The sequence below is a fragment of the Coregonus lavaretus genome, assembly GCF_964263955.1.
Source record: "Coregonus lavaretus genome assembly, chromosome: 13".
NCBI lineage: Eukaryota > Metazoa > Chordata > Actinopteri > Salmoniformes > Salmonidae > Coregonus > Coregonus lavaretus.
The window spans coordinates 36,161,520-36,300,229 of record NC_140000.1 but is presented as its reverse complement, the minus strand read 5'-3'; the positions used below and the strand labels follow the sequence as shown (position 1 = coordinate 36,300,229).

Sequence of the window (138,710 nt, the reverse complement as noted above, 5' to 3'; positions counted from 1 at the left end):
GGAGAGGATGAGGATGAAGAAGCTCACTCTGGACATCAACGAGAGACAGGAGCAAGAGGACTACCAAGGTATTATATAGGGTGTCCACCCACTCTGCCCAGAGTGGGTGAAAACACGCTTTGGTGATGAAATTTCACTAGATATACATTTTACCAAGACAAATATGATTATTAATGTTCTGAATTATTCGGTGGGTCTTTCTCTAACATATCATTAACATTATGTCCACAATGTCGGATTTCGTAACCTAATACAGCCGATAATAAACAAACAGTCACCACTAGCCGGCCTCCGCCCAGTACCCTGCCCTGAACCTTAGTCACTGTTACTAGCCGGCTACCACCCGGTACTCTACCCTGCACCTTAGAGACTGCTGCCCTATGTACATAGTCATTGAACACTGGTCACATTAATAATGTTTACATACTGTTTTACCAACTTTATATGTACAGTGAGGGAAAAAAGTATTTGATCCCCTGCTGATTTTGTACGTTTGCCCACTGACAAAGACATGATCAGTCTATAATTTTAATAGTAGGTTTATTTGAACAGTGAGAGACAGAATAACAACAAAAACATCCAGAAAAACGCATGTCAAAAATGTTATAAATTGATTTGCATTATAATGAGGGAAATAAGTATTTGACCCCTCTGCAAAACATTACTTAGTACTTGGTGGCAAAACCCTTGTTGGCAATCACAGAGGTCAGACGTTTCTTGTAGTTGGCCACCAGGTTTGCACACATCTCAGGAGGGATTTTGTCCCACTCCTCTTTGCAGATCTTCTCCAAGTCATTAAGGTTTCGAGCCTGACGTTTGGCAACTCAAACCTTCAGCTCCCTCCACAGGTTTTCTATGGGATTAAGGTCTGGAGACTGGCTAGGCCACTCCAGGACCTTAATGTGCTTCTTCTTGAGCCACTCCTTTGTTGCCTTGGCTGTGTGTTTTGGGTCATTGTCATGCTGGAATACCCATCTACGATCCATTTTCAATGCCCTGGCTGAGGGAAGGAGGTTCTCACCCAAGATTTGACGGTACATGGCCCCGTCCATCGTCCCTTTGATGCGGTGAAGTTGTCCTGTCCCCTTAGCAGAAAAACACCCCCAAAGCATAATGTTTCCACCTCTATGTTTGACGGTGGGGATGGTGTTCTTTGGGTCATAGGCAGCATTCCTCCTCCTCCAAACACGAGTTGAGTTGATGCCAAAGAGCTCAATTTTGGTCTCATCTGACCACAACACTTTCACCCAGTTCTCCTCAGAATCATTCAGATGTTCATTGGCAAACTTCAGACGGGCCTGTATATGTGCTTTCTTGAGCAGGGGGACCTTGCGGGCGCTGCAGGATTTCAGTCCTTCACGGCGTAGTGTGTTACCAATTGTTTTCTTGGTGACTATGGTCCCAGCTGCCTTGAGATCATTGACAAGATCCTCCCGTGTAGTTCTGGGCTGATTCCTCACCGTTCTCATGGTCATTGCAACTCCACGAGGTGAGATCTTGCATGGAGCCCCAGGCCGAGGGAGATTGACAGTTATTTTGTGTTTGTTCCATTTGCGAATAATCGCACCAACTGTTGTCACCTTCTCACCAAGCTGCTTGGCGATGGTCTTGTAGCCCATTCCAGCCTTGTGTAGGTCTACAATCTTGTCCCTGACATCCTTGGAGAGCTCTTTGGTCTTGGCCATGGTGGAGAGTTTGGAATCTGATTGATGGATTGCTTCTGTGGACAGGTGCCTTTTATACAGGTAACAAGCTGAGATTAGGAGCACTCCCTTTAAGAGTGTGCTCCTAATCTCAGCTCGTTACCTGTATAAAAGACACCTGGGAGCCAGAAATCTTTCTGATTGAGAGGGGGTCAAATACTTATTTCCCTCATTAAAATGCAAATCAATTTATAACATTTGTGACATGCATTTTTCTGGATTCTTTTTTTGTTATTCTGTCTCTCACTGTTCAAATAAACCTACCATTAAAATTATAGACTGATCATTTCTTTGTCAGTGGGCAAACGTACAAAATCAGCAGGGGATCAAATACTTTTTTCCCTCACTGTATGTATATGTATATATATATATATATATATATATATATATATATACACACACACACATACTTTGTGCATTATGTGTGTATTGCTAGGTATTACTCCACTGTTGGAGCTAGAAACACAAGCATTTCCCTGCACCTGCAATAACATCTGCAAATCTGTGTACGCGACCAATAAACGTTGATTTGATTTGAATAAGCACGAGCTCTGTTGACATAGCGGTGCAGGTTTCTCGTAACAACTTTAAAGTTGTTTCTGCAGGTCGCAAAAAAGCGAAACTAGCATGACACGAGCTGAATTAAATGTAAAAGGCCTTGAAAATAAAAAACTTGGTATATGCTCAGTGTTCCGTTGACATTTCACAGAGATACGCTTGTTTTTGTGTGAAATCTTCTAAATGAAATGCGTATACTAAAATATGAAAATACTACATGTCATGTCTCAAAACCGATATCCATCTTACCTCTATTGTTTTATGTCCTGCCGGTTCAAAGAAAGATGACGAGTTCAATGGGAAAGTGAGCCTGTCAGGTAGCAGTAGCATTAATTCTTGCACAGAATCCTCCTAGCTGACGCGATGCAATTGTCCTGACTTTTGCCCACTTGTCTTCTCGTGCCTCCATTGATTTAGCTCTGGCCATCCTACAAGAGTAAAAACTCCAAAAACTTTTGTAATGGATTATGATAGAGACGTGAGGTTTGGACAATTGGTTTTCTTAGAGGAGTATCTACACAACATTATTTTACCCGTTGGTCAAAAGATGCGTTTTTGATTGGACACCCTAATATTATACAGTACTGATAAGAAGAGGGGCAGATGGAGAGTGAGGCATGCATTAGGGAAAGAGATGGGAAGAGACATTAGCAGGAGTAAAATTCAACATGCCAACACTTTGTTGGTTTGTATAGAGTTATGTTAAGTATATTGGTTTGTGTAGCATTGTGTTAACATTGTTGGTTTGTGTTGCATTGGTTTGTGTAGCATTGTCTTAAACTCTCATGGTTTGTGTAGCATTGTGTTAACCTTCTTGGTTTTTATTACATAGAAATGATGGCGTCTCTGGCCCAGCGGCCCGCTCCTGCCAACACCAACCGGGAGCGGCGCCCGCGCTACCAACACCCCAAAGGGGCACCCAACGCCGACCTCATCTTCAAGACCGGAGGAAGGTGAGACTCGCTCCTCAACCTACCTACCTACACACACACAAACACACACACACACACCACCAGGGCCTGGAATTAACAGAATACCACCAGCCAAATGCTGGTAGAAAGTCTGAGGGACTGGTGAACTTTCTTTAATTCACCAGCCACAGTGGCTGGGACAGTGGTGGAATTAAAAGTTTGTTTTATGCCCTAATCACCACCAGACCTAAGTACAAGCACACACAGCCTGTATTCACTGCGGGGGGAATAGGGTTGGCATTAGAATGGGATCCTGTAGAAGGACGTGGTGCTTGTGAACTTATTTACACTTCCTCCTTGTTCTCTGCACCTGAACAGAAAGCAGGAAACAAAGCAGGAGAGAAATGAAAGGCACGAAAAGTGAGACAGACAAGAGAGGCAAGAGAGGCAAGAGAAACACGAGAGAAACGACAGATATGAGGGCCAGGAGGCTAGGGCCAGCCAGCTCAGCCGGACACGATACTGACAGACTCTGCATTCTGCACTCAGGCCTGCTTATGTTGAGACGGGAAAGGGTTAATGTCTCCCAGCTGTCAAACGATATTTTGTTGGCATATGAGTATTCTGATCAGAGACAGATGTGTCCCCCTTTTATTTTTGTGATGTGAAAAAATATATATATATTTTGCTTTGCAGGCACTAAAGTGAGTTTTAATATTATTTTTCCTTAAAAGCTGTAAAGATTGCTTTCTATTTTTGGAAATAAAGATTGCATGAACTTTCTATTTTCATCAGAACAAAAGTAGCTTGTGGTTCTTTGTCCTCCTCTTCTCATGTTTTCTTGGAAAAGTGACTAAAGAATTCAGAAAGGAGATATTTAGATCCACGTCAACATAACGCATCATATTCATACCTACATTACATTTGACAGATGCTTACATGATACTGATGGCAAAGTACACAATTATGTTTTTGACGAATAACAAAAATGTATTTGGTATTGTCACTCACAATGCATTTTCTCACGAACAGACGCTAGACACTTGCAACCTATGGATGGAAGGAGCTGCAGTAATGATGGTACTGAAGGAGTGAATGGGGATGGATATTGGGGCAGGAGGTGGAGGGATGCGTGGAGAAAAGGAGGTGGATCTTGGATGGATGTTTTGGGGATTTGAGGAGGGGATAAATACTTCAGTGAGTGTTCTGGAAGACAGCTACTACAGTAAAGCCCTGCTCTGTCCCCTAAGAGACGCTGATTGGAGTCTGGCCGAGGGAGCGATCGAATGAGAGACAGAGAGCGAGCGGACCATCGGTCTCGCCTGAGCAGGGTGTGAGTCCGCCAGCCGCCCACTGACGCAAGCGCAGACCCCCACACCTAACCCCGCTGCCGTAGGAAGAGAAGGAGAAGGGGCATCAACGAGGGGTGGGGAAGAGGGGGGCACCCCATTCACCCAGCTAAGGTGTTCCAGAGAACACCCCTTCCTTTCTGTGCGTCGCCCGGGACGACACCAGCACAGCAGCACAAACAAGAACGAGAACGAACCAAAAGATGAATGAAAGAACAACCGACCAGCTGACGGACATATGTACGGACAGACATGGACGCAGACAAACAGACGCACGGACAGACAGAAGGACGAGGGACTACAGTATTCTTCTCTTTGCTCCCGTGCAGGATGAGGATATGGTGTACAAGGGCTCACGAGGAGGAGAATACAAGAGGAGGAGAATGGACAGAATGTGTGTGAAAGCAAAGGGGACGGGTGAGGGTGTGACATCTTTGGAGATGGACTGTGCTTCTCTTACTGGGAACAGATCTGTTGTTCAGTCTTTATCTCTTTATCTAGCTAAATCACACACTGTTCAAAGGTAGCTTGATGGAGGAGGAGGAGAAGGAACACAGACGGGGTCACCACTACTAAATGACTCGAAAACAATGGAACAAGGAGGACAGGATGATGTACAGAAAGGCGTGGTTGCTTGTGTGTGCATATGAGGAAGGGTTACAGATGTAGGATCTTAATTTGAGCCAGTTTGCTACAGCAGGACAATAATCCTGCAGCAACAGGAAATGTGAATTACTATTTGGATTATGATTAATGGACATTTTTGTAGGGGTTGATACATTTTTGTAAGGGAAAATGAAGTCTGACATTTCTAAGTGGAAATTACAAACTTCAGAAGCCTTTTTAAACCTCATACACTACAAGTTTTAAAATGTCCTGCATTGCAGGAAAGTTATTCTGCAACAGGGTGATAAAATTAAGATCCTACATCTGTACCATAGAGATGGTTTGCTCCTCCTAACCCTGTTGGAAGTGGAACACCTTGTTGTCATGGTGATGACCCTGACCCGGAGGCGGGTACGAGACCAGTGTTGACTGACCAGCGTTTCATCATCAGAAATAAAAATGAAATATACATTTATTTTTTCAGCATTTTTGCTTTCTAGATGTTTCCTTTATTTTCATGAAAAATATCTACTTTTTTTGGGTGATATACAGAGTTTATGTTCATTTGGAATTTGTGGGCCGTATTGTAGTTTTTGACAAATGGATAAGATACTTATCTGTGCTCTTGCCTCCTGAGTCCTACTCAGTGATGATAATTTCTGTTTGATTTATTCTGTCTGTTGAATCTATAGATAGATAATCTGTACTCTACTGCATGGGCCTTTCTGCACCAGCTCTGTAAGCCAATTTCTGCCTGTAGTTTCAGTAAAAGTGTCAGTTTGTGACTCACTCCTCTGGCTCGACTGCTTTACTGTGTCCATGATCTGCATCCCACCTATATGGCTTGGAGCCTTAGCTCCTCCATTGATGTACCTATGTGTGTATAAGAGGGAGTGCAAGACTGTATTAGTGCATCTGTGTGTAAGAAAAAGAGGGCACTCTTAAAGGGTTTGTCTGCTGGCTCTTATTACAGACCCTAAACATGCTTATTTCCTTACTTCCTGCCTGCGTACCTCCCCTCAATACACACTCACACACTCCTTACCAAACCACAGCTTTAATTACACTCCCGAAGAAGCCAATGCTCCAGATCTTGGTCACACACACTCAGATACAGACTTAGACACATGCCCCACAGAGGGAAAGAAAGGTAAAGTGGTCTGACTCTGCAGTGTAGACAGCATACCCATGTGAAACTGGGAGCGGCCGTCCACCTAGCAGAGAGAGTACACAGTGGGCTACAGCTCTCTAGGAAATATTCTGTACGTAAGAGAAAGTATCTCAATAGTCTTACATCTTCCTCTGTCGTCAGATCTGAAAAAGGGAAAGACAAAAACAATATTGAGGAAGGCTTATGGGAATTTGACTGTCCAGTTATTTCATCTTAGTGGCAGAAAGGAGACAAGGATCTTTGGAATCATGACCTTCATGGATGGACAGTCAAAAAATTAATAGAATTAGGGGTTAGAGTGTAGGCTGAGGTGAGTTGATGCCCTGGAAAGCGTGTCTGTTTACTGTTCCATTAAAACCATGGTGAATTATTTCCCAGGGAAGGTCAATCATTATAAACCATATACTGAGATTCTACTAATCTGTAACATTCCATAGTAAATGCCCTGGGAAGAATAACAAACTCTCTGGATAGGATAAGTAATGTATATTACTCTTTATTAAGTGACACAGATGTGCATTAAACTTTGTGTACAATATGACTGAGCAAAAAAGATAAAGGCGCTGCTGTACCATAGCAGTAACTTTAGTTGACAATTTGTAAATGTTAATTGAATGTCAAATAAAGATTTTGTCCATGAGGCTTTTTGGTTTCTCTTTCTGGGTCTGCAAACTACAGGTATATTTCCCCAGTGTGTTTGTGTGTATTAGATACTTCAAGAGTTACTGTAGATTTACTACAAAACCGGAGTCAAGATATTAATAGTTAAATATGTTTCACTCACACAACCACAATAATGTGTGCATGGTGTAACACAGGATCCTTCATGAGTTACTGTAGATTAACTACAAAACCGGAGTCTGACTTATTTCATTAAATAAAACTTTTAAATGGACAAACATGTTTCACACGCACACACACACACAAACACACACACAGGGTTATGTACCAATATATCTGCAGTCCAGCGAAAAAAACAACAGTTATGATGACAGTTAAATTACATATTGCAAATGCAAGTTCAGCATACATGATTAAAAGAAGGGCAAAACAAGAAAGGATTGTCCTTGTGAGTATTTCTGGATTCTGTGGCTTCAGTGTTTGTGTTTTGGACATTGCAAGCCCTTGCCCGTCCTCACTAAGTGAAGTTTTTTCCCCCCTCAAAGTAATAAAAGTCTACATTGCAAACCACATTTAGTGGTTTTGTGTGGGAGGCATGTCCATGGAGTAAAAATACCCTTTAGCCAGCGCTGTAGTTACATATCACTCCTTTCATAGAAACTATTTTCTGTAACTTACATTCACAAAAATGTCATATAAGGAGATAAACACATGGGGTCACTTCAGAACTTCCAATAATTGTATATCCTTAGAGCTGAGCATATGAGGTACATGAATGTAAACTATTTTAATTGCTGCTTAGTTTGCTTGGTATGTCAATCAATTGTTGCGTTTCTAAGCTTTGCTCTTGCCCCTTCTGAGTGACCTGTCTTTAACATACCATAAGGCAGCAGTGGAAATCAATGGGTGCATAAATACCTATAAAGTAGAATATCATCAATATGCATGAGTAGGATGGTTACCATCCTCACAGGGAATATAGGTACATTCTAATAGATTAGTGAGTGAAGTTAATTTAACCTTATTCTGCCAGGAAAGTGCTTCAAACTATGTCATTGTTCATGCTCATAACAGCTGCACGGTTAGATACATCACACTCATAATAACCTCCTGGATAACAACAATGCTCAAATCGGTAAACAAAATAACATGTTATGAGGCTCTTCAGTTCTCAGGTGACTTCACAGTCAGTTTATAATGATTCAAGTTCACTTAAATCAGTACCAGCAGTACCAGCCTCAAACTGATCAGTAATCAATCATACAAAGTAAATGTAAATATATTGGGTATATAAATCCATCTTTGGAGAGTGAGAGCATGAAAGGAATGATTCTCACTGGTAGCTGAGTATGTGACATCAGAAGGAGGCAAAGGTAGTAAAAAGTACGTCTCTGCCAAATGTGCCAATGCCAAAGACATTCAGCTGTCTGCATTCCCCTTTGCACAGGTCTGTTTTTTGTCTGTTTTGGCCCAGAGAACAATAGAGGTACATGTATACTGTAAAGTACAATATGTATTGGATCAGAGGCAATGTAAAACACTGAATAGGATACAGTTAAATAGAGCACAATAAAAAGACAGAGCTGTGATGCATATAACAGCTCCTTGGGAATTGTTGGTTGTATGTATTTGTGGGTATGAGTGCATGTGCACATGTGTGTTTATTGAGTGCGTGTATGTGTGTTTGATGAGTGTGTGTGTGTATTTGAAAAATGTATGTGTTTTCATTTGTCAACCAGGCCATGTGACGTGTCGGACTCGTTTGTCAGCATTCAGCGCTCAGAACCGGGTGTGCAGGTTTCAGCCCGGATCCTGTTTCATTCCACAGTAATGTAGGTATCCTCTCCTGCCACGCCTCACACCCTTTCAGAAAAACTCCAGAGGCATTAGCTATGTCTGTCCACCTGGAAGCTGAATGGAGGTCATGCAGAGGAGGAGACAGAGAAAGAGGGAAGACAGCGGTGCGATCCGAGAGTTAGAAAGTGTCTTTCAGCAATCCCAGTTTCCGGAGCGCTTCTCTGTGCGACTCATCCGTCACTCCACGTCCGGAGAACTGCACAGTGATCCCCTGGGGGCGGAATGACGGCTTGGAGATGGACTTCCGCCGGGACTGCGTAGAAGGGGGAGACGCCACCACCCCGTTGGAGCTAGGGGGAGTGCTGTAGCGGAAAGGTCTGGGGGCTGGAGAAAGCACTGGGGCTGAAGCTTTGCTGGGGGACCTCACTAAGGTGTATGCGAGGATGTCAGGTGTGGTAATGGGGGAGGGGGTGGTGTGGGATGGCGTGACCATTCTGGTCTTCTCCCTGTAGCTGTTGACCTCGTAGGGCATGGTTTCTACTTTGGTTGGGATGGAGGTGGAGGCTGGTGGAGGCATCCTTTTGGCCGGGGTGGAGTTGAAGGCTGGGGGAGGCATCACTCTGGCTGGGTTGGAGGTTGAGGCTGGGGGAGGCATCACTCTGGCTGGGGAGGAGGTGGAGACTGGGGGAGGCATCACTCTGGCTGGGGAGGAGGTGGAGACTGGGGGAGGCATCACTCTGGCTGGGTAGGAGGTGGAGACTGGGGGAGGCATCACTCTGGCTAGGTTGGAGGTTGAGGCTGGGGGAGGCATCACTCTGGCTGGGGTGGAGGTGGAGGCTGTGGGAGGCATCACTCTGGCTGGGGTGGAGGTGGAGGCTGGGGGAGGCATCACTCTGGCTGGGGTGGAGGTGGAGGCTGGGGGAGGCATCACTCTGGCTGGGGTGGAGGTGGAGGCTGTGGGAGGCATCACTCTGGCTGGGGTGGAGGTGGAGACTGTGGGAGGCATCACTCTGGCTGGGGTGGAGGTGGAGGCTGGGGGAGGCATGGCCCTGCTCTGGATGTCTGGTTGTGGTGGGTCAGCCCTGGTTGTGGTAACAGGAGCAGGTGTCATTACCTTAGTCTTACCTCCGTAAGGGTTGAAGTCACTGTGAGAGGTCACTGGGTGGGCCTTATTGCCATGGCCACCGGTGGAGGGAGCAGCAGCAGCAGCCTTAGAGGGGTTCACCACGATGGTCTTCCCGCCATAGCTGTTAAAGTCCTTGGATGAGACTTCGGGCGGGGGAGAAGCAGGCTTGTTGTCATGGATACTGGCGTGAAAGCTGGTGTTGACTGTTGCTGGTGGCAAGGGATTTGCCTGTCTGGCCACATCTGGTTTACTCACGGGTGTCAGTGTAGGGGTAGGCGTAGGAACGGGTGTAGGGGTGGCAACCGGAATCGGGGCAGCAGCGGGTTTGGTGTTTGTGCTGCTGTTGGGGGTGATTAGGAGAGAGAGATCCCCTGACGGGGAGCGGTTTCGGGTCAAGCCCAGTTTGGACAGTGCCTCCATCCGGGATTTATTTGGAGTGGGATCCCTGAAGGACTCACTGCGGGTGGGAAGGTTTACCCGGACCTTCTGCAGCTCATGGAGCTCCTCCGCCTCCACAGGGTGGGACGTCCCTGATAGGTTAGCCAGCATCTGAGACTTCCTGTCCTGGAGGTTCACACTGGCCAGCGAATGGCTGTGGTGATGGTTGCTGCCCATTATCATGCTGATGTTGCCGGGGTAATGGGTGGGCTTGGCTGAGGTGTTCGGGCCCTGTTTGATTGGATAATCCGGGGAGGTAGGTGGTCTCTTTATGTTCTCTAAGTCGAGGCTTCTATGGCGGTTGGACAGGAGGGAGGAAGAGAGGATGTTAGTGTTCCCCCCGCTCCCCTGGTGCTCTGCGATCTTCTGGGCGATGAGGACGGGGGTGGGGACGGAGCCTACAGGCTGGTACAGGGCGTGGCCATAGGGGGCACTGTCCTTGCCAGGGAGGGGCAGGTTGTACTCTGTAGGAAAGTTTTCCATCGCCTCGCGCCTCGGCTTGTTCTCAAAATGCCTCTCAGGGTTGTTCATCACCATATTCTGGGTGAAATCTGCGAAGAGAAAGAGTTTGAGAAGTAAACTCATCAGTTCTCTATACATTCTGTATCTTCAAAAGACAAGGTCAATGGCAAGTCTATATCTTCAAAAAAACATTGGGTCAATGGAAAGTCTGAATCATATCTCTTGTAGAATCACAAATCTTGTAGTACAAATGTCAATGCTGAGTAATCTGTCATTCTGATGATAGTGATAAAGTCTGATCTCATTTGACTGTAGCAATTCTAATGATCCAAGGGACTGATAATCATAATCAAATGTAAACAGTACTGTTAAGGGTGGAGCGAGGAGTGGACTGTGCTGTACCTGGCATGGGGGGGTTGAACGGTGCCTGTATGGGCTGGACCAGATCAGGCTGTGCTGGGTGAACCAGGTCTATGATGTCCTGGTCCTTGGGGCTGGTGGGTCTGTCCAAGGCTGAAAGGGGTGGTACAGGGCTGGGGCTGGGGCTGGGGGTGGATGCCAGGATGGGGGGTCTTGGTCCATCAAGCTCAGCTACTGCTGGGGTAGTCAGCAGGGAGTCGATGGTCTCCTCAAAGAACAGGATACAATCCTGCTCCTCCTGGCTTAGGAACTGCAGCGCCTTATCCTCCTGTAGAGGTCGACACAGAGCACAGGGCAACACAACACACATGAGTTACTTGGATGGGAAGCGCCGGCTACAGGGACACACTAGTAGATCATCAAAAACATAGGTTAAAGGTGCTCTTTGGTTAAGGGGTAATGGGTCACACATGAGTTACTGTTATACTATACTGTATGTCACAGTAATGTCTCTCCTATTCCATCTCAGGTCTAGTGTATGGAATATACTTCCTGTTGCCCAAAAAAGTTATGTAAAGGATGGAAACAAACACAGATCTTGTTCGTTTAGCCTTTCCCCTCGTACTCTAAAGGACCACACACACTACATCGAATGATGATCTGCCGTTCGTCTGACGTTCGTTCGGCGCACGGCGCGGGTGGACATCTGACTGCCAACATTTTTGCACGATTCTTAACTGAGAGACCCTGTGTCCCAATCCATCCAGCTGCCTGCCATCTCTCGTATGTTTGTGTATGTATGTGCGACGGTGAGAACACAGGGCTGCTTGTTTATGCTCTCCCACCTCCCAACCTTCTAATCCCCCCAACCTAGCTCAGAGACCCCCGTCCTGGAGGGAGGAGCCTACACCCTCCAGCCCCTCCCACAGGGAGGCCTCACTGCCTACATGTTACATCACTACCTGTCCCTCTGTACAGAGCACATTCAGCCACGAACACAACACAATAGAATAGGCATAGTGTATCCAATGATAGGGCTGCTTTGACGGCTGCTGGATGACACTGACTATAGATTTTTCCACTTCTCCCTGGGGTCTGTTTCACTCAAGATAATGCGCTGAATCAAAGGGCATCCTGGTTAGACTGTTTAAAATGAACCTTAAATGGGTTTAGGAAAAAGGTATTAGGTCAACAGAATGCACAATCCAGCTAGAGCCTAGCTATATATACTGTAGATCCCCATAAAACAATGTATCATCTAAATACACACGTAGGCAGTAGACACACAAACCTGGGAAGCGCACACAGACCCAAATACCTGGCTGACAATGGCCAATTTTTATTGCAACAAGAAAAGAAAATACAGATGCACCCATACACCTTTCATCGACAATTACCACCACTGTCAATCAGTGACAAACCAAATATTTTTGTTTGCTGTTTCAGGTTACGACCCTGTGCCTGTGATTACTAGAGTGAACAGATTACCACAGCAGCAGGATGCCATCTCGTTGCTAGGTATCACTGTAGGGATGGAGAGATCAACCTTTACCAGAGTAAATCTTTACCACAACACAGACCTACCTGTTCTACTGAGCCACACATACACACACACACATGTACGCACGCACCCATGTGCACACTCACACACACATGCACTCACGCACGCATACACCTGCAGACCAACCCCGTCGAAACCAAACCCAAAGACCACTGACTTTTGTTGTGTGAAGCAGGACCTACAAAACTGCACCTTAACCGGTTTCCATCAGTCTCCGTGGTGTGTGTGTGTGTGTGTATGTCATCCCCGAGGCATGCAACAGGATGTAGTGGTTAATCCTGTGTAATTTCTCACTGACAGCATGACAGAGGGGGGCATGGAGACAGACTTTTCTGTATAAACAGCACAGTCAGGTTTTTTTTACAGTCACACAATGAAAAGCAACTGCTCTAAACCAGGAACAGGTGGGTGAATACTTCAACGCCATGCCCCCCTAACATGGGTGCATACATTGTGAACAAAGGGAGAAATATTTAGAAATGTTAACCTAAGATACCAAGAGAATAAACCATTAACTAAAAGGGTTTCATATAAGTTATACTCACACATGGTCTACTCCGGGAGTTTCTTTTAGTGCCATCGTGACCCCCGTTGACCCCGAAGTGAAGGTTCGGATTGGCCTGCTCCCGGGCGTCCATGATTATCGGGTCAAATGCCAGGCGACTCGTGGGCATCTCATGAAGGGTCAGGGGTTTCCGAGCAGTCCTTGGAGAGAAAGTCTGGGAACGTGTCTGCTCTCACTCTGAATAACCTTTTAATCTCCTTAAACACAGTCTGAAAACAGAGAGAGGAGGGACTGCTTTAAGGAAAGGAGGCCAGGTCAAACAATAACACAATAGTAGGTGTACAGTATAAGACTACTTCCCTGATAGCCTGAACAATGGCTGTACAGTAATAGAATGAATGTAATAATACGGTGATGTTTCGGTTTACTATAATATCAATATCATGTTGTTGACTCTCAATAATCTCAGGGGAGACAGCTGGTGAGAACAGAACACTCTCCCACAGCTCCCCTGGGAAAATGTCTTCCTCCTTCCTTCCCTCCCCAAACACTTCTTCAGTGTAAATCTATTTAATGTAAATACCAAACTCTCAACCCAAAGTTTGAACTCCAAACTGACACTGACTCAACCATCTCAGCTGAAGTGAAGTATCAGTCATTTTGCAACAGGTTATCCCCAAGCATAGCCAAGAACAATGCGCACCTTGTTCAGTAGGTCCCTCCACTGGTGAGTCCTTGTCATTTATAACACAGTTATTACACTCTCTATAGCAGGTAGTTATTACAATATACCTAGCACCTGTCACTCCGTGGGTAGTCATGGCACAGCATCACTAGTACAGAGCTCATAAACTGATAGACGAGTTATTCTGGATCAGGTATGTTAGCGACGAGCAAACAGGCTCCACCTGACAATCCCTCCTTGTTTAGGACCTTCAATTGTATGCTCAAAGCTGTTGATGAGTCATTTGTCAAGGTGACTGCTTTGACACATTCCATTCTCGCCACTAGTTTCGACGTAGCCTATGAGTTTATGTCATGAACAAACAAAGCCTAAAAGGAAGACTTCATATTCCCAGTCCCAGTATTGTCTTGGCAGATTTGAAATATTCTACCCTGTGAGTCCAAAATAGGCTTCCATAGACACACGGTATGGTAGACACATGAATGTACTTTACTTCACTTTCTTAAAATTGAGATATGCACTTACCTTTATACTAATCTCAAAAGGACCACATGGTACAGAGAAAAATATATTAAAATGTCTCAAAACTTCACTCTGTATACAGGGATGAAGTAACAAACTCTTCCCTTTCGTAGAACAAAAAACATAAAATCGTTAGCTTTGTTCTCAAAATTCTCTGCCCTCCCGTCTCCTCGCGGTACAGGCGTACTTGGCGAACTCCCCGTGCGTAATCTGGCAGGTCTCCTGTTCCAGTGGAGCGTCAAGCGCACAGGACTCCATCCAATACGGCAGCTGAGCAGTAAACTGGAGCTTTTATTCAAGTGCTGGAGACTGCCCACTGACTCATAGAAATGATTAAGAACGCCTTTCTTTGAGTCCCAGTTAAATATGTAGGCTATTATAGGCTTTTTCACTTAAACAATTAAGTAATCTTGGCTAATGACAGCATGGCCAGCCCTTGAACTTAACGCACGCACTAACGTGTCACATCTGGACTGTTCTGCAAACCTTTTGCTACAGACCCTATAGCCTACATATGAGCTAATATCATGCACGGGATGTAATTAATAATCCTGTTTAGCCTACATATCCCGTGTAGCCGCTTTTGCCCTGCCCTGCCCTGGTTGGGACCAAAACTTAACAAACCCGACTCTCTAGACAAGAGTTTCATTTGTTTCAGCTTTGGCACAAATGAGGTTGGCACTCAATGCACGCCATATCCTAGCATTGTTATTTACAGTTCATTCATAGGCAGGCATGTCTGTTATTTTCATGAATCATAGTGCCTCTCTTTTTTTCTAGCCTGGTATTGAAATTCCAAAGAACTGTTATCATCATAGCCACTCCACATTTAAAATGCAAGACAATTGGAGAATTGTTATGTCATTTGGTTTACGTGCGAACATTGCGTTTAATTTGAGGACAATTTTTATTTTGTCATGACCCAGAAGTCTTTGGTCACAGTTTTTGCTGCTGGCTTACACTAGTCGCCACCCATAATAGAAAGAGGGTTCATCTTTGTATCTGTGCCATAATTGCTTCTGTGACCGCATGTGCAGCACCATTGAACGCTATCTCCATTTTAATTTAAATGTTCCTAATCTAAAGGAAAAAAACTTAAAGCTAATCTTGGGGATTTAACGCCACCTGCAGTGCTGGAGTCCCCAGTGGCGATCTGTCATTGAGGGAGCCCCACCTGTTTAGCTCAAATTAAATAAAAAATAAAGTATATATATATATATATATATATATATATATATATATATATATATATATATATATACACACAATATTTTATTTATTATTGTTTTTGCCTGTTTTGCATGTTATTTTGGAATTAATACGTGTCACAAATCAGTTTGCAAACAATGTAAAAAATTATGTATTGAGTTTATAAAGCTGCATACAAACATGGTCTCTTTTTTGCTTTCTTGAGTAAGGCTTTCTGTGGTGGAGGGGCAGCCAGCGGAAAATACAGAAAGTAGGGGATGGTAATCTTCTCTAGTTGCGCCGTGATTGGCTCAGTGTTCTGTCACTCATGGGGACACTAGTCACTGCAAAATCTACAGGGAGAGCTAGAAAGTTCAAGCCCCCTTGGGTGCTGCCATAGATTTACATTAGAAGTGCCCATCCAAGAAGGCTCAAGGTCATTGGCCACAGATAAAAGGACATAAAATAACGTTATATCTACCGTAGCTTTGATTGGACTGATCACGTCTACATCATACTTTCTAAATCTTAGCTAGCCAGCTAGACAAGCAGTCATCATCATGAATCACGTCGACAATCTACTGGCAAATCCTTTTCAATCATTGTCATATGAAGATAAATTATAGATAAAACATATCAGTGCTCATCGGCCATTGGTCATAAACATTACACAACAAGTTGGAAATCACAAATTCAACAATGAGTGGTTTGGATGGAATCAGTGGCTAACTGCAAGTGTTGCAAAGCAATCACTATTTTGCTTCCCCTGCTATTCGGTGGTCCAAGTCTGGGTTTAAAGGTCTATTTTCCATGCTAAAAAGGATAAACATTCACACGCAACACCATAGGCCAGAAAAGGTTGAATACATTGGCCATGCTGTCAATCCAGTATGACTTCTGCCGGGTTCAAAACAACTGGAAAGTTGGAACTGGGAAATCTCAGACTTCAGTGAGTTCAAGTCAACTGGGAACTCGGGAAAAAAACTAGCTCTGACTGGGAAAATACGTTTTGAACGGTCATCCAACTCAGAATTCCAGTTCGGGAACTCGGCCTCTTTCTTGAGCTCCGACCTGAAGATCACTGACGTCATGATTCAACCTTGTTTTTTTCAGAGTTCCCAGTTGTGTTGAAAGCACCATAAATCCAGAGAATGGCAGACTTTGATGACAAAGTTTCATGACAAAATTTGCCCACAAGAAGGACCGCCGCGCCACCTTCCTGTTCAAGTGAGCACAGCACAACGGTGAGTCCAAAAATGTCTAATGTGCTGTTGCATAAATTATGTAATATGCCAGGGAGATATGTATACTGTAGAAATCAAGTCTAAGTGTATGTTGTGTAGTAAGCTGTTAGTAGCCCATGTGCCTCACCCTAATAATTTGGTCCCTTTCTCCCTCATAACTTAGCCTACAATCATTGGCTGATTGCTCCCAACCCATAGTAATCCCCACCCAGTTGACTACTTTGTCCATGATGAAAACAAGATATGTCCATCTAGAGCCCTCTTTCTACCTCTATGTCACCACCTGAAAGACACTCAAGAAGCCCTCAATGGCAATGTCCATGCTAAAACAAGATATGAACGGTCATCCAACTCAGAATTCCAGTTCGCACCCTGATCTGTTTCACCGGTCTTTGTGATTGTCTCCACCCCCCTCCAGGTATCGCCCATCTTCCCCATTATCCCCAGTGTATTTATTCCTGTGCTCTCCGTTTGTCTGTTGCCAGTTCATTTTGCTTCGTCAAGCCTACCAGCTGTTTTCCCCTTGCCCCTGTCTTTTTCAAGTTCCTGTTTTGTAGTTTTCCCGGTTTTGACCATTCTGCCTGCCCTGAGCCTGCCTGCCGTTCTGTACCTTGTCACACCACCCTGGATTATTGACCTCTGCCTGCCCTGACCCTGAGACTGCCTGCCGTTCTGTACCTTTTGGTCTCTGATCTGGATTACTGACCTCTGCCTGACCTTGACCTGTCGTTTGCCTGCCCACTGTAATAAACATTTGTTACTTCGACACTGTCTGCACCTGGGTCTTCTCCTGAAACTTGATAGTACGAACTGGCCATGACTGACCAGCTCCACAACGCCATCTCCTTCCAAGGAGCCCCCATTGGCAACTAGGCAGAGCTAGGCTGTCTCCAGCCGAACGGCAATACAGGCTTCACACGAAGAGGTGCCTGTATTGTGGGACTACTGGTCATTTTGTGTCCACCTGTCCACTAAAAGACCAGGCTCACCGGTAGGAGCGAGTACTCTGGTGGGCCATACGGATAACTTTTCCTCTCCCCTTACTCGCATGCCATCTTGCTGTGGGGGAACCACTCGAAATCTCTCCGGGTACTCATCGATTCTGGGGCTGATGAGAGCTTTATGGACGCTACCCTGGCATCCGAGCTGGGCATCCCCACTCAGCCCCTCTCCATTCCCATGGATGTTAGAGCGCTGGACGAGCGCTCTATAGGCCCGGTCACCCACAATACCACCCCCATCAACCTACGAGTGTCAGGGAACCACAGCGAGACAATCCAATTCCTACTAGTTAAGTCTCCTCAGGTTCCTGTGGTATTGGGTTTCTGTTGGCTCCAGTGACACAACCCCTTTATTGACTGGTCTACTGGTGCCATCATGGGCTGGAGCCCGTTCTGCCACGCTCATTGCCTGAAGTCAGTGCAGCCTACCCCGGGATGTCTTCCTGGGGGCTTGGAAGTTGCCTCAGCCTCTCCACCATTCCCACGGAGTACCAGGACCAACGGGAGGTGTTCAGTAAGGCCCGGGCCACTTTGCTTCCACCGCACTGACCCTATGACTGCGGAATCAACCTTCTCCCAGGCACCACTCCGCCCCGGGGACGACTGTACTCGCTGTTGGGTCCGGAGACCAAGGCTATGGAGACCTACATTGAGGAATCCCTAGCTGCCGAGTTCATCCGTCCTCTGCCTCCCCCGCTGGCACAGGGTTCTTCTTTGTGGAGAAGAAGGACAAAACCCTGTGCCCGTGCATCGACTACCGGGGCCTCAATGACCTCACGGTGAAGAACCGCTACCCACTACCACTCATCTCCTCGGCCTTCGAGCAACTCCAGGGGGCCAACGTGTTCTCCAAGCTGGACCTATGGAACGCCTACCACCTGGTGCGGATACGGGAGGGGGACGAGTGGAAAACTGCCTTCAACACGGCCAGCGGTCACTATGAGTATCTGGTCATGCCATTTGGCCTTACCAATGCTCCAGCTGTGTTCCAGGCCCTGGTTAATGATGTACTCCGTGACATGTTGAACCGGTTCGTCTTCGTCTACCTCGACAACACCCTCGTCTTCTCCCGCTCCGCCCAAGAACACGTGCTCCACACCCGACAGGTCCTCCAACGCCTCCTGGAGAACCAGCTTTTTGTGAAAGCGAAGAAATGCGAATTCCATCGCTCCACCATCCCCTTCCTGGGCTACATCATCGCTGCAGGGAGTGTACAGATAGATCCCGGGAAGGTGAGAGCGATGGTGGATTGACCCCAGCTTACGTCCAGAGTGCAACTGCAACATTTCCGGGGATTTGCAAACTTTTATCGTCGCTTTAGCCAGGGTTATAGCACCCTGGCTTCCCCCCTGTCTGCACTCACCTCTCCCAAGGTTCCGTTCACATGGTCCCCAGCTGCTGACCAGGCGTTCCGGGACCTCAAACACTGTTTCACCACTGCTCCCATCTTGGTTCATCCTGACCCGTCCCGCCAGTTCGTGGTGGAGGCCGATGCTTCAGATGTCGGAGTGGGGGCGGTCCTGTCCCAGTGTTCGGCCCTGGACCTCAAGTTACATCCCTGCGCCTTCTTCTCCCATCGCCTCAACACCACAGAGAGGAATTACGATGTGGGGAATCGTGAGCTTCTCACGGTGAAGATGGCGTTGGAGGAGTGGAGGCACTGGCTGGAGGGGGCGGAACATCCGTTCATTGTATGGACAGACCACAAGAACTTGGAATATCTCCGCACCGCCAAGCGTCTCAATTCCCGGCAAGCTAGGTGGGCCCTGCTTTTCACCCGGTTCAACTTCTCCCTCTCATACCGACCAGAATCCAAGAATGTCAAGCCAGATGCGCTGTCACGCTGCTATAGCCCCGCGGCTACACCCCCGGAATCCGAGACCATCCTTCCCGTGCTTGGCGATGGCACTCAGTTGGGGAATAGGGAAGCAGGTCCGGGAGGCACAGCGTTCCCAGCCGAACCCTGGGGGGGGGGGTGGGCAGATAACCGGATGTTTGTTCCTGACGCTGTCCGCTCCTCGGTCCTGGAGTGGGCCCACTCCTCCAGGCTTGCCTGCCAGCCGGGCTCCTGTCAGACCCTGGCCTTTGTGCCACAATGCTTTTGGTGGCCTACCATGGTTCCTGACGTCTCCGTGTTCGTCGTTCCTGCACGATCTGTGCACAGAACAAGACTCCTGGGCAAGCTCTGGCTGGTCTCCTCCCACCTCTGCCTGTTCCTCACCGTCTCTGGTCTCACATATCCCTGGACTTTGTCACGGGAGTTCCCCCGTCTGATGGCAGCACCGCCATCCTAACAGTTGTGGACCAGTTTTCCAAAGCCGCCCACTTCATTCCTCTCGCCAAGCTACCCTCCGCCAAAGAGACGGCCCAGCTCATGGTGCAGCACGTCTTCTGGATCCATGGACTCCCAGTGGACATGGTCTCCGACCGGGGTCCTCAGTTCTCGTCCCGGTTCTGGAAGGCGTTCCGCACATTCATTGGGTCGTCGGCCAGCCTGTCCTCCGGTTTAAACCCTCAGTCCAACGGCCAGTCGGAGCAAGCTAACCAAGACCTGGAGACGACTCTGCGCTGCCTGGTCTTCGCCAACCCCACCACCTAGAGCCAGCAACTAGTGTGGGTCGAATACGTCCGCAACACCCTTCCCTGCTCTGCCACGGGTCTTTCACCCTTTGAGTGTTCCCTTTGAGTGTTCCCGGAGGAAGAGGTCGGCATACCCTCAGCCCAGATGTTTGTCCGTACCTGGAGAAGAGCCCGGTCGGCCCTTCTCAAGACCACCTCCAGGTATATACAACAAGCGGACCGCCACCGGACCCCGGTACCCCGGTATCGTCTCGGGCAGAAGGTATGGCTGTCCACCCGAGATCTGCCCCTCCGGGTGGAGTCCCGCAAACTTTCCCCCCGATTTATCGGCCCTTTCCCATCTCCAAGATCATTAGCCCCTCTGCTGTTCTTCTTCTGTTGCCCCGTACCCTCCGTATACATCCCACTTTTCATGTGTCTAGGATCAAACACATGTCTCACAGCCTTTTGTCTCCTGTTTCCACCTACATGTATCTTTCTTATAGTACTGCATCTTTCTTCAACCTTGTAGACAATCACACTGCTGGCTAATAATCAAGTTTATTAGGCCTAAATATTGTATATTGTATAGACCTGTACAACATTTTCTATGCATTAGAATCATCCACTTCGTCACATATGTATTATTTGAATCGAGCATCGAGGACCAGCAGTTTTTTCCTTGAAGGGATACTTCGGGATTTTGGTAATGAGTAATGGTAATACCCTTTATCTACTTCCCCAGAGTCAGATGAACTCGTGGATAGCATTTTTATGTCTCTGCGTGCAGTTTGAAGGAAGTTGCTAAATAGCGCTAGCACTCGGCGCACCAGGGCTACATGCTCGGCTCGTGTAGAAGAGTACACTAGGATGTCGTCGATGTATACTACCACACCCTGCCCATGCATGTCCCGGAAAATCTCGTCAACAAAGGATTGGAAGACTGAAGGAGCATTCATTAACCCGTATGGCATGACGAGATACTCGTAATGACCCGAGGTGGTGCTAAATGCTGTTTTCCATTCATCCCCCTCCCTAATGCGCACCAGATTGTACGCGCTCCTGAGATCCAACTTTGTGAAGAACCGCGCTCCGCGTAATGACTCTGTCATAGTCGCAATCAGTGGAAGAGGGTAACTGTACTTAACCGTGATCTGATTGAGACTACGGTAATCAATACACGGGCGCAAACCCCCGTCCTTCTTCTTCACAAAGAAGAAACTCGAGGAAACCGGGGAAGTGGAGGACCGTATGTATCCCTGTGCCAAGGACTCGGCTATGTAAGTCTCCATAGCCGCTGTCTCCTCTTGAGACAGGGGATACACACGGCTCCGCGGAAGTGCCGCTCCTGTTTGGAGATCTATCGCACAATCCCCCTGTCTATGAGGTGGTAGCCGTGTTGCCCTCGTTTTGCTGAACACAAGTGCTAAATCCTCATATTCAGGGGGAATGCGCATTGCGGGCACTTGGTTCGGACTCTCTACCGAGGTCGCCCCTAAGGAAACACCTAGACATCTCCCTACACACTGGGCAGACCACTCCATAAGAGCCCTCTGTTGCCACGCAATGGTAGGATCATGGGCGCTTAACCAGGGAAGCCCCAGCACCACGGGATACGCAGGAGAGTCAATCAGATAAAACTGAATGATCTCCTCATGACCCCCCTGCGTCGTCATCTTAAGTGGTGCTGTGACTTCTCTGATCAACCCCGACCCCAACGGCCGGCTGTCTAGGGCATGAACAGGAAAGGGGGCTTCTACCGGCCGAAGGGGAATTCCTAACCTATAACAAAATTCACGATCAACAAAATTCCCAGCTGCGCCTGAATCTACTAGCGCCTTATGCTGGGAATGAGGTGCCACCTGTGGAAATCTCACAGGTATACACATGTGACCAACAGAGAGCTCTGGGTAAGTGGGGCGCCTACTCACCTGAAATGACTCCCCAGTGCGTGACCTGTTGTCCCCTCTCCCAGGAGACCCTCCCCAGCACCTGGCCGCAGTGTGTCCTCCACGGCCACAGTTGGTGCAGGGGATGGCCCCCCTCGGGTTCTCTCTCCTCCTCTCTCTAGCGCCAGCACCTCCGAGCTCCATGGGAATCGGCTCGGAGGTGCTGGAGGGTGGAATGGACGACCCCCACTCGGGACGTCCGCGGGTAGCCAGCAGGGTGTCGAGACGGATGGAGATGTCCACCAACTGGTCGAAGGATAGGTTGGTGTCCCTGCAGGCCAGCTCACGACGAACGTCCTCTCGTAGGCTACACCGGTAATGGTCGATGAGGGCCCTCTCATTCCACCCCGCATCCGCCGCTAGAGTCCGGAACTCCAGGGCGAACTCCTGTGCGCTCCTCTTCCCCTGTCGGAGGTGGAACAGACGCTCCCCCGCCGCCTTCCCCTCAGGTGGATGATCGAACACAGCCCTGAAGCGGCGGGAGAACTCCGCGTAGGTGATGGTAGCGGCGTCTATTCCCCTCCATTCGGCGTTGGCCCACTCCAACGCCTTGCCGGATAGACAGGAGATGAGGGCGGAGACGCTCTCGTATCCCGAGGGCGCTGGGTGTATGGTGGCCAGGTAGAGTTCCACCTGCAGGAGGAACCCCTGACACCCGGCTGCAGAACCATCATATGCCCTCGGGAGCGAGAGCCGAATGCCACTGGGTTCCGGTGCTGGGAGAGGAGGACTGGCCGTTGGTGATGGTATGGTGTGAGAAGGCGTGGGAACCTCTCCCGTAACCAACCGGCGCAGAGTGTTGGACACCTCGTTCATGGCGGCCCCAAGTTGCCGGATCATGGTGTCTTGGTCGCTGATCCGATCCTCCAGCGACTTGGGTGCCGCCGCTGCTCCTGCTGACTCCATACTGGTGTGTTGTTCTGTCAAGGCTGAGGTGTATGTGGTGTGGGAGTCAGGCGCAGGACACCGAAGCTTAGTCCAACAAAGTTTACTTGTGAAACCACAAGGCAAAGATACAATGAACGGCCTCAAACAAAACAGAGGCGAGCAATTACGCAAGCTATGCGTAAAACAATAAAACAACAAAACAGAGAAAAAACACGCAGCACTACGGACAGGCAAAAAACAACACACAACCTAACCAATACGAAACAGGCAACTTATAGAACACGTAATCAGACACAAACGGACACAGGTGTAATAGACAGACAAAAGCAATCAAACATAGAAACATTCAACGGTGGCAGCTAGTACTCCGGGGACGACGAACGCCGAAGCCTGCCCGAACTAGGAGGAGGAGCAGCCTCGGCAGAATCCGTGACAGCCGGACTATAGTGAAACTGTGTCCTCAACGTCAGCAAGACAAAGGAGCTGATCGTGAACTACAGGAAACGGAGGGGCGAGCATTCCCCCATCCACATTCTTTGGAACTATAGTGGAGAGGGTCGAGAGCTTCAAGTTCCTCAGTGTCCACATCACTAAGGAATTAACATGGTCCACACACACCCACACAGTTGTGAAGAGGGCACGACAGCGCCTCTTCCCCCTCAGGAGGCTGAAAAGATTAGTCATGGGCCCTCAGATCCTCAAAAAGTCCTACAGCTGCACCATTGAGAGCATCTTGACTGGCTGAATCACCGCTTGGTACGACAACTGCAAGGCACCCGACTGCAAGGCTCTATAGAGGGTGATGAGTACCATCTGAGGTCCTGCCATCCAAGACCTCTATACCAGGCGATTGTCAAAGCCGTATGTTCTCTCTACTACCGCATGGCAAGTTGTACCAGCGCACCAAGTCTGGAAACATGCATACTGCATACTGACGCCACACACACCCTCACACACACATTTTCACACTCACCACATATGCTGCGGCTACTGTCTATTATTTGTCCTGTTGCCTAGTCACTTTACCCCTACCTATTTGTTCATAGCTACCTCAATTAACTTGTACCCCTGCACATCGACTCGGTACTGGTACTCCCTGTATATAGCCATGTTATTTGTACTCATTATTCACTGTGTATTTATTCCTCGTGCTACTATTTCTATTTTTTAAAATGATCTTTAACTCTGCATTGTTAGAAAATGACCCGTAAGTAAGCATTTCACTGTTAGTCTACACCTGTTGTTTACGAAGCATGTGACAAATACAATTTGATTCAATTTGATTTGTCCTCTGAGTACAGTGGAAAGTGTGCTTCTAGACCAGAACCCTGGGGGCCTTAATCCAGAGCCCTCTTTTTACTTCTATGTTTCATGTACAATCTATGCGTGGTCCTCTGTAGCTCAGCTGGTAGAGCACGGCGCTTGTAACGCCAAGGTAGTGGGTTCGATCCCCGGGACCACCCATACACAAAAAATGTATGCACGCATGACTGTAAGTCGCTTTGGATAAAAGCGTCTGCTAAATGGCATATTATTTAATATTATATGTGTGGCAAAACCATCTAAGGCAAGCTTACATGTTATTTCCAACATCATAAAGCTCTAAGAGCTTTCTTTGCACAAATTGTACCTCTCACACACCTGATGCTCTAGATTTTCATAGGGCCCCCAAAACAGTTCTGTAAATTTTATAAAATTATAATATCAAATGTAGCACATTAAAATAAGAGTCTTGATGATACAGATAAATACAGACAGGAGGATCAATCATTTGGAGTCTAAATGTAATTAATCAAATATTGTCCAAAAAAGTTGGTGAAAATTTTACAAATATTTGACAAAGCGCTAAATGATAGATGATTTCATTGTACCACCAATGATCTTGATCAATAACTTAGATTTGGGACTTTTATTTTGAAAAGACGTCAGCGTTCATGATACCGGAAGTATTTCTATATTTACAATGTTTTTTAAATACCTAAGGCCGCTAACTACACGTTGCTAGTTAGTTGCAATTTTGTAGCTATTAGCGCGTTATTTCCTAGCTGGGAGAGAAGCCCTTTGCCTTCACTGAAACATCAATATCTTCGCTTAATTCTTTCTCTTTTTTTCATAAAATCTAGTTAACGGTGGTTGCGTTAACTTCAAACTAGCTAGAATCGTTGGCTAGCTAATGTTTGTCAAGCTAACTTTGGTTCCATTGGAAGCTAACGTTAGCTATTCAGCACTAGCCAGAGTTTTAGCAATCTCATTCCATACATTAGCTAGCCAACGTTAGCTAGCCAGTTGCAAGCTGTGATTTATATTAATTAACTAGCTCCATACTTTTGGCGATTTTATTTATCATTTTGTATTGTTAACTAGCTAGTCAGTCTGAAACCAAGGTGAGCATGGCAATGAGACAGACACCACTCACCTGCTCTGGCCACACAAGACCTGTGGTGGATCTAGCCTTCAGTGGAATCACCCCATACGGGTATTTTCTCATCAGTGCCTGCAAAGGTAAGATATATTTCCTAGATACGGTCCTTGTTGTAGTAGATAACCATAGATCATTGTTTAGAAAATATTGAATGTAAAGTTGCATCACCGCCTTTTCTTAGGTGGGAGTCAGAATAGAGAGGGGAATTGAATAGATGTATTTTGAAAATGATCATCAGACTTTCACTTATGTATGTGCTACAGTTGGAGGTACTGTAGTTGTCTAACCACTTGTGAATGTACTAACCACTTATTAATGTTCCTTCTTGTAAAATTTCTTTTTGATACTGTTGCAAAGCTAACTAAAAAGCAGCATTCCCTAAGAGAGGATGGTTTTCACTTCAGCAGTGATAAATTCATGAACTTCTTTGAGGAAAAGATCATGACCATTAGAAAGCAAATTACGGACTCCTCTTTGAATCTGCGTATTCCTCCAGGGCTTAGCTGTCCTGGATCTGCACAGCTCTGCGAGGGCCTGGGATCGGGAGAGACACTTAAGTGTTTTAGTACTATATCTCTTGACACAATGATGAAAATAATCATGGCCTCTAAACCTTCAAGCTGCATACTGGATCCTATTCCTACTAAACTGCTGAAGGAGCTGCTTCCTGTGCTTGGCCCTCCTATGTTGAACATAATAAACAGCTCTCTATCCACCGGATGTGTACCAAACTCACTAAAAGTGGCAGTGATAAAGCCTCTCTTGAAAAAGCCAAACCTTGACCCGGAAAATATAAAAAACTATCGGCCAATATCGAATCTTCCATTCCTCTCAAAAATTTTAGAAAAAGCTGTTGCGCAGCAACTCACTGCTTTTCTGAAGACAAACAATGTATACGAAATGCTTCAGTCTGGTTTTAGACCCCATCATAGCACTGAGACTGCACTTGTGAAGGTGGTAAATGACCTTTTAATGGCGTCAGACCGAGGCTCTGCATCTGTCCTCGTGCTACTAGACCTTAGTGCTGCCTTTGACACCATCGATCACCACATTCTTTTGGAGAGACTGGAAACCCAAATTGGTCTACACGGACAAGTTCTGGCCTGGTTTAGATCCTACCTGTCGGAAAGATATCAGTTTGTCTCTGTGAATGGTCTGTCCTCCGACAAATCAACTGTACATTTCGGTGTTCCTCAAGGTTCCGTTTTAGGACCACTATTGTTTTCACTATATATTTTACCTCTTGGGGATGTTATTCGAAAACATAATGTTAACTTTCACTGCTATGCGGATGACACACAGCTGTACATTTCAATGAAGCATGGTGAAGCCCCAAAATTGCCCTCGCTAGAAGCCTGTGTTTCAGACATAAGGAAGTGGATGGCTGAAAACTTTTTACTTTTAAACTCGGACAAAACAGAGATGCTTGTTCTAGGTCCCAAGAAACAAAGAGATCTTCTGTTAAATCTGACAATTCATCTTGATGGTTGTAAAGTCGTCTCAAATAAAACTGTGAAGGACCTAGGCGTTACTCTTGACCCTGATCTCTCTTTTGACGAACATATCAAGACTGTTTCAAGGACAGCTTTTTTCCATCTACGTAACATTGCAAAAATCAGAAATTTTCTGTCCAAAAATGATGCAGAAAAATTAATCCATGCATTTGTTACTTCTAGATTAGACTACTGCAATGCTCTATTTTCCGGCTACCCGGATAAAGCACTAAATAAACTTCAGTTAGTGCTAAATACGGCTGCTAGAATCCTGACTAGAACCAAGAAATTTGATCATATTACTCCAGTGCTAGCTTCCCTACACTGGCTTCCTGTTAAGGCAAGGGCTGATTTCAAGGTTTTACTGTTAACCTATAAAGCGTTACATGGGCTTGCTCCTACCTATCTTTCCGAGTTGGTCCTGCCGTACATACCAATACGTACGCTACGGTCACAAGACGCAGGCCTCCTAATTGTCCCTAGAATTTCTAAGCAAACAGCGGGAGGCAGGGCTTTCTCCTATAGATCTCCATTTTTATGGAACAGTCTGCCTACCCATGTGAGAGACGCAGACTCGGTCTCAACCTTTAAGTCTTTACTGAAGACTTATCTCTTCAGTAGGTCATATGATTGAGTGTAGTCTGGCCCAGGAGTGTGAAGGTGAACGGAAAGGCTGGAGCAACGAACAGCCCTTGCTGTCTCTGCCAGGCCGGTTCCCCTCTCCACTGGGGTTCTCTGCCTCTAACCCTGTTGCAGGGGCTGAGTCACTGGCCTGCTGGTGCTCTTTCATGCCGTCCCTGGGAGGGGTGCGTCACTTGAGTGGGTTGAGTTACTGACGTGATCTTCCTGTCTGGGTTGGCGCCCCCCCCCCCCCTTGGTTTGTGCTGTGGTGGAGACCTCTGTGGGCTATACTCGGCCTTGTCTCAGGATTGTAAGTTGGTGGTTGGGGATATCCCTCTAGTGGTGCGGGGGCTGTGCTTTGGCGGAGTGGGTGGGGTTATATCCTTCCTGTTTGGCCCTGTCCGGGGGTTTCTTCGGATGGGGCCACAGTGTCTCCGGACCGCTCCTGTCTCAGCCTCCAGTATTTATGCTGCAGTAGTTTATGTGTCGGGGGGCTGGGGTTAGTTGGTTATACCTGGAGTACTTCTCCTGTCTTATCCAGTGTCCTGTGTGAATTTAAGTATGCTCTCTCTAATTCTCTCGTTCTCTCTTTCTCTCTGAGAACCTGAGCCCTAGGACCATACGTCAGGACTACCGGGCATGATGACACCCTGCTGCCCCCAGTCCGCCTGGCCTTGCTGCTATTCCAGTTTCAACTGTTCTGCCTGCGGCTACGAAACCCCTACCTGTCCCAGACCTGCTGTTTTCAACTCTAAATGATCGGCTATGAAAAGCCAACTGAGAGACCTGAGCCCTAGGACCATACGTCGGGACTACCGGCCGTGGTGACTCCTTGCTATCCCCAGTCCGCCTGGCCTTGCTGCTATTCCAGTTTAAACTGTTCTGCCTGCGGTTATGGAACCCCTACCTGTCCCAGACCTGCTGTTTTAAACTCTAATGATCGGCTATGAAAAGCCAACTGAGATTTATTCCTGATTATTATTTGACCATGCTTGTCACTTATGAACATTTTTGAACATCTTGGCATGGTTCTGTTATAATCTCCACCCGGCACAGCCAGAAGAGGACTGGCCACCCCTCATAGCCTGGTTCCTCTCTAGGTTTCTTCCTAGGTTTTGCCTTTCTAGGGAGTTTTTCCTAGCCACCGTGCTTCTACACCTGCATTACTAGCTGTTTGGGGTTTTAGGCTGGGTTTCTGTACAGCACTTCGAGATATTAGCTGATGTAAGAAGGGCTATATAAAATAAAATTGATTGATTGATTGAAAAATTGATTGATAGATGGCAAACCCATGTTGCGCCAGGGAGACACAGGGGACTGGATCGGAACGTTCCTGGGTCACAAGGGTGCTGTCTGGGGGGCCACTCTGAATAATGAAGCCACCAAGGCAGCCACTGCTGCTGCAGACTTCACTGCGTATGTATTTAGGCCTACAACATAGCCTGGCCATGACCATGTTATGACAACAATATAGAGAGCAATAGTAATGGTGTCTTTTTGTAGGCACTAACGGAGGCTAGCTCTTGATCATGACTCTCAGTTCCATTACACATAAGAGTCATTGGACAAAGGCATCTTCTGTATGGGGGAGTTTTGTTAAGAGCAGCAACGCTCAATCTGAACATTAACACGTGTCGCTTGCGGTACGGTTTTGGAAGAATAAGGACCTTATCTTTCATATCAGTGAGAAATAATAAAAATAAAAAAAAGGTTAAATTGATACACCTTGATAGGGATAGGGTTAGTGTTGCCATATTTCCATGTTACAGCGCTTGCTTATGGAAGACAAGTGGCGACCACCTGTACTAATTGGCTATCTAGCATTCTCCGAACACCTGTGTGTAAGATTAACTCGGGGGGTGTAGCGAAAGTGTAGTTTTGTCGGAGTTTTGTCGGATGGAGGCACCCATAGCTGTATGGATCAGTGCAAAACTGTTACAGTAAGTTTATATTTGATTTGAAGGATCCTTTCTCGCTGATGAAAGATAAAGGCCATATGTTTCAAAAGCTGTATTGCAAGCGATGGTTATTGGCATTTCTAAACGTTAAAACAAAGCCTCAGGATTGTAGTTCACATGAGCCAGTCGTGGGCGCAACTTATGGCTGAAAACTGTAGGGAGAAGGCAGAATGCCGCCTAGAGTTTTTGAGGGCTATAACGGAGGCTAACTTCGACCATGGCTTGTTGGCCAACGCCTATGGGAAAATTAATGTTTTTGGGGGGATAAACAGCGAAAATAAGGCCTGTGGTAAACAAGGGCTTAGGAGGTCTTATACGTTTTGTTCTATGAGTTTATTATGAAGCATTTCTGTAATGAAAACAAGTAATAAGCTAACAATATACTAACATGTAAAAGATAAAACTACACCTCAGTTCGCATGCCTTTGATGTCTAGCTAACAGGCTTATCTTACCTTATCAGAGTCAATTCTGGACAACATCGTTTGGGAACCAATAAAACAAGCACCTTCCCGCTGAAGAGATATGGTTGCAGCCTGGAGCAAAACAATATACCATCCTTGCATTTTTGTTTGAGCAGGTAGCTAACTAGCTTTTTGACAGACTAGTATAGCGTAGACTAGTTTGCGTGGTCGTGAGACATTTTGCCACCTGTTGTAGTTCCATTTCTCTGACAGTTAGCAACTGACTTATTTTGAGCACATAAAGGCTTCATAATTCATAAAGGTCATGTTAACTGACTGATATTATCTCATAGAACAAAACATATAAGATCTCCTAAGCCTGTGTTAACCTCAGACCTTATTTTCGGCGTATATCCCAAAACCCCAGTATTTCCCCCAGAGGAATGGTGAACGAACCATAGGTAGAAAATGCCAACTCATTTCTGATTTTTAGGACTACAAGCTGGCTGGCTCTATAAGAGTTGGATACAGCAAATACAGTATAGAACCAGGCTATAACTCTATACTGTAATTCAAAACAGAATGAGTGGAAAGTCTTCCAATTATTCAGATTGTTCAATGAGAGATCTCCAAGATTTCTGACATTAGCTTATTACTCTCGTAGCCTGGGAGCTTGTCTGTCTGCTTTAGCCAACTACTTTGTCATTTCAACAACATAGTTAGTGAAAGCAAAAGCATGTCTGGCAAGTGGTAACTAGGCTACTGTATTATTTTTCTTGGCTGATATACTGATAATGACTGTATCTCTTTGCTCTTCAGGAAGGTGTGGGATGCCGTGACTGGAGATGAGGTCCTCACGCTGGCACACAAGCACATTGTCAAGTCTGTCAATTTTACTCAGGTACTACGGTTACTTGGTACTAATATGGGTTTTACTGTATGTGTCAAATTTATGAGATTGAGGACTTCAATTATCCCTGTCATGACAGTGTAAAGCTGTTTACATGTCTCGTATCTTATTTTTTGGGGGGGATATTCTTACTGGACTTTCATGTATTTAATATTTGAGTCAACTTCTTCCCCCTCTATTCCTCTCTGGCAGGATAGCAGTTGTCTGTTAACAGGAGGGAATGATAAGATAATACGCATCTACGACTTCAACAAACCTGAAGCAGGTTTGTACCAATGCAAGCCCTTGTTTAATTGTTTGTCAACTTTTGGTTGTGTTTAGATAAGTATTGTGTTTTGTTTCCCTCAGAACCGCAAGAGATTACGGGGCACACGTCTGCCATAAAGAAAGCCCTGTGGTGTAACAACGACACACAGATCCTCTCTGCCGCTGATGACAAAACTGTACGGTCAGTGCTCTTTGATCTACCTGGTTCTACATTTGTCATGGATATTTTCAGGATGCCAAAAGGCTGATAGGATGACCACACACATTATATCCTATCGGGAACATTTGGAAGCATTTGCAGTCATTTTCCCTTGGGGCCAAACGTCTCTGCCCACTATGAACACAGGAGGGCAGTGTGTGACTATCAACATTGAAAAGTGTTAAACATTCTATGGTCATACAAGTCTGGCCATCACTCTCTCTTAGATTTTTGCTGTCATTTCTTGATGACTTTTCAATTAATAAAGTACTGTATCTATTGATCAAAAATAGCTATTCCTATGTACGGTCTCTATTCCTTTGTGTAGACTGTGGGACAGGAATTCCACTGAGGTTGTGAAGCAGCTCTCCTTCGACATGTCAGTCAGCAGCATGGAGTACATCCCTGACGGAGAGGTTTTGGTCATCACCTATGGAAAGACCATAGCGTTCTACAATGCCCTCAGGTACAGTACAGAAAACCCAGGCATTGACCTCAGGCATAGCTCGAGGCAGACTTTGCCACTAACCACAGATCCTAGCCTAAACCATTAGGGGAGTGATAAAATATCTGACCCTGTTTCATTGGTTAGGGACTACTTTTACCTACTCCTCAGGGGTGGTCATAGCATACAGTATTGACATCCATTATAGTTTGATTTAGCTCATATTTTATTGTAATTGCTAGTGCTAAAGCTGTGTGTTACCTTACTCTGACTTGTGTTTCTCCCAAGCCTTGACATGATCAAGACTGTGGATGCCCCTGCCTCCATTCACTCTGCCTCGCTGCATCCAGATAAGGACTTCTTTGTTGCCGGGGGAGACGACTTCAAGCTCTACAAATTTGACTACGGCACCAAGGAGGAGTTGGGTAAGCAGCAGCTCACACTACAAAAAACTTCACAAGGAGTCAAATAAAATCACACCAATTTATATGAGAATGCTCACTCAATCCTAACGATCTCGCTGACATTGACCGTATACTGTAGGACATGAGTGGCTGCTTCACATGTATGGCTTTATAACCTGTGTGTGGACATGTTTAGGGTTCAGGTCATGTTTAACACTGCTGTGGCTCTCTCGCCACTCCTCCTGTAGAGTCGTACAAGGGCCACTTTGGGCCAGTCCACTGCGTGCGGTTCAGTCCAGACGGGGAGCTGTATGCCAGTGGCTCTGAGGATGGAACGCTCCGGCTGTGGCAGACTGCGGTCGGCAAAACCTATGGCCTGTGGAAGTGTGTCCTTCCTGGTGAGTTTTCATGTTTAATTCCAAATTAATAGGGACTACTAGTTCCTAGGAACTTTAGTATCTGAAATGACTAGGTAGGTATAAGCAATATGGCAAATAAAATTACCTACAGTGCATTCAGAAAGTGTTCAGACCCCTTGACTTTTTCCACATTTTGTTACGTTACAGCCTTATTCTAAAATTGATGATTTTCCCCCCTCAATCCACACACAATACCCCATAATGACAAGGCAAAAACAGGTTTTTATAAATTTTTGCACATTTATAAAAAAGTGATATTACATTTACATAAATATTCAGACCCTTTACAGAGTACTTTGTTGAAACACCTTTGGCAGCGATTTAAAGCCTAGAGTCTTCTTGAGTATGACGCTACAAGTTTGGCAGACCTGTATTTGGGGAGTTTCTCCCATTCTTCTCTGCAGATCCTCTCAAGCTCTGTCAGGTTGGATGGGGAGCGTCGCTGCACAGCTATTTTCAGGTCTCTCCAGAGATGTTAGATCGGGTTCAAGTCCGGGATCTGGCTAGGCCACTCAAGCACATTCAGAGACATGTCCCGAAGCCACTCCTGCATTGTCTTTGCTGTGTGCTTAGGGTTGTTGTCCTGTTGGAAGGTGAACCTTCGTCCCAGTCTGCGGGCCTGAGCGCTCTGGAGCAGGTTTTCAACAATGATCTCTCTGTACTTTGCTCTGTTCATCTTTCTCTCGATCCTGATTAGTCTCCCAGTCCCTGCCGCTGAAAAACATCCCCACAGCATGATGCTGCCATCACCATAGGGATGGTGCCAGGTTTCCTCCAGACGTGACTAGGGCTGTTGCGGTGACCGTATTACCGCCACACTGGCGGTCACGAGTCATGAAGGTAGTCAAATTCCATGTGACCGTTTAGTCACGGTAATTAGGCTTCTCCAAGCTCTGATGCTGCTGCTGGTCATTAGTAGCCTACCAAACTTGCTAACTGCCTGGTAGTCAACACTCTATTGTCCCTCTAATCACTCTGACATCAATGCAAATGTGTTGAAAATCTCATCAAACACTTCATGAAAGCTCATGTTGCGCAACATTTCTATAGGCTATGCAATTGCATGAGAAAAGAGAGTGATGGCCTCTACTAAAAAGAGGAGGATCTCATCAGCTTTCTATAGCTTTCTGCCACTACCATGCTTCACCGTAGGGATGGTATTGGCCAGGTGATGAGCGGTGCCTGGTTTCATCCAGACGTGACACTTGGCATTCAGGCCAAAGAGTTCAATCTGGGTTTCATCAGTCCAGAGAATCTTGTTTCTCATGGTCTGAGAGTCCTTTAGGTGCCTTTTGACAACTAAGCGGGCTGTCATGTGCCTTTTTACTGAGGAGTGGCTTCCGTCTGGCCACTCTACCATAAAGACCTGACTGGTGGAGTGCTGCAGAGATGGTTGTCCTTCTGGTAGAGGAACTCTGGAGCGCTGTCAGTGACCATAGGGTTCTTTGTCACATCCCTGACCAAGGCCCTTCTCTCCCGATTGCTCAGATTGGCCAAGCGGCCAACTCTAGGAAGAGTGTTGGTGGTTCCAAACTTCTTCCATTTAAGAATGATGGAGGCCACTGTGTTATTGGGCAGTGCTGCAGAAATGTTTTGGTACGCTTCCCCAGATCTATGCCTCGACACAATCCTGTCTCGGAGCTCTACAGACAATCCTTCAATCTCAAAAACCTGTTTTTGCTTTGTCATTATGGGGTATTGTGTGTAGATTGATGAGGAAAAACATGAATTTAATACATTTTAGAATAAGGCTGTAACGTACAAAATGTGGAAAAAGTGAAGGTCTGAATACTTTCCGAATGCACTGTATCTTATCGGAAGGGGTACTGACTTCGTTAAGATGCATGAAACTGAAATGAAACCAACCATGCATCTGTCACACACTAATAGCTAGGCAAATGTCATTGAGTGTTATTTTCCTCAACAGAAGAGCTGGTGTCCGAGAACTCTGACACAATATACTGCACTCCTGCTGCTCCTGAGATCAAGGCCTGAGCCAGGGGAGGAGATCAAAGAAAGGAGAGCAGAAGAAGGAAGGAGGTGAGGAGAAGAGCAGGGTGTTCCAGTCTCTTCAGAACACCAAGCCCCAGCAAGGACCTGAGCCCCTCCTCTTCACCAGGAACTGATCTGGAGTTGAGCTCCCGATTTACACACATGTTCAGGCAGACCCAACACACACTCATCTAATACACATACAAAATGGTAACTAGTTGTAATTAGAAGAATACACACACAGAGAGATTGGGCTCCAGAGGAAAGTAGTAGACCTATGAGCATCAGGCTCATCGCTGCCTGCTTTCTCTCTGATCAGCTCAGTCTGTCCCCCCTGGTCTGTCTGTTCAACACTGTGACCCCATGAGCAATTTTTGTTTCAAATGTATTGACTACAGGGGCAATTTGGCTTTCGGTGATTTTTTTCTCTCCATTTTACAATAAGGGAATACACACATAGTTACATGGGGGAGGGAAACCAATGATATCTTTGAGAAATTATGTTAATTTTCTCAATGAAATGATCTTAAATTCAGTAAAAGTGGTATTTTGTCCATAGGTGTACCTTAAACTAGTATATGGGGAAATGTTCTGTAACAGGCAGAGAGTAAAATTACTTAAGTTGTTTGCTTTGTATTTTTGTCCTTGGTTGCAACATTGCAGTTATGTAATTAAATAAAGAGATGCATACATTTTATTTTCTTTAAGCACACAAAATGCTTTTTGTTGTGGCAAGACGACAAGTTCTTGTATCAATTAAATGATAGTGCTTTGCAGTGCATTGTGCAAATGGCTTGACTCACAGATGAATGTGCTGTATACGTTTAAAATGTAAATAGAGGGAAAATATAAATCTATGTATTTCGGTAGCTCATGAACGCCTAAAACGTGCATGTATCCTCTACCAATGGCAAAGGCCGATGTTACCGCTCTTGCCCAATAGTGTCTGCTTTCACAGGGCAGTGGTTTTACACACAGATGGTTCCATTCTCACCCCATAGCTGTGTTCTTTCAATGTTCGCAGAGGGCTGGTGTCCTAGCAAGCTAGCAGATATTGGTATGATAGCCCAAACCCACGTAGTTCAAATGGGAGGTTTGTCTTGTGTTTAGCGCTTTCACATCTTCATTCTACTGAGAAGAGCTTTACAAAAGAGGAACCGAAACTAGTAAGCTAACGTGCTCAAATTGTTATAGGAAGCTTGAAGTATCAAGTTTGTGTACACGGGTAGTTGTGCAGATGTAATCCACCAAGAGGCGCTAGTTAGCTAACATAGCCAGCTAAATACTTCATTTTGTTGTTACCGAAGCGGAGTTTCTTTTTCATAGCGAGCAACATGCCGGAATATCTGGAAGACCCATCTGTTCTCACCAAAGATAGACTCAAGAGCGAGCTTTTAGCCAACAATGTTGCTCTCCCGACCGGAGACCAGCGAAAGGACATTTATGTGCAGCTATATCTGAAAAACTTGACCGTGCAGAACAAGAAGATCCCCTCTACAGACGCCTTTTCTAGCGATGAGGAGTTGCCATTCCCCGTAGTCTCAAACAAAAGTCGCTCGGGCAGGGTGAGTTGTTTAAGATTTTACGTTCCCGCGCGCGAATATAATATTTGTAACAATGTTTCCAGTGTGAATTTTGCAAGTACATTTTTGTAGGAAAGACATTACTGTTTTGTAGTGTTTTTAATCTCCCTTATCGATGTAATTTGGACTTCTAGGTAATTACATTTTCTGTAAGATTGTTTTAAATGCATACAACTAAAATCTCCATATTTTAAATTACAGCGAGTTCCATCTCGTTTAAATATAAAAACAAACACATGTTAGCTGTATCGTATTACAAATAAGCTGTAAATTTCCCGCTTAAAATATCTGCCAGTGTCACTACTGAATGCATCATCATGGAAACATTTTCTTGCCACCCATTTCTTTGTGTTAATGTCCATACTATCAAAAAATGTCGAGATATGTAAGTAAACATGGCCATACTAACTCGAAATGTAGATAGAACATAGTGCCTTCAGAAAGTATTCATACCCCTAGATTTATTACACATTTGTTGTTACAGCCTGAATTCAAAATTGATTAAATATATATTTTTCTCTCACACCCATCTACACAATACCCCATAATGACAGTGAAAATATGTTTTTGGAAATGTTTGCAGATGTATTTAAAATGAAATACAGAAATATCAAATTTACATAAGTATTCACACCTCTGATGCATGTTAGCATCAACTTTGGCAGCGATTACAGCGGAGTTTTTCTGGGTAAGTCTCCCAAGAGTTTTGCACACCTGGATTGTAGAATATTTTCACATTATTTTTGAAATTCTTCAAGCTTTATCAAGTTGGTTGTTGATCATTACTCGACAGCCATTTAAGTATTGCCATAGATTTTCAAGTAGATTTAAGTCAAAACTGTAACTCGGCTACTCGATGTCATCTTGGTAAGCAACTCCAGTGTATGTTTGACCTTGTGTTTTAAAGGCGTTACATGGTCAATCTGACGTCTGCGTTGCCTGTACAGCATTTAGGGTGATACGGCCTCTGCAGAAGTCAGGGCATTCATAGTTCTTGTGCTTCGCAAGCAGCAGAGAGCTGTTGTCAAGGAAGTAAGTTTATGTTTATACAGGACCTCCTGCACCCACCTATCGTCTACCAATCATGTCAATACGGAGCCCTCTGCATTGTTAACACAATTTGGGAGGCACACGGCGATGCGGTACTGAGCTAAATTTGGCCTCTGCATGCTTTCCGAAGCTCCGCAATTGCGTCACACCCTCTCCACATGGAGCCTCCCAACACATTTTGGATCAAGCATAAATTGACTTTTAGGTTATTGGCCTGCTGAAAGGTGAATTTGTCTCCCAGTGTCTGTTGGAAAGCAGACTGAAACAGGTTTTCCTCTGATCAAGGAATACTTGTCCAGCTCTATTTTGTTTATATTTAAAAATACTCCCTAGTCCTTGCCGATTACAAGCATACCCATAACATGATGCAGCCACCACCATGCTTGAAAATATGAAGAGTGGTACTCAGTGATGTTGGATTTGCCCCAAACATAACACTTTGTATTCAGGACATAAAGTTAATTTCTTTGTCACATTTTATGCAGTTCTACGTGAGTACCTTATTGCAAATAGAATGCATGTTTTGGAATATTTTTTATTCTGTACAGGATTCCTTCTTTTCAATCTGTCATTTCGGTTAGTAATGTGAAATAACTACAATGTTGTTGATCCATCCTCAGTTTTCTCCTGTCACAGCCATTAAACTCTAACTGTTTTAAAGTCACCATTGGCCTCATGGTGAAATCCCTGAGCGTTTTCCTTCCTCTCCGGCAACTCAGTTAGGAAGGACGTCTGTATCTTTGTAGTGACTGGGTGTATTGATACACCATCCAAATTGTAATTCATAAATTCATGCTCAAAGCGATATATTCAATGTTTGCTTCTTTTATTTTTACCCATCTACCAATAGGTGCCTTTCTTTGTGAAGTATTGGAAAACCTCCCTGGTCTTTGTGGTTGAATCTGTGTTTGAAATTGACTACTCGACTGAGGAAACTCACAGATAGTTGCATGTGTGGGGTACAGGGAGGTAGTCATTAAAAAATGTTTAAGACTATAATTGCATACAGTCCATGCAACTTATTATGTGACTTGTTAAGCTAATTTTTACTCCTGAACTTAGTTAGGCTTGCCATAACAAAGGGTTTTAATACTTATTGACTTAAGACATTATAGCTTTTCATTTTTTATGAGTAAAAAAAAAATTTTCTAAACATAATTCCACTTTGACATTATGGGGTTTTGTATATAGGTAAGTGACACATCTCAATTTAATCAATTTTAAAATCAGGCTCTAATACAACAAATAGTGGAAAAAGGCAAGGGGTGTGAATACTTTCTGAAGGCACTGTACCTGTTAATGTAATGTCAGACTAGAATGGCAGTTTAAAAAAAACTCAACTCTACAGTGTGTTGTCAATTATCAAGGTAACACCTGCTACCTTCATGTGTAACAGTCTGGGTGTTTTTCCTAATCCACCAAGACCCCCTTTCTTCTTTGGGGAAGTTGTGGGGCGGCTTTAATGAACTGATATTTGTGGATTTTTCTAAGCAAAGCATTTATGAATGAGACAGCTGTTCTTAGACTGTTATGGTTAGTGTACTGTAAAGTAGGCCTACACAATTGGTATGCATTTAATACGTGCTTCAAATAAAAATGTATTCAGGTGCACACACCTTGTCGCCATGCATCAGTCGTGAATGACTGAATGAGAGTGACTTTCTGTCATACGGATAACAACTTTTGTTGTTCACACTAGTCTTCATACGTTGAGGTAAGGTTAACGTCACCTCACCTGTATTTGCTCATTTTTAGGGAGGGAACACACAGAACCATTTACATTTATTGAGAGGTGTGGACAATGAGAATATCAATCACTTTGTCTTCTGCCAACAAAAACACACTGAAACTAGATGGGTTGCAGCTTGCCTCAAAGGGCCTTTTAGTGGCTCTCAATCCAATTATATCCTTGTCTGGGCGGCAGGTAGCTTAGTGGTTAAGAGCGTAGTGCCAGTAATCGAAAGGTCGCTGGTTCTAATCCCCGAGCCGACTAGGTGAAAAATCTGTCGACGTGCCCTTGAGCAAGGCACTTAACCTTAATTGCTCCTGTAAGTCGCTCTGGATAAGAGCGTCTGCTAAATGACTAAAATGTAAAATGTAGTAGTCAGACTAGTGTCACAACCCAATACAATAGGAAGCAACTCTAGAGTATGTAAATACCCCAGTGTTGCTAAAAGCAGCTACAGTGGGGAAAAAAAGTATTTAGTCAGCCACCAATTGTGCAAGTTCTCCCACTTAAAAAGATGAGAGGCCTGTGATTTTCATCATAGGTACACGTCAACTATGACAGACAAAATGAGGAAAAAAAATCCAGAAAATCACATTGTAGGATTTTTAATGAATTTATTTGCAAATTATGGTGGAAAATAAGTATTTGGTCAATAACAAAAGTTTCTCAATACTTTATTATATACCCTTTGTTGGCAATGACACAGGTCAAACGTTTTCTGTAAGTCTTCACAAGGTTTTCACACACTGTTGTTGGTATTTTGGCCCATTCCTCCATGCAGATCTCCTCTAGAGCAGTGATGTTTTGGGGCTGTCGCTGGGCAACACGGACTTTCAACTCCCTCCAAATATTTTCTATGGGGTTGAGATCTGGAGACTGGCTAGGCCACTCAGGACCTTGAAATGCTTCTTACGAAGCCACTCCTTCGTTGCCCGGGCGGTGTGTTTGGGATCATTGTCATGCTGAAAGACCCAGCCACGTTTCATCTTCAATGCCCTTGCTGATGGAAGGAGGTTTTCACTCAAAATCTCACGATACATGGCCCCATTAATTCTTTCCTTTACACGGATCAGTCGTCCTGGTCCCTTTGCAGAAAAACAGCCCCAAAGCATGATGTTTCCACCCCCATGCTTCACAGTAGGTATGGTGTTCTTTGGATGCAACTCAGCATTCTTTGTCCTCCAAACACGACGAGTTGAGTTTTTACCAAAAGGTTCTATTTTGGTTTCATCTGACCATATGACATTCTCCCAATCCTCTTCTGGATCATCCAAATGCACTCTAGCAAACTTCAGACGGGCCTGGACATGTACTGGCTTAAGCAGGGGGACACGTCTGGCACTGCAGGATTTGAGTCCCTGGCGGCGTAGTGTGTTACTGATGGTAGGCTTTGTTACTCTCTGCAGGTCATTCACTAGGTCCCCCCGTGTGGTTCTGGGATTTTTGCTCACCGTTCTTGTGATCATTTTAACCCCACGGGTGAGATCTTGCGTGGAGCCCCAGATCGAGGGAGATTATCAGTGGTCTTGTATGTCTTCCATTTCCTAATAATTGCTCCCACAGTTGATTTCTTCAAACCAAGCTGCTTACCTATTGCAGATTCAGTCTTCCCAGCCTGGTGCAGGTCTACAATTTTGTTTCTGGTGTCCTTTGACAGCTCTTTGGTCTTGGCCATAGTGGCGTTTGGAGTGTGACTGTTTGAGGTTGTGGACAGGTGTCTTTTATACTGATAACAAGTTCAAACAGGTGCCATTAATACAGGTAACGAGTGGAGGACAGAGGAGCCTCTTAAAGAAGAAGTTACAGGTCTGTGAGAGCCAGAAATCTTGCTTGTTTGTAGGTGACCAAATACTTATTTTCCACCATAATTTGCAAATAAATTCATTAAAAATCCTACAATGTGATTTTCTGGATTTTTTCCCCTCAATTTGTCTGTCATAGTTGACGTGTACCTATGATGAAAATTACAGGCCTCTCTCATCTTTTTAAGTGGGAGAACTTGCACAATTGGTGGCTGACTAAATACTTTTTTCCCCCACTGTAGCTGCTTTTAGCAACACTGGGGTATTTACATACTCTAGAGTTGCTTCCTATTGTATTGGGTTGCACAAAATAAGTCAGTGGGAAGCCAAAGTTAAATAAAATTCAATTTCAAGTTATTGTTCTGGTGGGCAGGACGGTTTGTCATTATGAAGGGGGGAATTTGAGACAAAAGACAACAGACCCACTTTTGGAAAGTATTTTGAATAATACGTTCTTTTAGATATTTTGTCTCATTCTCCCTGTTATAATGACCAACCGTCCTGCCCACCGATACAGTAAGTTGAAATTGAATTTTATTTGACTTCCCGTGGACTGTTTTTGTGCATCCCAATACAATAGAAAGCAACGATGGTGTATGCAAATACACCGGCGTTGCTAAAAGCACTATAGTATTGAAAATGAGTCAAGTGGAATGCATAGAAGGGATGGAGCTGGACCTGATACGTTTTGTTTATGTTGGGGGAGTAGCCTATGTATGAAGAGGAAAATAACTTCAAGGAGTTTTGAGTGTGCTGTAAATGGGATTAAAGAAGAGGGAATGGGATTGAAGGAAATCGAGGCTCCTGATGTGGCAGATGTAGCCATTTTCCAACTGGGTTTGGTCTCTTCATTGAGGAAATACTTTCCCTGGGAGAGGAATGTGTGCACAGACTATCACTGCACAGATGTGTCTGGTTAACTGTGTGACGTGTGCGACGAGTGGGGGTGTATAGTCTAGTACTTTTTTCATTAGATTTAAATTATGTCGTAGCGGTGCTCTTCCTGATGTTTTCATACAGTCACCTGACTCCCAGGCATGTCTGTCTGTGTGATTATAGCTTACTGATTAAGCTTAGGAAGCATTTGAGGCAAACGTCCACTGGCACACTCAGAACAGTACTGTTTTTCTCTCCTCAGGTTTAGTTCAACTAAGGTTGAATGGTTTATTGTCATTGGGAGTTTAGGAGGAGTTTTTCGCTTGCAGTGGTCATGAGGACCACAGATATGAACACTTAAGTCGCTCTGGATAAGAGCGTCTGCTAAATGACTAAAATGTAAATGTTATGTCTGCCATAACCATCCATAACGGTGATTAATCATATGCACATCATCATTATTCACAACCTAGCAGTTTGTTATAGTTTACCCCTAAAGCCAAACAAAATAGTCAGTTTCACTATTACATCACCAAGCCACGATTTCTGTCTGAGTAGAAACAACCACTTAGTCTGACTGAGAGCATTATGAAAATCTAGGCGATCATGCGACTGACTATGTTAATCCATATTGTTCAGCAATGCATTGATGCAATGTTAATTCCATGTAATTTAAACCTCTAGTCTACAACCCTTCTGCAAGTAGCCTAGCGCAAAACATAAAGCACAGGGATTGGCTGGTCCTTGGGGCTAGCCATGAGCTGAGTGTGTGGACACAGAGAGGAAGAAAAGTGAGGAAACAAACTGGAAGGCTGGAACTTTTTTCTTATGGAATGCTGTGATAATGAAATGCGCTCAGCTGGGCTGAGATCCATCTCCAACTTTACTGAGGCCTACAGTGAGGAGTCTCATATAGGTTAGTGGGAAAATGATAGCTGCTGAATCCCGCTCTGTCTGTCTGGGATTCTCTCCTGTTCTTTCTCTCTCGCTCCTTACTACTCCCACCCCATCACATGTTCCATGGAATGGAGAACCATGGCAGAGTTCCAATGGAATGTGGCAAGAACCATAGGAAAAGCTAGAACTTCCCAATTCCTGCCACTTTTTTGCTTGCATCATTATAAGTCAGTCAGCCTGACTATTCCCAACTCCTACAGGTTGAACTGATCATGGCAGAGATGTTAAGGAATTTAATTAATTTGTTATCAGAGGGGGAGTATTCCTAAACAAATTAGGCCGACGTGCTTTATAAAATGAAATGTCTTACAGTCAGTACCGTTTTTACATTGAGTTGAATCCAAAACTCATCGGATGGTGCTATATTATCATGGCTGGTGTGTTTGCTTCAAACCAAACAGATTCTAGACTAAAGAGCCAACTGAGTAGCTGCGTGACCGGATTCTCTGGACTTCCTGATAGCTAAACAACCGTACCTTATGCGCATTTGCTACTTTAAGTACAAGGCACAACAGACTACTCTGGCAAATTTCAATGATGTGCTGTCTATCAAATCGTGCGGTGTTGCATGATCATTGAAAAGTTAAATAATAGTTATGTTATTTATGGTTAAAACGGTTTGTTCCCCCAATGCAATGTGTAAACCGGGCTAGACTGCATGTTATGTTTTCATATAGGTTAAATGCAATTGGTTTACCCCACATTGATTGTCTGCATCCTGCTTATGTTTGCTACTGCAATATCCTTAGTTACAACAAATGGAGAGAGTTGTAGCTACACGTCTATCATGTCATCCAAAATTAGCCTACAATTTTTATATACAGTGGGGAGAACAAGTATTTGATACACTGCCGATTTTGCAGGTTTTCCTACTTACAAAGCATGTAGAGGTCTGTAATTTTATTATAGGTACACTTCAACTGTGAGAGACAGAATCTAAAACAAAAATCCAGAAAATCACATTGTATGATTTTTAAGTAATTAATTTGCATTTTATTGCATTACATAAGTATTTGATACATCAGAAAAGCAGAACTTAATATTTGGTACAGAAACCTTTGTTTTCAATTACAGAGATCATACGTTTCCTGTAGGTCTTGACAAGGTTTGCACACACTGCAGCAGGGATTTTGGCCCACTCCTCCATACAGACCTTCTCCAGATCCTTCAGGTTTCGGGGCTGTTGCTGGGCAATATAGACTTTCAGCTCCCTCCAAAGATTTTCTATTGGGTTCAGGTCTGGAGACTGGCTAGGCCACTCCAGGACCTTGAGATGCTTCTTACGGAGCCACTCCTTAGTTGCCTTGGCTGTGTGTTTCGGGTCGTTGTCATGCTGGAAGACCCAGCCACGACCCATCTTCAATGCTCTTACTGAGGGAAGGAGGTTGTTGGCTAATATCTTGCGATACATGGCCCCATCCATCCTCCCCTCAATACGGTGCAGTCGTCCTGTCCCCTTTTGCAGAAAAGCATCCCCAAAGAATGATGTTACCACCTCCATGCTTCACGGTTGGGATGGTGTTCTTGGGGTTGTACTCATCCTTCTTCTTCCTCCAAACACGGCGAGTGGAGTTTAGACCAAAAAGCTCTATTTTTGTCTCATCAGACCACATGACCTTCTCCCATTCCTCCTCTGGATCATCCAGATGGTCATTGGCAAACTTCAGACGGGCCTGGACATGCGCTGGCTTGAGCAGGGGGACCTTGCGTGCGCTGCAGGATTTTAATCCATGAAGGCGTAGTGTGTTACTAATGGTTTTCTTTGAGACTGTGGTCCCAGCTCTCTTCAGGTCATTGACCAGGTCCTGCCGTGTAGTTCTGGGCTGATCCCTCACCTTCCTCATGATCATTGATGCCCCACGAGGTGAGATCTTGCATGGAGCCCCAGACTGAGGGTGATTGACCGTCATCTTGAACTTCTTCCATTTTCTAATAATTGCGCCAACAGTTGTTGCCTTCTCACCAAGCTGCTTGCCTATTGTCCTGTAGCCCATCCCAGGCTTGTGCAGGTCTACAATTTTATCCCTGATGTCCTTACACAGCTCTCTGGTCTTGGCCATTGTGGAGAGGTTGGAGTCTGTTTGATTGAGTGTGTGTGGACAGGTGTCTTTTATACAGGTAACAAGTTCAAACAGGTGCAGTTAATACAGGTAATGAGTGGAGAACAGGAGGGCTTCTTAAAGAAAAACTAACAGGTCTGTGAGAGCCGGAATTCTTACTGGTTGGTAGGTGATCAAATACTTATGTCATGCAATAAAATGCAAATTAATTACTTAAAAATCATACAATGTGATTTTCTGGATTTTTGTTTTAGATTCCGTCTCTCACAGTTGAAGTGTACCTATGATAAAAATTACAGACCTCTACATGCTTTGTAAGTAGGAAAACCTGCAAAATCGGCAGTGTATCAAATACTTGTTCTCCCCACTGTATATATGTATTCATGCATTCATACAGTTGAAGTCGGAAGTTTACGTACACTTAGGTTGGAGTCATTAAAACTCATTTTTCAACCACTCCACAAATTTCTTGTTAACAAACTATAGTTTTGTCAAGTCGGTTAGGACATCTACTTTGCATGACACAAATAATTTTTCCAACAATTGTTTACAGACAGATTATTTCACTTGTAATTCACTGTATCACAATTCCAGTGGGTCAGAAGTTTACATACACTAAGTTGACTGTGCCTTTAAACAGCTTGGAAAATTCTAGAAAATAATGTCATGGCTTTAGAAGCTTTTGATAGGCTAATTGACATCATTGGAGTCAATTGGAGGTGTACCTGTGGATGTATTTCAAGGCCTACCTTCAAACTCAGTGCCTCTTTGCTTGACATCATGGGAAAATCAAAAGAAATCAGCCAAGACCTCAGAAAACAAATTTTAGACCTCCACAAGTCTGATTCATCCTTGGGAGCAATTTCCAAATGCCTGAAGGTACCACGTTCATCTGTACAAACAATAGTACGCAAGTATAAACACCATGGGACCACGCAGCCATCATACCGCTCAGGAAGGAGACGCGTTCTGTCTCCTAGAGATGAACGTACTTTGCTGCGAAAAGTGCAAATCAATCCCAGAACAACAGCAAAGGACCTTGTGAAGATGCTGGAGGAAACAGGTACAAAAGTATCTATATCCACAGTAAAACGAGTCCTATATCGACATAACCTGAAAGGCCGCTCAGCAAGGAAGAAGCCACTGCTCCAAAACAGCCATAAAAAAGCCAGACTACGGTTTGCAACTGCACATGGGGACAAAGATCGTACTTTTTGGAGAAATGTCCTCTGGTCTAATGAAACAATAATAGAACTGTTTGGCCATAAAGACCATCGTTATGTTTGGAGGAAAAAGAGGGTAGCTTGCAAGACGAACAACACAATCCCAACCGTGAAGCACGGGGGTGGCAGCATCATGCTGTGGGGGTGCTTTGCTGCAGGAGGGACTGGTGTACTTCACAAAATAGATGGCATCATGAGGAAGGAAAATTATGTGGATATATTGAAGCAACATCTCAAGACATCAGTCAGGAAGTTAAAGCTTGGTCGCAAATGGGTCTTCCAAATGGACAATGATCCCAAGCATACTTCCAAAGTAGTGGCAAAATGGCTTAAGGACAACAAAGTCAAGGTATTGGAGTGGCCATCACAAAGCCCTGACCTCAATCCTATAGAAAATGTGTGGGCAGAACTGAAAAAGCATGTGCGAGCAAGGAGGCCTACTAACCTGACTCAGTTACACCAGCTCTGTCAGGAGGAATGGGCCAAAATTCACCCAACTTATTGTGGGAAGCTTGTGGAAGGCTACCCGAAATGTTTGACCCAAGTTAAACAATTTAAAGGCAATGCTACCAAATACTAATTGAGTATATGTAAACTTCTGACCCACTGGGAATGTGATGAAAGAAATAGAAGCTGAAAGAAATAATTCTCTCTACTTTTATTCGGACATTTCACATTCTTAAAATAAAGTGGTGATCCTAACTGACCTAAGACAGGTAATTTTTACTAGGATTAAATGTCAGGAATTGTGAAAAACAGAGTTTAAATGTATTTGGCTAAGGTGTATGTAAACTTCCGACTTCAACTGTACATACAGTGGGAGAAAAAAGTATTTAGTCAGCCACCAATTGTGCAAGTTCTCCCACTTAAAAAGATGAGAGAGGCCTGTAATTTTCATCATAGGTACACGTCAACTATGACAGACAAATTGAGAAAAGAAAATCCTGAAAATCACATTGTAGGATTTTTAATGAATTTATTTGCAAATTATGGTGGAAAATAAGTATTTGGTCACCTACAAACAAGCAAGATTTCTGGCTCTCACAGACCTGTAACTTCTTCTTTAAGAGGCTCCTCTGTCCTCCACTCGTTACCTGTATTAATGGCACCTGTTTGAACTTGTTATCAGTATAAAAGACACCTGTCCACAACCTCAAACAGTCACACTCCAAACTCCACTATGGCCAAGACCAAAGAGCTGTCAAAGGACACCAGAAACAAAATTGTAGACCTGCACCAGGCTGGGAAGACTGAATCTGCAATAGGTATGCAGCTTGGTTTGAAGAAATCAACTGTGCAAGCAATTATTAGGAAATGGAAGACATACAAGACCACTGATAATCTCCCTCGATCTGGGGCTCCACGCAAGATCTCACCCCGTGGGGTCAAAATGATCACAAGAACGGTGAGCAAAAATCCCAGAACCACACAGGGGGACCTAGTGAATGACCTGCAGAGAGCTGGGACCAAAGTAACAAAGCCTACCATCAGTAACACACTACGCCGCCAGGGACTCAAATCCTGCAGTGACAGACGTGTCCCCCTGCTTAAGCCAGTACATGTCCAGGCCCGTCTGAAGTTTGCTAGAGTGCATTTGGATGATCCAGAAGAGGATTGGGAGTGTCATATGGTCAGATGAAACCAAAATAGAACCTTTTGGTAAAAACTCAACTCGTCGTGTTTGGAGGACAAAGAATGCTGAGTTGCATCCAAAGAACACCATACCTACTGTGAAGCATGGGGGTGGAAACATCATGCTTTGGGGCTGTTTTTCTGCAAAGGGACCAGGACGACTGATCCATGTAAAGGAAAGAATGAATGGGGCCATGTAAGAGATTTTGAGTGAAAACCTCCTTCCATCAGCAAGGGCATTGAAGATGAAACGTGACAATGATCCCAAACACACCGCCCGGGCAACGAAGGAGTGGCTTCGTAAGAAGCATTTCAAGGTCCTGGAGTGGCCTAGCCAGTCTCCAGATCTCAACCCCATAGAAAATCTTTGGAGGGAGTTGAAAGTCTGTGTTGCCCAGCGACAGCCCCAAAACATCACTGCTCTAGAGGAGATCTGCATGGAGGAATGGGCCAAAATACCAGCAACAGTGTGTGAAAACCTTGTGAAGACTTACAGAAAACGTTTGACCTGTGTCATTGCCAACAAAGGGTATATAACAAAGTATTGAGACATTTTTGTTATTGACCAAATACTTATTTTCCACCATAATTTGCAAATAAATTCATTAAAAATCCTACAATGTGATTTTCTGGATTTTTTTTCCTCATTTTGTCTGTCATAGTTGACGTGTACCTATGATGAAAATTACAGGCCTCTCTCATCGTTTTAAGTGGGAGAACTTGCACAATTGGTGGCTGACTAAATACTTTTTTCCCCCACTGTACATACATACAGTGCATTCCGAAAGTATTCAGACCCCTTCACTTTTTCCACATTTTAGCAAATGTATTAAAAATAAATAACGTTATCACATTTACATATTATTCAGACCCTTTACTCAGTACTTTGTTGAAGGACCTTTTGGCAGCGACTACAGCCTCAAGTCTATTTGAGGATGACGCTACAAGCTTGGCAGACCTGTATTTGGGGAGTTTCTCCCATTCTTCTCTGCAGATCCTCTCAAGCTCTGCCAGGTTGGATGAGGAGCGTCGCTGCACAGCTATTTTCAGGTCTGTCCAGAGATGTTAGATCGGGTTCAAATCCGGGCTCTGGCTGGGCCACACAAGGACATTCAGAGACTTGTCCCGAAGCCACTCCTGTGTTGTCTTGGCTGTGTGTAAGGGTCGTTGTCCTGTTGGAAGGTGAACCTTTGCCCCTGTCTTGAGGTCCTTAGCACTCTGGACCAGGTTTTCATCAGGGATCTCTCTGTTCATCTTTCCCTCAATCCTGACTAGTCTCCCATTCCCTGCTGCTGAAAAAGAGCCCCACACCATGATGCTGCCACCACTATGCTTCACCGTAGGGATGGTGCCAGGTTTCCTCCAGACGTGACGCTTGGCATTCAGGCCAAAGAGTTCAATCTTGGTTTCATCAGACCAGAGAGTCTTGTTTCTCATGGTCTGAGAGTCCTTTAGGTGCCTTTTGGCCAACATCCATGTGGGCTGTCATGTGCCTTTTACTGAGGAGAGGCTTCCGTCTGGCCACTCTACCATAAAGGCCTGATTGGTGGAGTGCTGCAGAGATGGTTGTCCTTCTGGAAGGTTCTCACATCACCACAGAGGAACTCTGGAGCTCTGTCAGAGTGACCATCGGGTTCTTGGTCACCTCCCTGACCAAGGCCCTTCTCCCCGATTGCTCAGTTTGGCTGGGCGGCCAGCTCTAGGAAGAGTCTTGGTTATTCCAAACTTCTTCCGTTTAGGAATGATGGAGGCCACTGTGTTCTTGGGGACCTTCAATGCTGCAGACATTGTTTGGTACCCTTCCCCAGATCTGTGCCTCGACACAATCCTGTCTCGGAGCTCTACGGATAATTCCTTCGACCTCATGGCTTGGTTTTTTCTCTGACATGCACTGTCAACTGTGGGACCTTTTTATATAGACAGGTGTGTGCCTTTCCAAATCATGTCCAATCAATTGAATTTTCCACAGGTGGACTTCAATCAAGTTGTAGAAACTGGAACCATGTCGTCCAAAAAGTTATACTTTTGAATCATCTGTCCATAGAACGTTCTTCCAAGAGTCTTGATGATCATCCAGGTGCTTTTTGGCAAACTTGAGTCAACTTTTTGGACGAGATGGGTCCCATTATGTCTGGCGAAAACCAAACTCTGCATTCCACAGTAAGAACATCATACCAAAGGTCAAGCGTGGTGGTGGTGTGATGGTTTGGGGATGCTTTGCTGCCTCAGGACCTGGACGACTTGCCTTAATAGAAGGAACCATGAATTCTGCTCTGTATCAGAGAATTCTACAGGAGAATGTCAGACCATCCGTCTGTGAGCTGAAGCTGAAGCGCAGCTGGGTCATGCAGCAAGACAATGATCCAAAACACACAATCAAGTCTACATGAAATTAGCTAAAAAGCAACTAATTGGAAGTTTTGGAATGGCCTAGTCAAAGTCCTAATCCCAATTGAGATGTTGTGGCAGGACTTGAAACTAGCAGTTCATGCTTGAAAACCCACAGGTCACTGAGTTAAAGCAGTTCTGCATGGAAGAGTGGGCCAAAATTCCTCCACAGCGACATGAGAGACTGATCAACAACTACAGCAAGCATTTGGTTGGAGTCATTGCAGCTAAAGGTGGCACAACCAGTTATTGAGTGTAAGGGGGCAATTACTTTTTCACACAGGGGAATTGGGTGTTGCATAACTTTGTTTATGAAATAAATATATAATTGTTGTTATTTGTTCACTTATGTTCCCTTTATCTAATATTAGGTTTTGGTTGAAGATCTGATAACATTCAGTATCACAAATATGCAAAAGTAGAGAGAATTAGAAAGGGGGCAAATACTTTTTCATAGCACTGTATTTCTGTTTTTTGTATTTTTAATAAATGTGTAAACATTTCTAAACCTGTTTTTGCTTTGTCATTATGGGGTGTTGTGTGTAGATTGAGGACAATTTTTTTATTTAATACATTTTAGAATAAGGCTGTAAAGTAACAATGTGGAAAAAGTCAAGGGGTCTTAATACTTTCCGAATGCGTAGTGTGTGTGTGTGTGTGTATATATATTCTCTCTACAAGTTTTTTATATATATATATATATATATATATATATATATATATATATATATATATATATATATATATATATATATACAGTTGAAGTCTTTTTTTATGGCGGTTTTGGAGCAGTGGCTTCTTCCTTGCTGAGCGGCCTTTCAAGTTATGTCGTTTTACTGTGGATATACAGTGGGGAGAACAAGTATTTGATACACTGCCGATTTTGCAGGTTTTCCTACTTACAAAGCATGTAGAGGTCTGTAATTTTTATCATAGGTACACTTCAACTGTGAGAGACGGAATCTAAAACAAAAATCCAGAAAATCACATTGTATGATTTTTAAGTAATTAATTTGCATTTTATTGCATGACATAAGTATTTGATCACCTACCAACCAGTAAGAATTCCGGCTCTCACAGACCTGTTAGTTTTTCTTTAAGAAGCCCTCCTGTTCTCCACTCATTACCTGTTTTAACTGCACCTGTTTGAACTTGTTACCTGTAACTCAATCAAACAGACTCCAACCTCTCCACAATGGCCAAGACCAGAGAGCTGTGTAAGGACATCAGGGATAGAATTGTAGACCTGCACAAGCCTGGGATGGGCTACAGGACAATAGGCAAGCAGCTTGGTGAGAAGGCAACAACTGTTGGCGCAATTATTAGAAAATGGAAGAAGTTCAAGATGACGGTCAATCACCCTTGGTCTGGGGCTCCATGCAAGATCTCACCTCGTGGGGCATCAATGATCATGAGGAAGGTGAGGGATCAGCCCAGAACTACACGGCAGGACCTGGTCAATGACCTGAAGAGAGCTGGGACCACAGTCTCAAAGAAAACCATTAGTAACACACTACGCCATCATGGATTAAAATCCTGCAGCACACGCAAGGTCCCCCTGCTCAAGCCAGCGCATGTCCAGGCCCGTCTGAAGTTTGCCAATGACCATCTGGATGATCCAGAGGAGGAATGGGAGAAGGTCATGTGGTCTGATGAGACAAAAATAGAGCTTTTTGGTCTAAACTCCACTCGCCGTGTTTGGAGGAAGAAGAAGGATGAGTACAACCCCAAGAACACCATCCCAACCGTGAAGCATGGAGGTGGAAACATCATTCTTTGGGGATGCTTTTCTGCAAAGGGGACAGGACGACTGCACCGTATTGAGGGGAGGATGGATGGGGCCATGTATCGCGAGATCTTGGCCAACAACCTCCTTCCCTCAGTAAGAGCATTGAAGATGGGTCGTGGCTGGGTCTTCCAGCATGACAACGACCCGAAACACACAGCCAGGGCAACTAAGGAGTGGCTCCGTAAGAAGCATCTCAAGGTCCTGGAGTGGCCTAGCCAGTCTCCAGACCTGAACCCAATAGAAAATCTTTGGAGGGAGCTGAAAGTCTGTATTGCCCAGCAACAGCCCCGAAACCTGAATGATCTGGAGAAGGTCTGTATGGAGGAGTGGGCCAAAATCCCTGCTGCAGTGTGTGCAAACCTGGTCAAGACCTACAGGAAACGTATGATCTCTGTAATTGCAAACAAAGGTTTCTGTACCAAATATTAAGTTCTGCTTTTCTGATGTATCAAATACTTATGTATGCAATAAAATGCAAATTAATTACTTAAAAATCATACAATGGGATTTTCTGGATTTTTGTTTTAGATTCCGTCTCTCACCGTTGAAGTGTACCTATGATAAAAATTACAGACCTCTACATGCTTTGTAAGTAGGAAAACCTGCAAAATCGGCAGTGTATCAAATACTTGTTCTCCCCACTGTACATGCATACAGTACCAGTCAAAAGTTAGGACACACCTACTCATTCAAGGGTTTTTCTTTCTTTTTACTATTTTCTACATTGTATAATAATAATGAAGACATCACAACTATGAAATAACACATATGGAATCATGTAGTAACCAAAAAAGTGTTAAACAAATCAACATATATTTGAGATTTGAGGTTCTTCACATAGCCACCCTTTGTCTTGATGACAGCTTTGCACACTCTTGGCATTCTCTCAACCAGCTTCATGAGGAATGCTTTTCCAACAGTCTTGAAGGAGTTCCCACATATGCTGAGCACTTGTAGGCCGCTTTTCCTTCACTCTGCGGTCCAATTCATCCCAAACCATCTCAATTGGGTTGAGGTCAGGTGATTGTGGAGGCCAGGTCATCTTATGCAGCACTCCATCACTCTCCTTGGTCAAATAGCTGTTACACAGCCTGGAGGTGTGTTTTGGGTCATTGTCCTGTTGAAAAACAAATGATAGTCCCATTAAGCGCAAACCAGATGGGATGACGTATCGCTGCAGAATGCTGTGGTAGCCATGTTGGTTAAGTGTGCCTTGAATTGTAAATAAATCACAGACAGTGTCACCAGCAAAGCACCATCACACCTCCTCCACAATGCTTCACTGAACATAAATATAAACGCAACATGCAACAATTTCAGAGATTCTACTGAGTTACTGTTTTATATAAAGTAATCAGTCAATTGAAATAAAATCATTAGGCCCTTTTCTATGGATTTCACATGACTGGGCAGGGGTGCAGCCATGGGTGGGCCTTGGAGAGCATAGGCCTACCTACTTGGCAGCCAGGCCCAGCCAATCAGAATGAGTTTATCCCCACAAAAGGGCTTTATTACAGACAGAAATACTCCTTACTTATTTTTGTTCAGCAAAAAAAAAGTAAAAAGACGTACAAAATAATGAAAGACAAATATTTATTTGGAATGTCTATCGCATTACACATTCAGTAATGACAGCATTCACTTTCCAAACTGTGTTTATTGCACAATTTTATTTTGACATTTGAGAAAGGCAAACTGGCAGCTGCAACCAACCATAGATATATAATCCATAGATGAGAGTTCCCATTCTAGTCAAGACTGGCAGCCATTGCTAATGTACCCATGAGTTTAACAGTCAAAACCCTTCTATGGATTATATGTCTATGCCCACAATGCAACAAGCTGTTTCACATATGGAAGGAAAAAAGTGCTTGTGCATTGATAAGCACACCAAAGACGGCATTAACGATAAGTAATAAAATAAAGACTGCACTTCTAAAAGCCTATTTCACACCAAAGCCTGCTGAATTTGCAAGATCACTTTTCTTTGATTTTGGCACAAATGAAAATGTGGCACTGACTTGCACATTGATTGATGTTTCAGCATTGTCTCAATTTAAGAGTTCTTCATTCGACTACCCATGTGTGACATGCATGCGTAGTTACAAGCCTGCTAGAGTTAGCGGCAGGTGGATGAACAATATCCACCGCAGTAGTACGGATGAAGCCTGACCTGGAATGTGACGCTAACTGAAGCTGGCTTGCTTTATAAAAGCCTGGGTAGATCTAGCTTGCTTCGTAGTATACCACTGTTTGATCTCTGGTTCTTTGTTTACCACCTTTGATGGTTGAGTTGTTCAGCCAGCATGTAGCATACAATGTGGAGAGTATTGTTGTTTAGGTTATCTCTGTGAATATCTACAGGAGGAAATCCCTTCGTCCTCAGGGCAAGGCGGACACACTACGTGGATAGAGGCAATCGTGTCTAATGTACACTGAGTGTACAAAACATTTAAGGACACCTTCCTAATATTGAGTTTGTCTGGGCATGGACTCTACAAGGTGTCAAGCATTTCACAGGAATGCTGGCCCATGTTGACTTCAATGCTTCCCACAGTTGTGTCAAGTTGGCTGGATGTCCTTTGCGTGGTGGACCATTCTTGATAAACACAGGAAACTGTTCAGCTTGAAAAACCCAGCAGCGTTGCAGTTCTTGACACAAACCGGTGCTTGACACCTACTACCATACCCCGTTCAAAGGCACTTAAATATTTTGTCTTGCCCATTAGCCCTCTGAATGGCACACATACACAATCCATGTTTCAAGGCTTAAAAATCCTTTGTTAACCTTTCTCCTCCCCTTCATCTACACTGATTTGAAGTGGATTTAACAAGTGACATCGATAAGGGATCATAGCCTTCACATGGTCAGTCTGTCATTGAAAGAGCAGGTGTCCTTAATGTTTTGTACACTCAGTGTATATGATGCATGTCTTGCGTTAGCAAACATATATTTCTGATGATTCAATCTAAGCAGTGACTTGTTTCTTTACGAACAGAGTTTATCAATCTCACAATGGTTTAGGTCAGGAGATGGCTTTTAAACTAGCTCTGCTGATTATTAGTGTGTGATTAGAAACCTGTTATGGGGTTTAACATCTGTGGTGTTGCTTGCTAAAGCAGCCCAGGGAGCTGGGTAAAGCATACACTAATCCAAAGATCAGTCAACGCACACACACAAACACACACACTGCAGATTTACAAAACCAATACAAAGAGGTCATCTGGACATTCCAGTTTGTGGATTTCAAATGTTAAACCCTGTAATGTTCAGGCATGTTCAGTAGCACAACAGGGATTTCTTTGCTTTGCTTCTTTGGATTTGTGTTTAGGCGAGCTTCAGCACAAATCGAATCAAACCTTTTATCTGAAGTGCATTAAAGGAACTCAAATAAATATAATTACTAGAATGGGCATTCCCATTCAAGTCATCGTTCGGTGATGGGTGTTAGGCTAATTCTGTGACTATAGATCACTTCACATGTTACACCAATCTGACCTCTGTGATCCCTCTTTCACAGAAAGCCACGAGGAAAACAGACAAGCCTCGGCCGGAGGACCTGGATGTGACTGAGCTGACCAGTGAGGGCCTGAAGGACGAGCTGCTCAAGTATGGAATCAACGCAGGACCCATCGTGGGTGAGTCAGTCAGTCTGCTAGTTCCTTTTTGAAGGCATTGTTTTTAGAAAACATTGGGTTCATTCTGTGTTATTATCAAGTGTTATCTGTGTTATTGACTGTTATTACATGTTGATTGTATGGTAGGTGGAATATGTATGTAACTTTGCTGTGCTCCTGTGTCCAGACCATGTAAATACAACTAATTGGTTAAATTTCTTTGGTCCAGACATATAATGCCTTCTATATTTCTGCAGAAGGGAATTAATTGAGTTGTATTGAATTTATTTTAATAATGGCCATTTATTGTTGCAGTCTTAATTTGTTTATTAATAAAGTTGTGTTGAATTCATTTGAAAAATGTCTGAACTTTTGACAGCCTCCACCCATAAACTGTATGAGAAGAGGGATTAATATAGTTCTATTGAATTTATTTGAATGTCTTGTTGTCATGGCAGCCTCAACCCGTAACCTGTATGAGAGAAGGCTCCAGAAGCTGTTGGACCAGGGTCCTCCTGAGACCGTGACTCTACCGGTGGTCATCACTCAGGTAGACAGCAACCACAACAGCAAATCTGACTCAGACCGCTACAGCGACAAGGAGGAAGGTAAGAAACGTAACACTCAGTCATCCTCTTTCTTAGACCAGGTTTATTACAGATTCAAATCAGATTCATCTCGGCAGTTGCACATTAGATTACACATGATATCCTTTTTTCTGAGATGCCTACTTGCAAACCAAATTGGCCCTCTGGGATAATACGAATCATGGATTGATTGGTTGGTTAATAGACTGACTGACAGAGCATGACATTGATGGAAATTGTGTGTATGTGTTTAGAGGTGACGACAGTCCCAGAACCAGAGCCAGTCACAGTCCCCGTGGTGGAGAGACCTGTCAGAAGCAGAGGGAAGACCCCAGTCACCACCAGGACCCGCAGCAGCCAGCACAACCGGGTGAGTCCCTCTTTATTTTATTATCTTTATTTAATCAGGGGACAAAAGCACATCCTCACGCTAGGCCAACCTCATGGTTTGCATTCCTTCAAAGCTCGCCATACAGAATGTGTTGAAATCTGAGTTAAATAGCATGCATATCTCAAGCTGTGATTTGTCCCCAAGTGCTACACATTTGGCAATGATTAGTAGTCACATTAGAGGCTATAAGATGCGCAGCGGCACATCTGGGGTCGATTAAACCTGTCTCTAATATATTATTTGAGAGAGAGGAAGTGTGTCCTTTATGAGACGCCTATAGGGGTGAAAATTACATGTCTGTGGAAAACGAAGCACCGAATGTGTCTGTCTGAAGGACGCTCTCTGTGTCTGTCTCTGTGTGTCTGTCTGCTGGGAGTTAGTGCAGCAGGCTTTGATTTCAGATCCGGCCACATGAATTAGATTAGCTTGTTTTCTCTAAGGCCACTGGGTGCCTCTAGTCCACTATTTATTTTCCCTCTCTTTCACACTCTATCCCTCTTTCATTCTTTCCTTACAAGAACATACTTAAAGCCCTTGCTTATTTATTTTTTTTAATCACAACTCCTACTATGCAAAACCTAGCGTTTTAGTGTTTTTATATTTTCAAGCCCTTTTACTTATCTCCTCCTGGTTTCTTGATACTCTGGGAGGTGTTGGTGCCATCTGGTGTCGAAATCCAGAGCGTTCCAGATGGTAACCTACTCAACTGAAGCTGTGGATATTATAACCACATTAAAGGGATGGTTTGAGATTTTGTAAGTGAAGCCCTGTATCTACTACCCCAAGCTAGCTGTGCGCTTCCAGTCATGAGCTAACTCTAATTAGCATTGTCTCGCACCTCTAACTTCCTTCATACTGGACGCATAGACAGAATGGTATCCCAGAGTTCATCTGACTCTGGGGAAGTCGATGGGCTTCATTGCCAAAATCTCAAACTATCCCTTTAAAGCATGTGTGTGCACTGCCAACTTTACTCACTGAAGTTGTGGACTTGGCTTTGTAAGGTGTGTTCGTGAAGAGGTGGAAGGTCGGGTGTTCTGAGAAAAGTGTGTGTTTAGATCTATGCTCCAGACGATGATGATGATGATGATATTGAGGAAGAGCATCCTGTGTTAAACATAAAGAGACCATCGAGGAGGTTGTATCGTGGAGTCGACCAGATGGTCCCTGCCAGCGATGATACTGTAATATACACTGAACCTATCCATCTCCCTGGGTTTGTGGTGCACTGGAGAAGTGTTTAGCTTGATAATTACAATTTTTTGTGGATGGTGTTAGTCATGTTATATATTTTAAGGTTTATTTGTAATTGTACACATTTGCAGCTAAAAGCTGAATTGCAGCATACATAGGCCTAAGTAAGTAAATAAAATAATTAGATGTAGTATACGATTAGTTAAGCAGCATTAAGCAGTCTCACAAAGTAAGGCATAGACCAATGTCTTCACTCACTGGGTTCTCTACAACCACTATTGAATAGCATGTCTCACCTTAAGGCTAGCTGCCTGATTGCCTCCAGTATTACGCCGCCTCCTCATCATCCTCCTCCTGCTCCAGGATGTCTCTGAGCTATCAGCTGGTGAGGTAGTTCTTCCCCCTCCCAGAGAGGCAAAGACCAAGGGACCTCTGCTTCTGGTGGGTTTGTCATCAATGGACATGGGTTTGTGATGTCCTCTATTTAACTTCCCTTCGCCTCTCTCTCCCCGTTTGTCATGTTCCAGGAAGTCCCTAAGGAACCTAAGCCTATACTGACAGACAAGCCAAGCTCTAAGCCCTCTCCCTTACTGCAGGGCCTAGCCCATGCCCAGTCCCAGTCCACTAGGACTTACCATCAGGAGGTTGTTCTAACAGCCACGGCTGAGTCTCCCTCACCCAGACAGACTCAGGTACCTGTAGGTTCCCAGCTCAGGTGGTGGGGTTCACTATGGTTACTTGTCACTCACTGGTGCTATGAATGGTTGTTGTGTTCAAGGCACATAGTCACAGTGGTGTCTCATAGTCATAGTAAGATATGTGGGACTGTGCCATTTTGGATATATTTGTTTTCTTATTGCCAAACCTTAATGTTGAAGAGCCACTCACCCACCTGATGTTTTGGCTATTTAGTCTAGTACTCTAAAGTCTCTACTGTGTCTGACCCTCCTCAGTCTGTCCCTGACGAGCCTTCTCCCTGAATGTGAATGCTGCTGTGCTCTGGGTCCCCAAAGCCAAACCCAGCAGCCCCCCAGTCAAGACCCCCAGGCACGGTGTCCCTGAAGGCCACAGAGGTCCGGAGAGCCACCGCTCCCTCACTCCCTGGCAGACTAGTAGGAAGGTGCTTTCCTTGCCTCCCTCACTTACTGGGAGATAGAAATAGCCTTTTGGTCAATCACTAGGAAATATAAATGATTTGTTCCGTTTTAACAATGGTTTGTTAGTCTACATTTTTATGTATACATTTGTGTGTGGGCATACTTTACTAACTTTGTTGGTTTTGATGTGCTTCTCGCCTGTGCGACTTAACGTTAACTACGGAGAAACAAAACAATGTAATCAGATAGTCGAGAGCGCCTGCTTCTTCAGAATCGGGATGTCTGTCCCAAGATGGAATGGGTTTCAAGTGAGGTGTGGCATTAGATTAGATTGAGTTTATTAGTCACATGTACAGGGACGCAGATGTAATTGCAGGGTACAGTGAAATCTCATGCTCTGGGCTCTAACAGTGCAGGTCAAAAGAAATTAAAAATAAAAGAGAAGTGAATAAAAGAAAAATATGGATAATAATATACACAATAATAATATACAACTGTAGCAATGATAAATGACCGTTGGGTGGTGGGGGCAGGGGAAGAGTCCGTTGGGGAATGTCCATAGGGGGAGCAGCAGGGAGGGAGTGAGAAGTGAATGGAACAGTAATATATTTTATATATATATATATATATACACACACTACCGTTCAAAAGTTTGGGGTCACTTAGAAATGTCCTTGTTTTCGATAGAAAATCATCTTTTGGTCCATTTTAAAATAACATCAAATTGATCAGAAATACAGTGTAGACATTGTTAATGTTGTAAATGGCTATTGTAGCTGGAAACTGCTGATTTTTTATGGAATATCTCCATAGGCGTACAGAGGCCCATTATCAGCAACCATCAGTCCTGTGTTCCAATGGCACGTTGTGTTTGCTAATCCAAGTTTATCATTTTAAAAGGCTAATTGATCATTAAAAAGCCCTTTTGCAATTATGTTAGCACAGCTGAAAACTGTTTAGCTGATTAAAGAAGCAATAAAACTGGCATTCTTGAGACTAGTTGAGTATCTGGAGCATCAGCAGTTGTGAGTTCGATTACAGGCTCAAAATGGCCAGAAACAAATAACTTTCTTCTGAAACTCGTCAGTCTATTCTTGTTCTGAAAAATGAAGCCTATTCCATGCGAGAAATTGCCAAGAAACTGAAGATCTCGTACAACGCTGTGTACTACTCCCTTCACAGAACAGCGCAAACTGTCTCTAACCAGAATAGAAAGAGGAGTGAGAGACCTCGGTGCACAACTGAGCAAGAGGACAAATACATTAGTGTCTAGTTTGAGAAACAGACGCCTCACAGGTCATCAACTGGCAGCTTCATTAAATAGTACCTGCAAAACACCAGTCTCAACATCAACAGTGAAGTGGCGACTCCGGGATGCTGACCTTCTAGGCAGAGTTGCAAAGAAAAAGCCATATCTCAGACTGGCCAATAAAAAGAAACTATTAAGATGGGCAAAAGAACACAGACACTGGACAGAGGAAGATTGGAAAAAGTGTTATGGACAGACGAATCGAAGTTTGAGGTGTTCGGATCACAAAGAAAAACATTTGAGATGCAGACCAAATGAAAAGATGCTGGAGGAGTGCTTGATGCCATCTGTCAAGCATGGTGGAGGCAATGTGATGGTCTGGGGGTGCTTTATTGGTGGTAAAGTGGGAGATTTGTACAGGGTAAACGGGATCTTGAAGAAGGAAGGCTATCACTCCATTTTGCAACGCCATGCCATACCCAGTGGACAGCGCTTGATTGGAGCCAATTTCCTCCTACAACAGGACAATGCTCCAAACTATGCAATAACTATTTAGGGAAGAAGCAGTCAGCTGGTATTCTGTCTATAATGGAGTGGCCAGCACAGTCACCGGATCTCAACCCTATTGAGCTGTTGTGGGAGCAGCTTGACCATATGTAAGTGCCCATCAAGCCAATCCAACTTGTGGGAGGTGCTTCAGGAAGCATGGGGTGAAATCTCTTCAGATTACCACAACAAATTGACAACTAGAATGCCAAAGGTCTGCAAGGCTGTAATTGCTGCAAATGGAGGATTCTTTGACGAAAGCAAAGTTTGAAGGACACAATTATTATTTCAATTAAAAATCATTATTTCTAAACGTGTCAATGACTACATTTCCTATGCATTTTGCTATATTTTCTATTCAAACTCATTTCATGTATGTTTTCATGGAAAAGAAGGACATATACATACATACATACATACATACATACATACATACATACATACATACATACATACATACATACATACATACATACATACAGTGGGGAGAACAAGTATTTGATACACTGCCGATTTTGCAGGTTTTCCTACTTACAAAGCATGTAGAGGTCTGTAATTTTTATCATAGGTACACTTCAACTGTGAGAGACGGAATCTAAAACAAAAATCCAGAAAATCACATTGTATGATTTTTAAGTAATTAATTTGCATTTTATTGCATGACATAAGTATTTGATCACCTACCAACCAGTAAGAATTCCGGCTCTCACAGACCTGTTAGTTTTTGTTTAAGAAGCCCTCCTGTTCTCCACTCATTACCTGTATTAACTGCACCTGTTTGAACTCGTTACCTGTATAAAAGACACCTGTCCACACACTCAATCAAACAGACTCCAACCTCTCCACAATGGCCAAGACCAGAGAGCTGTGTAAGGACATCAGGGATAAAATTGTAGACCTGCACAAGCCTGGGATGGGCTACAGGACAATAGGCAAGCAGCTTGGTGAGAAGGCAACAACTGTTGGCGCAATTATTAGAAAATGGAAGAAGTTCAAGATGACGGTCAATCACCCTCGGTCTGGGGCTCCATGCAAGATCTCACCTCGTGGGGCATTAATGATCATGAGGAAGGTGAGGGTTCAGCCCAGAACTACACGGCAGGACCTGGTCAATGACCTGAAGAGAGCTGGGACCACAGTCTCAAAGAAAACCATTAGTAACACACTACGCCGTCATGGTTTAAAATCCTGCAGCGCACGCAAGGTCCCCCTGCTCAAGCCAGCGCATGTCCAGGCCCGTCTGAAGTTTGCCAATGACCATCTGGATGATCCAGAGGAGGAATGGGAGAAGGTCATGTGGTCTGATGAGACAAAAATTGAGTTTTTTGGTCTAAACTCCACTCGCCGTGTTTGGAGGAAGAAGAAGGATGAGTACAACCCCAAGAACACCATCCCAACCGTGAAGCATGAAGGTGGAAACATCATTCTTTGGGGATGCTTTTCTGCAAAGGGGACAGGACGACTGCACCGTATTGAGGGGAGGATGGATGGGGCCATGTATCGCGAGATCTTGGCCAACAACCTCCTTCCCTCAGTAAGAGCATTGAAGATGGGTCGTGGCTGGGTCTTCCAGCATGACAACGACCCGAAACACACAGCCAGGGCATCTAAGGAGTGGCTCCGTAAGAAGCATCTCAAGGTCCTGGAGTGGCCTAGCCAGTCTCCGGACCTGAACACAATAGAAAATCTTTGGAGGGAGCTGAAAGTCCGTATTGCCCAGCGACAGCCCCGAAACCTGAAGGATCTGGAGAAGATCTGTATGGAGGAGTGGGCCAAAATCCCTGCTGCAGTGTGTGCAAACCTGGTCAAGACCTACAGGAAACGTATGATCTCTGTAATTGAAAACAAAGGTTTCTGTACCAAATATTAAGTTCTGCTTTTCTGATGTATCAAATACTTATGTCATGCAATAAAATGCAAATTAATTACTTAAAAATCATACAATGTGATTTTCTGGATTTTTGTTTTAGATTCCGTCTCTCACAGTTGAAGTTTACCTATGATAAAAATTACAGACCTCTACATGCTTTGTAAGTATGAAAACCTGCAAAATCGGCAGTGTATCAAATACTTGTTCTCCCCACTGTATATATATACGCTGTAACAATGATAAATGTCCTGTGGGTGGGTGAAGGAAGCGGGGAGAACAGGCCATGGCTTGGGTCACCGATTTATCTTCTCTGCCTGCTAACAGGCAGATGGAGGAAGTAGGGTGTCCAATCAAAAACGCATATTTTGACCAATTGGTAAATTAATATGGTAATTGTTGATACTCATAGTTCAAACCTCATGTCTCTATCATAATCTGTTCAAAAGTTATTGTCGGATGGCCCAAATTAGGGTGACTAAATCAATGGAGGCCAGAGAAAAAAGTGGTCATAACCAGGAAAATAGCATTGAGTCAGCTAGGCTGGTTGCTGTGCGAGAATTGAAGCTAAACTGAACAGGTTCGCTGTTGAACTCATCTTTCTTCCCGAATCTGGAGGACATAAAACAATATAGAGATGGATATCATTTTTGAGACATGACAGAAGATCTCACAAAAACAAGCATATCTCTGTGAAATGAATTTTATTTTCAATGCCTTTTAAATGTATCGTTTCATGCTAATTTAGCTTTTTGCGACCCGCAGAAACATCTTTGCAGACAAACACTACAACGTGTAAAATCCTCAAAAGTTCCTGCGAGAAAGCGGCACCGCTCTGTCAACGGAGCTCGGTGCTTATCGGATGTATTAGGTTACGAAATCCAACTTTTTGGATATAATGTTAGATGTCATGTTAGAGAAAGACCCCACTGAACGATTCAGAACATGAAGAATCATATCTGTCTTGGTAAAATGCATTTTATAAAATAAGGAAGTGAAAGTTCATCACCAAACCGTGTTTTCACTCACTCTGGGCGGAGTGGGTGGACACCCTAGAGCAGGGTTACCTAACCCAGGAACAGGGTTGGGCAGTCCTGCCCTAGAGGAAGCCAAATGAGGGGTGTGGCAAGAGATACAGCGGAAACCAAAAAAGAAGAGAGGAAGTAGGGGGGACTGAGAGTCAACTTAAGGAACTATGGAAGGTATTCCCACCGCTCCCTTTTATAGTTCTAGCTAGCTAGTTCCGTTCCAATGGGCATACCTTGACGCCAGCCTGATTTGGTTTACTGAACATGGTTGGTTGAATTGATTGTCTTCGAACTGAGTTTGGATGAGTTCGGAACAATACCTACCATGTGTAAATGGCGAGTGCAGCACAAAGCAAAACACCTCGACTGTTTCAATTCGATGGACAAGTTTGACCTCTGGTGTAAGGAGAACTTCCTGGAAGATTTTTCTGCCACCAAGACCAAAGACCTTTTCATCCACTTCGAAAATCTATTCTCGTGACTTGTATAATGTTTGTATCAGTCTTGTGTGTGTATTGTTTATCTAATCCGAAATCCACAACTGGTCTTTCCCCTCTGTGAAAAAATAAAGCCATTCTCTTCTATTCTACTTCTAGCTGTGCTGTGAGGAGGATGGTGGTCTTCCTCTCACTCTGACTACTAAAGCTCCCAGTCATGAGCCAACCTCCCTACTCAATACAGCTCTTATGGAGGTCTGTTTTCCTCACAATGGTTTGTTGTGGTGGCACCTGGAAATTGGAACTTAATTGTGGAGTGAAAGTGATCTCACTGTTTTTCCTCAGACATGGTATAGTTGTAAACATATGGGTGATGATTATGAATGGGGCTACTGTAGTGTGTGTGGCACACATCTGTCTGCCTGTACTAGTACACTGCCCTGCCCCCCCCCCCCCCCCCCCCCCCCCCCCCCCCTAAAAAAACTCCAACCTAAGTGGAAACAGCAGAAAAACACCCCCTTCCTCTCCTCAGTCACCCCAGTGAGGGGGCAGGGCAGTGTCACCTCCAGCACCATGGGTACAAAAGTAATCCATTGCTATGCCTTATGCATGTATCACCCAGGGTCTGTGCTGGTTCGTTTGTCAAGGCGGTATTATTCACAAGACAAGGTAATGGTGTTTGTGGTCAAATGGGTTGGTCACAAGCCTTAGGTTTACTGGTGGTGTGGTCACATGGGCATAGGACTGCAACAGGGCCACCTAATGGTCTTTAGGTGTAACACACTCTAGCCTATTCCAAAAATAATACCCCTCTAGCCCTTATCTGAATGTGGCGGTTTTGGCAATGACTTTGTAACACGCAAGTGGAACAATGTCTCATCCTAACCCTAATCGCTCCGTGTCGGCCTCAACGTTTAAAGAATGTGTACTAAAATAAGTGTGTTGCAGGTGGAGAAGATAGCAACTGGTGAGCAGACACCCAGCAGAGTGGACGAGAAGGATGTCCTCAAGGAGATGTTCCCCTACGAGACCAACACTCCAACAGGAATCAAGTAAGACACACACGTTATTCTATCAACATACAAAAACTTTAATAAATCCTTGCTATATCTGGCAGACTGCCACCCACAGTCTTGTCATTCCTGTAAAGCAGTGTCCTGTAACTAATTTGTTAAGAGCTTGATAGTAATACTTGCCTAATGGCAACTTACATTTGTGGAATGTCATAATGAAACTCAACTTTCTTCCTCTCCCGTCCCTCTAGCGCCACCTGTCGGCGACCCATCCGAGGTGCAGCCGGCAGGCCCCTAAAGTCTGGTGACCTGTGGACAGATGAGACCCTCCTGCGTTCCTCCTCCACCTCTAACTCTTCCTACTCAGAGAGTCGCACCGCCACCGTCCACAGAGTCACCACCCTGCCCCCCTCCACCAGGCTGGTAACGTCAGTGGCAAGGCCTGCTGGCAAGGCCGTAGTACCACCCCGTGGCCTGCCTTTCTGGCTGAAGCTGCTGCTCCTCAGCGTTGTAGCTGGCTTCATATTCTTCGTCTACCAGACCATGGAGACCAATGCTATGGCCCCCTTTGGAGGGTCCTCCGATTCCACGCAGACCAGTGACAATGAGGTCAGCAAGTGAAGCCTGGATGACGGTTCTCTGGCAGCATAATGTTACTGCCACCATTTTCATCATCGTCATTGTCCCTCGCTTCCTTGGCATTATTGTTTTTTTCTTCCCCTGTTTCTGTCACCTATAATTGGTTAAATAGTCTGGTACGGTAGCCAAATCTGTATCAACACCTCATGAAGACGACAATGTCCAATATGATATATTGAACATTGAAGATGACAACCGCTTCTCATTCTGAAATGACAATACTGTCTTCTGTTTGTTTCAGTTTGTCCTTTTCCCATCTCTGAGCCTGTGAGGCTGAGAGAAAGCCAGTCACACCACTCATCTCCAGATAGCATACATACACCGAAACAGTGACTTCCAAATTATGTGAACTTGCTTTATATGGTCTATTGTTTTTGTTTTATATCTCTGCATGGTGTAGTCGTATGATTGCATTTGCGTGAGTCTGTGTGAGATAATTGCCTGTGTGCGTGTCATGTATGTGTTTCACACAGTTTGCTTTTGTAATGCTGTCACTGTAATCTAATGAAGTTAGATGTAACCTAATGCAGTTATTAGCTAAAACTGTCTGGAAAAGACTGAAGGAATTTCAAACAATTTTAATCAGTTTTTTTCTTGATCGAATCATCTGTACAGCGGGTGTGTGTGTGTGACAGGGATTGTAAACATATAGCTCTTGTATGCCCCCACCCAGTTTTTTTTGTTTTTGTCTTTAATTTTATTGAAATGGTCTATGTAGCCGAATTAATAATGTATGTATTCATTGTAATAAATAATGGCATGTCCTCTCAATAAAACTGTTGATATTGTAATATGTAAGGATAATTTGTCTATTGTGGATCAGACTTTTGTTGCTGTTACTAAACTTGAAACGATAATAATGCATGGGATTTAAAACCCAAGGACCCTGTACAGCAAAGAGGGTAAAACAAAACAAGGATAATATGACTATAGCTGCGAGCAGCAATGAACGGGGTTCACAGCATTAAAGAAAGAAAACAAGATCAGTTGGATAACAAAGCAAGCACTATCACGTAGAAACAATCTTCCTTTATGTGCAATCAGTGAAAGCATTACCAAGTTTATCTCTCAATACCACAAGGAGGACGCAAGTGAAGTTTAGTCTAGTGCTGTAGGTTGGTTATCTTTTGAGTGCAGCAGGTAATCATTCTTAAAGTCATTAATTAATGTATTGAGTTTATATACCAATTCTGGGGTCAATTTGACTAATGACTGATGTTAAGATTAGTTAAATATTTTCAGCGTTAGTGTAATATTTGTTAGTGTAAATGATTTAAATCTGTTGGTACACTCCACATTAGCGTTCCAGAATACTTCAATACACTCTCACAGCTGTAATATGCTGACTGCGCAAGCGGCAGGACTTCCAGTTTCAAATTTTCCAAAATAGATCTACTTTTCACTACGTTTAGACCACACAGTGAGGGAAAAACGTATTTGATCCCCTGCTGATTTTGTACGTTTGCTCACTGACAAAGACATGATCAGTCTATAATTTTAATGGTAGGTTTATTTGAACATTGAGAGACAGAATAACAACAACAAAAATCCAGAAAAACGGATGTCAAAAATGTTATGAATTGATTAGCATTTTAATACTTATTTCCCTCATTAAAATGCAAATCAATTTATAACATTTTTGACATGCGTTTTTCTGGATTTTTGTTGTTATTATTCTGTCTCTCACTGTTCAAATAAACCTACCATCAAATTATAGACTGATCATGTCTTTGTCAGTGGACAAACGTACAAAATCAGCAGGGGATAAAATACTTTTTTCCCTCACTGTAATAGGCAACAATATGTGATTATACAGATATACTAATAACGATATTTCACATTGTGCGTCTGCATAATTTAAATGTAACAATTTGCATTAGACCAAGACCACTTGATCAATAGTTATTGCTCTAGTATCCTATGGCGCCACTAGTGCCAATAACATCTATAGTGTCACCAATTGGTCTGATGCAGCCATCTAAGGTTGCAGTGACTTTATATTCACACAGCTTCTAAGGGACATAAGGTTTACATACCAAATTTCATTGCCCCATGTCCATCGGTTCAGTTCTTATAGCCCTGGTGTGATATGATGCCATCTAGTGTGGCCGACTATGAATGCAGCAACTAATCATTCTCAAAGCCATTACACTGATGTAGTTTTCAAAGGTTTTCCCAAATTTCCAAGATGTAGGAAAATCTATCCTGACAGATCTTATGGGTCCTTGAGGTAAATTTGTTCAGCATGAAGAAAAACACCTACATACAAAGTTTCAAGTCTCTAGGTCAAACGGGGCTTCAGATATGAGGGTTTACGTGAGACTGCTTATAACAGCACCACCTATTGGCCAATCTGTGCCATTCTTTTTGACCGAGTTATTTATGTCCTCTAGTTTCTGTGCCAAATTATATAAAAGTTACCAATCTATGCTTGATTTATTTGACCATGTCAATACTTTTTTTATATATAAGATATAAAGCTTCTCTGTGAACCCTAATTAAAATTCAAATATAAATAAAAGCTACTTATCTTAAGCTAGGGCTGAGATAAGCTGAGGGGAAAGCCAGACTGAACAGGTGGAATTTTAGTCAGCTTTTGAAGGTGGTGAAAGAGTCAGAGTTGCAGGTGGCTTGGGGGGAGAGAGTCCCAGAATTTGGAGGCAGCGGTACTGAATGCCCGGTCCCCCATTCTTGTTTTAGGGATGGATGGTGAGTAGTTCGGAGACAGCGGGAAGGTGTGTGTGTATGGAGGAGGTCGGAGAGGTATGAGGGGCCAAGGCTATGGAGGGCCTTGTAGGTGAGGAGTAAGATCTTGTAGGTAATGCAGAATTTGACTGGGAGCCAGTGAAGGTGGTGCAGAGTGGGGGGTGATGCGTTCCCAGGGTTTGGTGTGTGTGAGGACCCTGGCAGCAGAGTTCTGGACGTACTGGAGCCGCAGTAGTCCAGACTAGAGGTCTTCACGGGTCCACCCGAACCTGAAATTCTAACTTTTTCCTTGGGTCCGGGTCGGGTCCTGTTTGATTGTGATCGGATCTCGGTTCTATGTAACCACAGCTCTGCATAGCTTGTAGCATATTTAATTTACGCTAATAAGGTGAATTTATTGACTTATAGAAGGCCTAGCCAACATATAAAGGTCAGGTCGGGTCTAGGTCTGGTTGTCGTCGGGTCCATTCGGGTTCGGATCAGATTTTTCTCAGGTCCGTTCAGGTCCGGGTCCCCCTTTTTGGACCCGAGAAGACCTCTAGTCCAGACGTGATGTAACAATTGATGGTGGAAGAAGGCGTATTTGGTGATGTATTTGAAGTGGGGCTCAAAGGAGAGCGTGGGGTCCAGGATGACACCCAGGTTTCTGATCTCAGATGATGGGCAGATGGAACATCCCTCGATGGACCCACTTTCTTGAGGAGAGCCTTGGGAGCCACCAGCATGACCTGTTTTATTACTGTTGAGTTGGAGTAGATTGGATGTCATCCAGTTTTGATTTCCTGGAGGCAGTTGATCAGAGACGGGGGAGAGAGATGAGAGGTGGGTTTGGTGTGGATGTAAATCTGGGTGTCATCCGCATAGCAGTGGAAGTTGAGACCATGGTGGCGGATGATCTGGCCCAGGGGAACCATGTAGATAATGAAAAGCAGAGGTTCGAGAACGGAGCCTTGAGGCACTCCTTGGACCAGCCTGTCCAAAATAGCTACAGTATTTTTCTTACAGCAGTACTTTCTAGCTGCAGAGGGGGAGCTGAGCCGGTCAATGATAAAATACAGGCCCCACTGAATACCCTCTAATTAGCTCAGAGTGGAAACCAGGAATAGTTTCACCTATTGCACTCATATAGGACCCTGACACTAATTTGAACTTCACCCAGACACCTACACACAGTCAAGTCAGAAGCAGGATTAAGCTACCTACTGACTGCCCATTGCCAAAGGATTGTTAAATATAGGTTGTAGTATAGGCATGAAGGCATTCTCTGTGGTTTCTGCTCTCTGATTTGATATTTATTAAACTGGTCCAATCATTCAGAAGTCCTCTTGATAAGAGCTCATAGGAATATTGAGCTAAACTGCAATGGATACATCAGGTACTGCAAGGTGTAATGCCGAGTTCACATGCTACTCGGAACTCTGACATTTCTGACTTGCTAACTGGTTTGTGGCACGTGTATAACTATAACCATAGCAAGTTGGAAATATAAGCGTTTCCTAGTTCCGACTAGCATGTGAACATAGCAAAAGTCAAGACTGCCCTGACACTGATGACCTGTAGGGATGGAAGACTGCCCTGCTCCACAGGCCTAGATTACTACCATGGACAAGAATAGACTGCCAGGGCATAGTAATCTATTTAGACCTCAGACCTCTCTCTCTCTCCCACGTGCTCTCTCTGTATCGCTCTCTCTCTCTCTGCCTCTCTCCCTCCTCTCTCAACCTCTCAATTAAATTAAATTCAAAGGAATTTATTGGCATGGGAAACATATGTTTACATTGCCTCTCTCTCTCCCCCTCACTCCCTCTCAATCTCACACACACATGCACACACTGCACTCCATCATGTATTAACTAAAGTGTCAGGAATACACATGTGATACAGCTAAAATCATTTGAACAGTTTTTGAACACAAGAAAGCAACAAGCACAGCAAATGTGTTTAGTCTTCCATGTGGTTGGTGGCACTGTCACTTCTCCTAAAACTCAAGTCATTCCGTATATCGTCCCTGATAGGACAGTATGCAGAAGGACTCTCCCACTTTTCCCGGTAACGTGAGGGAAGGACAAATTGATTTACCGCGAGGTCGTTCGGCCCCTGTGAGCCGCCAGTTGCAGTAGAGCGGAGGCGCCATTTTAAGACACCGAGCGAGCGACTGAGTGGAGTTCTATGACATATTTAACGTAACAATTCGATTTTACATTGTTAGAGTAGAATGGAATATGAAAGCTTGTCTTTACTGTAATGCTGTGTTTAGGACGTTTAGAATGTTTTATTTTGGTAACTTGGCTTGTGTTGCGCAACCGTTCCACCTTGGGAAAGCTAGCTAAAGTTAATCAGCCGCTAACTAACTAGTACTAGTGTGAGCTAGCTAAATTAACTTACCTAACAAACCAGAGAGGAATAGCTGCTAGCACCAACAATAACATGATTGAATACGGTTTGCCTTTCCATTCAATGTTGTCTGGATGTCAAACTATAACTACATCCCACGTGACATTCCAACCCCCTTCCTAGCCTGTCAGCTGTCTGACTGTTGTCTGATCGTGTTTCCATAGCTTGCTAACATTCGCTTTCATTCTACAGCCCGGTTTTGGACACCATGTATCCGACCACGCTAACGCAGTTGTCCCGGGCTAATCCCTTCAACGCCCCGCTCTTCTCCCTCCAAGAAATCGAGGAGCCCAAACAGAGCCTTCCCGCAAATGGACTGAGCCGCAACCTCGCTGCCGCAGCAATCGCTGGTAAATCAAGGTTCTGCATGCTAACAAGTGCAGTTAGCAAGTAGCTAACTAGCAAGCGAACAAGTACGCAGCCAGCTGAATCAATGACAATGATGAGACGAGATACCGATTTTATTCACCATGTGTTATTTAATAGATGTGACAGTTGTGTGTTTGTCAAACGTTTAACACTACCTAGCAATCTAGCCACTGAAATGTGTAATGTCAAAGACAGGCTAGGCCTAGTCTATGGAGGACATGGAAGGGCAAATGTAAACTTTGAAATATGCTGCAGGTGTTTGAACTGAATTCATGCCGTCCCCCAATCGCTGTTTAAAACTAAGGCGAGAGGCCCCTGATTTTAAATGGGCAAAGTAGAAGTTAGGCGAATGTCTATTGCTTTCTAGCACACCAACCAGCTAAAGATATGCGTCTGACCCCTAGACTGGGGCATTTCATTGGTTCTCATTTCAGATAAGTTTGACAAGTTTTGTCAAGATTTAGGCTCACTTGAAACGCTATCCTTTTTGAAGCCTAAATCATGGCCTTTAACAACCCCTCAGTCATATTCTGACATTTCTTTGTTGCTTTACATTTTTCTATGGAATATTTTTTGGTTTTACGGATTAGCTATTATTTAACCACGATATTTGAGTAAGGCTTTTGGTTCGTTTTAGAGCTTGCTGGCCAGTGTCCTTTTTTTATAGCCTAAACACTGTATGCTGGTTGGTTGATTAGTTATACAGCTAGTCTTCTCTGCTGGTACAGCGCCTGTTGCACAACAGTCTGCCCTCACAAGGAGTAAATGTTCTACACACACAATTAAGCTCCACTTGCATTTGCCCTTTAGCCTAGTAAAGATGCAGTTTGCTCTTACTTACTGCCACTTTTCTAACATCAACACCAAGTCCCCTTTTTGAAAGTATTGCTTGACTCTTTCTTCAGAGGGAGACAGCTGTGAGTTCGGCTCACGGAAGTATTTACTCCTGTGTGGGTTTGGTGGCATCATCAGCTGTGGCACCACACACGCAGCCCTAGTGCCCCTCGATCTGGTCAAATGCAGAATGCAGGTCTGTCTATCCCTGTGGCCTGGTGCCACTTAAAACCCAACACACTGTTTTTTTTATATTTATGCATTCATTTGCATGGGAGAATGGATGTATCAAGCAGCCCTGTTTTGTGCTGTCGTGGTGGAGTGTTTGTCATTGTTGTTCCTCCTGTTTTATCCCACTTGATCACCTGATTTTATTGTTTTAGAATGACCCACATCGCATGTTAAGTGTGTGATTCACAATCACCAGTGTTATTGTTTAATGAACCTCCCTGCCTGCTACCATTCCCCTTCTCAATCCACAGCTAAAGGACTTGTAGGTCACTGGAAGGTCAGGAGTGACAATGGGAAAATGTGTTCAGAATGTTCACCCTGCTATTTATAACATGATCAAAGTGCAGCTATGCATTGCTAGAATGTAGCCAATAGCTTTATACTGTAAGTAGGTCCAAAGGCCCAAGTAATTTACACCTCAATGGAATTATTTCCAGCTTTAAAGTGAATAAAGAATAAACGATTTATGCAGGCTATATGTATTATTTCAACTAACTATACAGCTGATGCTTCAACACAATTGTTTTATTTAAGTAAAAGCTGTTAGACATTTGAGTCAAGTTAGAATTCTCAATGTTTATTTTTATTTTTTTAACCAATGATTTTTATCCCTATGTTATGATTATTTGATCAATGAGTGAAATAAATCATGGGTATATAATCACAATCAGTTAGTCAATTTAAAATCACAAGCAGGGTTGGGGTCAGTTCCATTTCAATTCAGGAAGTACAATGTAAACTGATTCAAATTGTAAACAATTATCATTGAGAACCATTGAGATACATTGGAATGTCAGTTTACTTCCTGAATTGAAAAGGAATTGACCTAAACCCTGATTCACAAGTGTTTGAAATTTGAACTGACTCATTCCCTGGTGTGTTCTAATGTAATGGTGGCATGTTTGTTGGTGATTATTGTCCTGTGTTGCATGTGTCGTGACTGCATGTTGGGCACGTATTGTTGTGTTTTTTTGCTGCAGACTCTGCAGATGTGAGCTGTGAGTTTGGCTCAACAAAGTACTATGCCCTGTGTGGCTTTGGGGGTATCCTGAGCTGCGGCCTCACACACACAGCTGTTGTACCCCTCGACCTTGTCAAGTGCCGCATCCAGGTTTGTGGTACCCCCTGTAGCTGTCTGCTGTGTGAAGGCCTCCATAGCTCCTGTAAGAAAAGGTGCCCAATCCTAAATCTACTCCTAAGAAGTTAGTTTAAACGTTATTGTCCCAGAGGGATTGTTACACAATTGTGGCCTTACATTCCGTCAAGACCTTGCAGTCCAAATTTACCCTTAATTATTATACAATTGAATAGATGAGGAAGAAATTGGGCGGAAAACTCGATTTGGGATTGGGCAGACGTTTCCTGTAGATTAGCAGCCATCGGGTAAATCACTAGCTAACAGTACTAATGTTCACCTGGATAACCCCCTAGTTCACAACCTGAAACCTAGCTAGTATTTTTTTTAAATAAACATGGCCTAGAACCCTTAGATAAAATTACCCAGATTTCAGCCCGTAGGGCTCTAGTCTAGGCTACCCCCATTGTTCCTTGGACTCTACTAATCGATTGGTTTTTCTTCCTTAGGTGGACCCTGACAAGTACAAGAGCATTGGCAAAGGCTTCTCCCTCACATTGAAGGAGGATGGAGCCCGAGGGCTGGCTAAGGGCTGGGCCCCTACCTTCATCGGCTACTCCATGCAGGGTCTCTGCAAGTTTGGCTTCTATGAGATGTTCAAGATCTTCTACAGCGACATGCTTGGAGAGGTCAGTCAGGGGTAGGAACCAATGTGGGTAGAAACCAACAAGGTTGGATTCCCTGGTTTACAGTGTGTTAAAGGGACACTTCGCCCACCAAAAATTGTAAATTGCATGCTAATTAGCAGGCGCTTTAATCCGTGTGTGACTTTGAACCCATGACATTGGTGTTGCTAGCCCACACAGGACTACAACTGACCTTGCCCCCTCTCATCTAACAGGAGAACACATACCTGTGGAGGACATCCCTGTACCTGGCTGCGTCTGCCAGTGCAGAGTTCTTCGCTGACATTGCCCTGGCCCCCATGGAGGCGTGCAAAGTGCGTATCCAGACCTGCCCTGGCTACGCCAACAACCTCAGACAGTGTGCTCCCAAGATGTTCGCAGAGGAGGGAGTATGGGCGTGAGTAGATATTGTATTTGTTTTGGTTTGTATTTGTTTTGGAGGCTGTATAACCTGTAAAAGTATTCAACCCTTCTCATCGACAGCTACCAGGTGTGTATGCTTTTGTTCCTACACTAGGTGAACAAATTTGCGTCAACTTGTAGCCTTGATTAGATTAATTGGGTGTTTCTTGGCTGGTATGGAACATAAGCCTGCAAAAGTAATTATTGCTCCCCATAGCTGATTTGTGAGGTTACCAAACAAACACGCTCCTTAGATCCTGAGTGCCTCTGGAGGGCACTCCTGTGCTGGGGCTGTTGTCTCTTGAGTGCTGCAGCTCCAGCTTGGAGGCCCTCAGCAGCTTTTTGGCTGTACAGTTGGAGGTGCTTGAGTCATTGGCGTGTGAGAGCAGTCTACCTGCCTCCCAGCACCCCAGCTGCCCTGGCAACCCTCAGTCTACCATAGTTTGTTATCATCTCCTTTACACTCTTGTGTGGGGAAAAATGACTGGGGAAAGTCAGTGCCTTGTTAGTAACCACCGTATTGCTTTCACCTATGGTTTCTGATCAGAGAGACGAGAACTCTGATCTGTATGGAACTGACACTCTTCCTTCTCTCTCCCCACCCCCTCCTTTCTCTCAGGTTCTACAAGGGTGTGGTTCCCCTGTGGATGAGGCAGATCCCCTATACCATGATGAAGTTTGCCTGCTTTGAGAGGACCGTGGAGCTGCTCTACAAACACGTGGTGCCCAAACCCCGCGCTGAGTGCACCAAGGGCGAGCAGCTGATCGTCACCTTCACGGCCGGCTACATCGGTGAGTAGTAGTACCACAGGAAATAGGATGAAGGTGGCCCTAGGTTTAGGAGCTCACCTAGAGTCAGGATTGTGTTGTCCTTGTAATAACTAAGGTTAGGATTGGGGGAAGCGTAATATGATCCTAGATCTGTGCCCAATGGCAACTTCTACCCAGAGAAACCTGTGTCGTATTCATGTTTTGCAACGGTAGTTGTCCCTCCTTTTTCCATTTGGTGACGAACAAAGATCACCCAGGCTTCTGTTTGATTGGATATAATGGACCTATATAAGAGTGTGTGCTGATGATTTGTCTGTCCCCTGCAGCTGGTGTGTTCTGTGCTATCGTGTCCCACCCAGCGGACTCAGTGGTGTCTGTACTGAACAAGGAGAGTGGCAGCACCGCCGCCCAAGTGCTCAAGAAGCTCGGACCTAAAGGTGAGTGGACAACCATAGGGCTTGTCTTACTGGCTGTGCAGTTGGAGGTGCTTGAGTCGTTGGTGTGTGCGAGCAGTCTACCTGTCCCCCAGCACCACTGCTGCACTGGCAACCCTCAGTTCCACCATTGCAGCCAGGCTGGGGGGTGGATAACACTTGTTTTACTCCCTTTGGATAGGGTCCTGTAACAGTCAGTCTACTGAGTATGGTCTTTTAAATCTTGCATTGTATGACTGCCCAACATTGGGTGTTTGGCCCACTCAAAGAAACATAAAAGCAGATGTAATTTATTGATACACTTCCAACACCTCAGCTAAACATTCCTTCTCCCATTCTCTCCCCCTTTTAAGGTGTGTGGAAGGGCCTGGTTGCCCGTATCATCATGATCGGTACCCTGACCGCCCTGCAGTGGTTCATCTACGACTCCGTGAAGGTCTACTTCCGCCTGCCCCGTCCCCCTCCCCCTGAGATGCCAGAGTCCCTCAAGAAGAAGCTGGGGCTCACTGAGTAAAAAGGAAAAAACCCAACTACACTCCAACCCCCTAACATCATCTCCGGGGCCCCCTCTCAACTCACACCTCACCGCCCTGGCTGCAGCACACAGCTCTGTTTTCTATATTTATGTTCCTAAAGCAGCTCCTCTTCTCCAGGCCCAGGGTTGTTCCTCCCATGTATATTTAAGAGAAAGAGAGACCGGAAGGGAGGGATCCATGTTCATTCCCCCTCTGCACTGAGGTACAGGAGAATATACGTACTGTAGAAACATGGTCTGGTTTTATCGAATCATGTCATTAGTTATGTGGAAATTATATAATTATTGAAATAAATTATTCCCTCTAAAACATGTCCGGTTGTTTTAATTTCTTGAAGTTTTCCACTGCAATTAAAATAATTTGGGTAATAGGGTAAACACTGGTATATTGGTATACTACACTACCGGTCAAAAGTTTTAGAACACTTACTCATTCAATGGTTTTTCTTTATTTTTACTATTTTCCACATTGTAGAATAATAATGAAGACATCCAAACTATGAAATAACACATATGGAATCATGTAGTAACCAAAAAAGTGCTAAACAAATCAAAATAGATTTTATATTTGAGATTCTTCAAATAGCCACACTTTGCCTTGATGACAGCTTTGCACGCTCTTGGCGTTCTCTCAACATGCTTCACCTGGAATGCTTTTCCAACAGTTTTGAAGGAGTTCCCACATATGCTGAGCACTTGTTGGCTGCTTTTCCTTCACTCTGCGGTCCGACTCAACCCAAACCATCTCAATTTGGTTGAGGTCGGGGGATTGTGGAGGCCAGGTCATCTGATGCATCACTCTCCTTCTTGGTAAAATAGCCCTTACACAGCCTGGAGGTGTGTTGGGTCATTGTCCTGTTGAAAAAGAAATGATAGTCCCACTAAGCCCAAACCAGATGGGATGGCGTATCGCTGTGGTAGCCATGCTGGTTAAGTGCGCCTTGAATTCTAAATAAATCACAGACAGTGTCACCAGCAAAAGCACCCCCACACCATAATACCTCCATGCTTTACGGTGGGAAATACACATGCGGAGATCATCCATTCACCCACACCGCGTCTCACAAAGACACAGCGGTTGGAACCAAAAATCTCCAATTTGGACCCCAGACCAAAGGACAAATTTCCACCGGTCTAATGTCCATTGCTCTCTTCTTATTGGTGTCCTTTAGTAGTGGGTTCTTTGCAGCAATTCAACCATGAAGGCCTGATTCACACAGTCTCCTCTGAACAGTTGATGTTGAGATGTGTCTGTTACTTGAACTCTGTGAGGCATTTATTTGGGCTACAATTTCTGAGGCTGGTAACTAATGAACTTATCCTCTGCAGCAGAGGTAACTCTGGGTCTTCCATTCCTGTGGCGGTCCTCATGAGATCCAGTTTCATCGTAGCGCTTGATGGTTTTTGTGACTGCACTTGAATAAACTTTTTAAGTTCTTGAAATGTTCCGTATTGACTGACCTTCATGTCTTAAAGTAATGATGGACTGTCGTTTCTCTTTGAGCTGTTCTTGCCATAATATGGACTTGGTCTTTTACCAAATAGGGCTATCTTCTGTATACCCCCCCCCCCTACCTTGTCACAACACAACTAATTGGCTCAAATGCATTAAGAAGGGAAGAAATTCCACAAATTAACTTTTAAGAAGGCACACCTGTTAATTGAAATGCATTCCAGGTGACTACCTCATGAAGCTGGTTGAGAGAATGCCAAGAGTGTTCGAAGCTGTCATCAAGGCAAAGGGTGGCTATTTGAATAATCTCAAATATAAAATATGTTTTGATTTGTTTGACACTTTTTTGGTTACTATATGATTCCATATGTATTATTTCATAGTTTTGATGTCTTCACTATTATTCTACAATGTGGAAAATAGTAAAAAAAATTGACCGGTAGTGTATACATTTTTAAGCTGCCTGACTGTTCCAGGGTGGTGTCATAGTCAAATGTGAGTTGGCAATAGCTTTGAATTACTTACATTACCTTCAATACTTGAAATTACGTTCATGCAATACTGAGTGACACATGATATAGAGCAGGGTTTCCTAAACGTTTTCACTCGGGGGCGGCAACTTCTAGCATTGGGGAACATCCCGCGCCCCCCCTGCACGTGCCACGTCTATTTCTATGGGCACAAGCACTGTTCATGACACAAACTGTTCACACCCCTCTTGGTGGAGAGAATTTTGCAGGTTTAAAGCTTATTTCCTGCAATTCTACACATTTTGTCATGGGGTGCAAAGAGCTTTGCTGTTTTAAAGCACATTTTATTGCAATTCTATACATTTTGCCATGTCTAATATGTATTCATGTGATATTTGAGTGAAAGAAATTACAATATGTGCTAAAAAACCTAAATATAAAAATGTTAGCTGACATGGGCTAGTCGATCTGGACATTTCTGACAAGTTAGGAATAGCTCTCTAAGGTATGCAATGACTTACATGGCGAGGAACTGATGATGCACTATCCCATTTCGAAATTGCACCTTGTGTTTTCTACTAAAACTGTCAAGAGTAAGTTTGAAGACAGACAGAGTTCCTTTAAAAAATTATAAACAGCACCTCCCCTAGACAGCTGGAACCACTGAATAGAGTACCACAGTATGAGTTGTAATACCCATAAAACCTAGCGGTCAAACAAGGAAATGGTTCCAATAGTTTTCTCACCATTCATTTTTCCCATAGGGGATTTTAGAAACAGGTAAGGGCTGTGTTTTGTGTAGGCTTACCCTGGTGTGATGTTTTGATAACTGTGTAAACCTCTCTAGGACAAGGTGACCTGTCAATATATTTGTATTTACCCCACCAAAAAATGATATGCTAATGTGGCTATCATAAAGAACTACAAATGCCATGATGATCAGGACAAGACTGCCGAATCGAGGCAAAGGTAAAAATCGCTGGATTTACTATCTAATGTTTAGCTAAATGTAGTAATGAATAAATTGGCTACATTTCTTTAAATGGACAATTCTGTTAACTGTCTTGTGCAAGTTTTAAATTGACACAATACCTGTTAGCAAATGTGTCAGCTATAGATGACGCACAGGAGCTTGCAGGGATTTGTAGTCTTGCATGATGTCTACTTTGATGCTAATTAGCATTTTCGGATCTGAGAGTAAATAGAGCTGAATATATTGATAAAAGTCACCTTGTCCAGGAGAGATTTACATGGTTATCAAAACATCATGTCAGGGTAAGCCTACACGAAACACAGCCCTTATTTTAAGTGTTTCTAAAATTCCCTATGGGAAAAATGAATGGTGGATAAACGATTGGAACCATTTCCTTGTTTGACAGCTAGGTTTTGTGGCTATTATGACACCTCCACCGTGTGGCTATATACCCTCAGAAATAGAAACAGGTGCAGGATTTGTTTCTGTTCTCTACATAAACTCTAGAGGGAGCTATATACTAGGTACAGCGTGTGTCAGAATGGAATTTAGTTGGGTCTCAATGACCTGAATATTACATTTGTATTCCTTTGTGATATACAAAAAAAAATATGTCCCTAGTGATGCTCTTATCTGATGAATGTCTCTGAATAGAGGATCACCCCATTTATGAAAAATGCATCTTGTCAGAACATCAAAGTTGCCTGCATCGTTCTGCTTTGTAAAATGGAGGCCTCAGCAATGAGCATTGATAGTATGTGATTTGGGTGCAGGGCTAGGAGGTGAGCAGAACTGCCTGAGGCGCTGGGGAATCTAATGGACTAGTGTATCTAGCATGTGTCACAATGAACCCAAGACGGCCTCCCAATGTTAATCGGACCGCATTGTGATTCAGTAACCATGTCATTATAATCCATTTGGTTGCTCTTAATAATGGGTTTTTCACATTTCCCTTCCCTGAAAGCAGACACACAATAGAAGCGAAGTTTCCAGGAAATGAGATGTGTGTTGTGTTTGCGTACCTGGAGCTCAGGTCTGCTGACTGGGGAGGGGGGGGGAGGGGGGGGGGTCATGGGATATGGATTTCTCTGTGACCCCTTGGTGACCTCTGTATAATGTGGTAAGAATTGTGTGCTTTTAAATAGTAATGACTCGGATGTACTCTGCTGCTACTGCTGTTTGAAAAAAAACATGGTTTATTTAAAGTGGGGGGATGTTGATCAGCATGGAATATACTCCCAAAATGTGTGAAATTCAGAAATGGCTCTGTACAGATACTGATATCATGGTATGATTCATTCATTCAGTCAGTAATTGATTCATTTCTTAACTCTATTACTTGTGGTGTTATGTAGCCTAATGTATCATATTTCTACACTTTGTCTTTCATCCATTAGTCCTGGGAAGTACATAACAAGTACTAACTACCACCTCAAGCAGCGTAACATTCCAGAGATGCTAAGTACTGCTATAGATAACTAGCTATCCTTTCAAGTTGTATTAGTCCTATGTACAGGATACACAATAGTAAATAATAAAATATAAGAATAAGAACATAATGGCTCAGTAAAATAGAATAAACATAAAACATTTCCTGAAGATAACATCGTCCTGGGGTGTAAACTCTAAAAGGATAGCTGCTGAGGGAACAAGCTCGGTTTGCTATTTTTACCCTGGTCCCTAATATATATCACTGTGGACTACTGAGGTGACGACAGCTGCAGCCCATCAGTGGCAGTTCTCCCAATCCCCAGAGAACCAGGCCTGCCAATGTTTTTCCACTTCTATCTTCCATGTTATTTTAATACTGCAACTGAAGATAAAACTGAAGACCCAATGCGGAACTGAAGACTTCTATATTTGAGAGAAGTCTTGAAAAACTTAAAAGGTAGTACTATGGAAAAACATTTGAAACACAGGATATTGTAAATAGTCTAAGCCTGCCCTGGTGATATTGGAACTATTTTCTATCAGGCACTTATTGCCATCTCTTCATGATTTGACTGCACCACAGCTGACCACAGCACAGGAAACAGTTTCTATTCATATCCTTCCTCTGTGTGTGCACATGTGTGAACGTGTGTGCGGTCCATTGTGTTTCTGCCCTTGTGTTGGTTTTGTGGAGGTCACTCTAAAACAGTAGCCAGTGCTCCTGTTTCACAAGAGCTGGGCTGAGTTAGGGGGTGGGATGACCCTGAGTCTTGTGTATCCAAAATGGCACCCTATTCTCTCTGTAATTAACAACCTCAGGCCAGAGTCTCATGGGCCTCTGTCATGTGTAGTATAAAGCTTTAGCAGTAGCTAACAATTTAATGAGTTACTGTGTGGGAAACTTGAGGTGTGTCATGTGACTAGTGTTTTTCATTGATCATTGATTGATTGATTAATTGATCATGGCACGTGATGATATAGTTGTGTGATACACATTCAGGGATTGTGGCCAAGATAGAGGTCAGTTATTCAATATGTGAATGTAAAATAATTGTCCTTCATTACATTAAAAACATCTATATTCACCATACACAGTCATAGACTAAAGGAAATCAAATCTGGTTACTGTGCCCATCTATTGTGTTTTGAAGGGTCAGTTTTGACTCGTGTGTCCTTTAATAAAAGGAACAATAGCTATCATTGGGCGGATTGGATTATGCAGGCCCGTTATGTGAACGGGTAAAAGTGGTGAGGGAGGAGCGCCCTTCTCAAATCGAACAGTGATCTGCGCCGCTCGGTCATGTTGTCAACAAGGCAGCATGGTGCATCTTCCAGAAACATACATCTCTTTTCTGTAAAATATGTTAGAATTTTCAAACTAGTTTTCATTGGGAAGGCAGATAAAGCATTTCTACCATACAGAGGTTGCCATACAGAGGTTGGCCTTTTCTGTCATATGGCCTGTTCCCATGAAATTCATTACAAATATTTTTGGGGGATAAATTGAAGCCGAATCTCAAGTGCTTCACATTACAACAAGCATTGCTACCGCTCATGACCTTCTTGTTAATGGTGGGCTGGACTGTTCCGTGTGTCATTGTGCCCTGTAGTCAAATGTACCCACCGTGTATGTGATGATAAGGATATTTGACAGGGAGAGAGGGAGTGAGCGAGAAGGTGGGAGAGAGGGAGACGTAGGGATAGAGACAAAGAGAAAAAGTGAGAGAGGTGGGAGAGAGAGATAAAGACAGACAGAGAGAGAGGAATGGAGAGAGCTTGGTGCACCACACTACACACTCCCTGCTTGCATGTTCACCAAACAATGCCCTTGCTGCAGCTGATTGGATGTCTTTAACAGGATCAGTGTCCTCTCACCTCATTGGCTGAGAAAGTAGGAGTGACTTAAACCCTATTGGGTGCCGCGGCTTCATGTGTGAGATTCATAGGATTGCAGCAACATCAGGAGAGGAGGGAGGGAGAATAGCCATCTAATACAGTATGTGATACATGAGTTTACCTCCTCAGTTAAATGAATCTATTGGAGGACAGTGGAATAGATTATAGCAAAGTGGAATGGAGCACAGTGAAATGGAACGCCAAAACCTTAGGCTAGTACAGAGGACTGTAGAAATGTAGTAGATAGGCCTATGGTCAATGTTAATAAATGTCATCATAAAAATGCATGACATGATTTAAAGACATGTTTTCCTCCACCTACATAATCCCCAAAACCTGGGAACACTAAAACATGACAAAGGGGAAGACAAACAATGTAGCACTGAGCCAAAGTAAACATCCTAGCGGCAGGGCGTGGTCTATACAGGAGACAACCAGTGTCTATTGTCTTTGCACTGTCTGGGTTCCTGACATCATCACCCCTCTCTCTCCAGTTAACCGAGTGACCGTTGGACCTGTTGCAGTAGTTACAATAAGAGACCTTCAGACCCTTTAAATATTACATAATCTTACTATGCCCTTAACCCATCACACTGCGAGGGAATGGCAACAGTTGACTGTATGTCACAGTAAAAAAAAAAAAGTTAAGTCAAATTAGAAAAGTTTGTTACCTGGCTGCCTTAAAAATGTTAAGTACAATCTGGATTTCGTGTTGAGTTAACTCAATCTAAAGTTACTTCAACCTAGTAAAGTAACTGGAACTGACTATTTTGATTTAATAACTTGTTGAGTGAACTTTATACTTTTAGTCAAATCAACTGATTTTTTTAGTTGTCCTAACAAAGCTACTCAAGTTGTTTTGACAAATCACGAAGTGGAGAGGAAGTATTTGATACTCAGAAAAACACAACTTTTATTTGTTTTATCTTACCGAAGTTTGTAACCTTAAAATGTTAAATTATGTCAACTTCCTATACAGTTGAAACAACTACTTAGAGAATTACACATTTCAGAACTGACAAAATCTTTGAAATTATGTCACAGAGATTTCAGTAGGGAAGATTATGCTCCCATCTGTCTCTTGCTCATGTGTGAGCTTTTTCGCCAGTTTCAAAACTGTCAGTGCACTCTTTAATGATGTCAAACAACAGACCATTTTAACTACAATGGCATTCTCAATAACGGTTACAGAAACATTTTACTTGTTACTTTTTACATGTGGTTGTTTATCTACCTTTGTTGAATGCACTAACTGAAGTCACTCTGGATAAGAGCATCTGCTAAATGACCAAAATGTAAATGTAAATGTACCCCCCCCCCCCCCCAAAAAAACAACAACAACAACAACAACAACAACACATAATCAGTTGAAGTCATCTGAACATGACATTTTCAGTCAACACTACTGTTATGTTGCTTCAGTTGATTTGACTTCAAGGTTGTACATTTCTAAGTTGAGTAAACACATAGTTGTTTTGCTAACTCAACTTGATTTAATACGTTTTGACATTTTGAGTGAGTTGAAGTCAACTCAATTTTAATATTTATTTTTTTACTTGGCTAGATAAAACAATTAATTTTGACTGTATCTCAAATTTTTTTTTTTTTACATATGGGTCAGCCTCATTGACCCACAAAATATTGATTTTAGAAAATACATATGAAAGTGACGTGTCGTTTTTCAGGAAGTAGCCTTGTAGTTTTTTGAACTTTTGTAGGCTTTTTGAATGGTATTCAATTGGCAAAAGCGTAGCGCAATGGTCTTCAGCACAAAAACTTAATAAAAGGCATCTAGCATTCATCCACAAACACAAATATAATTATATATATATATATATATATATTGTGGAAGGACCACTGATAGTAGCCCAGCCTGGCATGTGAGTAGAGGGGATCAGAGGCAGTTAAGCAAACTTGGCGGCGAATTAAGTTAAGCAAATCACCTATTCTCTTCCTCCTACATAAGATGTGGGGAGGAGCTCGGTGGAAAAAGGACGTGTTGATTCACCAAACTGATTACTTACCTGACAGAAGAAAGGAACGGACTACTTTATTCCACATTTCTGCTTTAGAGCAACAGATAGAATAATTTGTCCGCTCACAATATACAGTGCATTCGGAAAGTATTCAGAGCCCTTGCCTTTTTCCACATTTAGTTACGTTACAGCCTTATTCTAAAATGGAATAAATTGATTTTTTCCCTCATCAATCTATACACAATACCGCATAATGACAAAGTGAAAAAAGGTTTTTAGAAATGTTTGCAAACGTATAAACAAATTAAAACATAAAACGTTTATTTACATAATTATTCAGACCCTTTGCTATGAGACTCAAATTGAGCTCAGGTGCATCCTGTTTCCATTGATCATCCTTGATATGTTTCTACATCTTGTTTGGAGTCCACCTGTGGTAAATTCAATTAATTGGACATGATTTGGATAGGCACACACCTGTCTATATAAGGACCCACAGTTGACAGTGCATGTCAGTGCAAAAACCAAGCCATGTCGAAAGAATTGTTCAAAGAACTCAGAGACAGGATTGTGTCGAGGCACAGATCTGGGGAAGGGTACCAAAAGATTTCTGCAGCATTGAAGGTCCCCAAGAACACAGTGGCCTCCATCATTCTTAAGTGGAAGAAGTTTGGAACCACCAAGACTCTTCCTAGAGCTGGCCGCCTGGCCAAACCTAGCAATCGGGGGAGAATCCAAGATGGCATAGCAGTGCGGTCGTGTTCTTTGTTGTGTGTCTGTGTAAATAGCCTGTTTTTTGTATTTTTTGAACATATTTCCCTATCACACTTTTCATCCTTCTACAAAATATACTTTCCTGCAACCCGCCTCACTCAATGTGGAACGGATTCTATTATTGACTTACCCATACACAAAAATGTATGCACGCATGACTGTAAGTCGCTTTGGATAAAAGCGTCTGCTAAATGGCATATTATTATTATTATTATTACCTTTTATCTAGAATCTCCAGTTGATACCAGCTAGCCAGCTAACTAGCTACTTGCTATTAGCCACCGTTAGCGGTTTTCACCCAGAACATCGGATTTTCTGCCGGAATAACTGAATCACTGGACATTAACACCGGATCGCAACTAGCTAGCTGCAACCGAATTGGATGTTGCTGTTTGGCTAATCACCACTGCCCCTGAAGCAAGCACCAGTTAGCCTTGAGCCAGGCCCATATCCCGGCTATCTACCTCTCTGTCTACCAGACGGGAGTAGCCAGCTAACTAGCTACTTGCCATTAGCCACCGCTAGCGGTTTATCACCATTGTCCGTGGCCTGCACTACCTACCAGCCAGCTCTAGCCTGGACTATTATCGGCCAGTCTGCACAGCGCGTTATCGATCCAGAACATATCGGTTTATCTGCCGGAAGATCCATCTTACCACGAAGATCCATCTGCAAGCCGTGGCCTCTTGCTCGCTAGTGCTATAGCAGCCCCCGAACTACCTCCGAACTCTCCTATTGCTGTTCACCGGACCTTATGATAACTCAGCTATACAGCTGATGCCTGCTGGACTGTTCCTTTATACGGTACCGCATTCTGTTTATGTTTAGCCTCAGCCCAAACTTTGTCGCCATTACCAGCTGTTGTCTTAGCTCTCGAATAACACCTGTGATTGCTTTATGCCTCTGTCCCATTTCAATATGCCTTGCTTATTGCTGTTTCGGTTATTTCTTATTGTACTATTTCACTGTAGATCCCCCAGCCCAGCTCAACCTGCCATAGATAGCTCCTTTGTCCCACCCCCCATACACGCGGAGACCGACTCAATCGGTGCCTCCAGTGATGCTATCTCTTTCATCGTTACCCAATGCTTAGGTTTACCTCCACTGTACTCATATCCTTCCATATCCTTTTCTGTACATAATGCCCTGAATCTATTCTACAACGCCGGAAACCTGCCCCTTTTTTTCTCTGTACCCAACGCACTAGAAGACCAGTACTTAAAGCCTTTAGCCGTATCCTTGTTCTACTCCTCCTCTGTTCCTCTGGTGATGTAGAGGCTAACCCAGGCCCTGTAGCCCCCAGTATCACTCCTACTCCCCAGGCGTTATCATTTGTTGACTTCTGTAACCGTAAAAGCATTGGTTTCTTGCACGTTAACATCCGAAGCCTCCTCCCTAAGTTTGGTTTATTCACTGCGTTAGCACACTCCACCAACCCTGATGTCCTAGCAGTGTCTGAATCCTGGCTTAGGAAGGCCACCAAAAATTCAGAAATGTCCATCCCCAACTACAACATTTTCCATCTCGATAGAACTGCCAAAGGGGGTGGGGTTGCAATCTACTGTAGAGATAGCCTGCAGAGCTCTATCGTACTATCCAGGTCTGTGCCCAAACAGTTTGAGCTCCTACTTCTAAAAATCCACCTTTCCAGAAATAAGTCTCTCACTGTTGCCGCTTGCTACAGACCCCCCTCAGCCCCGAGCTGTGCCCTGGACACCATATGTGAACTGATTGCCCCCCATCTATCCTCAGAGTTCGTACTGCTTGGTGACCTAAACTGGGATATGCTTAACACCCCGGCCTACAATCTAAACTAGATGCCCTCAATCTCACACAAATTATCAACGAACCTACCAGGTACAACCCTAAATCTGTAAACATGGGCACCCTCATAGATATCATCCTGACAAATTTACCCTCTAAACACACCTCCGCTGTCTTCAACCAGGATCTCAGCAACACTGCCTTATTGCCTGCGTCCGTAATGGGTCCCCTCATCACTGTCAAACGCTCCCTAAAACACTTTAGCGAGCAGACCTTTCTAATTGACCTGGCCCGGGTATCCTGGATGGATATTGACCTCATTCCATCAGTAGAGGATGCCTGGTTGATCTTTAAAAGTGCTTGCCTCTCAATCTTAAATAAGCATGCCCCATTCAAAAAACTAAGAACAGATATAGCCCCTGGTTCTCCTCAGACTTGACTGCCCTTGACCAGCACAAAAACATCCTGTGGCGTACTGCATTAGCATCGAACAGTCCCCGTGATATGCAACTTTTCAGGGAAGTCAGGAACCAATATACACAATCAGTTAGGAAAGCAAAGGCTAGCTTTTTCAAACAGAAATTTGCATCCTGTAGCACTAACTCCAAAAAAGTAAAGTCCATGGAAAATAAGAGCACCTCCTCCCAACTGCCCACTGCACTGAGGCTAGGAAACACTGTCACCACCGATAAATCTACAATAATCGAGAATTTCAACAAGCATTTTGCTACGGCTGGCCATGCGTTCCACCTGGCTACCACTACCCCGGCCACCAGCTCTGCACCCTCCGCTGCAACTTGCTCATGCCCCCCCCCCCCCGCTTCTCCTTCACACAAATTCAGACAGCTGATGTTCTGAAAGAGCTGAAAAATCTGGACCCCTACAAATCAGTTGGGCTAGACAATCTGGACCCTTTCTTTCTAAAATTAGCCGCCGAAATTGTCGCAACCCCTATTTCTAGCCTGTTCAACCTCTCTTTCGTAACGTCTGAGATCCCCAGAGATTGGAAAGCTGCCGCGGTCATCCCCCTCTTCAAAGGGGGTGACACTCTAGATCCAAACTGTTACAGACCTATATCCATCCTGCCCTGCCTTTCGAAAGTATTTGAAAGCCAAGTTAACAAACAGATCACCGACCATTTCGAATCCCACCGTACCTTCTCCGCTATGCATTCCGGTTTCCGAGCTGGTCATGGGTGCACCTCAGCCACGCTCAAGGTCCTAAACGATATTATAACCGCGATCGATAAAGGACAGTACTGCGCAGCCGTCTTCATCGACCTGGCCAAGGCTTTAGACTCTGTCAACCACCGCATTCTTATTGGCAGACTAAATAGCCTTGGTTTCTCTAATGACTGCCTCACCTGGTTCACCAACTACTTCTCAGATAGAGTTCAATGTGTCAAATCGGAGGGCCTGTTGTCTGGACCTCTGGCTGTCTCTATTGGGGTGCCACAGGGTTCAATTCTCGGGCCGACTCTATTCTCTGTGTGTATCAATGATGTTGCTCTTGCTGCTGGTGAAGCTCGGATCCACCTCTATGCGGACGACACCATTTTGTATGCATCTGGCCCTTCATTGGACACTGTGTTAACAAACCTCCAAACGAGCTTCAACGCCATACAACACTCCTTCCGTAGCCTCCAACTGCTCTTAAACACTAGTAAAACTAAATGCATGCTCTTCAACCGAACGCTGCTTGCACCCGCCCACCCGACTAGAATCACTACTCTCGGCGGGTCTGACCTAGAGTATGTGGACAACTACAAATACCTAGGTGTTTGGTTAGACTGCAAACTCTCCTTCCAGACTCACATTAAGAATCTCCAATCAAAAGTTAGATCTAGAATCGGCTTCCTATTTTGCAACAAAGCCTCCTTCACTCATGCTGCCAAACATGCCCTCATAAAACTGACTATCCTACCGATCCTTGACTTCGGCGATATCATTTACAAAATAGCCTCCAACACTCTACTCAGCAAATTGGATGTAGTCTATCACAGTGCCATCTGTTTTGTCACCAAAGCCCAATATACTACCCACCATTGTGACCAGTACGCTCTTGTTGGCTGGCCCTCACTACATACTCGTCGCCAAACCCACTGGCTCCAGGTCATCTATAAATCACTGCTAGGCAAATCCCTGTCTTACCTTAGCTCATTGGTCACCATAGCAGCACCCACCCGTAGTCTGCGCTCCAGCAGGTATATCTCACTGGTCATCCCCAAAGCCAACACCTCCTTTGGCCGCCATTCCTTCCAGTTCTCTGCTGCCAATGACTGGAACGAACTGCAAAAATCTCTGAAGCTGGAGACTCTTATCTCCCTCACTAACTTTAAGCATCAGTTGTCAGAGCAGCTTACCGATAACTGCACCTGTACACAGCCATTCTGAAATTAGCCCACCCAACTACCTCATCCCCATATTGTTATTTATTTTGCTAATTTGCACCCCAGTATCTCTATTTGCACATCATCTTTTGCACATCTATCATTCCAGTGTTAATATGAAATTGTAACTATTTTGCACTATGGCCTATTTATTGCCTTACCTCCATAACTTACTATAATATAATAATAATAATATGCCATTTAGCAGACGCTTTTATCCAAAGCGACTTACAGTCATGCGTGCATACATTTTTGTGTATGGGTGGTCCCGGGGATCGAACCCACTACCTTGGCGTTACAAGCGCCGTGCTCTACCAGCTGAGCTACATTCGCACACACTGTATATATATTTTCTGTTTGTATTTTTGACTTTATGTTTTGTTTACCCCATATGTAACTCTGTGTTGTTGTTTTTATCGCACTGCTTTGCTTTATCTTGGCCAGGTCGCAGTTGTAAATGAGAACTTGTTCTCAACTGGCTTACCTGGTTAAATAAAGGTGAAATAAATAAATAATAATTAAAAAGGGCCTTGGTCAGGGAGGTGACCAAGAACCCGATGGTCACGCTGACAGAGCTCCAGAGTTCCTCTGTGGAGATGGGAGAACCTTCCAGAAGGACAACCATCTCTGCAGCACTTTACCAATCAGGCCTTTATGGTAGAGTGGCCAGATGGAAGCCACTCCTCAGTAAAATGCACATGACAGCCCGCTGGTGTTTGCCAAAAGGCACCTAAACGACTCTCAGACCATGAGAAACAAGATTCTCTCGTCTGATGAAACCAAGATTGAACTCTTCAGCCTGAATGCCAAGTGTCAGGTCTGGAGGAAACCTGGCACCATCCCTATGGTGAAGCATGGTGGTGGCAGCATCATGCTGTGGGAATGTTTTTCAGCGGCAGGGACTGGGAGACTAGTCAGGATCGAGGGAAAGATGAATGGAGTAAAGTACAGAGAGATCCTTGATGAAAACCTGCTCCAGAGTGCTCAGGACCTCAGATTGGGGCGAAGGTTCACCTTCCAACAGGACAACGACCCTAAGCACACAGCCAAGACAACGCAGGAGTGTCTTCAGGGCAAGTCTCTGAATGTCCTTGAGTGGTCCAGCCAGAGCCTGGACTTGAACCCGATCAAACATCTCTGGAGAGACCTGAAACTCCCCAAATATAGGTGTGCCAAGCTTGTATTGACATACCCATGAAGACTTGAGGCTGTTGTCACTGCCAAAGGTGTTTCAACAAAGTACTGAGTAAAGGGTCTGAATAGTTATGTAAATGTAATATTAAAAAAAACAATTTAATCAATTTTAGAATAAGGCTGTAACGTAACAAAATGTGGAAAACATCAAGGGGTATGAATACTTTCCGAATGCACACTACCAGTAAAAAGTTTGGACACACCTACTCATTCAAGGGTTTTTCTTTATTTGGACTATTTTCTACATTGTAGAATAATAGTGAAGACATCAAAACTATGAAATAATACATATGGAATCATGTAGTAACCAAAAAAGTGTTAAACATACAAAATATATGTTATATTTGAGATTCTTCAAATAGCCACCCTTTGCCATGATGACAGCTTTGCACACTCTTGGCATTCTCTCAACCAGCTTCACCTGGAACTATTTTCCAACAGTCTTGAAGGAGTTCCCACATATGCTCAGCACCTGTTGGCTGCTTTTCCTTCACTCTGCCGTCCGACTTATCCCAAACCATCTCAATTGGGTTGAGGTCGGGGGATTGTGGTGGCCAGGTCATCTGATGCAGCACTCCATCACTCTCCTTCTTGGTAAAATAGCCCTTACACAGCCTGGAGGTGTGTTGGGTCATTGTCCTTTGAAAAACAAATGTGGCACTTTGGGGTGAACCCACCTCACAATCAATGAGAGAAGACTTGAAATAGACAAGATGGCGGCGTACATATTGTTCGATTTATTTTTAATTTTTTATCAAACGCACCCCCTGCAACTGGACACAGACATTTATGAGATTCCTGTTTCCACGAATCGAGGATGATGACAGTATCGCCAAGCTATGGTTGGTCGAAAATGTTCTGTGCTACACCAATCAGTATCTAACCTGTAACTCACAGTATAATGGATAACACATTTTTTTTGGTTAAATCACATTATCTGGTGTTACAATCTGTAGCTAAGACCTTTGCAGCTTGTGAGTTTACTATCAGTTAGGCCTACCTATATTAGAATCACGTGTTGTCTATCTGCATAGGCTTTTAAACTTGCAAACTTGAACATGACATCTCTCTTTCTCTCTCTTTCCCTCCCTCCCTCTCTGTAGGTGCTGAACACCTTGGAATATGGTGGAGTAGGCTATGCCTACAGTTTTCCTTTTCATATTAAAGTCCCTTGGACACACCTAGTTGTTGGTGTCCACATCACCAACAAACGAACATGGTCCAAGCACACCAAGACAGTCGTGAAGAGGGCACGACAAAACCTAACCTGAGGAGACTGAAAAGATTTGGCATGGGTCCTCAGATCCTCAAAAGGTTCTACAGCTGCACCATCGAGAGCATCCTGACTGGTTGCATCACTGCCTGGTATAGCAACTGCTCGGCCTCCGACCACAAGGCACTACAGAGGGTAGTGCGTACGGCCCAGTACATCACTGGGGCCAAGCTTCCTGCCATCCAGGACCTCTATACCAGGCGGTGTCAGAGGAAGGTCCTAAAAATTGTCAAAGACTCCAGCCACCATAGTCATAGACTGCATGGCAAGCGGTACCAGAGCGCCAAGTCTAGGTCCAAGAGGCTTCTAAACAGCTTCTACCCACAAGCCATAAGACTCCTGAACATCTAATCAAATGGCTACCCAGACTATTTGCATTGCTGCTACTCTCTGTTTATTGTCTATGCATAGTCACTTTAATAACTCTATCTACATGTACATATTACCTTAATTACCTCTACTAACCGGTGCGGTACTGCTGCTCTTTAATTATTTGTTACTTTTATTTTGTATTATTTTATATTGTATTTTTTGTGATTTATTTGTTGGTATTCTTTCTTAAAACTGCACTGTTGGTTAAGGGCTTGTAAGTAAGCATTTCACTGTAAGGTCTACACCTGTTGTATTCGGTACATGTGACAAATAACATTTGATTTGATTTAATAGGCCTATCATATACCTACACAGTACAATAATAAAGCATAGACTTGATGATACAGTACATGCACATAACGTTTTGTAACAACCAGAGATTGAGTCCTGGGGAGATAAATTGAATTAATGTATTTATATGTAGTCGTTGCTATCACAGAAGAGCAGCCCTTCATTTCCTTTTCTGTGTGTGTGCAAATGTTGAACGTGGTCCAACGGTCATACGTGGTCCAACGGTCATGGCTGGAAGGGATATCGTTTCTGTCAAAATACGTCAAAAGTTGTTGTTTTTTCGTGCATTTTAGCTAATCCTAACCGTTTCCTTGCCTTTAACAAGTCAAATCTGACAAAAACGTTATCCCATCTAGCCAAAGCCTGGTCCAACCGTCTGTCAACATATTTCACAATCTCAATTGCATTTTCTCGCGTCCTCTCTCATAGTCCTCGCTTTCTCAAAACCCATTGGATGAGAAAGCCAGAGGTTCCGCCCCTCTGACCTTCTCCTCCAATGGGTTTTGAGAAGGAGGCGAGGAGCGGACCCGAGGAGGATGCAATTGAGATTTCCCCGTGTCAAACTCAGCCAGTGGTCAAGCCTTTTGTTGCATCCTCCTCTTTCTCTCGCTAAAAGAACTTTAAACCCCGCACTGCACAAGTGAAGTCAACACATCCTCTTACTACCTGTCGTTCGACGCTGCTTCACTCGCCTGCCTCTTTGGAACAAAAAGGATATAACCGCTCTTTAAAATCTCTGCTAAAGGTAAGTATCTAGCTACAGCCGGTGTTTGCTTTGACTTGAGTGAATTCTTATACATTTTCTCTTCTGTCATGTGACGCACTACTTACTCATCACTTTGCTGGATGCTCAAAAATGCACGTAGGCCTACACACTTTTTGGATACATTCTGTAGCTTGTAACCTGGTTGCAACAGCCTAAATAATGTTATTTATATCTTTGCTTCGTGAGCGACTCCGTTTTGAACATGACAAAGTTATCGTGTTACGGAATGTCATTTGTAGACGTGGTTAATGATTGACTACTTCAATATTAGCTTGAACTGTGCAGAGTGACAAACGAGGTGAAGGTTATAGATTTTCTGCCATCTTGCAGCCGACTAGTACAAAAAAAGCATCCGGCGTCAAGGACGATGGAAGGACTATTGGGTCAATGTGATTACAAAAGTGTATTAAACATTGGCCTATAAGGACATAGCTACGTTTTTATAGGGAATTATAATTTACCTATTGTGATGTCAGTTATCGCATACCCGACATTTTGAGGCTTCAATATTTTTTATATGAACAAGCCTATTAGTATTAATAGGCCTCTATGGGGCGAGTCCAGGCCAGCAAGGCCCCAATATATTTTTGGTATCTCAGATTGTTCTGGCAATCATCACATAGAAACTTAATTGGGACGAAGTATGTTTGATATCCTTTTTATATTTGTATCATAAACCATTTTTGAGAAGATCATAATGAAAGTGGCAATTTTAAGCCCTTTTTAGACTACATGCCCTCTATCAACCGTACATGAGACAGACATCTTGGTGTTATACATTTACATTTAAGTCATTTAGCAGACTCTCTTATCCAGAGCGACTTGCAGTAAGTAGTGACTGCATACATTTTTCGTAGCTAGAGGTCCCCCGTGGGAATCAAACCCACAACCCTGGCGTTGCTCTACCAACTGAGCCACACGGGACCCATTATAGATAGTCCTTAGTTTGCTCTAAAATATGGATGGCTAGATTCTGAAATACATTTTTTCACATTAATATTTTTAAAGTTGAATAAATGAATGTGAATATCTCAAATACCCTTTTTGATTTTGTTAATATTAACACATTGTTTTAAACAATGTACTCTACAAGTACATCACATTTCCAGAATGCATGCCCTGTGACTTTTAAGTTAGGATAAATGTCATGAGCACCACCAACAATGGGAATGGGAAAATGGATTTAAAGGGAACTCCCTCTGCTGGCGGTTTGCTGAATGTGCAATCCTGAAGGAGGGCTGGAATTGGTTAAAGGGGAAGTTTACTTTATTTGAACCAAATCTCTATTTTTGTTGTAAATGGCATGTTATAGACTTATTTTTTTAGGGGGAAGATCAGCTTTAATATTGCAGATTGTGGCTTTATCAATGTAATTGTCTGCATCATACAGTTGAAGTTTACATACACTTAGGTTGGAGTCATTAAAACTCGTTTTTCAACCACTCCACAAATTTCTTGTTAACAAACTATAGTTTTGGCAAGTCGGTTAGGACATCTACTTTGTGCATGACACAAATAATTTTTCCAACAATTGTTTACAGACAGATTATTTCACTTTAAATTCACTGTTTCACAATTCCAGTGGGTCAGAGGTTTACATACACTAAGTTGACTGTGCCTTTTAAACAGCTTGGAAAATTCCAGAAAATGATGTAATGGCTTTAGAAGCTTCTGATAGGCTAATTGACATCATTTGAGTCAATTGGAGGTGTACCTGTGGATGTATTTCAAGGCCTACCTTCAAACTCAGTGCCTCTTTGCTTGACATCATGGGAAAATAAAACAAAATCAGGCAAGACCTCAGAAAAATAATTGTAGACCTCCACAAGTCTGATTCATCCTTGGGAGCAATTTCCAAACGCCTGAAGGTACCACGTTCATCTGTACTAACAATAGTATGCAAGTATAAACACCATGGGACCACGCAGCCGTCATACCGCTCAGGAAGGAGACATGTTCTGTCTCCTAGAGATTAACATACTTTGGTGCGAAAAGTGCAAATCAATCCCAGAACAATAGCAAAGGACCTTGTGAAGATGCTGGAGGAAACAGGTACAAATGTATCTATATCCACAGTAAAACGAGTCCTATATTGACATAACCTGAAAGGCCGCTCAGCAAGGAAGAAGCCACTGCTCCAAAACAGCCATAAAAAAGCCAGACTACAGTTTGCAACTGCACATGGGGACAAAGATCATACTTTTTGGAGAAATGTCCTCTGGTCTAATGAAACAATAATAGAACTGTTTGGCCATAATGACCATCGTTATGTTTGGAGGAAAAAGGGGGTTGCTTGCAAGCTGACGAACACCATCCCAAACATGAAGCACGGGGGTGGCAGCATCATGCTGTGGGGGTGCTTTGCTGCAGGAGGGACTGATGCACTTCATAAAATAGATGGCATCATGAGGAAGGAAAATTATGTGGATATATTGACGCAACATCTCAAGACATCAGTCAGGAAGTTAAAGCTTGGTCGCAAATGGATCTTCCAAATGGACAATGACCCCAAGCATACTTCCAAAGTTGTGGCAAAATGGCTTAAGGACAACAAAGTCAAGGTATTGGAGTGGCCATCACAAAGCCCTGACCTCAATCCTATAGAACATTTGTGGGCAGAACTGAAAAAGCATGTGTGAGCAAGGAGGCCTACAAACCTGACTCAGTTACACCAGGTCTGTCAGGAGGAATGGGCCAAAATTCACCCAACTTATTGTGGGAAGCTTGTGGAAGGCTACCCGGAACGTTTGACCCAAGTTAAACAATTTAAAGGCAACGCTACCAAATACTAATTGAGTGTATGTAAACTTCTGACCCACTGGGAATGTGATGAAAGAAATAAAAGCTGAAATAAATCATTCTCTCTACTATTATTCTGACATTTCACATTCTTAAAATAAAGTGGTGATCCTAACTGACCTAAGACGGGGAATCTTTACTAGGATTAAATGACAGGATTGTGAAAAACTGAGTTTAAATGTATTTGGCTAAGGTGTATGTAAACTTCCGACTTCAACTGTATGTATGTGTGGTGTGATGTGATGGTTTAGGGATTTTTTTATATAAAAAGGTTCTTACTGTGGAATGCAGTATTTGCTTTTCGCCAGGCATGATGGGACCCATGTCTTCCAAAAGGTTGACTCAAGTTTGCCAAAAAGCACCTGGATGATCATCAAGACTCTTGGAAGAATGTTCTATGAACAGATGAGTCGAAAGTATAACTTTTTGGACAACATGGGTACCATTGTCTTGCTGGGTCCCATGAATTCTACTCTGTATAAGAGAATTCTACAGGAGAATGTCAGGCCATCCGTCTGTGAGCTGAAGCGCAGCTGGGTCATGCAGCAAGACAATGATCCAAAACACACAATCAAGTCTACATGAAAATGGCTAAAAAGCAACAAAATTGAAGAAGCTGATTTAAACAGCATGATCATTACACAGGAGCATCTTGTGCTGGGGACAAAAGTCCACTAAAATGTGCAGTTTTGTCACAACACAATGTGACAGATATTTTGAGGGAGCGTGCAATTGACATGCTGACTGCAGGAATGTCTGCCAGAGCTGTTGCCAGAGAATTGAACGTTAATTTCTCTACCAAAGTCGTTTTAGAGAATTTGGCAGTACATCCAACCGGTCTCACAACTGCAGTATGGCGGCGTGTGGGTGAGCGGTTTGCTGCTGTCAACGTTGTGAACAGAGTGCCCCATGGTGGGGTTATGGTATGGGCAGGCATAAGCTACGGACAACCAACACAATTTTATCGATGGCAATTTGAATTCACAGAAATACAGTGACAAGCTCCTGAGGCCCATTGTGAAGTCCTTTTTAAATGTTATTTTTTTTGTGTCTGTGACCAACCGATGCATATGTTTTTCCAAGTAATGTGAAATCCATAGTTTAGGGCCTAATTTATTTATTTAAATTGACTGATTTCCTCATATGAACTGTAACTCAGTAAAATCTTTGCATGTTGCGTTTATATTTTTGTTCAGTATACATAATGATGTGTCTTGGGATTGCCCCTTCAGTCCACTGTGAATAGGCAGCCTCTGACCCCAGCCATAGGACCATTATCCACCCATTTGTCTAGTATTTTGTTAGCCAATTTCTATAGGCTTGTTCTGTGATTGACTGACGAGGTGAACACATTGTGCCAGGCAAGCAGTCCTCATGGGCAAGCCTCTGTTTCCCTCTCGCAGTGTCTAGACTTGACAGTTCATGCAGCTTTAGTATTCTCATCAGAGTACTGATTATGGAATTCCGAACGTATCATGTGTCTATGCCTACATTTAAATGTGTCCGGATTGGCTTTTCCCACGCTATATAAAGTTCCAGAGTGGGATCTCTGCTACTTTTAGAGTTATGATCCAATTTGTATGCATTACCAACAGAGTGAATGTGAAAATGGATTCCAAATGGTTGCCCTCTGCTGGTGATTTGCAGGATGTGATACAAGCAAAAGGAGGTCTGTGATTGGTTACATTGCCTACTATATCAATTTCTCTGTGTACAATGGGCAATAACTTTAAAACTAGCAGAGATCCCACTCTGGAACTTTATGCCTGTAGAGTATATTATGTTTAGCAATATATTACAACATTTGCCCAAATAAAAAAAATAGCATTTTCAATATTCATATTTGTCTATATTCATAAATGTTATTGAAATCAAAATACTACTCATTAAAGAGCAAGCGATAAAGCTTCATATGACACCAACTTTTAATTTGCAGAACCTACAGATGAAACTTTATGGACTCTTAAAGGAGCATTGCAACTTCAATTAATTATTTCTCAATTATGCTTTAAGATGCAAATGTAAAATATATGTCAATCTTTCCTCCAAAGGACCCTTCTAGGGATAACATTTTAGTGAAAATCCTGGGGGTGTTTTGTTCTTGTTGTGAGGAATCACCCATAGATATATCTGTCCTTCATTTTCAGAAGATTAAAATATATTAAGACATTTATCAGAGGGTGCACTGTTTTCATATTAAAGATTTGCAGTAACATTACTATTACCAATCACATACACACACACACACACACACACACACACACACACATCTGGGTCATGCTACTCACTATAGGGCTAGGCCCACTAGTCACACTGTCATGTAAACCTATAATAGAACAGATGTCTTCAGCTGAAGTTCTGTTCTATTAAGATCAAATTCTAATAACACCGTTGCATGACCTTTGTCACTCTCCTGCCTCTGGACTCCAGTATCCTTTTTAGCTGCTGTTGGAGGATTAAGGATACTGTTGGCAAACAACTCTAACTCATCACATTTTATTTGTCACATGCTTTGTAAACAATAGGTGTACATCTGTTGTTTAAGAAGCGTGACAAATGTTTGAGTTGTTGGCTAACTGTGGTAACTGCCTCTCACATGGAATAGCCTAGATATTTGCGAACAGAGCAACTCTCCCACTGACTTCACTTATCGCACAAGTTTGTGTGTGTGCGCGCTTCAGCAGATGGAGGGGGCAGTGTGTTTGTGGATTGTAATTTAGCCTTGGGGCCTAGAGATGGATTAGGGTGACCGCACAGGCACTGCCAGTGTGTGTGTCAGACCCTTGTTTTGGGGGGGACAGTTACTGTATGTTCTCTGGTGTGCCTTCGTCCGTCCTGGATCATATTGGACCTCAGGGGGACCTCCTGTTGGACAAGGGGGATAAAGTGGCTAAATCTGGGGCTGTGGAAGTAGGAAAGCTCCCTGCTGCCTTTGATCCCTGGTAGGCCTTGCATGGGACTCCTCTGCTCTATCCTAGCCTGGCATGATCACTACTTGGTGGTGCCTGTATCTGGCAGCAAGGAATCTCGCCAAACAAAGCAAGAATTCCTGTCCTGTTTGAGGATTGTTCGTCTGATAACCAGGCAATGTCAGGCCGTCGGGATTGGCTTCTTATGAAATGACCCTGGCTTAGTTGCTGCTTCAGATTGTTACATATGTCGATCTTCTATGATATTCTAGTAATATGACGAAAGGACATAACATGATGATAATTGTCCTTGGAAGTTGATGTATTTAATATTGAGGCGGGTTTTGATAGTTAGTTAGTTAGTCAGTCATGTGTTTACATGGTAGGGACTGCTCAGTAAGGATGGTTGTAACGGTAAGATGTCCAGGCTTTTGATTCCAAAGATCCGCTCGTACTGTAGGTCTCCTGCTGGGGTTTAGTGTGTGTGTGTGTGTGTGTGTGTGTGTGTGTGTGTGTGTGGGCCTATATGCTGTGGGTTAGAGTTGCGTGCCAAGGTGTGCTATGGATAAGCAGCAGGACTTACAGTGCATTCGGAAAGTATTCAGACCCCTTGACTTTTTCCACATTTTGTTACGTTACAGCCTTGTTAGAAAATTGATTTTAAATAGATTTGTTTCACTCAATCTACACACAGTACCCCATAATGACAAAGCAAAAACAGGTTTTTAGAAATGTTGCTAATTTATAAAAAATTTACTGAAATATGACATTATTACAGCCTCAAGTCTTCTTGGGTATGATGCTACAAGCTTGGCACACCTGTATTTGGGGAGTTTCTCCCATTCTTCTCTGCTGATCCTCTCAAGCTCTGTCAGGTTGGATGGGGAGTGTCGCTGCACAGCTATTTTCAGGTCTCTCTAGAGATGTTAGATCGGGTTCAAGTCCGGTCTCTGGCTGGGCCACTCAAGAACATTCAGAGACTTGTCCCAATGCCACTCCTGTGTTGTCTTGGCTGTGTGCTTAGGGTTGTTGTGCTGTTGGAAGGTGAACCTTCGCCCCAGTCTGAGGTCCTGAGCGCTCTGGAGCAGGTTTTCAACAATGATCTCTCTGTACTTTGCTCCGTTCATCTTTCTCTCGATCCTGATTAGTCTCCCAGTCCCTGCTGCTGAAAAACATCCCCACAGCATACGGTGCCAGGTTTCCTCCAGACGTGACACTTGGCATTCAGGCCAAAGAGTTCAATCTTGGTTTCATCAGTCTAGAGAATCTTGTTTCTCATGGTCAGTCCTTTAGGTGCCCTTTGGCGAACTCCAAGCGGGCTGTCGTGCCTTTTACTGAGGAGTGGCTTCCGTCTGGCCACTCTACCATAAAGGCCTGCTTGGTGGAGTGCTGCAGAGATGCTTGTCCTTCTGGAAGGTTCTCCCATCTCCACAGAGGAACTCTGGAGCTCTGTCAGAGTGACCATCGGCTTCTTGGTCACCTCCCTGACCAAGGCCCTTCTCCCCCGATTGCTCACTTTGACCGGGCGGCCAGCTCTAGATCTGTGCCTTGACACAATCCTGTCTTGGAGCTCTACGGACAATATCTTTGACCTCATGGCTTGGTTTTTGCTCTGACATGCACTGTCAACTGTGAGACAGGATGCACCTGAGCTCAATTTCGAGTCTCATAGCAAAGGGTCTGAATACTTATGTAAATAAGTTATTTTATAGATTTGCACAAATTTCTAAACCAGTTTTTGCTTTGTCATTATGGGGTATTGTGTGTAGATTGAGTATTGTTTTTGAATAAGTATCAATTTTAGAATAAGGCTGGAACAAAATGTGGAAAATGTCAAGGGGTCTGAATACTTTCCAAAGGCACTGTACGTTGACCAATAATGGTTTGCTCGTCTTTAATTGGGCTACAGTATATCAAGCTATATACACTAACTGCACTAGAGTAGCTCTGTAAAAATAGCAGGACATTTTAGAAACGTGACAAGTAATCCACTATATACTATGCAAAATGCTTTCCAAATGGTTAGGAAATGTGTCAAAACAAGACCTGAATAGGGTTTTGTCTGAACCTTGGCCTCAAACACTAGGATCAGACCTAGGTTCAAATACTATTTAGTGTAGGCTATTTCAATTTCTTTCAAGGACATTTCGAAATATGTATTTGGATATGTTTTCTTTGAAAATAGGCTACAAGTAGTTGAATATTGGAATGCATTTTCAAATATTGAAATACTCCATGCATTTGAACCCAGGTCTGTTTGGTCCTAGGGGTATTTTAATTAATGTATTTGGAAATTAGTAGTTAGGCTATTTTTATAGGAAGTTATTTGAAAATACTTGAAAATATTTCAAAAGTAGCTGATTTGGCCACATTCTTTAAAAATACTTACATTTATTTGAACCCAAGTCTGACTAGGATATTGGTTTTGACTTAGTCTGGAGTAAATCAATTAAATACAGTAGGGTTTGTTTGATTGGCTTAAGAAATAGATTTCTTGGGTTGGATTCCCAGACACAGATTAAGCCTTTGCCTGGACTAAAGAGGTGTGCTCAATGGTGAATGTCAATTTGCTTGCTTTTCACAGCAGTTTTCAGTTGACGAACCTTGATAACTAGACTAAAGGTTCAACGCTATCTCCTTCCCTCCCTCCAGCGTCGTGGATCATGTCGTCTGTGATGCAGAAGTTGATCACCCCCATGGCCAGCGGCCCCGCTGAGCCCCCTAGGAACAAGGTGACCGTGGTGGGGGTGGGCATGGTGGGTATGGCCTGTGCCGTCAGTGTCCTCCTCAGGGTAAGTCTGACTATATCACTGTCTTACTGCTACTTTACAACTGCATTACTACTCTTACTATTGCGTTATAAGTACTTTACAAGTACATTAGTACTAGTTTACTATGAGTTTACCTCTGAATTACTACTATTGTGATACCAACAAATAGTTACTACTCAGTTATTATGTAGGCTAGTTGTAATTGTTGATTTTTACCATGTCATTTCTAAGTAAAGACCAGGTATTCATGACCAAACTATCCTTCCTCTCCTTCTGGCCCTTCTCCTCCTCTCCACCCCTACCTTCTCCTTCCCCCTCCTCCTTCCTGTAGGACTTGGCTGATGAGCTGGCTCTGGTTGATGTGATGGAGGATAAGCTGAAGGGAGAGATGATGGACCTGCAGCACGGCAGCCTCTTCCTCAAGACATCTAAGATAGTAGCTGACAAAGGTAAGAGAATCCCCTTTGTGTGTATGCCACTGGAGTGGCTCAGAGCCAAAATAGCGGAATATGTATGTATTTTGCCATTGCAAGTGTAATGCAGCCTGTTTTGAAATGAGTCCTTGCCAGTTTAAGGTTGATTGCCATTCATTGATTGCCATTTTGACTTTTCTTCCTGCTAAATGTGAAATGGAAAAATTATTCTTAATTCAATTCCTCTTTCCCCATCTCTGTCCAGACTATGCCGTGACGGCTAACTCCCGCATCGTGGTTGTGACCGCTGGCGTGCGTCAGCAGGAGGGAGAGAGCAGGCTCAACCTAGTCCAGAGGAACGTCAACATCTTCAAACACATCATCCCCCAGATCGTCAAACACTCCCCCAACTGCACCCTTATCGTGGTGTCCAACCCAGGTACAGACACAGACAGACAATTTAAATCTTGGACACAAGCTAAGTTGTTTCCATCATTATCCCCTAGATTGTGTTGTCCAACCCAGTCCCAGCATTCCACCCTTATCAACTACTACAGTATCACATCACACCACTCCACATTACAAGATGAGAGAGAGGGCACTGTGACAAGAGTGGGGTGGCAGGGATGGGCAGTCATTCGTTAACGTTGTCAAGGATAAGTGTGTAGGCATCCGTGTGTGTTTGTGACCCTATCCCCAACTCTATCCCCATCTCTCCCTACCCCTAGTGGACGTGCTGACCTATGTGACATGGAAGTTGAGCGGCCTGCCCAAACACCGTGTCATCGGCAGCGGCACCAACTTGGACTCCGCCCGCTTCCGTTTCCTGATGGCTGAGCGCCTGGGGATCCATGCCACCAGCTTCAATGGATGGGTGCTGGGAGAACACGGCGATACCAGCGGTGAGTAGTGGTGATGAAAGTGATGATTGGTCCTGGTAGAGCACAGAGACGCAAGCGGTGGGGATGATGGTGATAAGAATGGTGATGTCTGTTGAGTGCATACTTTAGTGGGAATCTGAGCGCATGTGTGAACTTCTTGTCACACCCATTAAGCCACAAGGCTGTTGGCAGCTTTAACAGCTTTTAAAACAAAAGTACTTGTTTTGGCATTTTTACATCACTCTGCACATCCAGTTCTATGGCCGAAATAATGAGTTATGAATAAGTTGGTTGAGTCTGCTTGTGTTTTAAATGGGAAATTCAAATATTTTCTGGGTAAATGAATAAATAAATGTCTGTGTTAGTCCCTGTGTGGAGCGGTGTCAATGTGGCTGGAGTCAACCTGCAGAAGCTGAACCCAGAGTTTGGCCTTGACGGAGACAAAGAGGACTGGAAGGCCACCCACAAGGAAGTGGTCGACAGGTGTATATACCCTAAACCTATCCCTAGCTCCATCCAGAGTCTAAATATGCACCTCCCACTCAACCTAGCCCTGGTAGTAAAGCTGGAGTTTACACCATATTGCGCACCACCTTGTGATTCATTCATATCTACTGGAGCTGTCAAGGTGTAAGGGCTAAAGTAAGGAGGATATCAGGCTAATTTTTGGTATCATTAAAATAACTAGTTCTACTGATATTGTATACTAGAATAAGTATCAAAGCTCGCACTCCCTTCCATTTTATTTATTTAGAATTAACCTTTTTATTTGAGTTAATGTTCATGCAGGTTCCTCCATTAAGAGAGAGACCTGTTCAAGATGGCAACAGTCGGACGTAGATGTTGACTGACAGTGATTGTTTTGTGTGCTCCTCCAGTGCCTATGAGGTGATCAAGCTGAAGGGGTATACCAACTGGGCCATCGGCCTGAGTGTGGCTGACCTCACTGAGAGCATCATCAAGAACATGAGCAGGATCCACCCTGTCTCCACCATGGTCAAGGTGAGGGGATTACACCCACAGACATGTGCGTGCAGACACACGCACAGTTACACACACATTATGCGCATGTACGCATGTAAACCCACACAGAGCGAATCAAATGCACACATTTCTATGTGATAATGACTGACTGCTGTGTTTTGTTTCCCCAGGACATGTATGGTATTGGTGAGGAGGTGTTCCTGTCCCTGCCATGCGTGCTGAACAGCAACGGAGTGGGCAGCGTGATCAACATGACCCTGACTGACGCGGAGGTGGGCCAGCTGAAGAAAAGTGCAGACACACTCTGGGGCATCCAGAAGGACCTCAATGACATCTAGACACAACACACACCAAACCAACAACCCATAGGTGGACGGACTTCACACCTCTACCCTCCCTCCGTCTCCGATGCAGTGACTCCCAGACCTAGTTCCAGCCCTCCTCCGATCTACTGTATCCATCCCCCTTTCATCTTAATCTACTGGTATAAACTCTTCCTTTCACCCCCACCTTTCCCTTTGTAGGATGTTGCTGTGGTGTTTCCATGCTAGGTACTGTGTGAACCAGTATGACTGTACGTACCCTCATTGGGTTCATGTGTTGAAGCTATTGTACTATGATCAAAAAGAAGTGTTGGCTTTATCCTCTTTCATTTGCACTGTTCTGTTCACTCCCTTTAGGGATTGCAGAAACAAAGACCCTATAACTCGGTCACATCCTGTCAGGGAGCAGAGGTGTTGGTTATTGTGCTAGGTGAGGCGAGATGTTCAGTATGTTTTTTTCTGGCAGTCAATGTCAAAGGGAGAAAGAGGTCAGGGGTGGAATCAATCGAAACATCCTACTTGAGTATCATACTGTAACTATCATGTTGATTGTGTAATGAATGACAAGAAACAATGAGTGACTTTAATAAATATTTGAACCTTTATGAAGAATTGTGTCCAATGACTGAAATGTCCTTCAGTAAACTGGGCTACAGAATGCCTCCCTCTGGTTAGGTATCTCAACTAAATGATCTGACATTTAAAGATCCCTTTTCATGTTTTTAGTCACATAAACCTTCAAATTAATATTGACAATATGTTCAGTAGAGAAACATTCTGTCAATTAGGCAACACTACTGCATGTTCAATCACAGAACCATATTGGCTTTTACATTGCTTTTCTTCCCAACCAACAAATTGCGGCGCTGTCCACTGGTTTGTGGTGCTGAAACGCATCTAGCCGATTCAAGGCAATTCTCTTTCCTTATCCTCATTACAAGGTGTAAGAATTACATTACACAAGACAAGTACACAACTTTTATTCAGCAGACTTATGCATTTCCCAAACCCACCTTTTATAAGTAGACAATATGACACACCTTCTCCTTACATCATGAGTGACTTGTTATAACAATGCTGCTATAACAGTAAGAAATTGACCATATCCATTGGTTCCTTCTTTGGAAGAGAAACTGCTTGTCCATTTAGGCAGGACCTTCTAGTTCTCGGAGGTAGAGTAGAATAGGCAACAGTTTGCTTGTCCTGGATCTTATGAGGTTGGCCTTGAATGGGTTAAATTTGTCGCGCTTTCCAAATCGGAGCCCGAACGGGTTGAAGTTGAATTTGCTGGTCCGAGTTAAACGATGTTTGCAGATCATTTGTCGCTGGTCTTCATCACCCTCTTTCAAAAGGTAACAAATGTTAGCATCGTCAGGTAAATTCGGACTGACAGCCTCGCTTCTCATCACCACAGAGTGCCCCTCTTGCGCCTTAGCAGGTGTACGGTATGTTCTGAGAAATGGGAGAGCATCAAATTATAAAATCAAATTTTCTTAGCTTATTACTTTAGGATATTAAAAAGTTTGGCTCAGGACATTATGAGATGAAAATGACATAAGATATCAAAAAGTCAATATATTAAATCAAGAAATTACCTGGGATATCCGTCCACCCAAATCCATGCATTGGAGTTCCCAATGTTCCATACTGGCGAATTATCGCACAAACCAGGAAAAATGCCAGCATTCTCATTCTGTCAAAATCCAGTGATCACACTTCGCATCCAACCAATGCAGCAATAAACTATATGTGGTCATCTACACTAAGATGTCTTTATTTGATGCATGACGTGTATTCTCTGCCTTTTATATTTCTGTCTGTATGCCCCGGATTGTTAGATGACAGCGGATGAGTCGCGTTCACGTCGTTGTCCACTGCTTAGTGGTACTGAAATGAATAATTCATTACCTTCTAGGAAATGTTGACAATCCGCAACAAGGGATGACTTTTCTCTGAAAATATGACGATCAGATGTGGTTGTTGTTGAATTGATGCAGTTTGCTAGAGTGCATGAGAGGATTGAGGGATATGGGAAGATCTTGGCCAGCAGTTTAGACACTAGCCAAATATCAATTATGCGTTTGGTTAAAGTAAAAGATATACATCTATATAAATAACTTCACCCATGATTGATTCTTGTAATGTTGGTCCATCAGAATTGCATATATTCTATTTGACCAACATTCAACCCCATGCGTAAAACGTACAACTCATTCAGGACGCATGGGGGTGCCAAGTGTAGATTTTTTGATGAGAAATTATGCCATATACCACCAATAGGCCTACAGTGAGGGAAAAAAGTATTTGATCCCCTGCTGATTTTGTACGTTTGCCCACTGACAAAGAAATGATCAGTCTATAATTTTAATGGTAGGTTTATTTGAACAGTGAGAGACAGAATAACAACAAAATAATCCAGAAAAACGCATGTCAAAAATGTTATGAATTGATTTGCATTTTAATGAGGGAAATAGGTATTTGACCCCCTCTCAATCAGAATGATTTCTGGCTCCCAGGTGTCTTTTATACAGGTAATGAGCTGAGATTAGGAGCACACTCTTAAAGGGAGTGCTCCTAATCTCAGCTTGTTACCTGTATAAAAGACACCTGTCCACAGAAGCAATCAATCAATCAGATTCCAAACTCTCCACCATGGCCAAGACCAAAGAGCTCTCCAAGGATGTCAGGGACAAGAATGGGCTACAAGATCATCGCCAAGCAGCTTGGTGAGAAGGTTGGCGAGAACAGTTGGTGCGATTATTCGCAAATGGAAGAAACACAAAATAACTGTAAATCTCCCTCGGCCTGGGGCTCCATGCAAGATCTCACCTCATGGAGTTGCAATGATCATGAGAACGGTGAGGAATCAGCCCAGAACTACACGGGAGGATCTTGTCAATGATCTCAAGGCAGCTGGGACCATAGTCACCAAGAATACAATTGGTAACACACCACGCCATGAAGGACTGAAATCCTGCAGCGCCCGCAAGGTCCCCCTGCTCAAGAAAGCACAAATACAGGCCCGTCTGAAGTTTGCCAATGAACATATGAATGATTCAGAGGAGAACTGGGTGAAAGTGTTGTGGTCAGATGAGACCAAAATCAAGCTCTTTGGCATCAACTCAACTCGCTGTGTTTGGAGGAGGAGGAATGCTGCCTATGACCCCAAGAACACCATCCCCACCGTCAAACATGGAGGTGGAAACATTATATGCTTTGGGGGTGTTTTTCTGCTAAGGGGACAGGACAACTTTACCGCATCAAAGGGACGATGGACGGGGCCATGTACCGTCAAATCTTGGGTGAGAACCTCCTTCCCTCAGCCAGGGCATTGAAAATGGGTCGTGGATGGGTATTCCAGCATGACAATGACCCAAAACACACGGCCAAGGCAACAAAGGAGTGGCTCAAGAAGAAGCACATTAAGGTCCTGGAGTGGCCTAGCCAGTCTCCAGACCTTAATCCCATAGAAAATCTGTGGAGGGAGCTGAAGGTCCGAGTTGCCAAACGTCACGCTCGAAACCTTAATGACTTGGAGAAGATCTGCAAAGAGGAGTGGGACAAAATCCCTCCTGAGATGTGTGCAAACCTGGTGGCCAACTACAAGAAACGTCTGACCTCTGTGATTGCCAACAAGGGTTTTGCCACCAAGTACTAAGTCATGTTTTGCAGAGGGGTGAAATACTTATTTCCCTCATTAAAATGGAAATCAATTTATAACATTTTTGACATGCGTTTTTCTGGATTTTGTTGTTGTTATTCTGTCTCTCACTGTTCAAATAAACCTACCATTAAAATTATAGACTGATCATGTCTTTGTCAGTGGGCAAACGTACAAAATCAGCAGGGGATCAAATACTTTTTTCCCTCACTGTACCTATGGGCTAGGCAACATTGAGAAATAGGACTATGCGCTTGAAAAGGCTACATGGACTGAACATGGATTAAGAGCGAGGTCAGGTTTCAATGTGTGGATACACACTACACAGCCCTAACTCTTGGCTGTCACTGGGTATTGTCCAGTTAAACAAACGAATGAGGAGGAGCAAAGTTCAAGCGAACATTGCGTCACGTACAGCCTTCTGCGTCATCATCAGCGGAAATGAACTGTAGGCTACCTAGGTTTTGTTTTTGTCTCAATTACGTTTTTTTCCCTAACATAGACTATTGTTTCAAAACAAAAGTGTAATTTGTGTAATTATTTAGGCTACTGTAATTAATGTCGAGGTCCCTCAATTGCAGACATGATATGCATTTTTATTTATTTTTTATTTCACCTTTATTTAACCAGGTAAGCCAGTTGAGAATAGGTTCTCATTTACAACTGCGACCTGGCCAAGATAAAGCAAAGTAGTGCAATAAAAACAACACAGAGTTACATATGGGGTAAAAAAAACATAAAGTCAGAAATACAACAGAAAATATATATACAGTGTGTGCAAATGTAGCAAGTTATGGAGGTAAGGCAATAAATAGGCTATAGTGCAGAATAATTACAATAGTATTAACACTGGAATGCTAGATGTGCAAGAGATTATGTGCAAATAGAGATACTGGGGTGCAAAAGAGCAAAATAAATAACAATATAGGGATGAGGTAGTTGGGTGGGCTAATTTCAGATGGGCTGTGTACAGGTGCAGTGATCGGTAAGGTGCTCTGACAACTGATGCTTAAAGTTATTGAGGGAGATAAGAGTCTCCAGCTTCAGAGATTTTTGCAATTCGTTCCAGTCATTGGCAGCAGAGAACTGGAAGGAATGGCGGCCAAAGGAGGTGTTGGCTTTGGGAATGACCAGTGAGATATACCTGCTGGAGCGCAGACTACGGGTGGGTGCTGCTATGGTGACCAATGAGCTAAGATAAGGCAGGGATTTGCCTAGCAGTGATTTATAGATGGCCTGGAGCCAGTGGGTTTGACGACGAACATGTAGTGAGGACCAGCCAACAAGAGCGTACAGGTCACAGTGGTGGGTAGTGTATGGGGCTTTGGAGACAAAACGGATGGCACTGTGATAGACTACATCCAATTTGCTGAGTAGAGTGTTGGAGGCTATTTTGTAAATGACATCGCCGAAGTCAAGGATCGGTAGGATAGTCAGTTTTACGAGGGCATGTTTGGCAGCATGAGTGAAGGAGGCTTTGTTGCGAAATAGGAAGCCGATTCTAGATTTAACTTTGGATTGGAGATTCTTTATGTGAGTCTGGAAGTTGAGTTTACAGTCTAACCAGACACCTAGATATTTGTAGTTGTCCACATACTCTAGGTCAGACCCGTCGAGAGTGGTGATTCTAGTCGGGTGGGCGGGTGCTAGCAGCGTTCGATTGAAAAGCATGCATTTAGTTTTACTAGTGTTTAAGAGCAGTTGAAGGCTACTGAAGGATTGTTGTATGGCATTGAAGCTCGTTTGGAGGTTTGTTAACACAGTGTCCAATGAAGGGCCAGATGTATACAAAATGGTGTCGTCTGCGTAGAGGTGGATCTGAGAGTCACCAGCAGCAAGAGCGACATCATTGATATACACGGAGAAAAGTGTCGGCCCAAGAATTGAACCCTGTGGCACCCCCATAGAGACTGCCATAGGTCCAGACAACAGGCCCTCCGATTTGACACACTGAACTCTATCTGAGAAGTAGTTGGTGAACCAGGCGAGGCAGTCATTTGAGAAACCAAGGCTATTTAGTCTGCCAATAAGAATGCGGTGGTTGACAGAGTCGAAAGCCTTGGCCAGGTCGATGAAGACGGCTGCACAGTACTGTCTATTATCAATCGCGGTTATAATATCGTTTAGGACCTTGAGCGTGGCTGAAGTGCACCCGTGACCAGCTCGGAAACCGGATTGCATAGCGGAGAAGGTACGGTGGTATTCGAAATGGTCGATGATCTGTTTGTTAACTTGGCTTTCGAATACTTTCGAAAGGCAGGGCAGGATGGATATAGGTCTGTAGCAGTTTGGATCTAGAGTGTCACCCCCTTTGAAGAGGGGGATGACCGCGGCAGCTTTCCAATCTCTGGGGATCTCAGACGTTATGAAAGAGAGGTTGAACAGACTAGTAATAGGGGTTGCGACAATTTCGGCGGCTAGTTTTAGAAAGAAAGGGTCCAGATTGTCTAGCCCAGCTGATTTGTAGGGGTTCAGATTTTGCAGCGCTTTCAAAACATCAGCTGTCTGAATTTGTGTGAAGGAGAAGCGGGGGGGGCATGGGCAAGTTGCAGCAGAGGGTGCAGAGTTGGTGGCCGGGTTAGTGGTAGCCAGATGGAAAGCATGGCCAGCTGTAGCAAAATGCTTGTTGAAATTCTCGATTATTGTAGATTTATCGGTGGTGATAGTGTTTCCTAGCCTCAGTGCAGTGGGCAGCTGGGAGGAAGTGCTCTTATTCTCCATGGACTTTACAGTGTCCCAAAACTTTTTGGAGTTAGTGCTACAGGATGCAAATTTCTGTTTGAAAAAGTTAGCCTTTGCTTTCCTGACTGCTTGTGTATATTGGTTCCTAACTTCCCTGAAAAGTTGCATATCGCGGGGGCTATTTGATGCTAATGCTGTACGCCACAGGATGTTTTTGTGCTGGTCAAGGGCAGTCAAGTCTGAGGAGAACCAGGGGCTATATCGGTTCTTAGTTCTGTATTTTTTGAATGGGGCATGTTTATTTAAGATTGAGAGGAAATTACTTTTAAGGAACAACCAGGCATCCTCTACTGACGGAATGAGATCTATATCCATCCAGGATACCTGGGCCAGGTCAATTAGGAAGGCCTCCTCGCTAAAGTGTTTTAGGGAGCGTTTGACAGTGATGAGGGGTGGTCGTTTGACCGCGGACCCGTTACGGACGCAGGCAATAAGGCAGTGATCGCTGAGATCCTGGTTGAAGACAGCTGAGGTGTATTTAGAGGGTATGTTAGTCAGGATGATATCTATGAGGGTACCCATGTTTACGGATTTAGGGTTGTACCTGGTAGGTTCGTTGATAATTTGCATGAGGTTGAGGGCATCTAGCTTGGATTGTAGGATGGCTGGGGTATTAAGCATATCCCAATTTAGGTCACCAAGCAGTACAAACTCTGAGGATAAATGGGGGGCAATCAATTCACATATGGTGTCCAGGGCACAGCTGGGGGCTGAGGGGGGTCTGTAGCAAGCGGCAACAGTGAGAGACTTATTTCTGGAAAGGTGGATTTTTAGAAGTAGAAGCTCAAACTGTTTGGGCACAGACCTGGATAGTATGATAGAGCTCTGATAATAAGACTCCAGTAGGTGTAGTATAGTTTACATTGCCTAAAAAGGGAAACCATAGCCCTATAAATAGTAGGGCCAAATTCATGATATAAATAATACAATATCCAAATGTGAATGAGTATTCATAATATCATGAATTTGGCGTACTGTTTAAGGCTAGGGAAAGCACAGAATAATACATGTGAAACTTTGATTTATAATTTATGTAGGATCTTCATTTGATCACTCCTTTGTTGCTGAGAATTGTCCTGCACAGCACGAAATGCAAACGTGTAGTGTATTTGAGTTTTAAAAAGACTTCTAAAGTTTGTCATTTCCAATAACGAAAAATGTATCAACTCCTATAAAAATGTCCACTAATTATAATCCACATAATAATTCATATTTCCTGTAGCTGCAGGATTATTTTCCTGCTGTAGCAAACTGCCTCAAATTAAGATTCTACATCGGTATATTCTCCACTTTTGCTCGCTTTTGATGTCTGTGTGTGGACTTCAGTCCCGTGCATGCAGCCAGGGAATGTTGACTTTCTGTTCACAGACGTGGGTCGGATTCAATTACAAAAAGTAGGCGGGCTGGACAGTGGACTGCTAGGAGTGACGCACTGGGACCATGGGATGTATGTCTTCTGAGTCCAAGTGAACTCCAGTGGGATATTCGGATGTGAGAAGATAGACAGTTTACAGTTGAACCTACAGAGGAGAAACTCAGAGAGCATCAGTGGTACTTACCTTTTCTTAACTTAAAAACTCTACTTGTTGATAGCAACATGCCCCTGACCCGTTCCTTATCCATGACGTCACTGAGCGGTCTGCCGCTGTGGGAGGAGGAAGATCTACCTGTAGACGACCTGCTGCTGTTTGAGGTGGCCTGGGAGGTCACTAATAAAGGTTAGTATTACCTGACCGAGAATTATCTGCAAGGAGACTGTAAAGTCTCTTCCAAGGGTATTGGTCCGTGGAGTATAACTGTTTTGTGTTCCTCCTCAGTAAATGTAATAGTGACAGTGGATGCAATGTTGCATGCATTGTCTATAGATGTCATTGATGTTACTTGTCCATTCATTCATTGCATGATCTTGCAATTTTAATAGTACATCATTTATTTTAGGCAGTATTACTACTTTTGTGTAAAGATGGGTTGCAGTGAAGTGTACAAATATGGAGCAACTCTTACAGAGTTCATGACCCCTGGACTATTGGTCCAGAGTGGTCAGATATGGGATACTATCATGATTGAGAGGATCATCTTAAAATTCCTCTGGAGCTGTGACAGTTTAGCCTGATGTCAGTATCACCTGTCATCTTCTTTTTGCAAAACATGGTCATCTTTGAATCTTTGGCCCCAAAAGAGCAAATATTGAAACACAGTGAGAGTGGAGAATATTAACTGTCTCACTGTCTGAACTGTTAAACATTAAGCTGAAGATAAATACACAATCTCTGTCAAATACATATGTCTTAATGTTGTTTGTGTAACTGGATGTGTGAACCATATTAACTATGGTTATATAAACTATATGAACCTGAACCATACTGGCAAAATAAACATTTGTTCCTGGAAAATAGACTGAACTAGACATGAGAGTCCCAATGATTATAGAAACATGATGTACTTTTTGTAGTATAGGGCTCTTCAGTTCTGTGTACCATATACGGATCTGTTGTCTGAGTCTATCCTGTTGTTGTGAAGAGTTCAGAGGTTATCATTTATGCAGTGTTGGGGAGTAGTGAACTACTGTATATGTAGTTCAACTAGTAATTTAACTACATGTTGCAGTAGCTTAGTGGTAGATTAACTAAATGCAAAAACTGGTAGTGTTTTCAGTAGTTAATTACTTTTTTTTCACGTAGCGGTGTAGCTAACTACTGGAACTACATACTACTTTTTATGCAAAAAATAAATAAAAATGGGTGAAGTAGGCAATAATTTCCTTTCTTTTTCGGCATCAGACCTGCCTAATTCTTACTTGAAACATTGTTTTTGTATTTAATAGGATAAATTACACATTCTGTTAACATAAGCTACCCTTAAGAACAATATAGTTTACTACTTTGTGAAACATTATCATATCTAAATCTGAAATGTCATAGACTACAAATTGCAATAATAGATCACTTTGGGGTCATTAGTGTAGCTTAACTTCTTCCAGTGTGAAGTAATTGGTAGATTGGTAACCTACATTTTAGGAGTAGCTTCCCCAACACTGCTTATCAGGTATGCTGAGTAAATGTATTTGGCGCAAGGGAAAAGTCTTATGCACCTATGATGGTGTGCAGACATAATACAGTGGGTTGTGATTGTTAATGGTCTTATCTTTTATGCAGCATTTTCAAGTTTTTTTGTTATTTATATCATGGTCTTTGTTTTTGTTAATTCCAGTGTATCTTAGACTATTAATCATGCAAAATACACAATATAATGTAGAATTATATCTTAATATGTGGACACACCCACCCTGCCTTATGGGTGTCATAACAAGTCACAAGTTAGAAAGTTTGAATCTCATGTATATTATATTTGTTTCCTCTAGTGGGTGGGATCTACACAGTGATCCAGACCAAGGCCAAGATAACAGTGGATGAATGGGGGGAGAACTTATTCATGATGGGGCCGTACTACGAACACAACTTCAAGACCCAGGTGGAGCAGTGTGAGCCCCCCAACCCAGCCATCAAGAAAGCCATGTGCGCTCTCATTGACAACGGCTGTCTGGTACTCTACTACAGACTTATTTTATTCTATTATTTTCTATTCTGTTCTATGGGTATGACATGCAAGTGGAGAATACACGATCCTGTAATAGTACTTTCTGTCCAGAAGAGGACAGACATGCACTTCTACAGAAGTAGGCCTACTGTACACTGTTGATGCCAATAGAGTTAGATAGAAACCACAAGATGGCAGACAAACACCATCTCCAGAATCAGAAACAAACAAATACACCAGCAGCTTCAGAAACTATTATTTAGTAGTATTTCAGCTTTGCCCCATGTGTTTGATACTGTGATTGTGGGTGATGTGTTGATTGTTACTGTCTTGTAGAACCACACATATCTTTCCCTTGTGTTGGGGTTATACTGTATGTTTTAGGTGTACTTTGGGCGCTGGCTAATCGAGGGCAGTCCCTATGTGATCCTATTTGACAATGGGTCAGCAGCCTGGAACCTGGACCGATGGAAGGGGGATCTGTGGGAAACCTGTGGTATCGGCCTGCCCACTCATGACAGAGAGGCCAACGACTCACTCATCTTTGGATCCATGGTTGCCTGGTTCTTTAAAGAGGTCATTTGTCAGCTTGTTAAGGATGCTGTGAAAAATACTCTGAAAGAGGTTTAAAGATTGGTGTATGTTTTTTATTTTTTAAGTCAAGAATATCTGCTTGATGTGAATACCTTAATGTCAGATATCTTTAAAAATAAATGATACAGTAGCCTACTTCTTTTTACTCAAATCATATTCACCCTCTTGGGTAATATGAGATTTCAGAGCTAATCATTAGTAATTCATTGCTTTAATTCCTAGTTAACCGACCACCTTGGAGACTCGCCCAATGTCCTCGCCCATTTCCATGAGTGGCAGGCAGGGGCAGGACTTATTCTCTGTCGCTCACGGAAGATTCCCTTGGCAACCATCTTCACGACCCATGCCACTCTGTTGGGACGATACCTCTGTGCCGGAAATGTGGACTTCTACAACAACCTGGACAAGGTAAAGAGGCTACACTTGCACACGCACGCACACACACACACACACACACACACACACACACACACACACACACACACACACACACACACACACACACACACACACACACACACACACACACACACACACACACACACAAATCTATAAAGTTTTGTTATTCAAATTCCTCACAAACTTTTTCAGCTTTAACAATGTTGGGGTAATAATACATTAAGCATTGTTAGAGTTAGTTTGAGTTTTGTTTCTCCCAGTATCTCTCCCGTGCGTCAGTGAGCAATGGGTCTGTGACTTTGTTATTCAAATGCCTCACAAAACTTTATCCTCTTCACAGAGGCAGGTGTTTTTGTTAGATTTAGAGTTTCTCATAATATCTTCCATGTGTGTTAGTGAGCTATGGGTCTGTGTTGTGTTGTGTTTATGCTGGTGTATGGTACTGTAATTGGCCCTCAGGCTAAGTGTAAAAAGGTAATTGTGGACCTAAAGGTCATTTACTGGGCAGGCTGGGTAATTGACAGCAGCTTCTCGTTATGGAGAGGAAGAGGAAGCATCTTCATCACTGGCAGACAGGAGACTCAAGAGATCCTACTTCAAACATTTGTCAAACTGTTTGATTGACAGATGCACAACGAACTCGAAATGAACCCCATAACCCCAATCCTAGTTATTGTAGATCTCAACATTTGAAAAGGTTTTATTCACAGGTTTCATTCACTATTCACCTGATATTTACTTAGAATGTGCATGACAATAGGTAAATTACACAATAGTTATCTCTTAATAATGACCTATTAATGACTCTTGCGTTGATTTCTGATGTGCCCCTGTCAGTTCAACATAGACCAGGAGGCTGGTGAGAGGCAGATCTACCATCGCTACTGTCTGGAGAGAGGTGCTGTCCATTGTGCCCATGTCTTTACAACTGTATCCCAGATCACTGCTGTAGAGGCTAACCACATGCTGCACAGGAAACCAGGTGAGGGGGCCAGGGTCCTGTACATTACAGTTCACCGTACCAAAACCTTTCGAAATGGAGGAGGTACTACCTGAAATGGTCAACTTATGTCCAATAAGAATGCTCTTTTCACGTTTCAAAATGTTTTCTCCTGTTTCCCTCTATTTCCTCCTATTGAACAAAAAGTGACAGAGCAGGGATATTTGATATTGAAGTAAGCTGGGTTTCTCTCTATCTACTGTACAGATGTGGTGACTCCAAACGGATTGAACATCAAGAAGTTCTCAGCCATGCACGAGTTCCAGAACCTTCACTCCACTAACAAGGGTCGGATTCAGGAATTCATCAGGGGACACTTCTATGGGTAATACTTAAGTCCTTATTACGTTTTCAAGTTTGTTATCCAATATACTGCTAACTATATAACTATTGCCTGTTTTAAAACTATTATCCCTTGTTTTTTGTCAGTCATCTAGACTTCAATCTGGAGAAAACCCTCTTCTTCTTCATTGCTGGACGATATGAGTTCTCCAACAAGGGAGCTGACATCTTCCTGGAGTCACTGTCCAGACTCAACTACCTGCTGAGGGTATGTACTGGTCTCTCTCATAACAATATTACAGTTTAATCCTAAATTCTTCATCTCATTTAAGCTTTTTTCCTTCTCTCCCAGGTGCATAAGAATGACGTCACAGTGGTGGTGTTCTTCATCATGCCAGCCAAGACCAACAACTTTAACGTGGAGTCACTGAAGGGACAGGCGGTACGCAAACAGCTATGGTACGTCTCTGCAACCCCCAACAGTACACCTCATGGAGTTCTGCAAAATGTCTGCAATGTTAGCACCAAACATTTCATGAAAATGACATTCTGATTTGCATTCTTCTTAGAATATTGCCTTGGAACTCGTGTTGCCAACATGGTTCCCATTAATATGTTAAATTGTAAACAATTTGCTGATTATCTATGTATCTCTCTCTGACAGGGACACTGCTCACACTGTGCAAGATAAGTTTGGCAAGAGGCTTTACGAGGCTTTGTTAAAGTAAGTCAATTTAAAATTAAATAAAAAAGACAGAGGCTCTCTTCCACCAGTGTATTCACCAGACCTGTACTGTATTTAATATCAGTGTAACACCCCTCTATTTGACAACCCTGCCATTTAGCCAGGCAATCCTTAGCAGGCATTTTTAATGAATGAACTAAGGCTTCACTTAGTTCATTCATGTGGATGGTGCGTGACCTTTGGGTCTTCCACGTTACCAAAGTGTGGAACGAGCTTCCGTGTTAATGAAGGGCTTGTCCATGCGGGTTATAATGTGATTACTTGAGTGTTGCTTTACTAACCTGCTGATGACCTCATGATGTCTTCAGAGGAGACATCCCTGATATGAACACCATCCTGGACAGAGACGACTTCACCATCATGAAGAGAGCCATCTATGCCACACAGGTAGGAGTTGAAGAGACAGATAATGTATGAAATATACTCAGGTAAAGGTTATAGTATATCATAGTTGTAAGAGGTGCATTATACACAGTAGTAAAGCCATAAAGAGTTAGGTTGTCAAGAATGCTAACAGTCTCCATATTGTAGATTGGGTCAGGTCTACATTATGATTAAAATACTGGCGTATAGACATTTGTATGATGAACATCAAATAAAACAGAGACAACCAGAGTGGTAGAAAGACAGAGAAAACTGGACAACAACGTAATGTAATGATGTATCGTCCAGAGAATCCCAATACATTGTACCCTGCTGTTTTATGAAAGGAGTAACTTAACATTGACGTTGTGGGTCAATGTGAGGTATGCCCCTGTAAGGTGATCAATTCAGAATGGGACTGGGGTATTCACCAGGCCATGGGTCAATAGATTGGATGGTGTTGCAGTATTTAATAGCAAAGTGGCAATAAAAATGGCGTCGTCACTTAGATTTATTCATGTCACATGTGTTTAGGCGTAAAAATTACGACAGGTAGAGCACGGCGCTTGTAACGCCAGGGTAGTGGGTTCGATCCCCGGGAACACCCATACACAAAAAAAAATGTATGCACGCATGACTGTAAGTCGCTTTGGATAAAAGCGTCTGCTAAATGGCATATTATATTATTATAAATTATTGGTGGACAGATTGTGGCCGTTGTTACTCTCACTGCCATTTTTATTGACCCTGTGTCCCATTTGTGTTAGATGTACCAGTACAGAAATACTTGTCTGTCTGCACTTTTGCTGCATTCACACAGTGGTTAGAGTGACAAATGGCTTTGCATGTCTGCTAAGTTCTTACGCCTCAAAGTTGATGTGAGATGTAGCAGCCTGTTCACTTGTGACATGTTTTTAGCATTACTGTCTATTCAGCAACTCTTTTACATGCAAGTTAATATTTTCTGAGAGAAAGGCTTGTGTTTCTTTTGAGGGTAATCCCAAGAGAAGAGAATCATTAAATATCATTAGGCCAATGGTTCGATACTCTTCTTCAGATCCATATTCCTGATGTCTACCCGTAAAGGTTATTAGTCATGGATCAGTGACTTATAGATGTTGATACGTGCCATGTTTACTGCTCAAGGCACGTGCACAATGATGATGCAGTCACAACACGTGCACATGCACGCACGTACACAGACACACACACACTGTACTCTGTCTGTTTCTCTCTCTGCAGAGACACACCCTTCCTCCAGTGACCACTCACAACATGCTGGATGACACCTCTGACCCCATCCTGGCCAATGTGAGACGCATCGGCCTCTTCAACGCTCGCACTGACAGAGTCAAGGTATGCAGGATGTTTGTTTGATGTCCATGTTTGATAGTGTTTTGCCTCATTTATTGTGTTATTGTGTTATTGTGTCGGTTCTCCCATGTGGCGCAGTGGTCTAAGGCACTGCATCGCAGTGCTAGCTGTGCCACTAGAGATCCTGGTTCGAATCCAGTCGTAGCCGGCCGCGACCGGGAGACCCATGGGGTGGCGCACAATTGGCCCAGGGTAGGGGAGGGAATGGCCGGCAGGGATGTAGCTCAGTTGGTAGAGCATGGCGTTTGCAACGCCAGGGTTGTGGGTTCGATTCCCACGGGGGGTATGAAAAATATAAAAAATTATGTATGCACTAACTGTAAGTCGCTCTGGATAAGAGCGTCTGCTATATGACTAAAATGTAAATGTGTTAAACCGGTTGAAGAATTGTCTGGAAAAATCCTGGCAGCCGAGACATTGACAATATAAAAGACACCATAAACGCTCATACGTGCTTATGATAAGTAATACCTGTTGCGTTTATGTAAAGTACTATCAAAGTGTTCTTTATTCCGTTAGAGCAGTGGTTCCCAAACTGTGGGTTGCTGCAGTGGTCCAGGTGGGTCGCGGGAGGACATTTTTTAAAATACATTTTCGGTATTGAAAAACGCTTTCATTGTAAACTTAAATGACTAAAACCAAATAGAAAGGGTGTAGAAAAGATAATGGACCTATACATTTTTCTATAATAGCTTATAATTATTGAGAATTTACAATCAACAAAAGAAAAGCTAGACAATCAGGACCACATTGATTTTGTTATAATGTTTGAGCATAAGAACACAGCATTAGCCATGTCAAAATGCGTAGAATTGTAGGAAATTAGCTTAAGAACTGCTAAATGTTCTCTAAGCTCCATGGCAAAATGTATAGAATTTCAGGAAATTGGCTTTAAAATTGCAACATTTTCTTTCAGCTCAATGGCAGGATGTGTGGAATTGCAGGAGATTAGCTTTGAAACTGCAACATTTTCTCTCCGCTGCCACGATAATATATTTTATTTATTCTTTGGTCTGTGTATGTTTTTTCACCACATAAAACTTATGGTGGGTCGCAGCGCAAAAGACACCTCAATTGGTGGGTCACGAAGCAAAAAAGTTTGGGAACCCCTGCGTTAGAGTATACTGTATATGCCATCTAGCAGACGCTTTTATCCTAAGCAATTTACAGCCATGGGGTCATAGATTTCACGTAAGGTTGGTCCTGGGAATCGAACCCACTATCTTAGTGTTACCAGCACCATGCTCTACCAACTGAGCTACAGAGGACCCTTAGAGCATACAGTATAGCCAGCGTAGTGCTGATCTCTATATTTGATTCTAAACGGTACTAACAGACATGTTCCCTGATACTCTCAGATAGTGTTCCACCCAGAGTTCCTGTCCTCCACCAGTCCCCTGCTTCCTATGGACTATGAGGAGTTTGTACGAGGCTGTCACCTGGGGGTCTTCCCTTCTTACTACGAGCCCTGGGGATACACACCAGGTGACCTGTCACACTTACAAAGCCTGCGAACATAAACTCCATCACTTGGGTTTTCTCTGGCTAATGTTTCTATCATTGTTTTTGTGTATTCCTTCATGTGTGTGGAGAGTTGTATGTTGTGTGAGTGTACTATTAGGTTGTAGTTGTTATTGCTCCCCAGGTGAGTGTACTGTGATGGGGATACCCAGTGTGACCACCAACCTGTCTGGCTTCGGCTGCTTCATGGAGGAACATGTGTCAGACCCCACAGCATATGGTATGTATGTGCATATAGACCTCTCCAGTTTCATCACCAAATCAGTGCACAGTGTGATTGACCTCTAATGGAAGAGCTCTGATATATTTTGGGAGTTCCCCGAAACCCAGAAGAACAGAGTGACTCTCTTTTTATCAGTGAAATTATAGCCCTTACTTCCTATCAGTCAGCAGTTTAGAACAGAATAAATACTATATTTATAATAGAATGGAATACTTTATTCCTGCGTCTCACTGGTCCGTTCCTATCCCGCTCCTCTCAGGGATCTACATAGTGGACCGGCGGTTCCGCTCGGCAGATGACTCATGTAACCAGCTGACCCAGTTCATGTTCGGGTTCTGCCAGCAGTCCAGACGACAGCGCATCATCCAGAGGAACCGCACAGAGAGGCTGTCGGACCTGCTGGACTGGAGGTACCTGGGACGGGTGAGTCGCTATAGGTCCATGTCCCTGTTTCCCTAATGGTTTGAAAGGCAAGTGGATCTCACAATGCAACAAAGTTTAGGAAACAAAATACTATGACCACCATTGAAACATACTGAAACTAATTCCACTGAATTACGTGCTTTTGGTGCTAACTTCATTGTTATTCTTTGTTATTTGTACGATTTCCTTTTGTAACATGTAATGTAAGCAATGTCCCTTCTTTCCTTGGAGAAGTATTTTATTGTTCCTTGTTCAGACTAGTTCAGTTGATTTGTGATTGGTTCAGTTGTGTTTTAGTTGTGGTTCAATTGATTCAGTTGATTTATGTTTGCAGTTCTACATGCACGCCCGGAGCCTGGCTCTCAGCAGGGCTTTCCCTGACAAGTTCAAGATGGAGCTGCTGGCCCCGCCACAGGTGAGATATGGAGGAGAGTCTGTCTTCCTCTGACTCTATTGATTAACACTATAGATGCGTCAGAGACTCAGAGTTCATCCATTCCTTGAGCTTTAATTGACAACCTAACATTTTAGTAAATGACAAGACATAATTTTGTATTTGTCCAATCTGTTACTACTGTTCTCTAAGCACTACCCTCTTGAGTAAAACAATCTCTCCCTCTCCCTGTCTCTCTCTCTGCTAATTTTTTCATGGTTTGTATGTTGTATGTATTGTACAGGTACAGTTGCACTGTGGTTTTTCCACAGACGTGAATAATTTGCTCTCCTCTCTCTCTCTCTCTCTCTCTCTCTCTCTCTCTCTCTCTCTCTCTCTCTCTCTCTCTCTCTCTCTTCAGACAGAGGGATTCCGTTACCCCCGCCCCGGCTCTGTGCCCCCCTCCCCCTCGGCGTCGGTACACTCCACCCCCCACCACAGTGATGAGGAGGATGATGATGAAGAGCCGTATGATGAAGATGAGGAGGCGGAGAGGGACAGGCAGAACATCAAAGCCCCCTTCACTCTGGGTGCCACGCCCGAGGGCAAGAAGACACACCCAGGAGAGTCTGCCAACTGAGAGATCTCGCACTACTAGCCTGGGATGGCCAACCCTGGTCCTTGAGAGCTGCAGTATGCGCAGTATGTTTTTGTTCCAGCCCAGAACTTTCCATATTAGCTTTGTTGTAGGGATACTGAGCCTCAAGCAGCAGTTACACATACTACCTATGTATATTTTCTAAGAGAAAATGCCTATTCCTTTGATGATAAAAGTACCCTCACGCCCATAGGAAATGGGACATGAATAGTTTAATCAATAGTTATATATGAGGAATTGCATTGAGAGGTCTCACTCTCTATAGCCTGGGATGGCCAACCCTAGTCCTGAACACATTACTTCTATGATCAGATGTATCCTTAGACAAGTATTGCTATGAATTAAAAATAATTTCATTAAACATTTTATTAAACAATACATTCAAACATTTTCAGTCCAGTGTTTTTCTTACATCACATTAAATATTGTACATCCAACAACAAGAGATCAACAGATGCAACAGATTAGAATGTTATCAACAATAACAAATACATTATAAAATACATCAGAAGTACTCTCTTTTCCATGCTGGCAAGTCTTGAAAGTACAGTTGTTCAGGATTTTCTTCTCCTGAAATGAAAAAATATAACAGTGCAATTAACTTTATGGCCATTTCAAACCTATAGCTTGGATGTAGTTGGGGGAACCCAATGCCTGAATTGGTGCCTATTGAGGTGGGTTTCCTAGCTAGCTTTGGTTGTATCCTTAACCTGTACTGTAGGTTCCCATATGACCCAACTCACCGTCCTCCTTGGCTTGCTGCAGGAAGTTGAGCAGGACTGTGGCTGCCTGGTTCACATTGAGTTTCTCTGTGTTCTGACTCCGAGTCTCTGAAAAGAGGATGTCATACAGAGTAATGTTAGGTAAAAGTAAAAGATGATGGTAAAATCTCAATCACCCTATTCCCCATACAGTGCACTACTTTACAGAGCCAATTTGTAAGTCGCTCTGGATAAGAGCATCTGCTAAATGACTTAAATGTAAATGTAAATATAGACATACGGGTGCCCTTGAGGTATAGCATTGCCTGAGGCGACCAATTTCTCCTCTGGAAACTGCCCTTCGGTGCGCTCAACGAATGGGAAACGAGCGTTGCCAGAAATAAAAGAACAAGTGCATAAGCTGCAATAGTCCTCACACCCTGAAACAGTTAAAAGTAGAGTTATGCTGTATGAAGAAGCGGACAAGGTAAAACAAATATGCGTTCAAAATAAATGACAAGAAGGTAATAATTTGCGTGCGCCATGCGCATCTCCATTCGTATAAAACGCAAAGATCAAAATGTACCTCAATAGGCAACTTACTTTCATTGCGATGGAGGATATTAGATCCCTGTAAAGCCCGTAGAGATCCGTTTCCAGTGAAAAAGGGCAGACGTTGTGTGCCTTGACAAGTGTTAACCCTGTTTTTATATTGGACGGGTGGGGGAGACCTCGTAGCCCACAGCGCAACGGGTTATGGTTGTCAACAGCGATAGGTCATGTAAATTTGATGAAAGAGAGGTGGACTCCAAGCGCAGAGAGGAACCAATACAATCATTACTCACATTTGAATGTACACAATACACATTTTATGAATACAATTAGCTGCCAAAGGCAATCATAGATCTACAGTGCCTTCAGAAAGTATTCACACCCCTTGACTTTTTACACATTTTGTTGTGTTACAAGGTAGGATTAAAATGGATTTAATTGTCATTTTTTGTCAATGATCTACACAAAATACTCTGTAATGTCAAAGCTGATTTAAAAAAAAACAATTGTAAAAAATGCATGAAAAATGAAACAGTAATATATCTTGATTACATACTGTAAGTATTCAACCCCCTGAGTCAATACATGTTAGAGTCACCTTTGGCAGCGATTACAGCTGTGAGTCTTTCTGGGTCTCTAAGAGCTTTGCACATCTGGATTGTACAATATTTGCATATTATTCTTTTTAAATTGTTCAAGCTCTGTCAAGTTGGTTGTTGATCTTTGCTAGACAGCCATTTTCAAGTCTTGCCATAGATTTTCAAGACGATTTAAGTCAAAACTGTAACTAGGCCACTCAGGAACATTCGATGTTGTCTTGGTAAGCAACTCCAGTGTATATTTGGCTTTGTGTTTTAGGTTATTGTCCTGCTGAAAGGTGAATTTGTCTCCCAGTGTCTGTTGGAAAGCAGACTGAACCAGGTTTTCCTCTAGGATTTTGCCTGTCCTTAGCTCTATTACATATATTTTTATCAACAAAAAAACTCCCTAGTCCTTGCCGATGACAAGCATACCCATAACATGATGCAGCCACCCCTGTGCTTGAAAATATGAATAGTGGTACTCAGTGAGTTACGAAGGACGCCTTCATCTTTGTAGTGACTGGGTGTACTGATACACCATCCAAAGTGTAATTAATAACTTCACCATGCTCAATGTCTGCTTTTATGACAAAGAAAATCCCATCTACCAATAGGTGCCCTTCTTAGCGAGACACTGGAAAACCTCCCTGGTCTTTGTGGTTGACTCTGTGTTTAAAATTCACTGCTCGACTGAGGGACCTTACAGATAATGAATTGTATGTGTGGGGTACAGAGATGAGGTACTCATTCAAAAATAATGTAAAAAATCTATTATTGAGTCCGTGCAACTTATTATGTGACTTGTTAAGCACATTTTTACTCCTGAACTTAATTAGGCTTGCCATAACAAAGGGGTTGAATACTTTGAAAATGTTCAAAAAATATCATTCCACTTGTATGTAGGCCAGTGACAAAAACATCTCAATTTAATCCTTTTGAAATTCAGGCTGTAAAACATTTTTTTTTAAGTCAAGGGGTGTGAATACTTTCTGAAGGCACTGTATAATGCCATATTTTATCAAAAGTCAAGAAAGAAGCAATTTAATGCAAAATGCTGAGACACAATCAGTATTCTTACTGTTGTAAAAATGAAAGTAATTGCTTTGGAAATATTGATATGTTTACCTCTTGTGCACTGAAGCGGTTCATGGATAGATGCCTGGTCATTTTTATGAATGAACAGCTGACAGTCTCGCAATGAATGTAGGAGTGTTTGATTGGGATAGACTCAGGGAAGCTGGAGGTGATGGATTCCCTGGGATTCTCATTGACAGTACCATCAATTATTATACCTAGCCTAATGCTGGTAAACAATCCACAACTAAAACTAAACAATTGCAGAGAAGTAGAGTAGTAGGCCTAGCATAGGCCTACAATGTAATGTGTATGGAGACAAATAATACATTATTCCAAAAGTTATTCATACATAAAAAATGAACCAAATAATAGTAGGGCCATCTGCACTAGCCTAGTTAAATAAAAGTTAAATAAAAAAATACAAATAAAGCACAACAATCTTACATTTTCTGTGCATAAATGTTGGGATAAAAACAGGCCTGCCGTTATAATGTGGACCATTTGCATAAAGTCCATTCATGTGAGCAGTGATGTCATGTTATTGACCCTGTGACCTGTGAGTCTATTACCATAGTGTATGCAAGTGCCTTGTTTGGCATAGGCTATATAGACATGCTGAAATGCCACTGGTCCAGCCCCAAGCCGGATGGCGACGGTGGAAATCCCGCGACAGGGAGGGATCTAGGATATCCCTCACCGGGACCCAGCACCGTTCTTCCGGACCGAACCCCTCCCACTGCACAAGGTACTGAAGGCCCACCACCCGACGCCTCGAATCCAGGATGGCACGGACAGAGTACGCCGGGGCCCCTCAATGTCCAGAGGAGGTGGAGGAACCTCCCGCACCTCAGACTCCGGGAGCGAACCAACCACCACCGGCCTGAGGAGAGACACATGAAACGAGGGGTTAATACGGTAATCAGGGGGAAGTAACAACCTATACGTAACCTCGTTGATTCTCCTCAGGACTTTGAACGGCCCCACAAACCGCAGGCTCAGCTTACGGAAGGGCAGGTGGAAGGGCAGATCCAGACGTTCCATGAACGCCTTCCAAATCTTGGACGTGAACTGGGGACCTCGGTCAGACACGATATCCTCTGGCACCCCGTAGTGCCGGAAGACGTGAGTAAACAGGGCCTCCGCAGTCTGCAGGGCCGTGGGGAGACCGGGCAGAGGAAGGAGGCGGCAGGACTTGCAGTCCACAACGACCAGGATGGTGGTGTTACCTTGGGAGAGGGGAAGATCAGTCAGAAAATCAATACTAAGATGAGACCATGGTTGTTGTGGAACTGGTAATGGTTGTAGCTTACCCGTTGGGAGGTGCCTAGGTGCCTTCCTCTGGGCGCACACCGAGCAGAAGGAGACGTACACCCTCACGTCCTTAGCCAAGGTAGGCCACCAGTACTTTCCGCTCAAGCAGCGCACTGTACGGCCGATACCTGGGTGACCAGAGGAGGGTGACCTGTGTGCCCAGAAGATCAGACGATCACGGATAAGAGCAGGCACGTACCGCAGCCCAGCTGGTCACTGCGGTGGAGATGGATCTGTGCGTAATGCCTGCTCTATATCCGCGTCCATCGCCCAAACTACCGGTGCCACAATGCTGGAGGCCGGGAGTATGGGGGTGTTGTCTCTGGGCCTCTCCTCTGTGTCATACAGCCGGGACAGTGCGTCTGCCTTCACGTTCTTCGAACCCGGAATGTATGATAGTGTAAAATCAAACCGGGTGAAGAATAGGGCCCACCTGGCCTGGCAAGGATTCAGCCTCCTCGCTGCCTGGATGTACTCCAGGTTACGGTGGTCCGTCCAGACGAGGAAAGGGTGTTGTTTTGCCCCTTCGAGCCAATACCTCCACACGGTCAAGGCTCGGACAACAGCCAACAGCTCCCGATCACCAACGTCGTAGTTCTGCTCCGCCGGGCTGAGCTTCTTAGAGAAGAAGGCATGGGGCAGAGCTTGGGTGGCGTACCCGAGCGTTGAGACAGGACAGCTCCTATCCCAACCTCGGATGCATCCACCTCCACTACGAACGGTAGTGATGAATCGGGGTGGGCCAGTACTGGGGCTGAGGTGAACAGACCCTGCAGTTTGCTGAAGGCCAGGTCAGCCTCAGCAGACCAGCGGAGTCGAGATGGCCCACCCTTCAACAGGGAGGTAATGGGAGCTGTGACCTTGCCAAAGCCCCAGATAAACCTCTGATAGTAGTTGGCAAAGCCAAGGAAGCGCTGCACCTCCTTAACCGTGGTTGGAGTCGGCCAATTACACACGGCTGAAATGCGATCTCCCTCCATCTCCACACCTGAGGTGGAAATGCGGTATCCAAGGAAGGAGACGGACTGCTGGAAAAACATACACTTCTCTGCCTTAGCATAAAGGTAATTTGCCAACAGTCGGGCCAGCACCTTGTGAACCAGGGACACATGCTCGGTGCGTGTAGCGGAATACACCAGGATGTCATCGATGTAGACCACTACACCAAGCATGTCCCAAAACACCTCGTCCACAAAGGACTGGAAAACTGAGGGAGCATTCATCAAACCATAGGGCATCACCAGGTATTCATAATGCCCCGTGGTTGTGTAGAATGCTGTCTTCCACTCACCTCCCTCTCGGATACGTACCAGGTTGTACGCACTCCTGAGATCTAATTTGGTGAAGAAGCGTGCTCCATGCATTGATTCAATCACTGAAGGAATGAGGGGGAGAGGATAACTAAATCTTATTGTCTCCCTGTTCAGTGGTCGATAATCAATGCAAGGGCGCAGACCTCCGTCCTTCTTCTTCACAAAGAAGAAACTCGAGGAGGCGGGTGAAGTGGAGGGACGTATATATCCCTGGCGCAGGGACTCGGTGACATAGGTTTCCATAGACACCGTTTCAGCCTGTGACAGGGGGTATATATGACTCCTGGGAGGTACAGCGTCTACCCGGAGGTTTATCGCGCAATCTCCCGCCTGATGAGGTGGTAATTTAGTCGCCTGTGTTTTAGAGAACGCTTGCGCCAGATCAAGGTATTCAGGGGGAATGCACATGGTGGAGGTACTGTCTGGATTTCCACCGTGGTTGCACCAACGGAAACATCTAGACACCTACTCTGACACTCTCGCGACTACCCCGTGAGAGCCCTCTGCGGCCATGAGAAGGTGGGGTTGTGGATGTCTAGCCAAGGGATACCTAATACCACAGGGAAAGCAGGAGATTCAATCATCGAAAAAATAACCTGCTCAAAATGAGTCCCCTGGGTGATCATGGTGACTGGTATCGTGACTTCCGTAACAAACCCGGACCTTATTGGTCGACTATCGAGTGCTCTGATGGGGAGTGGAATGGATAGGGGAACCAATGTTATGCCTTGACGGCGTGCGAATGCCCTGTCCATAAAGTTCTCAGCTGCGCCTGAATCGACTAGCGCCTTACACTGGGGAACTACCATGAGATCGGGAAAGTGGATAGGTAGGGTACAGTGCGCAGCAGAGGGCTCTGAACAAGTGTGGGTGTTCTGTACCTGGGGTGATGCGTGAGTGCCCTGCCTGCCGCCTCCCGGCCCAAAAGAACGTTGACTACGACGTGTAGTGTATTATCCCTTCGTGCCACCAGAGTGGCACTGTCGCTGTCCTCCTCCGCTCTCTCGGCAGGCGGCTCCACCCAGCTCCATCGGCTCGGGATCCGAGTCGTCCGGGGTGGAAACGGGCAGACCCCTATCAGGACGTCCTCTGACTGCCAGCAGGTTGTTCAAACGAATGGCCATGTCCACCAGTTTGTTGAAGGACAACATGGTGTCTCAGCAGGCTAGCTCCCGTCGGACGTCCTCCCGCAGATGGCACCGGAAATGGTCGATCAGGGCCCGCTCGTTCCACCTGGACCGCTGCCAGCGTCTGAAACTCCAACGCGAAGTCCTGCGCGGTCCTCGTCCCCTGCCTCAGATGGACCAGTCGCTCACCCGCCTCTCTACCCTCGGGTGGTGTAATGATGTCATGTCATAGTATTGTGAGGACCGAGGTAGAGTTACGAGATAATTGGCTTGGTTCCACTGAGTCTGCATTCCTTATGTCAAAGGAGATTAGTGATGTTTATGGTAGTATAATAATATAATAATATGCCATTTAGCAGACGCTTTTATCCAAAGCGACTTACAGTCATGTGTGCATAAATTTTTACGTATGGGTGGTCCCGGATATCGAACCCACTACCCTGGCGTTACAAGCGCCATGCTCTACCAATTGAGCTACAGAGGACCACAGTATGATGGATGGATATGGTATACTGGCTTGGGTCAAAGGGTAATAGTAGTAGAGAAAGGGAGTTCACATGATGATTACCAGATGGTCGTGGAGAAGTTTGTAACAGGCTATATAAGAGAGAGTGAATCTTTGTTCGGGAGAGAGAAAGATGAAAGAGGCTGGGCTATGTCCCAATGTCTGTTATAACTAACCCGGTACCGACTAATAAAACATTTACATGAACTCCTCATCAAAAGTGTCTAAGTACATCCTTACATTCGTGATCACTTGATACCTAGAAACTCCTCATAACAGGCGGGTGATCGAAGACCGCCCGAAAGAGGCGAGCGAACTCCCTGTAGTCCTCCAACGCGGCTCCTCCTTCGTTCCACACCGCGTTGGCCCACTCCAGAGCTTTCCCACAGAGGCAGGAAGCAAGGACGGACACCTTCTCCCGCTCCGATGGTTCCGGCCTGATGCTGGCGAAGTAAAGCTCCAATTGGAGGAGGAATCCCTGGCACAGCGCCGTCGTCCCATTAAACGCCGTGGTCGGGATATCTGGATCCCTCCGGGTGCTGGGGTGTAGGTGGCTGGATCCGGTTGGCCAGCTGGTCTCGACAGATCGGGTTCTCTCCTCTCGAGGCGTTGGACGACCTGAAGAACCTGATCCATCGCTTCCCCCAAGCTGGCCAGCATCGTGGAATGCTCCTGGACCCGTGCCACGACTCCAGGCATGCGCTCTTCTCCTGCTGACTCCATATTCGGGTGGGTGATTCTGTGATGAGGTGGTGTTGAAGGAGTCAGGCGCAGGAGGGTAAATCACAGAATAACAGGCTTTAATCCGCAAAATACATGTTTATGCAGAACAGCGTCAAACACACTCCAGGGCACAAAACAGGTGCACTGGAAAATACAAGGCACACAGGAAAATACTCCCATCTAACAAAATACCCGAGCTCCACCGAGCTTCACTAACCTTCACAATAAACAATCACCCACAAGGACAAGGGGGCAGGGAATTAGAACCAGGTGTGTGTGATAACGAGACAAGACAGTGATGATGATTTGGGTGGCAGTGGTTAGTACTCCGGTGACGACGAACGCCGAAGCCTGCCCGAACAAGGAGGGGAGGCAGCATCGGCCGAAGTCGTGACAGGAACCACCAAGACTCTTCCTAAAGCTGGCCGCCTGGCCAAACTGAGCAATCTGGGGAGAAGGGCCTTGGTCAAGGAGTTACAGTGCCTTGCAAAAGTATTCATCCCCCTTGGCGTTTTTTCACTATTTTGTTGCATTACAACCTGTAATTTAAATTGATTTTAGTCCAAATTGGTAAAATGAAATGGAAAAAATAACTTGTTTCAAAAAATTCTAAAAAATAAATAACAGAAAAGTGGTGCGGGCGTATGTATTCACCCACTTTGCCATGAAGCCCCTAAATAAGATCTGGTGCAACCAATTACCTTCAGAAGTCACATAATTAGTTAAATAAACCAATCTAAGCATCACATGATCTGTCACATGATCTTAGTATATATACATATGTTCTGAAAGGCCCCAGAGTCTGCAACACCACTAAGCAAGGGGCACCACCAAGCAAGCTGTCACGGTTTCGGCCGAGGCGGCTCCTCCTCCTTGTTCGGGCAGGTTTCGCCGGTCGTCGTCTCCGGAGTTCTAGCTGCCACCGCTCTATGTTTCTTGTTTGTTTGGTTTTGTCTGTTAGTCACACCTGTTTTGTGTTAGGTCTCATTTAGCACCCTATTTAGTTTCCTTGTTGTTAGGTTAGTGTTGTGTGTAATTGTTCGTGTCGTGGTTGCGCTACCCGTGTCGGTACGCTATTTTCCTTAGTTTCCTCCTTGTGTGTTAGGAGAGTTTTACGCACCTGTGTGTGCGCTCGCATTTACGCCTGTGTGCGTCCTTTTGCCTCCGGGCTGTTTTGGATATATTTTTGTGCTTAAGTAAAGTCTTGTTGGACTTATCCTCTGCTGCCTGCGCCTGATTCTACACCACACCTATACACAGCAACGTGACAGAATTACACACCACAACATGGAATCAGCAGGAGCACCCGTCGACACCATGGAGGAGCGTCTCCTTGGTCAAGAGCACCGGATCAACCGAATCGGGCACGCCTTGGAGGGCGTCATGGACACCCTTCGTCGATGGGAGACCAGCGGGGTTCCCACAGCCCCACCTATCGCACCATCACCACCGGACAGCCAGCCCGTCCATCGACCGGAACCCAGTGGGATTCGGCTCTCGCTCCCGAGGGCGTACGACGGCACCGCTGCCGGGTGTCAGGGGTTCCTCTTACAAGTGGAGCTCTACATTGCCACCATACACCCGGCGCCCTCGGGATACGAGAGCGTTTCCGCCCTCATCTCCTGTCTCACCGGCAAGGCGTTGGAGTGGGCCAACGCCGAATGGAGGGGAATAGACGCCGCCACAGTCACCTATGCGGAGTTCTCCCGTCGCTTCCGTGCGGTCTTCGACCATCCACCAGAGGGGAGAGCGGCGGGGGAACGTCTATTTCCCCTCCGACAGGGGATGAGGAGCGCTCAGGCGTTTGCGCTGGAATTCCGGACTCTAGCGGCTGATGCGGGGTGGAATGAGAGGGCCCTCATAGACCACTTCAGATGTAGCCTTCGGGAGGACGTCCGCAGGGAGTTAGCCTGCAGGGACACTACACTAACATTTGACCAGCTGGTGGACATGGCCATTCGACTGGACAACCTGCTGGCGACCCGCGGACGTCCCAGGTGGGGGCCTCCCATTCCACCCTCCAGCGCCTCCGAGCAGTGTCCGATGGAGCTTGGAGGTGCTGGCGCTAGAGGGAGAAGAGGTAGGAGCCCGAGGGGGGCAGTCTCCTGCACCAAGTGTGGGCGCGGAGGGCACACCGTGGCTAGGTGCTGGGGAGGGTCCCCTGGTGAGGGAGAGAGCAGGTCATACAGTGGGGAGTCCACCCAGGTGAGTAGGCGCCCTACTTACCCAGAGCTTTCTGTCGTACACATCACCTTACCTGTTTGTTTCCCACAGGTTGCACCTCGGTCCCAGCATAAGGCGCTAGTCGATTCAGGCGCAGCTGGGAACTTTGTAGATCGGAGATTCTGTGTTAAGTTAGGGATTCCTCTCCTTCCAGTCGAAAAACCCTTTCCTGTACATGCCCTAGATAGTCGTCCGTTAGGATCTGGGTTGATTGGGGAGGTCACAGCGCCACTTAGGATGATGACGCAGGGGGGTCATGAGGAGACGATTCAACTCTATCTGATCGACTCTCCTGCGTATCCGGTGGTACTGGGGCTTCCCTGGTTGATGACCCATGATCCTACTATTTCGTGGCGAGAGAAGGCTCTTAAAGGGTGGTCTGCTCAGTGTGAGGGGTTATGTCTGGGTGTTTCCGTAGGGGCGACCTCGGTGGAGAGTCCGAACCAGATGCCAGCACTGCACATTCCTCCTGAGTATGAGGATTTGGCGCTCGTGTTCAGTAAGACCAGAGCGGCACAGTTGCCACCTCATAGACAAGGGGATTGTGCGATAGACCTCCAGACAGGAGCAGCGCTTCCGCGGAGCCATGTGTATCCTTTGTCACAGGAGGAGAAAAGGGCAATGGAGACTTACATTGCCGAGTCTCTGAGACAGGGATACATACGGTCCTCCACTTCTCCCGCGTCCTCAAGCTTCTTTTTTGTGAAGAAAAAGGATGGAGGTTTGCGTCCGTGTATTGATTACCGCGGTCTCAATCAGGTGACGGTGAAGTACAGCTATCCACTTCCTCTGATTGGGACCATGACGGAGTCCTTACACGGGGCAAGGTTCTTCACAAAATTGGATCTCAGGAGCGCATATAACTTGGTGCGCATTAGGGAGGGCGATGAGTGGAAGACAGCATTTAGTACTACCTCCGGCCATTACGAGTATCTCGTCATGCCATATGGGTTAATGAATGCTCCATCAGTCTTCCAATCGTTTGTAGACGAACTTTTCCGGGACATGCAGGCGCAGGGAGTAGTGGTGTACATAGATGATATTCTTGTGTACAGTGCTACTCGGGCCGAGCATGTAGCCCTGGTGCGCAGGGTATTGAGGAGACTGTTGGAGCATGACCTGTATGTCAAAGCTGAGAAATGTCTGTTCTTCCAGGAGTCAGTTTCCTTTTTGGGTTACCAGTTGTCTGCGTCAGGGGTGAGAATGGAGGTGGACCGAGTGTCCGCCGTGCGTAATTGGCAAACCCCAACTACGGTTAAAGAGGTGCAGCGGTTCTTGGGTTTTGCGAATTACTACCGGAGGTTTATCCAGGGTTTTGGACAGGTGGCAGCTCCCATAACGTCTCTTCTGAAGGGGGGTCCGGTGCGCTTGCAGTGGTCAGCTGAGGCGGACAGGGCCTTTGGGAGACTGAAGGACCTGTTTACCTCGGCGCCGGTGTTGGCGCACCCGGATCCCACTTTACCCTTCCAAGTTGAGGTGGACGCGTCTGAGGCCGGTATCGGGGCAGTTCTTTCTCAACGATCCGGTACACCACCTAAGCTCCGCCCCTGTGCTTTTTATTCTAAGAAGCTCAGTCCGGCGGAGCGGAATTATGACGTAGGGGACAGGGAGCTGTTAGCCGTAGTACAGGCCCTAAAGGTGTGGAGGCATTGGCTTGAGGGGGCTCAGCACCCTTTCCTCATTCTGACCGACCATCGTAACCTGGAATACATTCGGGCAGCTAGGAGACTGAATCCTCGCCAGGCTCGATGGACTATGTTTCTCGCCCGGTTTGTGTTCAAGATCACTTACATCCCTGGGTCCCAGAACGGGAAGGCAGATGCTCTGTCCCGTCGGTATGACACGGAGGAGAGGTGCGTGGAGCAGGGGCGGCCTGTTCAATAGGGCGATATGGGCGACGCACTGCCAAACGGGAAAAGGAAGGGATTTTTTTTCTAATCAATTATATCACGGCAACAGTAGTTATCAGTGTTGTAATCTATACGTCTGATCTGCCACAGTGCCACACTGCCACTAAATGTCGAATCAGGCTAAAGTCGTGCTTCAAATGGCTCCCCCCCCTTTTGGGGCGATTTCAGTCAGGTTGAAAATCGCCCAGAAGTCTGTCATAGACTCCCATGTAAAATCTATTTTTTTCAAATTTCAGAGCCTTCAATACAATCTCAATGGGTGTCTGTGGGCTTGCACTTACGCGCTTTCGTCATACGTTACGTAACCATGAACGTAACTGAGAAAAGAGTGGATTGTTTGAAAGAAGTTCCTTTTTGTCGGCGAACAAATGAAGATAAATTGGCAACGAAACAATTAGGACCTCCCAGACCAAATTTAATAATTCAACAGGTTTCTACTAAAGGCGGAAAGTCCTACACCCGAGGATTTTCAAAAAATTGGTACGAACGAAAAAAGACATTGCCACTCACTCAACTGGATGACGAGGGATACAGGCTAGCTGTCCGCCGCCACAACGATGAGGTTAGTGTTGATAATCACAAGTTTACTGGATGTGGATATGGTGTAATAAAGGCAGTTTATTCAGAGGTAAATATATCTGGAATCGCGTTCACGGACCCGTTCGTCAAACTCTTAGGGAGCTATAAATTAAGCCCCATTACTTACCATATCAGATAAGAGAAATTGCTGCAGCTACATATATTTTACATCCTGGCCCTACATAGTTCACTATTTGCATCACTTACCAAAATATTACATGTGGTCATATATGCTTGGAAATTGGAGATGCCATAGAACGTCAAAAAAGTAAACATTGCTGGAGACACATTGCCGTTTTGGAGAAGACATCGCGTTTGCTAGCGAAGAGATTTGTTGTGGCAAATGAACTTGGGCTGGGAATTGCCAGGAACCTCACGATAAGATATATGCATCAGCATTGCGAGTCTCATGATTCTATACGTATTGCGATTCGATACTGTGATTTTATTGCGCACCATATGTCTGTTGCAGAGGGATCAGAAAGCCATGAGAACGAGTTTTGATCAGTCATGGAAATAAAAGTGCTGAAAACAAATTGGCTCCCAATGTGAAAAGATTGAGAACAAGCTATGAAGGAACAATAATGGTGTTTTGGTGCAGGTACAGCCAACTAGCGCTAAAATATTGCGATATTGTCAATACAGTATATCGTAAAGTATCACTATGTAACTCGATTTCTTTCACCCCAATCCCTCAAATTAACGGTAAATAACTGAATTGTTTGCCCCACATTTAGCTAAGATGATTAGCTAGCCAGCTAAAATGTTTTATTTAGTTAGCAGTCGCATCTACAATAGTTTACTGTCAATAACATGTCTCCAAAAATGACGCGGTGTCTCCAATTGTGTTGACATTTTACAATTGCAATGCGCATCCATGAGTATCCACTTTCTGTAGCTCAGCTGGTAGAGCATGGTGCTTGTAACGCCAAGGTAGTGGGTTCGATCCCCGGGACCACCCATACACAAAAATGTATGCACGCATGACTGTAAGTCGCTTTGGATAAAAGCGTCTGCTAAATGGCATATTATTATTATTATTATTATTATTATTATTATCTGAAGAGAGCCCCGAAACATTGTGTGCAGACATTTTATGCAATAAATGAAGTAGGTTCAATCTAGTAGTTCTGATCTTCTGATTGGTCCTGATGAGTTGGGCGAGGTCCCCTGCAGGCTACTGTCACTGTTGCATTGGCTCTGAGTCGGGTTCTCTGTCTTCAAATGTTCAGCCTAAGAGAGGGGATTTTTGTGTGTGTGTGTGTGTGTGTGTGTGTTTAACAGTGATGATGTGTGTGTGTGTGTGTGTGTGTTTAACAGTGATGATGTGTGTGTGTGTGTGTTTGTGTGTGTGTGTGTCCTCAGAGCAAGAACTCGTGAGTTGGAAGAACTGAGAGGCCTATGGCGTGGGTGTTGTCCTTGGCCACCTGCTGACAAGGCTGACAAGATAGGACCCTTTTGTCCATTGTTATTGGATAGGAACAGAACTTATAACCAGCTCCTGACCTAAATAGATCTTAGCACAACATTTTACTCAACATATCATATTCCATATTCACTATAACAAATATATTTACTACGACATTAGCAAGAACCGCCACATCCTCAGCCGGCTAATCCAGTGTGTGAAGTTTTGCGGAGTGTTTGAGTTAGCTTTGCGAGGCAAAGATGAAACTGAGGGCTCCACCAACCCTGGTAAGCCAACACTTTTGAGATCAGTCAATAAATGCTTCTGGTATTGACTTATATGCTGCCCCTGTCTTCATGTTGTTGCTGGACATATCTTTTTTTAAATGTGTGTAGGTCACCTAAATCATCAGAAAAATTGCCCCTCCTGAGAATTTTTTCAGGAGCCGCCACTGGCGTGGAGTCCATTCCCATACTACCGGAGTCTTGTCTGGTGGCACCGGTGGTGTGGGAGGTCGATGCGGAGATCGAGCGGGCGTTGCGCACCGAGCCTAGTCCTCCACAGTGTCCGGTGGGTCGGGTGTACGTCCCGCTCGAGGTCCGGGATCGGCTGATTTATTGGGCTCACACGTCCCCCTCCTCTGGACATCCGGGTATTGGCCGGACAGTGCACTGCCTTAGTACGAAGTACTGGTGGCCAACGTTAGCCAGGGATGTGAGGGTTTATGTCTCCTCCTGCTCAGTGTGTGCCCAGTGTAAGGCGCCCAGACACTTGCCCAGGGGTAAATTACAGCCCCTGCCCGTTCCACAACGACCCTGGTCTCACCTCTCTGTGGATTTTGTTACCGATCTTCCCTCCTCACAGGGGAATACCACCATCCTGGTCGTTGTGGATCGGTTCTCGAAGGCCTGTCGTCTCCTTCCCATGCCGGGTCTTCCTACGGCCCTACAGACCGCTGAGGCTCTATTTACTCACGTCTTCCGGCATTACGGGGTGCCCGAGGATATAGTGTCCGATCGAGGCCCCCAGTTTACCTCCAGAGTCTGGAGAGCATTTATGGAACGTTTGGGGGTCTCGGTGAGCCTTACCTCGGGTTACCACCCGGAAAGTAATGGGCAGGTTGAACGAGTCAACCAGGATGTGGGTAGGTTTCTGAGGTCATATTGTCAGGGCCGGCCGGAGGAGTGGGCGAGATATGTGCCCTGGGCCGAGATGGCACAGAACTCTCTCCGCCACTCCTCCACCCAACTAACCCCTTTCCAGTTTGTATTAGGGTACCAGCCGGTTCTGGCACCGTGGCATGAGAGCCAGATCGAGGCCCCCGCTGTGGATGAGTGGGTGCGGCGCTCGGAGGAGACGTGGGACGCTGCACACGTCCATCTGCAGCGTGCCATACGTCGACAGAAGACGAGCGCCGACCTACACCGCAGTGAGGGGCCAGTGTACGCACCTGGAGATCGAGTCTGGCTCTCAACCAGAAACCTGCCCCTCCGCCTGCCCTGCCGGAAGCTGGGTCGGCGGTTTGGGGGGCCTTTTAAAGTCCTGAGGAGATTGAACGAGGTGAGTTACAGGTTAGAACTACCTATTGATTACAAGAATATTAACCCCTCGTTCCATGTGTCTCTCCTCAGGCCGGTGGTAGCTGGTCCACTCCAGGACTTTGAGATTGAGGAGACTCCTCCGCCCCCGTTGGACATCGAGGGGGCTCCGGCGTACACGGTTCGGACCATCCTGGATTCGAGACGCCGGATGGGGGGTCTCCAATATCTCGTGGAGTGGGAGGGGTACGGTCCGGAGGAGCGGTGCTGGGTGCCAAGGAGGGACATTCTGGAGCCGTCCCTGATGACCGAATTCCATCGTGGTCATCCTGCGCGCCCTGCTCCGCGTCCCCCTGGTCGTCCCCGAGGCCGGAGGCGGCGCGCGGCTGGAGCCGCGCGTCAAGGGGGGGGTACTGTCACGGTTTCGGCCGAGGCGGCTCCTCCTCCTTGTTCAGGCAGGTTTCGCCGGTCGTCGTCTCCGGAGTTCTAGCTGCCACCGCTCTATGTTTCTTGTTTGTTTGGTTTTGTCTGTTAGTCACACCTGTTTTGTGTTAGGTCTCATTTAGCACCCTATTTAGTTTCCTTGTTGTTAGGTTAGTGTTGTGTGTAATTGTTCGTGTCGTGGTTGCGCTACCCGTGTCGGTACGCTATTTTCCTTAGTTTCCTCGTGTGTTAGGAGAGTTTTACGCACCTGTGTGTGCGCTCGCATTTATGCCTGTGTGCGTCCTTTTGCCTCCGGGCTGTTTTGGATATATTTTTGTGCTTAAGTAAAGTCTTGTTGGACTTATCCTCTGCTGCCTGCGCCTGATTCTACACCACACCTATACACAGCAACGTGACACAAGCGGCACCATGAAGACCGAGGAGCTCTCCAAACAGGTCAGGGACAAAGTTGTGGAGAAGTACAGATCAGGGTTGGGTTATAAAAAAATATCCAAAACTTTGAACATCCCACGGAGCACCATTAAATCCATTAATGAAAAATGGAAAGAATATGGCACCACAACAAACCTGCCAAGAGAGGGCAGCCCACCAAAACTCATGGACCAGGCAAGGAGGGCATTAATCAGACCAAAGATAACCCTGAAGGAGCTGCAACGCTCCACAGCGGAGATTGGAGTATCTGTCCATAGGACCACTTTAAGCCATACACTCCACAGAGCTGGGCTTTACGAAGAGTGGCCAGAAAAAAGCCATTGCTTAAAGAAAAAAATAAGCAAACTCGTTTGGTGTTCA

The 138,710-nt window shown here is 44.3% G+C and overlaps 6 protein-coding genes and 1 long non-coding RNA gene across 11 annotated transcripts; all 7 read left to right on the top strand.

Moving 5' to 3' along the window:
* The first annotated feature begins 6 nt into the window (after positions 1 to 6).
* LOC311140871 (regulator of nonsense transcripts 2-like) lies at positions 7 to 4,189 on the top strand. Its single transcript, XM_084176150.1, has 3 exons — positions 7 to 68; positions 3,094 to 3,214; positions 3,551 to 4,189. Exons 1-3 carry the CDS (start codon positions 8 to 10, stop codon positions 3,594 to 3,596), a joined length of 228 nt encoding a protein of 75 aa, XP_084032276.1. The 5' UTR covers position 7; the 3' UTR covers positions 3,597 to 4,189.
* A 13-nt stretch (positions 4,190 to 4,202) lies between these two features.
* Positions 4,203 to 5,916, top strand: LOC311140872. Its single transcript, XR_014614188.1, has 2 exons — positions 4,203 to 4,252; positions 4,425 to 5,916. It is a non-coding gene; the product is annotated as an uncharacterized lncRNA (long non-coding RNA).
* A 19,245-nt stretch (positions 5,917 to 25,161) lies between these two features.
* LOC311139209 (serine-threonine kinase receptor-associated protein-like) lies at positions 25,162 to 35,434 on the top strand. Of its 2 annotated transcripts, XM_084174114.1 has the most exons (10): positions 25,165 to 25,356; positions 25,473 to 25,706; positions 29,021 to 29,156; positions 30,921 to 31,002; positions 31,204 to 31,276; positions 31,360 to 31,459; positions 31,806 to 31,943; positions 32,211 to 32,347; positions 32,575 to 32,724; positions 34,673 to 35,434. In XM_084174114.1, the coding sequence occupies exons 2-10, from the start codon at positions 25,595 to 25,597 to the stop codon at positions 34,738 to 34,740; spliced, it is 996 nt and encodes a 331-aa protein (XP_084030240.1). In that variant the 5' UTR covers positions 25,165 to 25,356; positions 25,473 to 25,594; the 3' UTR covers positions 34,741 to 35,434. The 2 variants fall into 2 exon arrangements, with proteins under 2 accessions (XP_084030239.1, XP_084030240.1); XM_084174113.1 differs by having other exon boundaries at positions 25,162 to 25,706.
* A 273-nt stretch (positions 35,435 to 35,707) lies between these two features.
* LOC311139748 (lamina-associated polypeptide 2-like) lies at positions 35,708 to 66,294 on the top strand. The gene is made up of 6 exons (XM_084174687.1): positions 35,708 to 36,302; positions 55,348 to 55,465; positions 55,903 to 56,052; positions 56,286 to 56,401; positions 64,789 to 64,892; positions 65,105 to 66,294. Exons 1-6 carry the CDS (start codon positions 36,072 to 36,074, stop codon positions 65,472 to 65,474), a joined length of 1,089 nt encoding a protein of 362 aa, XP_084030813.1. The 5' UTR covers positions 35,708 to 36,071; the 3' UTR covers positions 65,475 to 66,294.
* A 3,968-nt stretch (positions 66,295 to 70,262) lies between these two features.
* Positions 70,263 to 76,241, top strand: LOC311139579 (solute carrier family 25 member 3-like). 3 transcript variants are annotated; one of them, XM_084174487.1, is made up of 9 exons: positions 70,263 to 70,381; positions 70,785 to 70,942; positions 71,867 to 71,991; positions 73,007 to 73,137; positions 73,611 to 73,790; positions 74,003 to 74,184; positions 74,809 to 74,981; positions 75,287 to 75,397; positions 75,748 to 76,241. In XM_084174487.1, exons 3-9 carry the CDS (start codon positions 71,979 to 71,981, stop codon positions 75,906 to 75,908), a joined length of 951 nt encoding a protein of 316 aa, XP_084030613.1. In that variant the 5' UTR covers positions 70,263 to 70,381; positions 70,785 to 70,942; positions 71,867 to 71,978; the 3' UTR covers positions 75,909 to 76,241. The 3 variants fall into 3 exon arrangements, with proteins under 3 accessions (XP_084030613.1, XP_084030612.1, XP_084030611.1); XM_084174486.1 differs by lacking the exon at positions 73,007 to 73,137 and having other exon boundaries at positions 70,276 to 70,381; XM_084174485.1 differs by lacking the exon at positions 71,867 to 71,991 and having other exon boundaries at positions 70,281 to 70,381.
* Positions 76,242 to 92,690: 16,449 nt separating this feature from the next.
* On the top strand, positions 92,691 to 104,636 carry LOC311140381 (L-lactate dehydrogenase B chain-like). Its single transcript, XM_084175412.1, has 8 exons — positions 92,691 to 92,930; positions 101,312 to 101,451; positions 101,762 to 101,879; positions 102,109 to 102,282; positions 102,572 to 102,745; positions 103,090 to 103,207; positions 103,603 to 103,726; positions 103,879 to 104,636. Exons 2-8 carry the CDS (start codon positions 101,323 to 101,325, stop codon positions 104,044 to 104,046), a joined length of 1,005 nt encoding a protein of 334 aa, XP_084031538.1. The 5' UTR covers positions 92,691 to 92,930; positions 101,312 to 101,322; the 3' UTR covers positions 104,047 to 104,636.
* A 7,221-nt stretch (positions 104,637 to 111,857) lies between these two features.
* On the top strand, positions 111,858 to 121,993 carry LOC311139578 (glycogen [starch] synthase, liver-like). Of its 2 annotated transcripts, none has more exons than XM_084174483.1 (16): positions 111,858 to 112,152; positions 113,796 to 113,977; positions 114,356 to 114,595; positions 114,788 to 114,973; positions 115,802 to 115,946; positions 116,172 to 116,289; positions 116,394 to 116,514; positions 116,599 to 116,705; positions 116,911 to 116,970; positions 117,300 to 117,378; positions 118,597 to 118,710; positions 120,087 to 120,213; positions 120,374 to 120,469; positions 120,732 to 120,895; positions 121,230 to 121,310; positions 121,690 to 121,993. In XM_084174483.1, the coding sequence occupies exons 1-16, from the start codon at positions 112,032 to 112,034 to the stop codon at positions 121,906 to 121,908; spliced, it is 2,160 nt and encodes a 719-aa protein (XP_084030609.1). In that variant the 5' UTR covers positions 111,858 to 112,031; the 3' UTR covers positions 121,909 to 121,993. The 2 variants fall into 2 exon arrangements, with proteins under 2 accessions (XP_084030609.1, XP_084030610.1); XM_084174484.1 differs by having other exon boundaries at positions 111,859 to 112,152; positions 114,356 to 114,547.
* Positions 121,994 to 138,710: the final 16,717 nt, after the last annotated feature.

Bases quoted from the DNA above. Each gene is read 5' to 3' on its own strand.
- LOC311139579 (XM_084174485.1), top strand. The intron at 70,943-73,006 runs GTAAATCAAGGT...TTTTTGCTGCAG, and splicing joins CGCTGCCGCAGCAATCGCTG to ACTCTGCAGATGTGAGCTGT. The intron at 73,138-73,610 runs GTTTGTGGTACC...TTTCTTCCTTAG, and splicing joins TTGTCAAGTGCCGCATCCAG to GTGGACCCTGACAAGTACAA.
- LOC311140381 (XM_084175412.1), top strand. From the start codon at position 101,323: ATGTCGTCTGTGATGCAGAAGTTGATCACCCCCATGGCCAGCGGCCCC. The intron at 101,452-101,761 runs GTAAGTCTGACT...TCCTTCCTGTAG, and splicing joins CCGTCAGTGTCCTCCTCAGG to GACTTGGCTGATGAGCTGGC. The intron at 102,283-102,571 runs GTACAGACACAG...CCCTACCCCTAG, and splicing joins TATCGTGGTGTCCAACCCAG to TGGACGTGCTGACCTATGTG.
- LOC311140871 (XM_084176150.1), top strand. From the start codon at position 8: ATGAGGATGAAGAAGCTCACTCTGGACATCAACGAGAGACAGGAGCAA. The intron at 69-3,093 runs GTATTATATAGG...TTTATTACATAG, and splicing joins GGAGCAAGAGGACTACCAAG to AAATGATGGCGTCTCTGGCC. The intron at 3,215-3,550 runs GTGAGACTCGCT...GCACCTGAACAG, and splicing joins ATCTTCAAGACCGGAGGAAG to AAAGCAGGAAACAAAGCAGG.
- LOC311139578 (XM_084174483.1), top strand. From the start codon at position 112,032: ATGCCCCTGACCCGTTCCTTATCCATGACGTCACTGAGCGGTCTGCCG. The intron at 117,379-118,596 runs GTAGGAGTTGAA...CTCTCTCTGCAG, and splicing joins GAGCCATCTATGCCACACAG to AGACACACCCTTCCTCCAGT. The intron at 118,711-120,086 runs GTATGCAGGATG...TGATACTCTCAG, and splicing joins CTCGCACTGACAGAGTCAAG to ATAGTGTTCCACCCAGAGTT.
- LOC311139748 (XM_084174687.1), top strand. From the start codon at position 36,072: ATGCCGGAATATCTGGAAGACCCATCTGTTCTCACCAAAGATAGACTC. The intron at 36,303-55,347 runs GTGAGTTGTTTA...CCTCTTTCACAG, and splicing joins ACAAAAGTCGCTCGGGCAGG to AAAGCCACGAGGAAAACAGA. The intron at 55,466-55,902 runs GTGAGTCAGTCA...TTGTCATGGCAG, and splicing joins CAACGCAGGACCCATCGTGG to CCTCAACCCGTAACCTGTAT.
- LOC311139209 (XM_084174113.1), top strand. From the start codon at position 25,595: ATGGCAATGAGACAGACACCACTCACCTGCTCTGGCCACACAAGACCT. The intron at 25,707-29,020 runs GTAAGATATATT...ATTGATTGATAG, and splicing joins TCTCATCAGTGCCTGCAAAG to ATGGCAAACCCATGTTGCGC. The intron at 31,944-32,210 runs GTACAGTACAGA...GTTTCTCCCAAG, and splicing joins GCGTTCTACAATGCCCTCAG to CCTTGACATGATCAAGACTG.